This window comes from Myzus persicae, unplaced genomic scaffold (assembly GCF_001856785.1).
Source record: "Myzus persicae strain clone G006 unplaced genomic scaffold, MPER_G0061.0, whole genome shotgun sequence".
Classification (NCBI taxonomy): domain Eukaryota; kingdom Metazoa; phylum Arthropoda; class Insecta; order Hemiptera; family Aphididae; genus Myzus; species Myzus persicae.
In genome coordinates, this window is record NW_019102003.1 from 214,001 (window position 1) to 358,179 (window position 144,179).

General features: G+C 29.2%; 5 protein-coding genes and 2 long non-coding RNA genes across 7 annotated transcripts; 5 read left to right on the plus strand and 2 right to left on the minus strand.

Moving 5' to 3' along the window:
* Window positions 1-9,134: 9,134 nt before the first annotated feature.
* LOC111030984 lies at window positions 9,135-43,244 on the plus strand. Its single transcript, XM_022310739.1, has 3 exons — window positions 9,135-9,386; window positions 9,604-9,750; window positions 42,772-43,244. The coding sequence occupies exons 2-3, from the start codon at window positions 9,607-9,609 to the stop codon at window positions 42,934-42,936; spliced, it is 309 nt and encodes a 102-aa protein (XP_022166431.1). The 5' UTR covers window positions 9,135-9,386; window positions 9,604-9,606; the 3' UTR covers window positions 42,937-43,244.
* LOC111030985 lies at window positions 17,888-23,574 on the minus strand. Its single transcript, XR_002604153.1, has 4 exons — window positions 23,402-23,574; window positions 23,156-23,282; window positions 22,951-23,086; window positions 17,888-18,454 (listed from the first exon to the last, which is right to left on the minus strand). It is a non-coding gene; the product is annotated as an uncharacterized LOC111030985 (long non-coding RNA).
* A 6,903-nt stretch (window positions 43,245-50,147) lies between the features above and the next one.
* Window positions 50,148-60,436, plus strand: LOC111030987. Its single transcript, XM_022310740.1, has 2 exons — window positions 50,148-50,276; window positions 57,851-60,436. Exon 2 carries the CDS (start codon window positions 57,852-57,854, stop codon window positions 59,796-59,798), a length of 1,947 nt encoding a protein of 648 aa, XP_022166432.1. The 5' UTR covers window positions 50,148-50,276; window position 57,851; the 3' UTR covers window positions 59,799-60,436.
* Window positions 60,437-61,777: 1,341 nt separating this feature from the next.
* LOC111030979 (leucine-rich repeat extensin-like protein 1) lies at window positions 61,778-78,984 on the plus strand. Its single transcript, XM_022310731.1, has 3 exons — window positions 61,778-62,059; window positions 75,700-76,191; window positions 77,641-78,984. Exons 1-3 carry the CDS (start codon window positions 62,033-62,035, stop codon window positions 77,782-77,784), a joined length of 663 nt encoding a protein of 220 aa, XP_022166423.1. The 5' UTR covers window positions 61,778-62,032; the 3' UTR covers window positions 77,785-78,984.
* Window positions 78,985-84,725: 5,741 nt separating this feature from the next.
* LOC111030980 (thioredoxin-2-like) lies at window positions 84,726-89,381 on the minus strand. The gene is made up of 4 exons (XM_022310732.1): window positions 89,159-89,381; window positions 86,210-86,314; window positions 85,173-85,298; window positions 84,726-85,103 (listed from the first exon to the last, which is right to left on the minus strand). The coding sequence occupies exons 1-4, from the start codon at window positions 89,180-89,182 to the stop codon at window positions 85,041-85,043; spliced, it is 318 nt and encodes a 105-aa protein (XP_022166424.1). The 5' UTR covers window positions 89,183-89,381; the 3' UTR covers window positions 84,726-85,040.
* Window positions 89,382-96,192: 6,811 nt separating this feature from the next.
* Window positions 96,193-98,351, plus strand: LOC111030977. Its single transcript, XR_002604152.1, has 5 exons — window positions 96,193-96,522; window positions 96,605-96,747; window positions 96,950-97,076; window positions 97,134-97,280; window positions 97,557-98,351. It is a non-coding gene; the product is annotated as an uncharacterized LOC111030977 (long non-coding RNA).
* Window positions 98,352-106,331: 7,980 nt separating this feature from the next.
* Window positions 106,332-114,764, plus strand: LOC111030976 (ATP-dependent RNA helicase DHX36-like). Its single transcript, XM_022310730.1, has 18 exons — window positions 106,332-106,380; window positions 106,757-106,915; window positions 107,200-107,384; window positions 107,454-107,605; window positions 107,679-107,850; window positions 109,947-110,127; window positions 110,553-110,745; window positions 110,919-111,093; window positions 111,160-111,308; window positions 111,384-111,473; window positions 111,565-111,776; window positions 111,853-111,930; window positions 111,992-112,380; window positions 112,437-112,622; window positions 112,704-113,035; window positions 113,118-113,424; window positions 113,686-113,783; window positions 114,513-114,764. The coding sequence occupies exons 1-18, from the start codon at window positions 106,332-106,334 to the stop codon at window positions 114,577-114,579; spliced, it is 3,174 nt and encodes a 1,057-aa protein (XP_022166422.1). The 3' UTR covers window positions 114,580-114,764.
* Window positions 114,765-144,179: the final 29,415 nt, after the last annotated feature.

Sequence of the window (144,179 nt, forward strand, 5' to 3'; positions counted from 1 at the left end):
AGTTAATTATTTTTGTAATTAACTTACGAACTTAACTAGCTTAATATACAGTAACTGTAGAAATAACTTTTTCTGTTGATTTAAAAATAATACATTGAGTTAAGGTTAAAAATGTTTTATGCAATTTGTAGTTGTACACATTATAATAATAATTACCTGCTGAATACCTACAGGACTTGCTGCAGGAAGTGCTATATGTATGTGGAATGTGTGTTTGTGTATTTTATTTTTGTATGCCTACATGATTTTATGCAGACTAAATGAATTATTAAATTTATCAAAAAGTTGGTTAATAAAACTTGTTTTAACTTTATCATAAATAAAGTATTTTAAAGTGATAGCACAGATAGCATTGAGTATAGATAGTATATAATATATTATGTTATTATAATATCTATACTCAATGGAAATAGTTAAGGCTGAAATGTTTAACGTTTTTAATTATTATATGTCACCTAAACTATAAAGAATAAATGAAGCAATTGATGTTTTGTTCTATGTTTAAATTGTCAAGTTAATATTGGCTAATTTTACAAATTACAATTTTGTTGATATAAGAGTGAACATTTCAAATAATTTCGTGTTCTATAACATGTGATTCATGATTTCAATATCCGTTATTGCTGTAACCACCATAACTTCTACGAACGTACTCCGATTCGAATTAGGAACGATAAGATCTATATAAATATTGATGAAACTAGTAAATGGAATCGTAGGTTTGCCGATGATTTATATCGTATGGATACGGTCAAAATTCTAAAAGCCGATTGAGATTGAAAATATATATTTAAAAAAAAGTTAGAGTGAAATATCGTGCCATGATAAAAAATTGTAATTCTAAAATTATGCGAAGTTCAAAACTAGTAGATTTTTATAGCCTAGTTCGTTCTATATGATAATACAGTTTCCCTATTCTTTGGTGAAAATGCACAAAGTCTTCAATATTTTATTTCACAACATTGTACAAAGTAAAATACTGTTTATTACAATTGGGTATATAGATAGTACTGCCCAAACTCAATGATATTACCAATATACACAAGTAAAAAGATCATTTTAAAAAATGGAAAAATGGCTATGTAATTATAATATACATGTATAGAAGGTGATTTACCAAGCATGCTCGACCCTATTTTTTAATTCAATAATAAATTTATTAAAATTCTGATTTTTTTTCGAAAGTAGATAATTTAAAATGTTTGAAATTAGTTTAACTATTTTTTTGTGTTATAACATACAAACACAATTTTGTTTTTCAAATGAGAACCTCTTCCTCCCCCTTTTTTACTGTATATTATTTAGGGGACAGTTTTTTTTGAAAATGTTAACGTAAACAATTCAAAATTCAAATGAGTAGTTTCGCAATTATTAAAATATTTATAGTCATAATCGTTTTACAAAAAATAAAAATATAGAATGGATGTGATATTAAAATTAAGTTTTAAATTACCATGGGCCTTATATCTTCTGAGCCCATATCGTGGATCCATTATAGTAAGTAGGTGCACAGAGTAAAATAACTCAAAAACTAATTGTTCAAAATTTGGTTTTAATACATAATTAAATATTTAGTGGAAAAGGTGGTATGGTATCTCATTTGAAGTACCTTCCATTGATTTATGAAGAATGAAAAAAAATGTATTACCTACTTTTTCAATTAGAACGCCGTTTATGTAGGTTCATAAATATACAAAATCATAAAAATCAAATCAAATAAACACCTATAAATGTAAAAATCATCCAGCTAATAATATCACAATTTTACAATTGTTCATTTCAAAAAAAATATAAAAATTAAAAAATGTTAATATTACTATTTATTTCCAGCAATTACACGTCTTTTTAAATTTAAAATTTAATGAATTCACTTCCGCAATATTACCCCGGCAAGATAAACAGTGGCCTATAATTCTGAGTTTGGCCTGCTTTATTCTTTACGATTGCAATTTGTACTTTAACCCCCCCCCCTTCGCTTTTATGTACTTTAAGGTTAAGACATTAATGTCGCAATCTCACAAAACAAGTTGTACGACGTACACAATCGTATAGAAAAAAAATAAACAAACAAGCTTTTTAATGGGTTTGTACATATACTCTGTAAACTTACTACAAATGGACCAAAGGTGAATCGTTGATTTTGTTGTCATGCATAAAAACTAGTTAACTCCGGCATAATTTACATTATTATAGTAGCAACCAACTCGGCGCCCCACTTGAAATTGTTTTGTATGTGTACCGCACACAAAGCGACCATTTCCGTTTCTGAACTTTTCCGAGAGACATACGTGAAAAATCAACATCTGCCGCAATGTGTTGTTTTGCTTAAATTTTCGTACGTTTACGACGTATGTGTTAAGAAAATAAAACATTTCCTGTTAAAATAGTATTATTGTTGTTGTTGGGATAGAGAAATGAAAGAACTGAATCTGCGACGGACATGAAATAACATTTTGGTTATATTTTCGCCACGTACGGAACCAAACCGCGGGGACTAAAATAAATTAATATTTTTACTTCTAAAGACCGAATGACGGCGATCTAGTCAACTAATATGGCAGCCACGTTTGTGGAAATAAAATATTATCAGTGTAACTGTGTTTTTAAGGCGTCTATATTTTGTAGACGGAACTATAGCTAATAAAAGTTAATATACAGCCATACAGGCCCAGTGCACGCTGAATTTTGCTGTGAACGTTTTCAATAATATTATTCTTTCACATAACCCGGCAGTATTAATTCCATATAGTATTTGATTTTCTATAATATTATGATAAATAGACTTGTAGACAATGGATGATTGGTCGTACTGGGCATATTGTATTGAAGTTGATAATATTTAAACATGAAATAAGTAACTCATCGAATCAAGCATATCTATACTTCGTTCATGAAATATTAATTTTGCATTTTTAGTCAAATTCTTAATATTTTTTTGTATTTTGTACAATTGGATGATGCCTTAATTGTGTTTTATTGAAATTAAAATACCGTTGATTAAATATTACCAACAATCATAAATCATAAAAAATTCCTTAAAACATACAATTACTTTTCAACAATAACACACCCACTCATATGTTGCCTAAACAGTACCCGTATATTGTTTATAGTAATTAATTATTTATTAAACACAAACAAATTTAAATAATCTTTGTTATTTATTACCTTTGATAATTATTACTATAATCCAGATAAACGGTAATTTATTAATTGGAAAATTACACTGCTATTATATATTTTAGACACCTTTTTAGACCTTGTTAGACACCTACCCTTAATGATTATATTATATTTATGATACTTGAATATTATGATAAAGTATTTTTTCAGTAGTACTACGTCACATATAGTTTTTTTTACTTTCACTCGTATAATATTGTTTACCTTAATAAAATAATACCTATCTTATCAAATATCAAGTAACATACAAATGGGGGTTCTTTTTATCCTACTTACTCAATTTATTACATTTGCATATTTTGAACACTTGCTGATTCAAATTTATAATTTCCTGAATAAATCTTGAACTTTAGTAAGCTTTTATTATATTTAATTATTTCAGGAGCTGTAAGGTGATTTGTACATTTTATTACCATCATTTGTTTAGAAAACAATAATAACATTGTATATTATACACTGCGCAGTATAGATAATTATATTAGATGAAAAAATATTATATGAGTCATGCTATGTTTTTAGCAAAAATTAGTTTGACCTACCAAATTATTATTAGTACAAAAATAAATTACCAACAGCTATACGAAAAATAAATATATGATAAAATATCCTCAAGAGTATTATAAGCCGACAGACCGTTTTAGTATAAAATCATTTTTGGTATAGATTGGTATCATTGAATTTGAATTTAATATATATTTTAATTTGTAACACATCCATTACAGAGATTACTCAATTACGAGGTTCCTATAAGCTATAATAGTGACTTTCCCCTCTTACTTATATGTATTTGTTTTGTCTGTCATCGCCTTTGAGTGAGTTTTTTTCATAATAAATTGGACCTAATTGGAACTTAAAAATCGAGAAAAATATAAAAATTAGAAAGACGGTTAGATTTTTAGAAAAACTAGTTTTTGACTAAATCGATTCTGTATTGCTGTTGTAATTTAAAAATGTATAACTATAGACACTTAAATTTTTTTCCAAATATTAACATTAAAATGTTCAAGACATGGTATTTTAAAAATATTTTTGCTCTTTTTGTGTGGTTTATATGTATTTTAAATTGTTAAGGTTTTTTTTTATTCATTTATGATATTTTATAATATTGCTTGCAGGTTCCTAAAAGACCGGAAAAATCAATTTGACTTTTTATTTTGTAACATTTTATTATCAATTGTATCTAGTAATGTCACTTTCTTATTAAATAAATAAAACTATATTATCACTTCAAAATTGATTTTTCTTAAAAGTAAACAGTTTTGATTTAAAACCAATAAAAAAGAAAATGTTGAGCGCAAATTTTAAGTAAGATTTTGAGAATTTTTTACTGCAATAATGCAATCAATTTTCAAAGCTTTTCAGTGCAATTACTTCCCAGCACTAGTTAAAATAATATGGTATATTATAGTGAATTTCGTTGTTGTTTATATTGTTAGGTTAATTTACTGTTAATTTTTTAATGTCTGAGCGACAAAATATGTGGTCCGGATAGTGAGGCTAGATTAATTTTCTGTACAAATCTTGAGTAAAAAAAATTCCGCTATTGTGGCCACCATGTCCAAAGAAAAATATTTCATGTTCAATAATTTTCCTCTCCAATATAAAACTAGCATTACAAGCAGCATTAAGTTTATTCACGAAAGAGAGTTTTAATAATGTAATAATAATAAAATGTTGCGGTTGAATAATTTTTGTGACTAAACTTTACAACTTATAAATTGATATTACAAATATTTAGTACAACACTGCCATAACATTACAACAACAGTTATAATTGTATATTAATATAATACTGTATTTAAATAAATGTAAATCATACGTTCTATTTTTGCAGCCAATATCCTTAAGCAACGAAGCTTTTTTTTAAAAAAAAGTTATATTTGTGATAGAATAATAATTCCTATTGCACACAATTAAATATTTTTTGTACTCTTAATGGATTTATGAAATATTAAAATGTATATAACACTGCAAAGAAAAAAATATTAAATGTATGGCATGTCAACATTTTTACTTGAGGAACAAGTATTTTATAGTTAGACAGTTATTATTTTGTAAATCATGAAATGCATATATTATAAGTATGCGATGAAAAAACAACTTTTTCAATAAATAATACAAAGAATCATATCACTTATTATTTTAAAATATACATTCTGCGGGAATACGGTTGAATTATTTAAACTTCTAATACTGCTTGAGTCCTGAATGCATATTTTGAGAAAACCGTATGATTAAAAAAACAAAAGTGTGCTGTATTTTTAATACATGCGTACAATACGTATTTGACGATCACTGTTTAAATACTAATAAAAAATGTATACATTATTAGGTAGGTACAGCTATCGTAACCCGATTTAAAAATTAATACTGTAGCTTATATTAGTATAAATTATGACTTTTTGTTTGAAGCAAATTAAAACTTTTCTGGTTTTTCAATTTTAATTTTTTTTTCAGTAATTGGTATTAATTATAAATGTAACTTTTGTTTTTATTATTATTATTAATAAATTAATTGCATTCTTGAAGCATATTTTTATCAAAACTCTCAAAATTCTGGATTTGATTTTGTTTACACATGCAGTTTTAATTATATGTCTTTAAAATAACTTAATTGATTAGTCTATTATATAATATTAATCTGAGTTCAGAGTTTCTTAATTTCTTTAATGTTTAAGTATAGAATTACATTGTTATTATCATTTATGATTTCATTCTTTTGACATCAAAGTACTCCTTAATTTCCTACTGTTATTAAATATAATTTGTATTTTATAGCTTTTTAGTCGACACTGGATTCTTATTCCACTAATTCTTCATTTTTTTTTCTATAATTTTTTTTCCCATTCAAATAACAAACTATTGACATATCATATTAAATCGTTAATGACTATTGAAAAAAAAATTGTTATTTTGCTTAACCAAATTTCAAAAATCGCCGGAACACTGCCGGGAACGAGCCTGTATGCTTGTGATAGATTTACTTACACGATAGATACTTAATTTTATATTATTTTAAGTCAATCACACCAGTTACCACATCGTTTATTTTCTAACAGTGTAAATTAAATTAATTTTCATCGATTACATTTAGTTTAAAATTATTTATTAAAGACCGGTAATAGCATTTTTTTTTCATTCGACCGAAGTGTAATAATACCATCGTATGTTGGAGGTACATAAATATATATAAATAATATTATGCCAACGATAAATTGCAGATTTCACAAGATACGAAATGAAATTAATATCGTGGCACACGTCATCATATCTACATGACATATTCAATTTTACAAATAGTCGAGCGGTGCCTACACATATCATTCATAATTCGCACAGACGTCCATATATTATTATTCTGCATCCGTAGTGTTGCAAAATCACAATTTGATCGAACTGCAAAATGCATTATTAGATTTTTGTCATTAACGTTATATTTTTTTCAATTTCGTGTTGTCGTCACGAAGGTCAATCACGCGCAAATCTAAGGGCAATATTATTATTGGAGATGTAAAAAAAAAAATATATATATCCCTCGATATCCCCGATATTGGCATCCGGACACGCATTATTCGTCACCATGTTGTTGGTTTGTTGGCGGTTAGGATGCAATCTGACGATGTTTGAACGGTCATTTTTTTTTTTTTATCACGACGTTTTTAAACGACTTTTGTGAAACAGACACCTAACTTAACCTAACCTAAAGTATACATCGTTTTCATCGTTTTCATTCTGTACACATTAAATGGGCCAATCATTTAGGCGATGAAATACAAAATATGTACGAATCAATGTTGCGGTGCAAAAATATAGTTATTAAAAATTAATGAATTAATTTACTATTAATTGTCATCAACTATTGTAGCATAATATGGGTGCTGAAAACTACTCCCCAATATAATACTATTTAATACTATCGTCTATCGTTATATGTTCAGGAATCGGGAAAATGGGTAGTACCCATCTATGTATATATAATATATTAAGTCTAACATCAATGCATGCATAAGTAGCCGAGTAATCGACATTTAGAACTTGTAGCATAATTATTAGTTGTTAAGTTTTGTTCAATTGGATGTTTGTTCAAAGTGGTTTTATTGTTTTAAAATGAAGGGTATTCAATCAAACATGGTAAAATACTACCTATACATTCAATAAACTTATACCTAATATTACAATAAACTATAGATATGAAAAATAATAAGGAAATTATTCGATTGGTGCAAATAACTTCCTAAATTGGTTGCCATTATTGGTAATAAATTTGAATAAAAAAATCTGTATTATTGTGATTTCACGAGGACTTGAAAAGTACCTACATTAAGTTATTTACAACGATCATGGTCTGAATCATTATTTTAAATCAAAGAAATCTTAAGCATATTAAGCTCTAACTTAGTACATTGCGTTATTAATTATTATTATATCTATAAGACAACTTTGTAAGCCGTTGGTCATTTTTTGAAAAAAATATTCACTTTAAAGACTCAAATATAGTCATTTTGAGGAATTGAAATGCGCTTCAACATTAAAGCATCTATATAAAATCTGAATGACCAAATAGTATCTTAAGGATGGTATTTTTCATAACTTGCATAATATTTAACATATAACGTGCCAGTATTCAGCAGGTACAGCTTACTTTTTAAGCATTGATCACGCAGCTAAGACGCCTTATTTTTTGTAACTGCAACTTGAGAGGAATCTTAACGTGTAGGTAAATGTAGGTAGTTCTTTAAAAATAACTTTTCATCTAATTATGACTAATGTCCAACATTATTTTTTTATATCTGTCATAATTTCTTAGATTTATCTAAAAGACGACTATCTGTAATTATTATTCTGTCACCATATAAAATTATGCTTAGAATTTTACATCTTTATACCGTAACTATGTGTGTGGTATAATATATTAATATGGTTTATGCATAATTCACATGATATTCGTACTGATGTTTTTTATAGAACTACGCTATTACGTATTTATTCGTATAAAGATAAAAAATAAACAACTACGACGTGATGTAGACACAAAAACCAAAAATAAGTACATAATAACATAAGACATTATTTCGGAAGTAGTTATTATAAACTTCACAAACATTATTTATTTAAAATCGAAAAAACATATTTTTAACGTTTTATTTGAACACGCCACATAGATAACTCGATTTTCTTACCACAAACGATATTAATTTAAATACAATAAAATAATATTATATAGGGACATTCAGTATTTTCACCGTGTGAAATATAATCATCGTCATGTACCAATACGCGAAACAATGCCTAGTATTTGTTTGGCGAAATTGTTTAGACGATGTAAGCAACGTTAGCAGGGTTGGCTTCCATTAGTATACTACTTATATATGATTGCGAACTTTCGACATTTAAACCGAAAACGATGACGACACAGCGCAGTAGACCTGCAACACATAATAATAATAATAATAATAATAATAATAATAATAGCAATATTATCAATATCGGAGTATTATTTCGCGAGACGGACTCGTTTCGGACCATGAATGAACATTTTTTCGGGGCGGTGACGACCGTGAGGTGTATGCGAGAGGGTGTCGGGGAGGTTGTAGAGTGCACCGGAATAACAAGTCACAATATTATATTTTATCGACTACACGATAAAAACGAGAAAACAGTATATGAGTGGGCAAATTGGCGGCGTTAGTATACAACATTGAACATATACAAGACACAATAAGTCGACTGCAGTACAATACACGCCATATCATACACACACACACACACACACACACACACATGTATATACAAATAATATATATATATATATATACACATAACAGCGGCGGCGGCGGTGGTGGTGGCCGGCGCTATACGTACCCCCCCAGTGGGGGTGTGGCGCTCACGGGGTATGACTCACGGCCCGCATTGGCCGTTAAAGCACGTGACATCGGAGCACCGTTCATTCATCGCAGACCTTACAGTACACCCACTCGCAACCCCGTGGAGCACGGCGGCCGTCACTATAAAAATCTGCACCCGAAGCTCGCGACTCGAACTCTTCCGATCGCACGGTCAGTCGGCGCTCGTGGTTGTTACCAACGCAGAAGACAATAATAATATACAGCCTACGGCTATCAAAACAATACGCTAAAAAATATACACACGATACACAATATCCAAACGTTTCGGTTTTCTTCTTCGGTTGTTGCTGCACAAAGGTAGGTTCACACAAGCCGCGAAACAGTACGACGATAATATTATTAGAATTTATTGTCGTACGGCGTACGACCTGGCAAACCGCGCGAGTCCGTACAGATCCTAGAACCAACAAACGACGCTCCGGTCGTTTACGATCTATCATTTTTCCAAAGCCCCGTGTGATTATTGTTTTTGGTTTTTGTAAGTTTTGTCTCTTATTGTTTTCTTTTCTTCCAGACGATGGCAAGTAAACTGTCCGTGTTGTTTCTCGTCGGATTCGTGGCCGCTGTGGTCGTCGCACCGTATATGATGGCCGAGGCGAGATACCTACCCACCAGAGGAAACGACGACCGGTTGACCAGATTGAAAGAACTGCTGACGGATGTAAGTAGATATGTCTTAAATTTTGGAGTAAAAAAAATACCGCGATAAACACGCCTCGGCTTCCGATTCGAATCGGTTAGCCAAAAGAGAGTTATTTATACACAAAGTATATAATGGCTTTTCGTAACTGATATATTAAAGTTGTGTATAGTGTATTTTAATAAAGGAGTATACAAATGCTGGTTTCAAAAATATTAACCTTATTTACCGAAAAGAAAGAAAATCGTTATGTTCTGTGACGTCTTTAAAAGACATACTCTTATATATAAATACATTTAATAACAATATACTTTATTTAATATAATTTTTCATCTTTTCAGTAACTTTCTTAATAGGTAGGTACGTACGTACATATATGTAGGTAAAATGTATAATGTACCTATATACAATTATATGACTTTATTTTCTGAAATTTTTCCAGTCAGTGTATACGAGTATACACGATACATTTGTAGAGAATTTTGTATAATTTGTTTTATTCTGCATAGTAGAAAGTACGATAAAATATGTAGTGTGAAAATACAAATTCTGTGTAACTATAGTACTCACGTGTAATAAGTTGCATTATAAATGTTTCATTTAGAAAAAATTATACTACGGGCTAGTGCGAAGTAACCAATATTTATAAAAGAATATAAAGACTTTTATATTGAATAATTATAATAATATGATTATTTGATTATTTACAAAAACAATATATCGTATGAAATAAACTAGTAATAAGTTTTAGATTCAGGGGTATGAAAGTATTAATTTATTATTTTTAATTTTTAACTTATGATAATTTTCGTAAAACATTTTTAAAGCCTAATTAAAAATAATATTTTAAAGAAAATTCTTAAACTACATTTCATTAAAAAATATCCTATGTAAAAATGATTTTACATTATTTATAACAAATAACAATATAGATTATAACAATATTAATTTAATTTAACAAAAAAAATAAATGTAGTTTGAAAAAAAAATTATTTTCTGATAGAAAACAAAATTGATATTATACAGTGAATAAATGTTTCAATAAAAAAAAAAAAAATTAAAAAGTTTTTTAATTCAATTCGACCGTTTTGTCATTTCATAAAAACCATCGAATCAACGCGTTTTATGATAAATTATGTTTCTCCTATTTTATAAAATTATTCAAGCCAAATAACGATTTTGACATACGAGTATTTGGTATCAGACAAATATTGTCAACTATGTTATGGGCAATTCATTGCAATATTTTTTTAAAAATAATGTACATTTTGCATTAATTACAGTTTTTAATTTTTATTATTTTTTTATGGGTAGGTTTTAATAATAAGACATTATATTATTATGTAGTATTAACATTGATATTTACAAATATTTACGATAGTATATTATATAACTTTTAGTGAAAAGTATGCAAACTAGGAAGCTTATTTAGTACTAAAAAAATAATGTTTAAGTAATTTTTCGCTATTTTCAAAAATTTAAATAATGAAAAAAAAATTAATATTAGTGAATTTTTATCGGTGTAAATCCTGTTTTTGGTTTAATTTTTTTATTTATAATCCCTATACAATTGAACAATATAACTAATTGTTACCATCACAATATTTTAAATTTGCGAGTGTTAAAACGTATATAATGTTTTATACAGTGTATATTGTTTATATTATAACTTAAGATATAATGAACTGTTGATTTATCTGCATATTTTTACCACCATGAATAATGTTTATATTTAATGTAACCACCCATGCAATGTGGACTTGCATTGTGTTTTAACAATGCTTATATAAAAATACTAAAAAAATAATAGTTTATGACTTAATTACTGTTGGGTGAGTTTCTTTTTTTTCTTTTAGAATCTTTTTGAATTTCTGTACTTTTTTTACTAATTGGTTTCCATGCAAATTAGTACAACAGGTAGATATAATACTAATTAAACCTATTCGCCAAAAGGTTCACGCACACACATAAAGATGTAATATATTTAATATGTTGATCCTTTATTAAAATATTACAAGAAGTTAGTATATAATATTGTATGGTCAAAAATTATTGTCCGAGACCAAAAAACAAAATTTAATGACAAAACCAAACTACTATAGAATTTTATATTTTTAAAAAAATATCACCTATTTTGTAAGCAAGATTACACATGTGTAGAATAAGCTGCAGAAAAACATCGTGTAAGTAAATTGCAATAATAATATTATATGGTTGGTAAATTATAATATTATTTTCATACGAAAACTTACTATTGTTTTTAATATGAGCTTATTTCGTTGATAGTACTTTGTACATAATTAAGGATACATTCGTTTTTAATACTAATTAACGATTAATATAAGTAATTAATATGTTATTTGATAACCTAGGTGCTATGCTATTTATGTTGTATTCGTAATTGTATAAGGGGTTTTTATAAATATAAAATGTATCCATTTTCTCATCTGATGGATAGTAGTTAACAACGACGTGTAGTTATGCTAATTGAGAAGTCAAGTGCACTAATATAATTCAATAACTTACTTTTTTTTTTTAATTCAGATTTTTTCAGAATTAGGAATTAAAAATATTTTTGAAAAAAGTTCCATTTATAAACTATAATATATTATAATATAATCAAGCTTCACTCAGACAATCGTTTCCTGAATGTAATTATATATTTTTTTCACCATAATGAACGAATAGGAACGTTAGTCTGACCGCCAATCTCTGTTCAGTGTACACTGTAGTTTTTTAACACGACAATTCGAACATAATCCGTCGAATCGAATGAGATATTTTTTACGTTAATTCATTTCAACAATTTGAATGCATTTATAAAATATCCTTTGAGGGATAAAAATCATTATTAGTTATGATAATAGTAAGTTTACAATGTAATACGTCCAGTGGACATTTTTTTAATTATGTACCACATACGTTACGAATCGAGAATAACTAGGCAAATAACTAAACAGTACCAATTTATAAAAATTACTAATTATTATCAGTTAAAAAAAAACTATCAGTTGTAAGTAACCTAAACTGCCCAATTTCAAAAAAAAATAATCGCTTAAATTTGGCACACATTAATATTAACACATATTATTATTATTAACACCTCACACTTTCCATGGGTCATGTAGGTATACATTATTGAATAATACCATTGCCGTACTATTTTATTGTTTTTGAATAAAAATAATCATTCTAAAAATTTGTAAAGTATACAAGTAAATGTTATGAAAATTAGATATAAATACAAATTTTCATTTATTTGAGAAGTTTGATTTTGTTACATAAATAAGGTTGTTCTTTAATCATGTACATCTTATATCAGTTATATCTTCAATACTTAAATATCGAAATAATAAACGATTTTTTTTTTAAAAATTACTTTACCTAAATATATCCATAATCCATATGTTTATATATTTTTTTTTTTTTTGAGAACATTATATTGTAAGAAATAAAAACTCGGGACGCATACAAAAGTTTAAAATAATGATTTAATGTAATTATACACTTTAAGTCCCGCATTTCAAAAGAGTTATACGTTTGTTCTTGTAAATAAAACTTCTTTTTATAACAGCAGTTATTTAATTCATTTAAAATGTCTGTACCTTTAATTGCGGTACCTAAGCAATTATGGCGGGTACGTAAAGGTTCGACGAGCTCAACATAATATTGTCTTGCACGCTTCTTTTTAGTTTAGATTATAAATTTAAATTTCTATTGGTTTTTTACTGATAATGAGAATTATATTATTATAATAAATCAAAATTTATTTTTTAATTTATAATTGCCAATTACATTTTAAATATGACGTATGCTTTACAGTTTGAAATAATTTACATAATAAACAAGTGAAAAAAAGATATTTTAATTAAAAATTTCTGTTTGGAATGTCACCTAGAGTATTATAATATATGATATTTAACTAAAATAATCTATTGAACTGGACTAGAAATTATATTGAAGTTAATAATCATTTAGGTTTAAGATAGTTTTATGGTACAGTATTGAGTTTAGACATATATGTAGTAATATTTTCAAATAAAGCTATTATAAAATGCATTTATTTTATTTCATACTATACAGTATATTATTATACTTTATATTATATAGGAAATTTATGACTATGACCCATAACTCTAAGATGAGTAATGTACTAAATAGTTTCATTTTGAATCCTGCATCGTACAAAAATAAATTTAAGTGCTTATAACTATTTTTATAGTAAATAATTAATAGTGTGCTCATGCTTGAAAATGCTGAACAAGTTCTTTGAATATTAATAACAAAACATAATACAATAGTAGATTTATATATTTTTACTTCCTTACAACAGCAACTTATTATATTGGTTGAAAGATTTTAAACGTTTTTCTTTTAATAGATAAGCTATTCAGGTACCTATATAATATTCCAATATTGCTGAGTTCCGTGACTTCAGTGCAGTGGTAAAAGTCTAGAGTCACTATTTATAAGTTTAAAATAACCATGAATTAGTGTAAGTCCAGTTAGTATCCATAAAATAGTACAGCATGAACTATAAAAGTGACGTCCGTCTATAATATATATTGTAATAATCAACGATTTCGATAGGATAAATTTGACTCGTTCGGTTATTAAATTAATTCATCAAATGAGATCACATGACGTGATCGACATTTAGCTATCATACCTACTGGGTATTTCGTTTATGAAATAATCGAACAAAATAATTAGGTACCTACGTTCTTGACTATAAAAATGTACTTTGTCTCTAGACTGTCGATATACTCAGTTCCCCCATCATATAGGCAAGTTCTCCAAAAATATAAATTCATATTGTGCTTGAAGAAAACTTAATATTTGTTGACGAAAAAAATAGTTGTACTTGGTAGTTGTTCAAAATGTTTTTGGTTGGTAACTATACTAAAAAATGTGTAATTCATTTAAAAAATGTACTTCATCATTCTTAAGGTGAAAGTTGTATTCATTATATTTTCAACCGGTTAATTAGATACCTAAATTAAATTAGGTACTTATTCCACTTTGAGTAAGCACCCATATAATTGGTTTTTGGACTAACACAAACGATATCCGGATGAAAACGACATTGTAAAGTTACACGTGGGAAACCCATTCATAATAAGTCAACAAAATGTACTCAATTAAAAAATATTTAATTATTTTTATTAGCGGAAATAGGTATATAAAAACGCTCTTCGGCCAGAACAGACGGTTTACGTAACTTCAAGTTTCAAGACAGCAATAATTATACTAAATTAATAAGAACTAACCGTACTTTAATAGACTGTTATATTATTGAAATAATTCATGAACCCACGTATTGATATTCAGATTATTGAACCTTGGTAATTAATAACAAAGTATAGAAATATAGAACTTGGACATTTTTAAATTAATATGACAAATTATGGTCAATATCATTAAATTTTAAGTTTCTACATTTATTAATTGACATCATAAAATGCTAATAATATTATGTACAAATTAAATTACAATAATAGTACATTTGTACATGGTAATATAGACCATTAAATCTATTACAGAATTTTCAAATATGATTTAAAACTGAAAACAACAACTGGGCTCAAATGTCAGTACTTATAACTAATACATTTTTTTAAATTTCATGTCAATTTTTGAAAACTTTTTAAAAAAATGTCATGTTTATGGTCTAGCGGGTGGGTTGTCTTCTCTATAAGAAAATCGACTGTTAGCATTTTCGTCACCAAACTCAAAATGTTGTAAAATAATGAAAAACTGTCAAACGCAGTCTTGCAGGTCCTCATACCTCGGGCTACATTCATATTCTACAAGAACTCAATTGTTTTTACTGATGAAAAGAAAATACATTTGTTTGTGTCGTTGAGTTTTTATATTCATGCAAAATAAAGTCTTTTAAATATTATTCCAATTTAAAAAATTTAATAAGTCGAATAACTCTTTAATATTTAATTATATTGTTAAACAATCTTAAGTATCAAGTTTCCTTTGACTACTCTAAAAAATGAATGAATATAAACATTCAATAATAACACATACCTATAAAATATTACCGTGCATCGTAGCCTTGTAAATATATATCTCATCGCCTCCGCCAAGCCCAATATTATACTTATGCAAATTTCGTTTTGCAACAATATTTTTATCTTCCAAACAAACATTTGAACATGAGTTTGATTTGCACATTAATGCAAATAATTGTATAGTTTTATATTATTCGGAATCAACAAATAATGATGAATGATTGATTGTGTTTTAATTTAAATCTTCTAATGATACGCAAGTGTTTATTTGAATATAATCATGATGAATAAATAGGACTTTGGCTGCAGTCAATACTACGGTAAATAATCAGTTATAAAAAAGTAATATTTCAATAAGAACACACCTGCAACATGGCAATAGTTGGTAATACAACTGAATGGTAATAGTAGGTAAGAAATTATATCTGTGCCAACTAATAGCGGGTACAATAAATAATAATAATTTTGAACACTACGCAAACCGATATAACATCCGTAACTACAATATCGGTAAATTAAATTATAATCTAAGTATGCTATTCTCTGTGTGAGGCAATTAAAGTACTTACACTGTTTGGGTTTGCTCAAATCGACTCCGAAAACACCGGGAGGAAATTGGAGTAAAAAATATTATGTACAGAAGCGAACGATTTCACTACGTTATGATGAGTTATGTTATAGGTATTATACATATAGATATGATATACGTATTATAGAACATGAAATAATGATGTTTTTCGTAAGTTTTTAATAGATAAGACGTATTTTATACACTAATATTTAATTAATTCCACTACAAATAAACAGTCTTATTGATGGTAACAAGTTCGATAGTATATCTTATGAATCTTGTTTCCGTGGAGGTTATCAAAAGTTTAAATTGTAATCAATAATTGTATTGTGTCACCGTAAAAACATATATTTATAAATATAGCTAATGTAAAATTGTATTATATTTTAATATTTTAATTTCCGTGTATTTATTTTAAGTTTAAATTGAACATCCTGAGCAACAGACTAGATCAAAGTCAAATATATATATATATATATAATATTGGTCGATTATGCTAATATTGTGACTTTAAGTATAAAACCATCTGTTTTCTGATTAAAACACATTGTCTGTTATGAAACACAACCACTTTCCGTGTACTAAAGAAAAAGAAACTTAAATGAATCACTTCCTAGAAGTATAAAGTCACATGAGTCTAATCGTTCGAATCATAACAATTTGTTTAATTATTTTATGTAATCCAAAATGTTCACTTTCTTACATAGGTACTTAGACGCACGCAACAATCTACACACATTACGCGTGAATCTTAATTTCCCACATTTCTTTCTTCTTTTTGTTAAAACGTTTATTAATTATTTCATTTTTGTAGTATGTATTAGTTATATTTTTAATTAAAATAAGAAAATGTTCAGAACTCTCGATTTAACAAAAAAAACAACACACATCTACTTAAAAAAAAACGAAATTATTTGTAATCAAAATAGGTATTCAGTATGAAAAAAAAATAAAAAAAAATGGAATAAGCGCTTCTAGTTAAGGTTTCTATTTTGTTAAAAATCTTCTTTAATAAAATACAATCATAATATGATGTTTAAATCAAAATTTTTTTTCTCATAAAATGAACTTCGTCTTGTAGAAAATGTATATTTATATAATATAATTCTTCGTTATTACACTATAATTACGTATATTACAAGCTTAAGTATTTATATCAGCTAATACAGTTTTAGGTTAACAACCACAACAATTTGTTATTCAATTAACAGGTTAGAATATTATAATATTATCTTACACCAATATATTGAATAATGTGGTAATTATCAATTTTGTTAGTTAAATTAATTTGATAATACATTAAGAAATAAATTATTAATGGCACACCGTGGTATAACTATTAAGTATGTATAAAAATGAAAAAAAAAAGGATAATTATTTTTAAATACCATTCTTTCATTGGGTTCCTTCCTATTTGAACTAAATCATTACAAAACGATAACATATTATATAAGCCCTAGCAACCTACTCGAATTTAATAAGATATAATTATTTGTCACGTTAATGTGTAAAGGTGATAAAGGGTATAGGATGACTGGTATAAAAGTTTATATATAATATAAGTATGGACATTGTATAACTATTGAACTACTTTTCATGAGCTGTGAAGTAGAGTGAGAAAAATAATTCCATACTTAAAAACAATAGTTACAATCCTTTCAATATAATTAACATGTTCACTTTTAAATATTTAAGTGGATTATTCAAACCACAATTAGATAGATGAAACAAAAGAAAACTACCATAACGCACCAGCAAGACAATTGTAATAAATTATGCAATAATTATAGTTGTCGAGGATCGTTTAAATTACAGCGTACAAAATTATAATTGTAATTTACACTAAATGTGTGGCACAACATTATATCGATTTATAAATTGTATACAATTAAACTTGTAAGTACAAGAAGAACAGATTTAAAGCTGCTTGATGATGAAATTAGAATGTAGTTTATTTATTTATATTCAACGGTACTCACAGAGTAAATCGTAGTAGTGTTAACAGTATGGAAAATTCCATGAGCACCGTCACTCCCGGAAAGAGTGATTCTCGTTTGAAAAAAGAAGTTGATTATAAAAAAATCTAAGCATTTTAAAATATAGTCCTTGAGTATACTTATTCTTGATAATTCTGAAAATCATAATTTTTAATATTTTATTATTAAAGAAAATGGGAGTGAGCATGCTTGGTGAATCATCTTGAGTACTTATACATTATATTATGATTAAAGTTTTGAAAAAACAATTGCTTTAATTTCACCCACAACATTTTAAAATAAAATTCTGGACGTTTTCTCGTTGCAGTACCCTTTCGGCGAGGTATTGACATTAACATAATATTATTATAGTTTAGAAAACGACACTAAAATTTTATAGCAACATCGACAATGTTTAATAATTTATGAAACCAAAAAAGATAAACAGAAAACTATTAGTCAAATACCGCGAATATAATAACGTCGAAATAATATAGCCTGGTTTATGCAAATTAAAACACAAAACGAACACATGTAAATAATTCATATTTATTAACTTATTTTTGCTGCACAAATAAAATAACAGCATGTTTTGAAAAAGTAAAGCAGATATAGTAACAGTCTATGAAAATATATAAAATATTATTTTGAACCAGTGACCACATTACAATGGCGACGAAACGGGTTTAAACTAGTTTAAAGTTGTGAAAATTAGAATACTACCAGCTTGACGTGTAATTAGATTGGGGTATCTACTAGTTGGTAGTCAGTATATTTAACCATTTTCAGTCCAAATTAGCAAAAAAAATTGATAGTATAATAATATGTAACACAAAATATATTTGCATTCAATTTCGTTAAGATTTTATCGGAAAAATTGTGATTCAACCGTTCAATCGATTTTCATAATGATTTTTATTACAATAAGAGCTCTTAGGTACCATCATATTATGTAGGTGCGTTTAAGAGGAGTGAAAGTGAGTAACTCGATCGTGATGTATACACAGAGAGTGATTCACCGTGCAATAATAAACATGCATATACGATGTACCCCATTTTCCTCTTTAATAATGTATTTATTCAAATTCTGACTTTTAGAATATAACTGACTATGGGAGACCATATTTTTAATAACTTAAATGTGTGTCGAAACCGTTTGATGAGTGTCCTGTGGTAACTAGAGATCCTACCCATTTTACTGTAAATTCTTAATAAGCAGATTTTTTTTTTTAATGGTTTAACAAATCTAAGTAAGAAGAAATGTGGTCTATAAATTGTAAGACGTATATTCTCAAAAAATTCAAAAGTCGCAATCCTAAAAAATCACAATTTAATGAACATGTTTGGTGAATCACCCTGCGTACATAATATGGGGCTTAATTTAGGCGTGGACGAAACGGGAATAAAATTCGATTATAAATATGGAATAGCATATCCGGTCCTCTCGTATCCTCACTATCCCTGTACCAGATTCACTTAGGTAGGTACAATATTATACCCGAAACTATTAAGTATAGGGGGGGGGGAGATATAAAAATGTTAATATACATATTATTCAGTGTACACATATTATATTCATATTATTATATATGTTGTATTGTGTACAAAATTTGGTCTCCGTAGAGGGGTTATGACTCCCCCACCGCGGGAAATACGCCACTGAGCACTTTTACAATGTAATATGGTGTTATCTCCGTCTCTCAGTGTTGAAAATGGTAATACAATTATTAATTATAACATAATACATATTAAATTATATTTTATTTCGATCAACAATCATAATAAAATGTTTATGAAACTCGCTGGCGGGTAATCGTTCGGTTCTGTAATACTATTATGGGTAGATACTCGAACAATATATACGGAAATTATATATTAGATATCATTGGTTATAGTTGGATAAAGGTACTGTATATAAAATCAATGATAATTATTCATAACACTATTATTATGGATGCAATTATTGTCGTGAACAGCCGATTCAAAAGGTTTTAAACATTCTAGACAACGGCTATTATAGAGTAAATTGTGATTTTCCAATAGTCTATATTATAAACATGGAATTTAATTAATTTTTCACTATAATATGTAACTTCCAAACATCATTATATCTATGTGGAAATTAAGAAATCTCCATCAACTAATAATCATTCATCACACTATACAGTCATACTCTTTCAAATTTACCCGATTCAATGCAATAAACTTTTTTATTTCAATATCATCAATATTAAATTAAGATTTACAAAGCTATATAATATATATATATATATATATTATATAATACTTCCTCATTTATTAAGATCTAACTCATAGATATTTAATATGTATATTATAATGAATTTTCTATGATTATACATACATATACCATATGTTAGGCATTTATTATGCACATATGTCAAATATTTGTAAATGTTCTTACACGCAATTAATGTCAGTTTTCTTAATTTTATCAAGATTCAAATTCGGTTTTTAATTTTTACTAATTTTATCCCTGTAATGATAAAATACAGCAGTAATGCAGTGTACGGAATTATAAATACAACCAAAATATCATTGCATTCTTATGTAGTACCATTTACATTATTATTAGAGTTATATATTAAAATAGTTAAATCATCTAAAGTCTTACATAAACTATAAGACTATAAAACCTATTGTAGATAATTATTTCATTACATAACTATGCGATTATTGCCTAATTTATGTTTAAATAGATATTTAAAATTGTCATTTTGTACTTTTTTTTTCTTCTATATATCAAAGAAAAGACAACTTAAAGCGTCTTGTAAATTGCTTTTATGGAAATAAAGATCGAAAGAATTCAAAATGTATTAAAGCAAATGTGTTTGATGTCCACTAATGTATAGCAATACAAATGTATTTCAGCAGTGTTTGCTTTTGGCATATTTACACTTAATTAAACGACCCACCGATACACTATATATGTGTAGCACGTTTTTACTTTCACCAAAACGCTTTACAAATCCAAATTGACATTTTGCGTCCGTGACCAAGGTTCGTACATGTGAAAATTGTTCACTTTAAATTAAAGAAAACCGTTTTGACTAAGTTATTACTCATTAGTATTCCTATCAAGCATTGAGCTCAACAGGTTTCAATAAAAACAAATCAAAGAATTTCGTTTTCGAAAACTCACATTTTCATTTAACTCTACGTATTTAATAAGAATCCAACATCTTTATTTATGTACTATTTAAAAATGTACTTTCTATAATTGTTAAATGTTTATTATTGATTGCTTTATAGCCACGATTTAAAACAATAATTGTATCTTATATATATTACACTTAATGTATTTAACACATACTTAAATAAAAAAATAATGCATTACTATTTAATATTACACAATAATATATTTTGCTCATATTACTTTTACAATTTCTATTTAACCAGACGAAATCCTTTTTTTATACTACTAAAATATATGCAAAATTATTTATTAGCAATACCGAACATCATGTATTTAGTTTTTAAAAATTATTCTAATAACCAATAAATAAAGATGAATTATAAACATATATATATTTCGTTTAAAATTTAATTTATATCTAAGAACTGATTTATCACAAAACTTTTTTACCTTTTTTTAAACTAATTAAGAAAGTTCGGCTACTTTAAAAAAAATATATGAGCAAATAAAACTACCACTAAAAAGTGTTTAAAAGTATAATTGTTTTTTACTGTTTCTTATGAAGAAAAATGGTTGAACTTTAAACATTTACTTATGATGACACATAAGCTTCCGTAACTACGTTTACTTGACTTAAACTATTAAAAATGAATGAAGAATTCTAAGACGTTATTAAATTCTCTAAAGACGTTATTAATTTACAAATCAAGTAAAATTGTATGGAGCTTGATAAAAAAATTATTTACAGGTATATATTTTTCATAATAGTACATTCGTATTGTGTATTTGTGTCAACTTTCAAAGATTAGTTATTTTTATCTACTGCGCATGCCGTGAATGAAAATACAATTTGTACTCCTAAATTATTTGTTTCAAAGTGTTATTATTATTAATATTCTTAGATCTTTGTAATGCAAATATCTGAAAACAGTGAAAACCCTTATAGTTTATGGAATAGTTTATTTTCAATTATGGAAATATTCATATTTATATACATAGACTATAGTCTAGACTTTAACGTTTCAGAGGTTATTGTGATCAAACATACAATTCAGGATACTTTTATAGTTTCTATTCCTATACAAAAATTTATGTATAATAATAAATAATATTATCAATAAAATATTGATTTACATTATTTATCACTACATTTTGGTAATCTTAGTTTAACAGAAATGAATTTAACAATTCAGACAACTCGCACGAATAAATTAGTCCATTTTCAAACCCTATCAATCTGATTTCTTATTTAAAAAAATTGAAATATGCATATATTGTGAAAATGTAGTACTTATGTAAGCTAAAAACCTTTGTAGTTGATGATAAATAACAAATTAAAAACAAATCTGAGTTAAAGTTATTTAATTTGAAAATTAACTAGGTTAAGCATTATTGAAATCGGTCACGTGACTGTATACGAAACGCTCTCGTACTTGCAAAATTAATATAATAAATCGACCAATTGATATGCTACGATAATTATAGTATTATACGCACCGGCACCACTGATAATTATTAAACAAAGTCTATAGTAAAACGCAGTACATTAAAGTATTAAACGTATATTATACAACGCATTGTCTTAATGACCAGGTAGACCAGCTCTTTATCTTTAACAGCACTCGATGTTATTCTGAAAATTAAGCAAATTACATTCAAAATGATAAGTTATCAATCGTTATTTTATGAATTAATGTTTTACCAAATAATCAACGATATTAATCTCGCACTGATCATAACTGTGACGTATTTTTCAGTCTTTATTCAGCGTCGAAGTAAGCAGATACCATTAATTAGTTATAACATCCGATGAAATATAATATTAGCCACTGACAAAATACAACCAATTTATTATTAAAAATCAATATTTTTCATTTCATTTTTAAGAGTATAGGTAATATTAATTTTTAGGCACCTACCTGTTTATTATTAAAATTGTTGTACTCACATGGTGTAGCTATATTTTATGAATTATTAACATAAAGGTATCATTAGATAAAATTTGTGAACCGCTTCAACTAGTATATAAAAAAATTATAAGTTAATAGTTAAGTTAGTAAGTCACACGTACATTTACTATGATTACATTGGTCAACTAACAGTTGGGATCGCCAACAACGAATGGGCATACTTAAAAATCCATACAAGTTTAATTAATTAATTAAATTACAATCGTAAATAAATTTATAAACATATAATTTGTACCTAATTAAATTGTTTTTTTCATTATATTAAGGCTTCGAATACATTGTTTATTAGCCTAAGATAGTCCAAAGTCGTATACAAATATATTACGCTTGTAATTTGCAATGTTTTGAGGTGCTATTAAAACACAATGATATATTGTGATAGCTAGTAAATAGAACTCTGCTGTGTTATGTTGTTTCATAATAATGATGTGCGATCAAAAACATCAACGTCTCGATCGTCTATAATTTTTGATTCTTGTCCAGGACCGAATGCTTCTTTGGATGAGATAGTGTTAACTTTGGATTTTGTACGAGCGTATTGGTATAGGGGTTCCGCGGGTGGCTTTAGATCCCCTGCGCATAAGATTTAATGTGTAAGTCTCTTGTGTGTCCAATGTGTACTTTGGTGACCAATTTCAAATTGCATTTTTAATATTACTATAATATACTGATAAAGATTTTTAATGAAACTCGAATATATTTACAGATGGTCATCTATCAGCGGAATACGAGAATGTATTCTGTACACTGCACGTATTGCACCTATGCGCAGGTTGACATTGAAAAATGATTACTATTCGTAAAGCCTATAGGTAACCCTAAGACTTATGCTATTTTTAAAAGCGTTTAAAATGATGAACAACTTTCTGAAATAATTTCTCGAGTACACCTATAGGTACGTCGCAGAGCTAAATGTGCCGCCATTCAATATCCTCGAGTGATTAGATGGTTTTCATTAAACTTGTTTCCATGGCTTATTAATTTACTATTAGGCATAACTTATTACTGCATTACAAATAAATTCCTTTACAGCCAAATACATCATATTGTATCGTGAACGTCACACGTACACAGCAAACAATGTCAAGGAAAGTGTACGGAAAGCGAGCGTAAAATATATGATAATATGTCCGTTTGATGATTTAACTATATGCCAATGACATTCAAAATTTCCGAACAAAATATATACATTTTTCATTGTTATGAATTGATTTGCTCATAATTTTTTTCCTAAGCAATGTGCATGCGTTATTTACTCAATAATAACTGAACGTTAACGATAAAGAAGTGTTTTGATTAATAGTATAAATAATATGAATCATATCAATACTTCATGTTTATATTCTCATATACATTTATTTAAACACTGAAAACATGATGTATGCTGACATCGAAAATGCATTTAATTAACTATTTGCTTATTTATATTAATTTACCCATTTAAATACGTACACGAAAAATCAAAAATGCAAGTTGGTATTTCATTTTATGTTTTTTTTTATTTCGCTTAAATATATTTAATAATAATTGAGTTGATACAATACTATATATAATATTTTACTGAATATAATTAAGAAGAAATAGTTAAATATTATAGTTGTAATAACTATACAGTATACATTATTTAACTTGATTAATTTAACTACAATATATTATTATGTTTTTTTTTTATTCTTAATTTTTAAATAGTAATAGCTGGGTCCACGTCATAATTACGTATTATAGTATATACAAATAAAACAGCCACTATAGGTGGTGATTAGGGTGGATTGAAATTTGAACAAATATTTTTTCGATCCTTTTTCCGATTGGTAACCAAATGCATATTATTACAAATTTCTACTCGCATTATTTCTTTTACCAGTTACCACTATATACAGTTAAAGGTCTTTTTTCACTGCTTGAATAATAATAAAACATTAAATATGCAACAGGTTCACCACGTTTTTCGTTCCACAATAATATTATAATTATCATAAGACGCATATCGCATACCTATGTGTATATAATATATTTTATGCATTTTATTTTATATGTTCTGGTTTCTAAAGTTATGTAAACTCAACGTGAGCGTCCAAACCGGAGTCCAAAAATAATATTATTTGACTTTTTGCGTTGTGTTACTACCTATACTGAATATGAAATAAGTAACAACTTATAATATTAGTAATATTAATGATAATTTTATCATATAATATGCGTACCTTCGTTGAACGATTTCGATTAATTGTTTCTCTGGATTAACCCACAGCGACGAGAGCCACAAAATAATATTATCTGAACACGAAAAACGATACGATTTGGAAATGCACCGTATAGTAACGACACGCGTAACAATGAACTAAGCTATAATATTATTATTGGCATAAAAATTATTTGAAACATTAAAGGTTAGGTTAGTGGTACGCGGATAGTGTCTACGTGATAAGTAATATAAAACCGTGTGTCGTTAATTGTTATAAATGTCTAGTGATATGTTATGCAACTGATCACCGTTATAATTGTTATTCTAAATCCAAATTAATACTTAATAATTAATATGTAATAAGAAGCCGGCCGTTTTACATTAAAAACACATTGTTATTTGTTATACACGCGCGTGGTTAGTGGGAAGCAAGGGCTGTCACAGACTCGCAGCTCTTAGAAATGATTTAGAAGTGATTACTTATATATTATGTAGTTATTCATACGCACGATACAAGAGAATACGGAAAGAGTTTAGTTTTCCATACATAAACATAAAATGTTTTCTACAATTATTGCTGAACTTTTCATCGCCTAAGGAACAGGCCATAATATATCGGTCCTCGCTTACGGCCTGCGCATCCGACCAAAAATCGTAAACACTGAGCGTAATGATGTATATCATAATATGATTACATGAATATGACTCTCGAACGACAATAATAATACGACATTTTAAATTTGAACGCAAGACGGTCATATAGCTGGTAACGGGGTAAAAATAAGATCTAGTCTTGGCCATGGGGCTTTTACAGTCTATATACACTTATACGTCAAGCTGTGCTCGGTCAACCCACTAAACTCTCGAGTCTCGGCCATGTGTATAATAAATAAACTTTTACAGTTTTCAGCCCGCTTTTACTCCTCTACATACATATATTTGCATCAGTATGACTTGTCGTTGCGGTTGTCCTTCTAGCCAAAAAATCAATTCGATCGAAAAATTTTAAACAGGCAGAAAACAAAGTTACCGAAATTGGACAATATTATTTTCACTAATCTCCATAACCTTATAAAGTAAATAAAATTATAAAAACAGAAATGGTTGTGAATAAAATATTATTGTTGTTGTTCATAGACATCGTGATCGATAATCACATTTACCGCGGTGCAAATACTCCTCGACAACCAATATTATGAATTTCGATGAGCGATTGTTTATGCGGTTTTCTTGTAAAACTGTTTTCGGGTTCCATGGGTTATTGAGAGGTCTTATATTAAAATCCATCTTACAAATGTACAACGTAGCAAAAAATTTTTGCTCAGGTTAGAACCACTCTCGCTGTAGTGATAGTTAAGACTCCAGTAAGTTGAAAACATTATCATTTATCTGTGAATTATTTTTTTGTATCCATTATCGAAAATAAAAACGATATTGCACAGGTAGAGTTCTCCTTTTTATGTGGTGAAAAATTCGTTTTTTAGTTAAGTCTGTAACCTTTTCAGTTCTTTTAAGAGCAAAACAGTTTTTGCTATGTTGTACATTCGTAAGACGGAGACAACACATACAGGTGTTTTAACTTTTAAGCGAAGACCTCCTAAAATTCGTGTCCAAGGGGTCTATTTTTGAACTTGATCTAATTTGATTGGATTTGACGGCATAAACCGCAATTAAAAATCCGGCGTTTTAGGAATGTGTACCCCATAATGTCGTTCTATATGTATTCAATTATTATTTACGATGAAGCATCGGAAAAGCTTACGAAGCACATGGGTGAACGACGTCAGTCAAAATCACCTGTGAAACAGTCTTTTACGCTATTGTTTATCAGTATAATATATTACCTACCTTCAGAAAGATACATGCCACCGCAACACATCAATACGTGGAGGAAAAGCCAAAACAAAACTCCAGCTATAATAATGTGTTTTCCCCTCGTTACATTGATGTGCTATTAATTAGGCTCTAAATAATTGTAAGCGCTGTGGTGACAACGTCAAAATCCATTTTTCCCCGTCTCAGAAACCACTCGAATTATAAAACGGCAGTTTATCATTGAACCTCAATTTTTGAATGCTCGTAAAAATATTATAACACTTATATATTATAAGTTGCGATAGTAATATGCTATGTCGATACTCGATTGATACTTTAATTCCAAGTGTTTGAATATACCTAATTCGACTAAATCTCTACGAAATCCTGAGCTAAACTACTACCGACTTAACCGACAACCTTAAAAGAGTATAACTTAATAAATAATGATTTCACGCTATAATATTTTGTCGAGTAATAACAATTAAAACTGCAATTGCTGGTGCATGCTGTTTAACTTACAAAAATCAAAATGATACCATCTCTACGAATAACGTTACACTATAGAAGATAATAGATATGTGTGCTGTATATATACACTGACCAACTTACTTGTGGAAATGAGCAAACAGTCCATAAATTACAAAAACGATTCTTGTCGAAACACTGCTTTGTCGATAACGCAACAGAAATTATGTTTGACACAGAGTTTTCACTTGCAACTCACATTGTATTGATACCTAGACACCTGCTAGTGAGTAATAATATAATAATAATATTTACATATATAATATATTTATATAAATATATATATATATATATATATATATATATTACTAGCATTATGATATAACTGAATAACAGTAATTCATATGTGAGTTCGCATCTAATGATTGGATACAAACATAATAACATACAGTATAGGCACCAACGTCCTACAACATTCAATACGCACTTCAATACTATAATAGTGCAAAACTAGTTATAGTGTGTAATGCAATTTTCTTCACTATAGCTGTCATATTTGCCTTATTGATACGGTATCACCAATTTTACACAACAAAATTTCTCTTATAAAATTCATTTGGTGCTCACAACAATGCAATTTTAATCACCTTTGATCGTTATGTCTTAGTAGACTTAACGACGTCAACAATTTAAAATACTCAAATCTACATGCACAACGTCTTTCTAAATGGTCAGTAATAAAAAAAATCCTTTGTTTAAAGAACAACACTCGAGGGGTCTAACCACCGACAATTATTTACCACCCAGATAATAACAATTTAATTGTGTGATACTTTGGTAAACATTTCTTTCCCGGTCAACTAAAGGTGAAAGGTCCTAATACTAACCAATTAATGTTGTACATATAAATTAAGCTTGGAAAAAAAATATTAAATAAATATTTTCAAAATGTGCATAGAACATTATACTGCAAAAATTAAATTTATTCCATCAAACGTAAGGGTATTATTATTTATTAGTATATACATTCGATGTAGGTAGGTATCCTAATACTCGTTAGTCGTCGTAAACTGTATATTATAACATAAAATACTTTTAACAAGACAACATTAATTTATATCAATAATGATATTATTATGATTTGCATATTACTGTAGAGTGTAGACACTGTTTCAAAATGTTGGCAAAAAAAAATGTGAATAACTAAGTATGAAATTCAACTGACCAGTAATAATATGAACATGTTGAAAATCATATTTCAATCAGCTAGGTACTGGTATTCTAATTCACGTGTCATTATTTGCATTTTCACATGCACATTTCACCTGAAACAATAATATAAGTATCATAAATATATAGAAATCGATATCAAAACTGAGGTGGATCTGGTTAAGTCATATACGACTATAGAAAATGCAATTGTCATCGTGATAACAATAATTTGCAATTATAAAATATACCACTGAAACCGATCGTAAACAATAAACAACTTTTCGTTTTACACGCGAAGCCATTATTTTCATGTATTGTCCGATTTTTGTCTGATCATAACTCGAAGACTCATAAAACGACAAGTCATACCATAACTATGCTCAAATAATATTTTGTATGTAAAACAAAATATTTTGTCTCCGTACTCGACGAAATTATATTAATAGGTAAAGATCATTCACAAGTAATTACAAGTTCCCATCTATTTTTCATTTGAATATAACATACGACGTACCATTTTAAAGTGGAAATAAATTAATAAATAATGACCGATGAATAACGACCACAAAAATAAAGAGACATGCAGGACACAGACACCGGATGTTGGGCACTCTCCTTCGGTCGCCTTGCCGCAGAGTAGTGGTTTATTGCTTAATTATTAATTAATTAGTATACGTTTTGAAAGCGATAATAAATCAATTCATTTGAAAAATTAATGTGAGTAGAACTTTTTTTTAAAACCAAACTTGCTGATATAACTTCAATATTTTCTGGCAATTAGCAGACGACAGTTCTCATCGTGCTTTAGAAAAATTCTCAGAATCACAAAAATGGCTTCTTCAAAGTACAAGTAGATATTGTCTCAAATAGAACACATAAGTTTACAAACTATAAAATATTATCACAAAAAATATATATATATATATTGTAAGCCAATTCACTTTGCTCAGTATCAAAAATTCAAAAATAAATAAATAAAAAAACATTGATGTATAAACTATTTAAAACAGTTGTTATCGAACACTATTTATGAAAGTCGATTTCGATAAAACTAATCTATATAGTCATAGAGTCAAACTTTTTCAAGTTGTAAAAGTTATTTTAAAATGGTTGCTCAATATTATTATTCATTTTGTCATTTTGAATATATTTTTAGATCACAACAATACTACACGTTTACGCAAAATAATGTCGGTGACTAATTTTCCTAATTATTAAGTTTGTAAATGTATTAAAATGTATGTTAAATGTCATAAATGATTGTGTAAAAGAGAAAGTAAAAATAATATTGCATTTTAAGTTGAAAATAATTTTGTTGATCCATTTTTTAAACACAATAATAAAAGAATGTATGAAATCATGTAATAAGGACATCATGGTATATTTATGTATTTATGTATTTATGAGGTGCAGAGCGCTGAATTAAAAAAATCTGCCACTTAAAATTATTTCTTTCGTTATAAAAGAATATTTGGTAAATTAATTTTTACAAATATAATATAATACATGAATGACAAAAACTAAGAATGTTTTCATGATACTTTTATTAAAATGTCAACATTTAATGTGACTTAAAGCGAACCTTAACAGTTGAGTACACTCATTTTTAATCTACTATATTTTAGATAATGAAATGATATGATATGATATGATATGATATATTAGTAATATATTATAATATTTATTTTAGATATCAAACTTTATAAAAAATCAAAAAACACTTTTAAACTAACATTTATATGTGTATTGTAAATATTTTAAACCCATAACAGATAAATGTATGCATTACCTATTATATCATATTAGGTAGCCATGTAAACACATATGTAACCACATTAGTTATGCGTGGCGGATATTGTGTATCAAATTGTTCAAAATTCTCACTAAAAGTTTTAAAACTAAATAACGATTTAATATTTTTTCAGATTTATCTTTATTTTATTTATGATATGTTTGTGTATTTAACATTCAAATTTTCAAGTCAAGCTTCTATAAAAGTTTACAACAATTCATTAAAACTTGATAAACTACATAAAATCTTTAAATTTATTCAGTACTATTTCAGTTTTTAAACAATCATCCAGTTCTGTTTATGTTAGCTGACTGTTAAATGTTGAACATGTCTAAAGCCGAAAACAATTAGGAAAGAGGAAATGAACCCATAAATCTTTTCTCAAGACACAAGGCCACAATTGTTCTTCACTTAGAAATATTTTTCTGTGTTGTCATTAGAGAATAATTTAAAAATTATTTATGTTTTATAGCTACAATTTTAAAACGAGAATCTATACAATATATTTCATTTTGAAAATGTACGTTACTCTTATATGACTGTAGCCGCAATGATCATGAAAAAAATACTTATTTAGACGTTTGAAATATATTTTATGCATTTAAATAATATATAGCTCGCCTATTGACCCTTTTGTCGAAAAAAAATTTTAAAAAAGCAGACATTTAGAATTAACGTAAGAATTAGATATTTTAGAACTCGGGAATAGAACGTTGTACAATAATTCAAAACAAATGATTTTTGAAGTGCTAAATATTGACATGAGAAATGTGGCACCGGACGAAACGTATAAAACGATCATTGTATTATAATACATCAGCTATTTAACAATCTTATTTCGTCGAGAAACCATTTGCAGAATATATATACATTATGATTTCGGATTTAAGAAACCACAAAAATCAGTTAGTTTTTCGATATTGTGATAGAATTTAACGTGTTTATAAACGTTCCGTCGAAATCATTATTGTTGCTCGGAATCTTCGCGGTGTTACAATACCCTGCCTGTACCGCAGTAGCTATAACGCTTGTATAGCGATTGCCAAACCATTTGCTAATAGATTGACATTTCCGGAGAACTCGGTTAATGGCATTATCGGCTTACGTAAAAAAAAAAAAAAAAACCGGTACACAAGTGATTCTCGTTTGACTTGCAATACGATATTATAAATACACACACACGCACAAGTGTGCCTACATATACGTGTACAAACGTATGTCTTATACGCTGCGCAAGGGGGTAGAGCAAATAAAACCACGTTGAATAGAAGAAAATCCATGTAACGTCGTGCAATTTCCTTTCCGTCCAGCGTGTGCGTGTGTATTGAACAATGGGAGACACATGGTTTTTGAAGATCTAAGTGAAAGGAAAAATAGACGTGAAACACGTTACGTTTGACAGGGTATTGTCTCAGACACAGTGCGGGACACGATATGTATATACTCTCGTGGGAGAAGAAAAAAATACACGTCGAAAAATCGACAAGAAAATAATATTTAGGACGGACGTTATTAATAGAATATAATGTAACGACGTGTTTGTTTACAATGTGTTTCGCTTCAAATCGTGTTGTCCGAGCGGCGGTCGCATTCTTCTCTGCGCACGCGTGCACGGTGCCCACAAATTTCGACTTAATGGTAGGTAATACCTATTGTTATGAAGTTACAAAATATTATTATAATTATAAAATTAAACCTGCGTCGAATATCGCAAACGACGTTGCATTGCGATATGGGCACCTACACATTGTACAGCGATATACATTTATATAGAGTTCAAAATGGAACTGTAAAATCATATATTTTTTGTCAGAAATCACTAAACAATCCAATTCGGCAATGAACAATACATTTTTCGTGTTGGAAAAAAATGTGCGAATGTCTTTTCATAACGCAACAGCCATACTTTTCCACGCTTATTAATATTTGTTTAAACATTGATAATAAATCACATATTATAATATAATGTTGTGCGTGGTTATAAAAATGTTTTCATTATTAATCTTTCGAAATTATTAAAGTTATCATATTTTTATTAAAAATATTTATTACGACATTTAACGGTACGATACGACAATATAATATTATGCGGCGAAGAGAACACAAAACAGTATAATATAATAATATTTGTATTATTGGATACAATTATTCAAGTCATTACCGTTATAAAAATAATTTCTATATGGCTTGGTGAGGCGCGCTCAATCTACGGAAACGCTCTGAGTGTACGTACCGGCCGACGTTGGTAGTTCCCCGATGGGTGACCACCCGGGTTTTTAGCGACACATCCTTGCCACACATACACAAACACTTGTCGCAATCCCACCAACATACAAATATACTAAACCTATATATTAAAACTCACTACCGTACCACCCACCCCTCACCTAGTGGCCTTTGTTAAGGTTGGCTTAAGTTAGGTTAAGTTCTCTCTGATAAAAAAAAAAATACCAACAATAACAATTGCTTGCATACAAAATACAATACACCTATATTATTCAATGTGTCTATATGAATTGTGAATATAACTAAACAGCTTAGAACCACAATTTCGCTCAATATAAGGAAATCGAAAATTATTAATTCAAATATTTATATTTCTTAAACTTACGTTTAACAATCACTGGAAAATCAAATCAAACACAATCCTTCAAATAATCGTTGTATATTTATATATTATATTTATTCGGAAATAATATAGTCGTTACTTAATTGTGTACAAGCTATTGTAGTAATCATGGTTGTACAGTATTATATTAAAAGGTATAATTGTTTACGTTTATAATCAATAAGCAATATATGTATCTTCCAACCATTTTTTAGTACCAACATATTATAATATTATTGTTTTGGTTAATTTATTGTAGTGTAGGTTTTCATTATCCGGTCGATTAAGCGCTAGAGTATTTTGAATTAAAAACTCATTAAAACACCATAAAATACGGTATTCATACAGGAAGCATTTAATTGAACCTGTAAGTAGTACCGAGCATTATTATATTGTAATGAGAATGCATTCATCGATTTTCAGAGATAATGTGTTTATTTGTGAGTACATTTTTGATGGTGTAAAATGTTCTATTCCAGATATCACTATCTCGTAGTTATTAAAGTATGCAGTTTTGATATAGGTACAATATTATAAACGATTAATTATATTTGAAGTTGAAATAATATAATAATATACCTATGACCTATATTGTATACCTATAACAAATAGCATATTGTGTCATTATGACGTATAGAACAATATATTAATATGATCAAAACACGAACGGCGTTCATAAGATCATCGGTTTCATTTCGCGGTCCTATTAAATATTCACCACAATTGGCCAAACAAACAATTTACTCAACCATACCAAATCGCTTCAATATATTAAACTATAATCGATACTTCTACCAATTTAATGTGTGTTCGATAAATACGTCTGAGTGAACCCACACAACTACCTATATAGTGGTTTTAGGGTGTATAATATAATGTGTTTATTTTATCGGCGACAGCGTTTTTACTTCGATACGAGGTATACGACCGAAATTAAAAATTTTAACTAAAACACCGCTGATGGCACTTAACGAATCGTCCCAAAACGATATTTCGTAGAAACCTTTTAGAAAACTGATCGAATATAACTAAAATATTATTTAAAACACTAATCGTATTTTCCCCGGATGTCGGACACAAGGCAATTACAAATTAATGTTTTTTGTCAATTATTGCGCTCAATTCGATTCTGAAATAATAAAATTCTATCTGCTGCTAATATAATAATTAAATAATAAAAACTGCAACTTCGGTTTATGCGTGTTCATGCGTTTTTCAGTTTTCATAACTCTAAAACTAAATCGAATTAATTCTTCGAAACCCAATATAATTCAGCTACCGCCTACTCGTATATATATATTTAAACATTTTACTTGCATAACACAATTTTAAAAACATTCTGTACCTATAGCTATAACTTTTATTCACAAATCATAATATTTTAATTTATAATAGTCAGAAACAAAATGTTAATCGCATAACACTTAAAATGTTTACACCGTCAGAAGTGTATATTCAAGTATCGTAGTTATAGCGTGGATAACTACGATATTTTACAATTTAACTAACTATTTAAGTAGATCCCACAGACATGAAAAACAATCCAATTCTAATTTAATATAGCTAGTTCGCAACAAAACACAAAGTCATAACTTACCGAAACGTACAGTGAATTAAGATGCAATAATATTTGCACGTTTTTTTGTTTATAATTACCAGAAACTGCACTTTTGTGACAGTCTGTCAAACTTAAAACTTATTATTTTTATGCAATTTTAAGCTACCAAATCGCTCGTTAGATTTATTTTTTATAAATGATAGTATAACATATGAACAAACAATAAACATAATGAAGGAAATTAATTATTTTTGTCCGATTGTACCTTACAATTGTATGGATAACACGGTTGAAACATGTATAATGTAATGTATTACAAATATTTTCACAACCTTATCTAAAAACAAAAATAATAATAAATTATTAATGGTCATACATATGTCTGTAGTTGTTTAAATTACTTTTGGCTCCGATTTTATTAAACGCGCGTGGTATAGAATCTCTAAGGACAGCATTACGTAATTATTACACAGATTGCTTTGTCGTAAAATATTATGCCCGTTGCGTTATACACACGTCATGCGGATACAACATTTGCATTTTTCAAACCCTACATACAACTTTTCAAATATTATTACTCGAAACCATATTTTTTCCACTGCGTAAAAATAAAATAATAGCAAACACCGATGTGTTTTTTTTTTTTAGCGTTATCGTTGCACGTTGTATGCATTATTGGTTAGGTTATAGCTTAAATATAATATTATAATCATTCTAGATACATTCCACCCGACTTTAATTTCCAGATGAATTCGGATACACGTAAATTACACTCCTTCAGTGGTCAATTTGAAAAAAAAACATACCTAACCTTATGTATACCATACAAATTTCGTGTAATCGATGTGAGTACTTACGTTAAGCGATCGTGCTCAAAATTCAGTCATGTTTCTAATCACTTGAGTTAATACAGCAATGGAAATTGCAGTGTAATAATATTATAAGTGTAAAATAACAACAGGAAAATTAATATACCCATTACAAAATCGCCTACAAATACAAATCAACTCTGATATTTTCTACTTTATAACAATTCAATAAAAATCTATGAAAAAATAAGGAACTCACTTTTGCAGTACATATATTATGTTGTAAGTGAATCTCATATGGAAGACGTATTAAATACCTTGAATTTAATGATAAAATTATTTACAGCCTAAAAAACTAACAAGAGTAACTAAAAGAAAAAATTAAGAAGAGGTGTCTGCAGCATCTATTTTTGAGGACAGTATATGTTATGTTATATTTATATTAGTATTAATAATTTCTCTAGCATAAGTATTCTTAGTATAATTCGATAGACGGAATTAATTTTTGCCAAAAAATTAAAAAAAATATATAAGCCAATACCAGAGAACATTATAATGGTACGAATATGGTATGAATAACTTAAAATTAGTCTAAATATTTTAAAAATGTCACTATTTATAAAATAAAAAATATAAAACGTAATGATGGAAGTTTCAAGCTAGTAGGATTCATATTTGTTTTAAATTACAAAACACCAAACACCGATTCATGAAAAAGGGTTATTTTTCGTTCAAATATCCAATTTCATCCAAATGTTAACATCAAAAGCTATCATAAATTGAAAAATAACATTTTTCATTATTTTTTGAATTCTATGAGTTATGATGTACTTAGTACCATATTTCAAGCTTTTTGACCAAGAAACAGAAATTCTGTAATTCTTGTATAAATAAAAATATATATAATATATTAAATTATTGCAAAACCAATACATTTCCCGCTCCGTTTATCAGATCCTAAAATGAATCAAGAATATTTTTTTAAATCTATAAAATAATAAATTTGCTATTATATATTATAATAATTAATATGAATTGAAATCGCGTGGCTAATCACTAAATAAACTGAAGAGAATAGTGTTTGTCAGCAATCCTATACGTGAATTAATCGCCGAATACACACTAATATTGTACTTAAACTCCAAAATAGTGTACGACTATTGTTTAAAATCTAATTTTGAAGAAATAAACGTTTGTGCGGAGATAATTTTTACCGGTCACTGTCACTACCAGCCGTCAAATATCTCTGTTGCTCATCTATAATGTAATATCATTATTAATTATTGTATAGTGTTATATCGTTGACATAATATATCTTATAATATTATAATACAACGTAACATACACATAATTATAATATAGAGGTCACCGGTCAGAATATCCTCAGGTCCCCGCGGACCCGGATGCACGCCTATCGGTCATAACGACGTCTGGCTTACAAAAACTACAAATTCGGAAAAAAGTCTTACCAACTCGAATATTTTAATACATCGCGCATAACACCCACGTAAGTGCGTATTATACATATTATTGTATTCTGTTATACTCGATGAAATTCGGCGAGCCGTATATTACGTAAAAAAAGCGAATGCGTGCGTGCGTGCGTGTGTACGAGAGTGTGAATTACTCGCATAATAACTCGCGTGTAGGCACACTTGCTGCAGTGTGTGTTGGATAATAATAATAATAATAATAATAATAACAGTCATAAAATATAACACAACGACGACGTATAAGTCCTACACACACACGCGCGCGCGCGCTATCGCATAATATGTGCGTACATATATTTCTATAAAATATTATGTGTACTCTACAACAATAAGACCCGGCGACGCTACATAATAATAATAATATTATTATTATTCTAACATATTATATGTAACGATTTAATGTTGTTACGTTTTATGTAACCATCGACGGTGACTGATGAATTTCGAGATATCGTACTCGTATATTATATTGTTATAAGCCGTGTTATAATAACGACATAATAGGTACACGTTATTATTACAATATTACCGTACGATGGAAAACCATAATGGTATGGAATTATAGACGTATAATTATGTTATACGTTTCTTCGGAAGTTATTTTGCCAATTATTTCGTTTTCTATAAATTATGCATTTTTCTTATTCGTAAACGGTTCGAGGTATTCGCACTCTGCGACGACCCGTGTGGCTGAACTAATAACGAGAGCCACAACCAACTGCGACGATCCGATGACGATGACGATCACAGTATTAAAATATTATTATTATTATTACACCAATCACTCGTAAGTCTTTATACTTACTAGAAAAAAAAACCAGCTTATTATAATTTCGTGTTGCATTGGGAGGTATACTATTTTTGAGGAGTCACGTCCTCGTGAACTGTTCTAAGCGATAAACGTTGAAACGTACAACATGGAACGATTTTTTATAGAACCAATTGTCGACGTAGTCAGCTTCAATACCATACACCAGCTGCCACTTATATTTACATTTTTAATTTTTATCACACTGAAAGGTAGATTTTGAACAATATTTCAATTCGTCTGCTATATATATTAACAAATTTTACAAAATGTATCATTCTACGCCTTTTAAACTATAACCTACTCATAACTTGGAAAAAGATTGAAACTTTGTGAAAAAGCCAACGTACAAACACGCGGTCAGCGTTCTAGACTTTTAAGTTTGATTAAAGTTCAATAGGTACCTCTACTAAATTCAGTCCAACATTAGAACTAACGAACAAGATTGGTTGTTGTGAATGCAAATTTGGTAGGGTCGGAGAGGGAGAGAAAACAAATAATTCGCCGACGTCCTCTCAAAGGGCGGACGGGCGTCGAAATCAGTCGGAAAATAACGCTGTGATTGCGGAAGTACGTTGGCCGGAAACTGCATAATTAATATAATATTATAATATATGTAGCAGCTCGCATCAACAATTTAATACAATAATATCGTCACCTAACGCGTGGCTCCGTTTTACTGAACAACTATGCGGAGGTTTCAATGGCGAGATGATACAGCTCTCGGGCCGCCAAGATTTTTGTCGGATAACAACCGAACGGTTCTTGCGCTGGCACTGCATTTTACGTAATAATCCGCGCGAGTTTTCTCTTTTTCGTTTACATTTTATAATATTATTATTATTATTATTATTATTATATTACACGTGTAATACGCGCATCGTGGAGATATCAGCATACCTATATATACAATTTATTTTGCACAGTATAAACGCTTAATCGTAATTTCATTATAGTGTGATTTATTTACTCGTTTAACGGCCGTCGTAGTCGTGTACGGGCGCGTATGTACAGCCGGTGTACCTTACCCGTATTATATTATTCACAGTCTGAAAGTCGGCGCAAAAATGACAAGATGATAAGATGATATAATGATGTATATATATATGCGCGGTGGACGGACATTTTCTAATTAAAACACCGCCACCTGCCGTATTCTTACGATCCGCGGTTTTCTCTCTCCGATCTTAGCTGTTGTACATCTACCGTTGTTCCGTTCAAACGGGACGAAAGACGAAACACGGACAGTAAACATATACCTATCGTTGAACGAGTGTATTTTTGTTGCTATTTTTTTACCATTAAATAATAACTACAAATTAAACACTAGCCAAGAAAAACAACTACTTAGGCACTACTTATTGCCTAACGGTTATACGGTTATATTGAAACTATTACTACTATTATTTTCCATTAAACCCATTACACAACATAGATTTTTCTTTTTAATCGGTTAGTATCAAAACGAAGATTAGCCGAAGAACATAAATAATTTTAGCCAAACCGGTGTGTCGCAAAACCTTAAAATATACTCTGCGTGTATAAATAAATCATATACCAATGAAACATTTCATAACTTAATTATCTTAAGTGCTCGAATCAGGAAATAATTGACGAAAAAAATAGCTTCTCATCTTGTGGGTATAATAAAATTTGTAAAATTACTTTTGGGGTTGCGGTTTATACTGAACACACCCGTAAAAATAATTAGACTTCTGCATCGTATCCAATAACTTCAAATTGCTGGTTTCCGTTTTACGTCTTAACTAAACGAGTTGTTCTATTCCATTTTTATCAGCTATACGATAATGCTGTGTTTATGACTCATAGCTGTATGGCATTTAATAATATATATGATACCTATAACTTATATAACCGTAAGATATTTTTTATTTACTTTAGCTAAGTATTATGTTACTTAACTTAGTATGACATCAACAAAACTATTTTGAAAACCATTGTTTTTATTTTTTTTTCTGGATTTTTACTTTTCTGAATATAACGGTCCACGTTGTACAGTAAGTAAATTATATGCTCCGACATTTCACCTTTACGTTTTCAGGACGGAATTTACAATTATCCGAAGTGATACAGATGTACAGTGGACGGTGACACGGGGACGTGTACTGTTTGGTCTGGTGCAGTGTGTGACTGTCGTCTATCCCTCTCTGACTTATATTGTTTTACGGTATACCCACTTATAAATAACCTACTTTTGAGTTACAAATATATAATTTAAAGTTCTAATCAAATCATCAGAAACGACATACAATTACAGCCTACAAATTACTGCATTTTCATCTGCAATAAGAATGAAACTATACATGTCAAAATACATTGTGGTAATTACCATCAAATACCAGAATATCCGGACCGTGATTTTAAATTCTGCCATTGTGCGTTCCGTTTAGTTATTTTTCACATTGTTTCACAATTGGACATTCTAATAGCTCCCTGTCTAATAATATAATATAACATATCTACTATAATAGTAATATAACAGCGAAAATCGTATGAGTGTTTTTGGAGGCAATTCAAGTATTAATTATTATTAATTTTAAATTGATTATTATTTCAAATAAAGAGTACCAGTACCTACCAATTAAAAGATCAAAATCTTGCTTAATTAATAGGTACAACATAATATGATTACAGATTAGGACAAATACACACTGTGTACTGAACTTTTAGCGCACTTTCCGGGCCCCGAAAATGTTGTCCAAATAAAAACCTCACATAATTTATTAAGCCAACAATAGCTCTACCGGTCCCCACAGAATTAGAAATATGTGTAACCACGAACAGATAACAGTTATAAATTAAAAAGTAAAAAAAAACTATATGCTATTATTTATTAAATTTATGTATTCTCACTATCGATAAGGTTACTATCAAAAAAAAATTAAAATAACATTTAATTCAAAATTAATATAATTTTGAATAATAAATCATGCCTTTTTAGTAATATGGCAATTCAAATAAATCATTATACCAATAATTAAAAACTTTTCAAATTTAATTTAACCAATTTATGTATTTATTTGCAGTTTTTATGATTACAACTAATATATACATATTATACATAATACATACATATAGGTACTATATTATAAATATATCATAAGCAGAAAACCGTTCATTTGTGTTTTAAGTTTATAGATGATCAATCCATTACTTTAAACCTTAAGTTATTTTATATTCATCCAATAAAATCTTTAAATATATTCTTAGTAATAAATTATCAAATATTTAGCGGAATTTAATGTTTTGTTAAGTATTTACTACTATTGGAATTGTTTATTAAAATAATATTACACCCATCGATGATTAAAAATAGGTAACATAGCATATTATTCTTGTTATAGAATATCATAACACGCTATTAACCTGGAGACACTTAAGTATATCTAACATATATGCGTCTTGGTATTATTATTTTCATTGTTTTTAAAGTAAAAGTTAATATGATTCATCGGTAACGATAAATTGACACACTTGTCGTCGACGTTTTTAATTCAAGTTTATTGTAACAGAAATTAACAAAAAAGTTGTATCCTCGAAGAAATTTCAACAATCAGAGTTATAAATTGCTGAACTATATGATGTATTATCGTTTTGTGTTCCGGCTGTGACAAATGTGCATATAGTTACGTAAACGACGTGCGCTGTGCACTGCTACGGTGGACAATGCAAAATAAAGTGGCTTATCCGTTGTCGTTATGATGTAGGAAGTAGTGCGTAAAAAATCGTATCATCCGCAAATAGTTAACCTTATTACATTTTACGTCCGAATCTCAGTAAGGATTCGATTCGAATACTAACGATAGAATATTTAAGTACCTCTATCGGTTTACAAAGAGAAATCGTAACATCGAAATTTACATATATGTATAAAATCATTATTATGATAAGTGTACTATATTTCATCCGACGATAAAAATAGAAAACGTTGGTGTATATAATACCTATTTACTCAGTTGAGGTATTTGACATCAATCTGTATTTAAATACTCGATGATACAAGACTTCTTGTCTGTGAAGACTTGGATTATTTGTTATATTTATTTTACGTTGATTCTAAAAACACCCTTAAACGTTTAAAGTTAAATAAAAAATATACGTATCAAATAATTCACATAGAAGAAATGTACCTTAAGAAAACGAATAAGTAAATGGAGTAATGGACATTAATTTATGGGTAAATGCGTACTCATGTATTTATATATATACAAGTAAACTGTTAAATATACTACCTAAAATTAAAGGCCCGTCTTTTCAATTTTCGTGTTACATGGTATTACAATATACAGCTTTTATTTAAAATGTAATTATTTTAATACCATATCAACATTATTTCATATAATACAATACATTTGTTTTGTAGACAAACAACATGTTATCAGAAAAATGTGTATAATATAAAAAAGTCAATTGAATTCAAAGCTATAAGTATTTCATTTTGAACTAAAAATTAATTAAAAGCTCATCTTTAAGTTACTTGATTATTAAAAAAACGGCGATGTGTAATATTTATTAAGTACCTACCTACCCATATTGTTTGTTATTTTTATTAAAACGAAAAATGTGTGTATTTTTTCAGTTATTGGACTCAGGCGCCCAACCCAACTTGGAGATGGAAAGACCATACGTGGACGTGAATGGTGATTTTAGCAGACTAAGACCCAGAGAATACAACATACCTGAAAAGTCAATAATGGAACTATTCAACCCGACAGCGCCACACCATCAGAGGCCTAGGTCTTAAAGATGCGAAACTAATTTTTAATTTAAAAATATACATATATACAATATACATATACAAACTGTCTTAAGTCCGTTTGTTTTTTTCCATTTAAGTTATTTTATCGCTTTTCAAAGCCAAATAAATATTATTATACTTATACCTTTAATATTTTTCGTCACAAAATAAAATGTAGTCTGTAGGTATTACTGCGTGAACAATCTATTTTCCTCTTAAAAATGTATTAACTAAAACTGTAAGTTTGAATGATATATCTTATGTTTGAAATTTGAATTGTTCCACATGTTAATGGAAAATAAATAAACGTTCGCTAAAATAATGAAGTTTCATAATTTATAAGAGTCAACGTGAAATGGAAAATATCATAGTAATATTAATTTGTTTTTAAGAACACATAGCGATGTTAATAATTAATTATTGAAAAATAAGACGAAAAAAAGTTCGAGTACTATTTACAAAGAACTTTCTGAAAGCTCTACATAAAACATTACAGTGTAAAGTTTCAAGGAGTTTTATAGTTTACTTCCACAAATGGTTTTCCAATAAGGTATTTCCATAAAAATTTCACTGAATAAAATTAATAGAAAGTGAGAAATAAATAGATAAAAATGTTAAAAAAATATAATTTTAGTATCCGTTCTACAGAATGGCAGTCACAATTTTATCTATATAGTCTGACTTTCACGAGAATAATGTAATAATAATTTTAAACAATAGGATTATTACGATTTGCATTTGGATTATTATATTATATACTAGCTGATCCCGCGCACTTCGTTGTCCGTCGAAAATGACAAATCTATACACGAGACTCGCTTGTTATAATGCGGTAGTATATTAAATTATATTATATTATACTATTTCTATCGTACCCCACGCTAGGTAAATACACTATATGAATAATATTTTTTAATTTAATTTAATTTTTTATTTTGACTGTGGATGTGCTGTTGAGCGGCTATATGTACAACTCAACTAACTATCTTAGCAAACAATTTGTGAAAATTCGATTAGTTATTTTTTACCAATGACTAATGTAACACCATTGATTATAAATACTAATAATAGATATTCAGATAAAATTCATTGTCTTTTTTTTTTTTGCTAAACTAAATAATTATAATAATTGTTTATCATTCCACGTCAATACCGACCTGACTAGAAGGATCTGTGGTTGTCGAGTTTGATTGTTATTTATTTTCAGCCAGCAACTATTTCTTACTAAAAAAGGTATAGGTATACAATTTACACGTTTATTTTATCCGAAAAATGTATGCCTAAAACCTTCTCTGTGTTGTACTCTTTAATTTAAAAAAAACTGCATAACGATTAAATAAGAAGTTTGGGAGTTTATCCCGAACAATAGAAAGTGACTTCATTTTATATAGTAGTATAGATATAGATATATCCTTCTGAAACATTCAACAATAATTGTATGTGAATAATATTTTATTTTGGAGGAGAATTGTGGAGCTATAATATTGTGTTTAAATTATTGAACAATAATTACAATATTATACTTTAATATTATTTAGATTAGATAGGTATTTTAAATATTTTAAGAAAAAATAATTCCACGAACTCAACAGTCAACCTGTTAAGATATTTTATTAGTTCCTATATTTCACACAAATAGTGATCAAAAATGATTAATAATTTATGACTATAAATGTTTTTAAAGACTATATCAACTGATTATGTTTTTAACCTATATTTTCAAGTCACTTTTAAATACTATAAATGTATCATTATTCAAGAACATTTTTAAATTAATGAAAAACGTTCAATGACCAAAAGTTCAACAACAAATTATTTATTATTGACTTATTAAATAATTTACACCAGCGGGAGGTAAGTGTACAATACTTAGATAATATGAAACTGAAACATATATACATAATAATATGGATTGTGCAGTAAGTAAGAATATACAAAATATAACTTAATTAACTAATGTTATATTATAACTTATAAGTTTAGGATACCATATTTCATTTAGAATTTTTGTCTTTAAAAAAATGAAAAATGTTAAACCATAACTTATAATTAAGTTATTTTGTTTTTATACTTAGAAAAAAGTTGTCTGCCTGTGACTTGGTATAGAGCAACGACAATTTTGGATTTTAACTAGAGGAACATTAAATCGTATAATTTGTAATAAATTCAAACTGTCAACTTTACTATTTTTGAATGGTAAAAAATGAACCAGTTTATATATAAAAAACACATCTTAACAATTTCGTCTACATTTCAATTATTTCATAATGCATTGCATTTCACCTGAACAATTGGAGGGCTGGACAAATGAATTATAAAATCTGTCGTATAAATGCAACGTCGTTCAACTTTTAAATTTTATCTGTTAGATCAATATTATTTTTTTAAGGGTCAAACTTCCAAACAACTAACCTGAATCTGATAATGACCAAAGTATCAAAGTAGTTAGGTACCTATTGCAAATTATTAAATCATTCTTAATTAATTTAAACAAATACAAGATTTTTTATATTCATTTGCACACGTGCTATTTATAGTGATTATTATTTCAAATATCATAACGACAACACCAATGTACAACATAATATAAATTATTAAAAAGGTCAATCATTTATTATGAAGATAAAAAAAACATCACTATTCTACTTCATGGGGTTTTCTCCAAATAAAAGCTATTTACAACGTATACATATTACATACTTTGCAGATATTTTTAATTAAATTTTATCATGTCATATATACGATATTGATTTCATTAATTTTGTCCCCATAGCTTGTGTGATCCGTTATTTAATAATAAACTCAAACACTTGTCTAAAAAATCCATATGTCCAAGTTCATTAAAAACACCGAGTTGTTGTAAATCCTGTGATAAATAATTCATTGTTAACGTTTTTAAATTAGTACAATACGTGATTAAATAACGAGTACGTACATATAAGTCAAGTCACTATCATGGCTCTCATTAGAGACAAAACTGGGGGCTGATTGACATTTTTTGATAGAAAATAATGTGAAGGATGTAATATGTATGAAGTGTAACTAGTGAGTAAGCTTAACGCACGTTTGATTTCCATTTGTTGGGCCATTGCTTTATAATTAAAAATAACATATTATAAATCTCAAAAGTGTGAGCAACATGCGATGGACGAGTTAAACCGATACATATTCTAGGTGTTATGACTTGATGAGTTTCTTGATGTGGGATAAATATTCAGGTCACAGTAAAGAACTAATAAGAAGAGGCTAGCTAGAATAAGCCGAAGGTCGTTATAATATTATCCATAGTGGAAGAGGCTGTAGGGTTGGTGTTCGCTACCCGATACGTCTGTATAGTTATAATTATTTATAATAATAAAATTGTTATCGTTATTTTAAATTTATGTTATTGTAGCTCACGGTCTTTAGTTTCAAAAATATGAATTACTCTACTTGAAACAAAGGGTTATAAAAAATATATATGTACATATTATAAACAAACTAGTAAAATGTAAAAATAAAACTTCCAGTAACTGTTGCAAAAGAATTGTTTTTTTAAGTAAGTATTATACAGAATACCCTAATGTTTTCCTTTAATAAAGAATTTATTCAAATTCTGTTGTTTAAAATTTTTAAATATACTCATACATCGTGTTTTAGAGTTCTTGGACTATTTTTTACTACTTAGGACTGTTCTTTATCGATGAAAACTTCTGTTTTTCAAATGAGAACCTCTCGTTTTAACTATACAGATTTTAGTACTTACTTGATTCCGATTCAAATCTGTTTTTGTGAAGTTCCTCAGTTAATAAAAAATATATATGTACATATTATAAACAAACTAGTAAAATGTAAAAATAAAACTTCCAGTAACTGTTGCAAAAGAATTGTTTTTTTAAGTAAGTATTATACAGAATACCCTAATGTTTTCCTTTAATAAAGAATTTATTCAAATTCTGTTGTTTAAAATTTTTAAATATACTCATACATCGTGTTTTAGAGTTCTTGGACTATTTTTTACTACTTAGGACTGTTCTTTATCGATGAAAACTTCTGTTTTTCAAATGAGAACCTCTCGTTTTAACTATACAGATTTTAGTACTTACTTGATTCCGATTCAAATCTGTTTTTGTGAAGTTCCTCAGTTACTAAAATATTTGTACTAAAGATAATAGTCAATAAAAATGGTTTTTTAAAACTATAAAATTAATACATATATTGGATCTAATATTTTTTTTACTTATTTTTACAAATTATTAATATTAATAGTTAATACTTATATTTTAATATCCATCACTAAGATGTTCAAATCACCATAACTCCCATATCTTACAAACCCTGCAATATCATGGAGTTATTATCCTTAGTACACTAAATAAAATGAATAAATAAATATAATAAATATATAAATACAAATCAATCAATATTTTTAGAAAACTATTCATTACATAAATTATTGTAAAAAAGGGGTTTCTCGTTTGAAAAACAGAAGTCTGTACCTCTACAAGACACTCATTAAATAAAACAAAAAAATCTCAAGAATTTTAAAATATTGTCTTTAAGTAGTATACCGTATCTAAAAATTAGAAAAGTCAGATTTTGAATAACTGTATTATTGTAAAAAAAAGGAGTGAGCATGCTTGGTGAATTATACTCTATTTATCACATACAATGAATGTATTTTAAAAATATGTTTGGATTATTATCATTTATTGTGTTCTTTAATAATAAAAAAACATAATTAATTATTGCAATATTCCATGGAATATTATGTTCCACCGTGTTTGTCTCTCCCAAAATGGAATAGATTAAAAATTATTTTTCAAGATGGTGATAACATATTTTATTGAAAAAATTTAGCTTCGTTTGAAATTTTGTAAAGAATATTCTTTAGTAATATTTAATCAATATTAATTTAATATTATTCTTTAGTATTCAAAAATATGATTTTAGTATTTTTTCGTAAATTTTAAAAACCAACTTACCTACCTAAAATGTACATATTATTCGACCGACAACATAAAGGATTGGACGATTAAAAAACATAACATTGTTTAAAATAAATAACGTAACAATTAAATTTAATTGGAATTGAGTTTAAATTATATATTTTGTTAGAAAATAAAATATATGAAATCTGGTCCTTGTGATCAAAATTACAAATATTCGAAAATCGAAATATTATACAACCTGTTGCGTTATATACTAATTTAAATTAATTGCATGACTTTATGGTCTATGTCCAATTTAAATTGAAGATTATTTTCAGAAATATTTGCAACGTATGTTAGAAGTATGTGTAATATATGTAATAACATGCGCGTATGATTATAACTGAAAATATGTAATTAAGTTCCAAACATTAAATTTCCATGAAGTGTAAAAATAACTTGGTAAGATATATTGTAAAATAGGACCTACATGGGTGCATGGCTACGTCAAATTTATTGATCTCATATCAATAATAATAATTTTTCCACACATAAATATAATATACAGATCGTATACAAAAAATAACAGTATATTGGTTTGGTATAAATAGGTATGTATATCTACTTATATTTCAAGATATGCTATTGTGCTAATGTTAAAATGGTTTCAGAAGCCATTATAGCTACAACATTGTAATAAAATATATGAACTAGCAATTTTAATTTTAAATTTGTTTTAAATATTTTTGAAATATTTTAATGTATTAATTACGTTATTGTTTAATTTTGAAGTGGCATTATATAGGTATAACCGAATAATATTTACATGACAGAATTTAAGTACAAATAGTGCAATTGAGCAACATGTGTGACATTTCACAATAACATGTCGAGAGTTAATTTAATTGTTTGATAAAAACACCTTTAAACGTAATAAAGAAAAATTCGGGTCATGGCTGTCCAACTAAAAACTGTCCGAGTTTTAAATGAAGACAGCGATTTGACATGATAAAAAACCATTCTATTAGTATTTATTATAAAAAAAACACACGCAATAATAGAGCAAAATTATTATTTTTTTTACATTTATTGTCTACCACAATTATTGTTATAATATTAATTACCTACTTAAATTATATTATTAATACATGGATTTATATTTTACACTAGGACTTATAGAGCCAATAAATACCAATAACTATGTAAATTATTTAAAAAATATAAAATTCAGAAAATAATTAAACATATTATTGTCAATAAAGTTTATATCTGTAGTCGTCACATTATAAATCAATTAATACGATTTTATTGTATTGTTAATTGTGCTCGTTTTATCAATATGATTGTGTTATATGGTAATCATATGTCAACATGTCATATTTTTTCTAATAATACTGTGAAATGTATAAATTATTTTCACTTAAACTGTAAGTTACGAGCATGTTAATTATTACAATTTAAAATTGCTTATAAATTGTATAAAAATTAAAATGTTGTCAAAAATCAGGAAACAGGTAAATTTTTTAGCTTAAGATTTGATGATAGGTAAATTCACTTAAATATTAAAAGTGACAACAATAGGGCTGGTTCTACAAATTATAAATTTGCTATGTTGAGCGTGGGTTACAGAGACAAAACAAACGGCCCCCAAAAATCCTCTTAAAGAAATCCAAAAAACAATAATTAAATGGAAATAAATCATAATTATTTTATTTACCTAAATCTCCACCAAAATATTGAGTGTTTTTTTCAAACGTAAGACATCCTCAAATGTTTGTAAAAACATACAGAGTTGGCTATAGGCAATAAGGTTAACATTTCACACAGGAAAACGAGAAAACCACACAGTCAAGCTTGTATATTATATTGATATAGATTAAATTATACAAATCAAAAGGAAATATTTAATATAATTCAAGCTTAAAAATAATTTCATTGATTTCGAAACACAGGAAAAGGTAGGTATTATACTCGAATAATAATAGGTACATTTACTTGTTATTTGGGCAAATCTGCATTTATTACAGTTTGAGTTGTAAATCGATATCGGACTATCGGAGCTATTCATTTGAATTCTATCTAATTAATTTCACATTATTATTTATTGTAAAATGTTAATATACCTAGCAGGTACCTACTAACTACATACCTGCATACCATTATATGGGTACGTCCTACCTTCAAAACGACGGTTGATAATCGAGCGTAGACATTTGTGCGATTCGGCCCAGGAATGTCGATTCACCACTAAAATATCGTCCGGCAAATTAAATGTGAATTTAATTGTATGTATGCTATTTACATTAAGCCATATACAAATGTATAAATATTCCTGATATCAAACTAATATTTCAATAACAGTGCATAAGTCGAACAGTTTCAGACCACAGCTCATTGGAATACCACTTGTCCAGGCATATTGATTTTACTCTTCAAGTAAGTAAATTATTGTTGGTTCTATAATTTATAGTATAGTAAATTTACAGTTATTGATATTTATTATACTATTATAGTACTATGTAATGTCACTTGCCACACACATTTATTCGATTAAACTTTTATTCAAATGTCGTAAATAATGCCATTCAATATATTATTATCGACTAACATTTATTAAATTTGTATTGATATTTTTAGTTATAGCTTATGATGTGCATTTCGGATTTAAAATTTTTCCTCGATATAATAAATAACATAAAATATTTAAGCACATTTTACGATCGATTTGTATATGTAATACCAAGCTATTTGCTCGATCAGTCTTTCCAAGACGTTTGAAATCATTCATATATATAATTTAAATATAATCTGTACTACCTAACTCAATAATAAATGGTATAAAATATAAAAAAAAAACTAAATAAGATTAATATATTTTTTTTTAAATCAATTTTGACTTTTTTTTGAAAAACAAATAAAATGACAATAATTTTAAATGCATAGATGCGGAATTAAGATAATCTAATCATACAGTACAATACATTTAACGTACGATTATTATTTATTATTAACCAAATGTAGTTCTACTTTTAACTACTTTTCCGAAATTCTCGTTGTACAGAATGAATTTGAATAGATATTTGTTTATTATTTATTATTAAATAGAGATAAACTTTTTTTCATCAATTGAAGTACATTATTTATCTGTCAAAAATATAAAATATGACAAACTTCTGAGAAATGCACAAGTTATTAAACAAAAGAAAATAATATCATGTGACGTTAATATAGTATGTATATGTTATATCAATATACCTTTTGTTCCTTATTAGTTATTACTAATGACTTAAATGAAAAACAAATATAAAACTATATTTAGTCTTAAACATTTATTTTTAAATAACATAGCTGTTATTAATATTATTAATGCTGAATCTAACTGTTTTCGGACCAAAGATTTAATCTAGTATCCATAAATTTAATTGTTCTATTGTTCACAAAGATATTGTGAAATTGTAACATATTATAGGAGTGTTTAATTTATATATTCTACCATCTATTAATATTACTTAAATTATATTATAGTTTTTTATCTTAATTTCAATTTTGATGATTTGAATTTCAATTCGTAAAATAAATTTTTGAAAAATTAAAATTATATTTTAATATCTTAAAGATGAAACAATTAAAAATATTATTCAAGTATATAAGTAGGTAATAGATAATTTACTATTGCAAAATACGAATACACTTCAACGTTAAAATATATAATTTGAATACATTTTGAAAAAATCTAAAATATGATCTAATAGTTCATACCTATACCAATAAAAGTAAAAATCTTAAGTACCAATTCGTTATCCAGTGAATATTTTGTGGTAAATAAAATATTTGAATCATTTAATTCATGCATTTATTCTACGAGTAAGAATGAATGCGTATTCTGTGTGTACAATTGCTAAGATAAACTGTGAAGCTATGTTTATTTATGTTATACATATAGTTCTCAAATACCCAATCAATATAATTTAAGTACGTTGAATAGTGTTTAAAAATATACGAAAATAATGTCTGTTAGTGTCTTTAAAAGTTATTCACATTTAAAAAAAAAATCAAAAGCACCAATGCAGTAGGGTATTGTTATAAAATTGAAATCAATAATAAAATCATCGCATTTGAAAAGCAATTCAATCTGGCTTCTGGGAGACTGCTGTTCATTATAGTGTTTACTGTTTATACGATGTTACGATGTTTTAGATTTTAAGTGCTGATAAAAATAATATACCTTTTATGAGTAATGCTATCAACATAAATTGAGTATCATAATGTGCATACAAAAATAAATAAGTACATTTTAAAGCTAAAAATACTAACTTAACCCAAAGAAATTAAACATATAAAATTTAATAGAAATTTTAACTAACATAATTCAAAGAATTAAATTAGTATTCAAATGCCATGGCTTTCAATTAAAAATTACATATTAGATATAGGAAATATACTATTAATGATATAGTTAAAATTTGTAGTTTCAATACATTTATTCATGTTTAAGTTTTTTTGATGGAACATAAAATGATCATGAAACTAATGAAAAATTATAACTATTGGATAATAAAAGGCAGGATCTCTTTTTCCATATTAAATCTCACTTTTCCTTTTACGCAACCAAAATTCTTATTTTTGTATTTTCCTCCAAAATGCATTAACGAAAAATGAACTATGGTGAATAATAAACTTAGTACATTTAACTACGATTTCATTATTATCAAGCATGATACCGCACATACATATTAGTTTTGAAATAGATATGTTAAAATTGAGATATTTTTTAACAATTATTTGTATAAAATTAATTTAAGAATAAGTTTATACTTCCTTATTTTCCACATAGATATAAGATATTAATTTAACAATATATTTTTTTTTTCATTTATTAAAAATTAAAATGTATCAACATATTACATGTTACAACAAGTTAGTTATTAAATAACGATAACAATGACAATTTAATTTAAGCATTTTTAACAATATAAAACACACTAATCTTACTATATTTGAATGCATTTGAACTTATTTGTATTTAATGCTACTCTATTTTGGTATTGTTACACGATTTATTCTTTAAAATATTTTTAAAAAACAAATATAATTTACACCAATATGTTAATATTTTAAACAGGTTAATTTTAAGTGTTCAAAATTAATAAACGAAAATAATAAAAAATATTGTGTTAAAATTTAATAACATGCAAATAATTTTTGTAAGTTATAACCAAGACGTCTTATATTAATCTTCAATAAATCTTTTTCTGTAAAATTAGAAATTGAAATAAATGTATCTTAATCATTTTATTATAATATGTATATTACTAAAATTACCTACTAAAAAGAGTCTACAACTAATAAAAAGTAAAATAAAAATAATGTTAAATAACTTAAAAATTAATTTTGCTGATTAAGATTGTACGTATGTTTGGCATTTTGCACAGAAAAAGTTCTAAATAGATTTTCTGGAATGAATTAGTATCTGGTAATCATATTCGTAACAGTTTGAAGAAAACATACGTATTATATAAGATACATTAACTATATTGGATAATATGGACTGAAATAATCTATTATTTTTGGTGAAATGGAAACATAATTTGGTTTGACGAAAATTTTAAAAAGGACTGCAAACATCGAATGTTATTTATTTCAAATTAGTTACCAATATCGATTTTGTCAATGCAATCTAGCTCGTCCTTGCATTTCTCCAATTTTAATCAAAATTCTTAGAAGTAATAAATGCTGATGAATGCATCGACTGTCCCCATTGAAGAGAGAAGTAACTCAATTTTACTCTTACTCAATTATACGTCGATTTGGATTTCCAGAGCTGATTGTAGCATAAATCAACCAAAGATATTTTTATGCAATAAGATTCAGTTACTGTCGTCTTTGTTGAAAGTCCAGAAAAAAAGTACTAAATTGAAAAAAAAGAAAAAATCTTAAAATTGAGTTACTTACCTTTTCGTTGGGAGAGTCGAACTATAAGGCTATAACCGTTATGTTTTATTAGAAAGCCTTAGTTTATTACTATAATCTATAGGCTCTCTAGGTTTTATCATAGTTTAATTATTAAAGTCTACTGCAGACTATAAATGCAGTCCATAAAGTAAAAGTTAAATAATATGAACAACTTAATCTTAGCAGTACTCAGTTTACCAAAAAATGTCCCAATTTATATCAAAATGATGTAAGGCTTAATTCCTTCATTGATTTTCTAAATATTCGTGGTTAACGCTGGGCAATTTAAAAACTCACTTTTTAACTTATTAATTTATAAACCTATGGGTACTTGACATTTTAGTAGCTTTTTTCTCAAGAACAGAAACGGGACACGGAATAAAAAATCTAAAGTATGATTGAACTAAAAAAAAATGAAACTATCGTAAAACTTATAAGTATATTTCTTAATTAGTTAGTCAAAGATTTAATGCATTTATATTATATTATGTAACATTTTACTAAATTTTATATTTTCATTTATTTTAATATTAATTAGCGTTTAAGTATAGTGTTACGTATGTAATAAACGCCCATGTATTTATTTATTTTGCAACAAAAATTATTTAATTAAGTTAATTATTATTTACAACTGAAATTTTTAATTAAAAGGGTTTTCGTTAAATTCAAAACTAACAACTATTACATAATAAAAGTGTACAATTAAGTAATTCAGAATTATAGAACAAAAATAAGTCTGGTTTAACAACTTAAATTAATTGTTTCAAATACACATAAATCATAATATAATAAGTTTAAATTTTATTTTATACCTACGATTTTAATTAAATTTGTATTTTTTCATTAATGTAAAAATATAATTTTTGGAATTTTTAAACCAAATTTTCAAATTCTTGATATACTTTGTATTCTTCTTTCTATCTCTATTCTTCTTGTAGAGATAGAAACTTCTATTTTTTCAAATGAGAACCTTTTCTGTGAATTAATCAATGGATAATTTTTGTGAAAAAATTGTACGTATCAGAATTAAAATTCGTATGAGTAATTTTGAGTTATTTAAATTTGCGTTCTAAGGATACAAATTTCATGCCCCATTTTTCTGGGTTTAAAAGATAAGGGAAATATGGTGACCTAAAGATTTTAGTCATTAATATTAATCCCTCAACATAAATTATTTGTAAAAATGGCCCAAGTATAATAAAATATACTAGTTCAAATATTAAGTCTATTTTATATTTTTGTAAGACCATATTAATGACTATTATAGAATTATCTTCAGTACAATCGTTTTAATTACTAAAAAACTACTCATTTGAATTTTGAATTAGGTACTTCAACATTTTTAAAAAATTATTCACTAACTAATTTACAGTAAAAAGGGGGGCTCTTATTTAAAAAGCAGAAGTTTGTTTCGCCACAGGACATTCCTTAAGGTCTAAGTAATGCAAACAATTTAAGAGTTTGAAAAAATCGTCTTTGACTATGTATAAAAATTTCAAAAAGCACTATTTTAATAAATACATTATTAAAGGAAAAATTAGCGGTGAGCATGATTAGTGAATTAGCCTTTATAACATATAGATAGCCTACAATTTCCCAAAATATAACAATACAAAATTTAAAAAATCGTGGAAGTCGTTTGCCGTATTGTTAAAGTGTAAAAAGTGTAAATACATTTTTACTAAGTAGGTCACTGTAATAAATGTGTTAAATTAGAATTAAAGGATACACTATTATAATTATATTACCACTGTATCAAAAAATCACTGAGTGGTGACGGCCTGTCAGTTTATATTTCTAAAGTAGTTTTACATTTATTTTTCTATTAGTAATAGGTAGGTTGTATTAATATTCAAGTATACTATCAACTTATTAAGTTATACAAATATAAGTAATGTCAAAAAGTCTGAAGCCAAAATATTTTTCAAATTACAACAGTATAACTAAAATTGATGCTTTGTAAATACCTATTCCTGTTTTTCTATAATTCAGCGAAGCCCCTTATTCTCAAAATAAATCCAACTTTAACCAGTCATTTCTTCAAAGTTTAAGATTGAAGCATTTTACTGCTCTAAGAGATTACCTATGATGGACAAAAAATAAAAATAAAACATACATATTTTATGAGTAAACAATGCATTCGTTGCTTCTAGCTACACTTGCTAGTCTAAAATAATTAAAAATACATTCAATATTTTAAGTGACTTTAGTCTTATAATTTATAAATATGGTATAATATCGTCTGTTACATTTGCTAAGCATGTTACTCTAAATATTTTTTAAAACCTATTTCAGCATTTACCATAATCCTTACATCCACATTAGATTTAAAAAAAATAAAATACTGACGTGTTTATATCATGAGTCAATTTGAAAATAGTTGAATTATATGAATTTTATAAGATTACTTCCGAATATTGCCAATAATGACATAACTACCATGTTATGGCCACCAACATTAGTTCATATACCTAGTATTATTGTAATCATAAAATTATTTTATTTCCGACATATAACCAAATTTGGTCGTGTTAAATTGTGTTCATTACATTTTTACGTTGTACTCAATCATCTAAATTTTAGATTTGAAATTTAAAGTAAAATAAATGGAAAAATTGGCATAAATCTATATTTAATGACAACTCTTTAGGTTTGATTTAGTTAACAATAATTGATTATTTTGGCTTTTCCTGGTATTTTATTTTTTATGCGAATACCTCGTATATAATTTGTTTACGATTGATGTATTTTTTTCAAAAATAATAAATATCTTCTTACATTCACACAAGTATTATATATATTACACACACTTTACAAAAAAAACGTTCACCACTAAGAGAATAAATTTAGATGCCAGACTCAATATCAAAACTAAATATTCACTTCTTAATAGTTTCTAAAAAGTAAAAAATATGATATAACTTCCTACTTATTAAGTAAAAATAAATATATTTTTAAATAATATGTTCTCACAATCCCATACGAATTTCGCCATATTACAAACTATAGCTTCATAATTATTATTATTTAGTTAAAATTCATGATGTCAATTTTATTTTTTATAAATACAGAGTGTAAAAAGAAGACCTGACAAGAAAAAAAATTGATACTAGTTAAACATATGACGAAAATTATGAAAGTTACATGGAAAATAAATATTTTAAGAAATATACTTGAGTCAAGAAATTCCCAAAAAGAATATTTTTATAGTTTCATATTAAAATTTCATATTAAATGTAATATTTTAAACAGATGCTAAAATTAAACTAATTGACTTAAATAGACGTTTTCACCATAAAAAGTTTTCTAAAATATTAGGCTTAGAAATACTGTTCAAAAATATTCACATTTTTAATTTTAATTTTCAGGAAGTACAAAAAAAAATGTTTGACTGTACTTGTAGCACAAGAGTTTTTAAATTTTTTTCCAAAAGAGATGTTTAAATATTGATTAAAACAAAAATTATTTCATTTGTCAGTCTTTCTGTTACACTCTGAATACTGGGCCTATACGAATTTGGAATAATACGGCGTAAAAACGTTTGTCTACAAATATACAAGATTATTCAATAACAAGTATAGGTAATAAATCATGTATAATAGGCTTCATATTTAATGGCTTCTGCATAATAAACTGAGTTAGACTATATACCTACAATAAATATGGAAAATTAAAATTTCAAAAATAATATTTTTTAAGGATAATTCATCTAACTCTGAGGGAATCACTTAATAATAGAAACAGAATAAATATCAATAAAAATAAAAATTTATAAAATCTAAATGTTTTTAAAAAAATAATCAAAAACAAATAAATATATATTGATGTGGTTAATTTAATAAATATTTTAAAATTCAACGTATTAATCTTTCATATAAATATCGTGCAATTATTCCATAAATAGTACTATGTGCCTACTATCAATTTAATGATAAATATATATAATATTATATTATATTCGATTTAATATCTTCTATTATAAATTATAATTTAACAATTTAATTTTTTTTTTTAATATTGGTTTTATTGATATTTTAAATTAGTTTGTTCTATTTCAGGATGAACTCACTGCGATTTCTAATACTTCTGACGTTCATTTTATATGAAACACAGTGTGCTCCAAGTATAAAACCATTAAAGTTTTTAAAGTCTTTAATATCAAAACATTTGCTACCAACTACTGAACAGCCACTTTTGGAAGAAGAAATATACCCCGCATATAAATGTGAATCTGTTGAAGACGATGCCATTAATGATGCGGTCATTGAGTGGAATCGCCAAGTGTTTTATGTTAATGAAAAACCTATTTTGATAGAAGTTGGAAACGTTGGACAAATTCAAAATGAAAATCATAATGAAGACCTCATTGTAAATCCAGAAATTAATCCCGAAGTGAACTGCGAAGAAAATGCCGAAGTAAATGTTAAAGGAAATTTTGAAGAAAATCTTAAATTAAGTTCAGAAGAAGAACATAAAAGTGTATATGAAAAAGATTTAAACACACAATTTTTGTTGGGCGAGAATACAAGTGAAAAACAACCAGACACTTATGTAAATGTTGGTACACCTTCAATCAAAGATCAAATTATTAATAAAATCAACATCATCAAATCGAAGTTAAAATTTAAAAATCGTCTAACCATACCAATCGAAGAGTTGATTGAAGAAAACAAGAACAATGTTGGGTTTACTTCGGAAAATTCAATCACCACTTTGGAATCCATAACTACAGGAAAACCCACTACTGTACAGCACATCACCTCTGTACAACCAGTTACCACTGTAAAACCTGTTACTACTGTACAGCCAGTTACCACTGTAAAACCTATTACCACTGTAAAACCTATTACCACCGTACAACCTGTTACCACTGTACAACCTGTTACCATGACACACCAATACACCACAACTGTGCAGCCATTCACTTCAGCACAATACAGCACTACTGTAAAACCCTTAAGTTATGCTCCCAACGTACAAGTAAATTATGATATAGAATCTCAAGAACCAATCATTACAATTCCCACTCAAAATCAAATACCTTTGCAACCACAACAAATCTTCTACTCAGACTTATATTATTCACCATGGCTTAATAACTGTCCACCACCTCTATCTCACAGAATTTGCTATAGCCAAAACGATTATTACGCGCCAAGCCAAAAATTCATGAATACATTGAATGCAAATCAATTTACCCTCGATAACATACCCTATAACACACCCAACTACCAAAACCAAAATAGTGACAATGGTTTGACCAAAGTGATAAACTATATCAAGATCGATGCAGCCCAACCTGTGAATCCGATCAAACCAAATCAAGATGAATCGTGGATCCGTTATACGGATGACGATTCAAACCCCCTTTATCAAAATCCTATATCTTACTATATCTCTCCCCCAGCCAACTTGGAATCACAGCCAGAAATTGTATTTCCTAGCTCCGATAGTGTATACTCAACGTCAACCATGGAACCGATCGCTGTGTATCCCACTGATGACATTACAGTACCGATTAGTAAAGTAGACCAAATACAACCAGAATACAATTTGGACCAGATCGTGGGACCCGCAACAGTAAACTCCAACGTTGAAGGTTCCCGTTCTCCGTTGAGGGGAGATATTCCATTCGGTGAAGATGTCAACCCTTATTCCAATAACGATCGACTAGAAGGAGACAGTTCTGAATACATGTTGAAGGAACGCAGAAGCTTAGGTCACTACAATAATGATGAAAAGCTGGTTTCCCAGAAAAATATTGTGAATGTACCATTTCCGGTATCAGAAATCTCTTTGGATAAACCAGTATTTGAACCGGCTGAAACTTTAACTCCGGTTAATAAAATAGAAATTCCTGTAATCACCGAAACCAAAACACCGATCACTAAAATCGAAACACCAATCGTCAACATTGAAAAACCTGTGCCCAAAATTGAAACACCTGCTGTCACTTCAACCGAAATACCACATCTTCAATCCAACAACGTCAACATAGGTGTTTAATAATGTAACTCATAGATGCCAAAATTAAAGTGATTTAATCATTAAATTCACTATATTTAAATTAACTTATTTATTCTGACACAATACTCATTTGAAAAAATTTAAGTACCTACCGTAAATGTTAATATGTATTAAACTATTTTTAATCTAAACGTTTTCAAGATCAAAGTAGGTTAACGTTAAATATTGTTACTTTAGCAAGTTAGGCAAATTTACAATTACGATGTATTTAATGTATGATTATATTATATAGTAAACGCAATCCTAAGTTTAAAATAGGCGCCAGATTGAAATGCCTCTGGGCCACACAATAGAAACGCATAATACGCCAATTTTTATGAACAATAGTTATCGTACGTGAAATACCTCTAAAAATTCGTTACAGTCTGGCTGATTGTAAATTGGCCACTTTAATTATTAAATGATATATGTATGTTCTTGTTACATTGTAAAATAAAAAATTATAATTTGTTCGATCAATATAATATAATATCTGAAATAATTACGTTTGTCCTTTCCAAAAATGTATGTTTAGATGTATGAAAAAGTTGTTCACCATTAATTTATGACATTGAATTATAACCACTATAATATATTGCATATAAATTAAAGTATTTATATTTATCTATTTTTGCATCACTGATATAATATTATATTCGAATAAACACAAATATTATTGTAATGAACATTAAAAAATATATGCTTTTATTCTTATCATATTGCATTGGTTGTTATCAATTCAAATCAGAATAAGTAATTATATTTTTAATAAACTATTTAAAATATATCTTAAAATTTTTTGAAATATAATGTATGTGTATTGTAAATCTCAGTGGTGGAACACCAATCACAACCAAGTAAATAAATTTGAAATAAATAATTCAAAATATTTTATCATTTGATAAATTTAATATGTTACATCTTAGAATATTAAAAATTAAATGTATAGTTTATTAATTAATTAATAGTAATATTTTCTTTCTTTCTTCATACATTTTAACATTATTAATAATAAGTTTACAGTCAGTAAAATATATGATGACATATAATGTAATAACCATAGCTAATTACTATATGGCTTGATAACATGTAGGCAAAGAGATTATTCATTGATAATACTTAATCAAATGGTAATAAAAAAAAATCATTACATTCTATTATTTTATATTCAAATAACGCGACCACAAAAATGATACTATACAATTAAAGTATTCAGTCACAAAATTATGGCAACATTTACAAATACTACATTTATTTTCATCTTTGACATAATATATTATGTATATTTAATTTGATTTCAGTGCTAGGTAAGTATTAAAAATGTTTGGAGTACATTTAAAAAATAAAAATGTTAAATTATGATGTTGTTTAAAATATTATTAAAAAAGTGTATAAAATGTGTATCATAAATTTAAAATTTAAATTAATCAGTATAATCGGCACTTGCTCACAATTATGACCAATTCGTGGTAAATATATATAATTAAATGATAATAACTAATAAGAAACTGTCAAAATTGTAGAATTTTTCAGTTTTGCTAAATAGTATAATAACAATAATAATAATATGCATTCGCACACCTACAACATCAGTTTAATAATTTTAAAAAAACAATTCGGTGATCGGAAATAGAGATTTGGTTTTAAATCGAAAATGAGTATAAGCAAATAATTGGCAGTGGGATGAAAACGAGAGTGAAAATTGACCTCTTGCCCGGTATATAACGTATTGGCACCTAAATACACGGTGGGGAGTAGTTTCGAAGACCGTAACCGTATACATAATAATATTATAACGTATGCATGTGTAATGCAGTGAAGAAAACAATGTAAAAAACGACATAATAATACGTCGCATATCGGCCAGGTTCATCTTTCCAGGTCATAATTTATTATTGTCGACAAAAAAAAGTAACGAAAAGTAACCACCACTGTTGTACGAGAAAACGTGGTGGTGGAAATAATGGAAGGAGCAATTATATAAAAAGTGCTGTGAAAGCGGATCGTGGACCAAGTGATATTCAATCGCCCACCGAGCGATGTGTCGTGTTACAGTTTTTGAATAAAACGCGAATCGTAACTTTTATAATTGATACAAGTCGTTCGATATATCGTTTCGAAAAGTCGTCGCCGTAAAAGAGCTTAACAAAAAATACTGTACATTTTTAATTTTTTTTTTTATCGTAAAAACTCGTTTAGACGCTAAGTGTACAACCAGTCAAAGGATTCACGAAATGGCTACGTGGTGCTCCGCAGTAATGGTTAGTAAATTAAAAAATACAACAGTCCGTGGTAACCCTATACACACTTAAACTCTAAAGTGATTTTACCTTCTTTTTTTCACACCACATATTACATTATTATAATTGTGATTATTTCAAAGGTACTTGTTTCAAAATGTAAAAATGAAATTATATTATATTACTCCATCGTAATGACTACAGCGTGGTTTATAGTTGGATATCGGTTACAAGCGCGAGACAGAGTGATGATTCGTACTTCTTCTCCAAATTATATCGTAAAAGTCGTACGACTCCGTAATTTGTTCAAACTATAATATCAGATTTCCACTCACCGTGTGCTGTGGTTCTACCATATGTTATTTGTTCTGTCGTTAACTTGGGGCTTTCAACTTTTCAAAAGCCTCAAGTAATATTAAAAAGGAATAAAATAATAATAAACGAAACAAGACGAAAGTATTAGATTACCTTTGTGTAGGGGGAAAAACTGTTATTTAAACAGTGAAAACGGTGCGTTCAAATCGAAACACACGTTATCCGGTATCGAACCGCGTTTGTAATATGTGTGTGTGTGTGTGTGTGTGTGTGTGTGTCCCATTATTAGCTTTATTGCTGATGTCAGTTATTGTCGTGACATACAACACAACAATAATAATTATTATTATTACAGTGATATATGTAGTATATATATATATTATATATCACTCAGAAAAGTCTGTCCGAATAATGGTCGCACTTTTGTTGGAGTTCTAGCTCCAGTTTCAGTATTGAATAACGATTATTTTATGTTCTGTCTATTGTTCTCTGAACATTTATTTACTTTTTTTATGAGTACGACGGCAATGTCATGGTCAGTTGAACATTCGCGAGCTCGCGAGTTAAATTTTAATCATTTAAAACACACAATCTAAGTCCTGTACAATAATATTATTGTTTTTAACAAAATGACTACATTATATTCATTATATAGGTATACTAGGTATATAGCCATAGGTACATCCACTTAGAGTAAAATTATTATATCATTATTGTTATATTTAAACATATTATATTTTTAACTCTATATTTCAAAAAGAAAATCCTTAGCACTTTAATTGGATGATTTCAATTTAAAATTTAAACAATTTTGTATTCGAACGTCATCGTTAATTATGTAATTTGATAAATACGATTAATTTATTAAATACATTTTCAAGTACATTTTTCTCGAATTAAAATTATATAGGAAGTAAAGTGTCATCGACAGTTAAATAAACATAATTATTGTAACTCGAATTTAAAAATATTGAAATGTCAAACGAATAAATAATTTCTGAATTAATTGTCTCGTAGTATACTAATGAATGTTAATGTTTACAAAATATTACAAAATTATATATAGGTATATGTAAACTTTATAGTACTTAGCAAATAAATACATATTTAATTAATTCTTATTTTTAAAGCTTATAACAGTTTATGAATGTACAATAATTTTGTATAAATAATTTAAAGTTTATAAAATGTAATGGTGGGGAGATGAATATTTATTTTTCGTTTTAAATAAAATGATACAAATTACACGCATGAACCAAAAGAACTGTGCTAAAAAAATATTCTCTTATTTACATAAAGCGGATATTCACTAGGTTTCAACAATAATAAAAACGTTATAAATAAAATTTACTTACTTCAAGGAATTATAAATTGTGTATAGTATACAGTATACTATTTATCTCGTATACTAGCCTTTCAATGTAAACAAATTTCTATCGACAAGACAAGAATCTATGAATTTTACTAATAACTTATAATATCTCTAAAAAAAAACTAAATTGTATCCAGAAATATCAAAGTTTAAAGTTTAAAATATTTAATCTTTAACATTTAAATGTTCAATTTTTCTTTCCATACGAAAATCCACATGTACAATAACTTGTATAGAATAAACAGTAATTCATTTTGTTGATAGAAAACGATGTAGACTAATCTTGGACCTGTCAAAATTGAAAATACTGTTAACAACTAGGTATTGAGGAGCGACATATTTAAATTACATAATAATATGATATATTGATTTTATGACACATGCAGCTAAGATGTTTTCGTATATTTTACCAGTCTCTCAATATACGATGAAATTTCAAAAAACATCGCTGTAAATCTAATATTATTGCGTTTCTCAGTTTACACAGAATTCCAAAAAAAAAAACCGTGTGTAACATAATCGTGAGTATGACGTTATGTCGTTACAATATACAATTTGTGTTTTGTATTAATCTATTCTTTCGAATTGCGTAATAATATACACAATACACACATCAAACCCAGTTGAATGGAAACCAGTATTCAATATTTTACCAATCATCAATACAGAAGAAAGCATTATGTTGAAAATGGTTGAAAAAATCACCGGAGTACCAGATTTGCCTATACAATACGCCGGGCCGCCTAACTTCATAAAACTAAACAAAAAGCTATACATTTAAATTATTATGCAATGTCTGATGTAAAAGTTCAACTCTGGAGGTCTGAAAAATAAAATATAAAATAATTTATCTATGTAATTTAACAAATGTATTTTGAATATGAAGTCATTCACACGCTCACAAAATTCTACACTCTGCAATAGTCAATAATTATTAAATCATGAAAACGGATAAGTATGTTATAGGTAACTATAAGAAAAGTATAAAGTTCTATGTAATCAAAAATTCTATATTTTTTTTGCACGCTATTTTTAAGTATAATATTCTGTTGCATTTTAAAATACAATATCATAACCCCCAAAACGTTTTATGGAAACAACTGTGATTAAATCAAAGCGTTCACGTCTTCGCGTCAGTTAAGCATTTACTTAAAATCAAAAATCATGGTACGAATCATTATTCACAATGTGCTTATTGTAGTTGAAATGTCGAGATGTTCATCAAAAAAAAAAACAACAACACAGCACAGCTCTATATAATAATCATCTGACACAAATTGTTCCTATAGCTATAATGTCTTGAAATGTTAAAACATAAATATTTATGTGGCTATATTTGTGTATGCCGACGATTTGCAAATATTAATGCATCGTTGACCGAATATCCAAGGGAAAGATAATCCATACTCCATGGACAACTATACTGCGCCAAAAGAGCCTTGGTCTTCTGAAAATTGAAAAATCAAAATACATCATCATTTTTGCTTTCACGTAATAGCCGAAAATAATAAATATACCAATAATGAAAAGTGCTCAAATCAACAGTTTTTGTTTACTGTATTCGTGATTTTTTGTTTTTCATAGCCAAAGTTAATTTTCTTCACCACGACCATTAGGCTACTTGTATAACGTCAAATAGTAAATGTTTCGAATTTTCAAATAAAAACAAAAATGGCTGAAACGTAATATTTGACGTGGAATAAGCAAGCGATGGCGTAGATGTTTACCAGCCTTCCTGCAAAAATGACATTACCAGTGAAAACTGTGAGAACTATACGTAGTATGGTGGTATTGAGGAGCCGGTCTGAATGTGTTTTCGTTCACCAGACTTTTGAAAGGTTTTAAATTAGATTATAATGACGAGGGAACGTTTCTTTTAAAAGGCCAATTAAATTCTCTACTACGAGGACCACTAAAGATTATAGTAAAGAACATTTTATATTTGCAAATAAAACGCACGTTTTATAATTCACAAGACAAGACTTTCGAGTGGGCGTACCTACCTCTCCACAGCATTTCTATCCAAAGAATTTAATATGACATATATATAGTCGCCTTAAGTTCTCCACTCGTGATTCGCTAAGTACAGAATCGACCTCAGACTGAAGCAGCTCACCGGTTTGCCCTATATAATATTATAAGACATTCAAAAGAGCCAAAGCATGTTCAAATTTTCTGTTCGGTCCCACGTCGTTATGGATTTATTATTTATAAGGGCAAATCGAGACATTGCCCTTAGACATTGCGCCAGTGGGTGCATATAAAAAAATTTAAAAAAATAAAGAACAAACTCCACAAAAATTTCCGGACGGAAAACAATAATGATTAAATGTGCGTGTTTAAATTATTGCCATAATATTACACAGTTTTAACACTCAACGTCAATCAGTTTAATTTCTAACATTAATTAGCCCATGTAGCCATTAATATCGACTCGAAAGCGACAAAAAAAGTTTGATTAAATGGTTCGTGTTATAATTATATACATATAATATTCGTCATGGTCGAGCCGAGAAATTAATAGACCTTCAGAGCAAAATTATCGATGTTATTATGTGATGTGGCTATGCAGAGCGGATGACAACCGAAAGCGTTTTTATAAACTCCTGAAAGTAGGTATTATACAACATGATGATAATTACGACAAAAGTACATATTATTATACTTTAAGACGTACTCTTTTAAGTATAAAGACCGATCTACGCTACGATAATATTATTATTATATCACAATATTTCTCGAGAGACTGATTTGAAACCACTCGTATACAGCTAAACTATAAAACTGTCCTTAGTTGTGGACCACAAAAAATTATAGATAAGTGAACGATAAAATATACCAACAGATTATTGTAAATCGATTAAGTTTCGGTACGATGGAGGATCACTGCCTGCCTATCATCTATGATGTACGTACGCAGTCCTGCTATTGAGTTAATACAATACAATTATTATTAAAATAATATGTAACGACAGTGTGTTTTCAACACAAACAATACGATAACGATACAACAACGATACAGTTTGTCGTACAACGGACTTGAAACGATTAAACTAGCATTGGGACGTGTGAGGTGCTTGGTGCAGAAGACTGATGGTACATGAACGGTTGAAGTAAATCGGGATGAATATATATATATATACCCATGATTCGTCGCGCCAGCCATCCTATACCGTGGATCGTATATTATTTATTTTTGGATATTTTTTTCACCACCGCCGCCGTGTGTCCATTCTCCTATCTCCTAATTTGTGTGCAGACCAAAGTGGCGGGTCAATTACACACGCCAGAAAACCCGGATTGTTCGTGATCACGAAACCAATGGATTGGTCACGGAACGGTTATTCTCGCGTACAATCGACTACCTTCTTTATACTACCACTGATACAAATACTACTACCACAGGTGCACCGTGGTGTGTATACTGTGGAAAATGGAAAACAAAAAACATGTTTAATGGGCCGCAATTTTTGTCTCACAGTCTGGGTTTTTTTTTCGTTTGTTTATTCTTATTTTTTTACGTAATCGATCCCATTTCCGTTTACATGTCGGGTTCTTTTTCTAATTTCCGATATCGGGAAACGAAATACATTACCTTCATGTATAATAACAAATAATAATAATATATGAGGCATAAAATATTATGGTTCCCTCGTCGACGTCACATACTCGTCGGCGAAAAAACCGAAAGTTCCGAAAACAAATATTATACTGCTATACTAGCCATATATATATAACATGTATAATATAATATATACATTATATACGCGCGTCTATTATGCGAACAATTGTACATACTGCATACAAATTCAAATGTACAATGTATTTGTAGCATTGTAAATTCCAGCGGGGCCACACATAATAAGCTAATTAAATAATATATACTTTCCAAAATTCATATTATTATATCCTGCTCACATATATAGGTAGGCACTAGCGTTATGCTAAATACGTTATGTCTGTACGTGTGCCTGCATTTAAAAAGCTATAAATGTACCGCTTACCTACATTACACGACATTTCGACAATGCGTATAACGACTAACAATAAACAAAATATGTACGATGATAAATCAACATTTTTAAAAACACTTATGTTTCAGAAACCCATCTCCGATCTTCAAAATCAGGGATAATTATCATTAAAACCTTTTTATAATAATATTATTTTTATGACATAAATAGTTTCGTAATTATGCATTGGCCGATGGTACATCATTTTAAAGTGGTAAAATTCGTTCACATAGTCTGCAAATATGCAAATAGGAACAATAAAAAATAATATCAGTCATCATAAAAAGTGACAAAAATCATGTAGCTCTACTGAATAAAAATACTTTTATGTAATATTTATGATGCACACAGGTTCCCAATAAGCTCAGAGAACACATTTAAATAGTTCAGGTTGGAAAAGATAAGTTTAAATTGATTCTAATAAAATACCTATGCAACTATAACAATCACTATAGTCGCTGTAAGTAAAATTTAAAAATTTAAATTGAACCAAACATTTAAAAATTAGTGATCAGCTTAATATAAAAGTAATCGAATCAAATATTAAATTTTGTTCCATTGTTATTTTGGTAATACGTTTATAACTTAGATGTATTAAACTGATGTGTGTCGTGTTACATCCGTGTTTAGATAAAAAAAAAACGGGAAAAATCATTAATAATTTCCATAACAAATAAAAATGATTTATTTTTTATTTTTTGGCGAAACTTCATAATTGCGATCCTGCACAATTTAATACAACAATAAATATTAACCCCAAACTTGTAATTATGGGTAAATACACTCAAACATAAATTCCCCTACATTTTACCAAACGAAAAAACAACAAATTACTGAAATGGTTAAAAGTGAGTGTAAATAATATTTCGATCGGGTCAGAAATTAGAATAACTTTGCCCAAATACTACCTATAGTTATAAATTATAATACTTGTAAACGGTTTAGTGTTTTGTTTTCCTCAACAAAAAAAATGTACCTTTACCCAGACTGATTCTTCAATATTTCTGAGTAAGCAGACTGCTCAATACGATCTTAATCAAACTTGTATTTGAGCGAATAAGACTCGTTACGTTTAAACTCAACAATAAATATACGTGAACGTGGATCTGCAATAATTATCAAATCCATGTCCCAGAAGTCGGTAGAACTACACGATTTGTGTACTTGTGTGTCGACAAAAAATAGGGATCACACATTTATAAATTTCAATTTGTCAATATAAATAATAAATATAAAAAATATGTTATCAAACATAAATATTAGGCAACAATTTGATTCGTAAGCTACTCATCAAATCAAAAAATGTGTCCTATTTTATATGCATATAATTTTTCACTGAGAAATAATTATTTTTTCTGAGCCATCTTTTGTATTGCTCCTGTTGTATTTCTAATTTTAAATTTTTATGTAAATATCACATTGCAAATGTTTAATTGAAATATTTTAGAATGGCCTACACTCAATATTGAATTATAATTAGAGTGAAACGCTTTACAGCTGTTATAAGAGTATGAATTATTGCAGAACTGGAAGATTATATGCCCATACATAAGTAGGAAATATGATTTAGTTCAAAACATTATAGTTCTCCATAAGTTAGGTACAAATTTTAGAATTTCGAAATTATTTAGAACATCATAAGACAAGATCAAACACAAATGCATTTTCGACTTTCTCTGGTTTGAGAAATGGTAAACCAATAATATACCTTCAAAATGTGTTCATTTTGAAAAATGATGAAAATTTATTTTCGGAGGAACTTTGAAGTTTCACAGTTTATCGTTAACTTTTCGTTGGTAACAATACGACGAATGTTCTTGGCAAAGTGCGACCCATAAATGTATATAGACATTAATATAAACCTAGCTAATAATATTATCTTCGTTTGATCTCCGTATGTTATTCCCGCAGTCGTATCGTATGAAAACTTCGTCATCATATAAGCGTGTGGAGCTCCCCAAAACTACTGTGTTATTTGTTTGATCATTTAATCGTAATTATCAAGTGTCTCCTCTCTCCCATCTTTAACTTCCCGGCTTTATATCTATGTATATGCATATCGCAACGAGTGTTTTAGGCATCGTTGCGAATAGGGGTGGGTGTCAGGTGACTCGGCCCACAGCCCCAGAATTCATCCCTTTCACGTCAGAATTAAAGATTCAACATTATTAATTGTTCCTCACTTTAAACGATATCACCTCTTATTACCAGCGCGTGCATGGTTATCATCGTAAAAAGCCGATTGTGGACTTTTTCTTTATACTTTGGTCGAATAATACGGGCGACTGGGCGACTGACCCTGGCGCCCAAGTGCGTGCGTTTCGCCCCCTCTGCAACTATACCGGATGCTGCGCGAACAATCCTTGTCTGCGGTATTCGAACTGCTTCGTATGATGCGGACGGAAAACGTCGTGGGTCCCTGGGGATGAGGGGCAGGAAATCGGGGAGAAAACGTCCTAAATTGCTGGGTCCGATGACGTCTGCAGACGCCCCCACGAAACTATATATAAACGTAATTCGGCGCCGTCGGTTATCCTATATTATACTAGATTCCCTCGCACTGCAGTGTATCGATCGATAGTAATATTATGCTGCCATTCGTTTTCTACTTCCGATAGCGCGTCTGTAATAGTTATCTAATAATCGAACAAGCTGCACCGGTACTAATGACAATCTGTCTGTACCTTTAACATTATAACAAACAACCACGGTAATGTAATAGATCCAAGTCACGCTTGTTATTGCGGTCGAACAGTACAAGCGATATCGATTTAGGACAACCACAACAATAATAATAATAATCAAATCTAAGTTTCTAAGCAAATACGAAAATAGGTTATAATAATATAATACCTTGTAACATTCGCTTCGCAACTACAGTTGTACTCATCGTGTCCGCCATCAAATTGTATTGATTTTCTTGCAAAATCTTCACTTGAAAAAGACCAAAACATAAGCCTTTAAAAGCAAAGTGATGCTTTAGTGTTTAATACTCGGTAATATCGATGGCCTGAGTTATAAACATTTTTCACTGATAAAATCGTGTATATAGTGATCATTTTCGCTGACTACCATTGCTTGGACTGTCGTCAATTTCCACTTATAGGCACACATTTAACTCGAAGACAATCTGTAAGCTTATGTGGGTAATCACAATAAGTATGCAATTCAATATCTTAGATAAGACTAATACAAATTTTGATGATCAATACGGATCGACGGGTGAATAAAATCTTTTTTTATTTATAAAACTGCTGTTCAATACGCGTTACGATATTATTGTGAAATAACTCGGCATCGCAGTAAGCAGCGGAAGTGTGTTGTTCTTCGTGTGGCGAAAACGATTTATATTTATTTTGTTGATAATGCGTGAAACGTCTCCGACAACCGCTTTCAAAAGTTCCATCTCGTTCACATCAATATAAACTGTCCACACAAATAAACATCATCTTATTATAATACGTGAATAAAAACGATGTGTCATAAATATATTGTTTTATTCTTGACGCGAGAGGCTATAGCGGATATAAATTCAATCACTTCACCGCTCCGGATACTATTTTTGTTGTTGAATGATAGCCTAATGATATATTTTTATGTACAGCATAAGTCCGTATATCAGATTACAGCTCGCACGTCACAACCAACAGGTAAAACTACCCTTAGAAAATGCAGTGGAAAGGCCGCCTGGAGAATCCCATTAAATGTATCATAATATGTTTCATGGGTAGCTGATGTTTAATGTAAATATCTAATATTATTTTATTGCATTATAACGTGTGCAGATTGTCGCGTTATTCCATGTGTTACCTATAAATTACTACTATTATCATCAATGTTTGGAACTTGCACCACAAGTGTTCAAAGTATTCATGCGAATATGCAATTCAAATTACCAAAAAAAATTCTCCAAAAAGTATGCAACTTCATGTTTATTTTATTTAATGATAATTACAAGCAAAAATGTATGATAAAATAAAATTGAAAGATGAATTAAATGGTTAAAGGTTTATTTATTTATAGTAATTATTAATTAAGATTCAGGAGTTACTCTAAAATATGCAGCTAAATTCAAACAAAAAAGGAAGGAAATTATGTATGAAAATGTATACTATGTATAAATTATAGTCTATAGGTACATCTAATATTGAATACAAATAATTATTTAATTTGTCGAATATGCCTTTTTTGCACAAAGTAATAAAATACGCGAAAATATGCAGTCGAACTTGTCAATTTTTATCCAACAATCTTACACGCCAAATGTATACCTGGAATAGTCTTCAACTACCATAAAAAATATGCTAATACAAGAAATCTCTAACTCTAATTTATTATTATTGTTATTTGTACTGATTATTTGCATTTGGCTATATTTATGTACATCAATGTTTCGCCTAGTTTAGAGGGCGTTTAAAATGTTCAGGAGCAGCCTGAGATTTAAGTTAATTAAAAAATATTTCAAGATTAAATAATAGTAGCTATCCTAGTTTGAAATATTTTATAAAATAATTACGTATTAACGTCACAAAATATTGTTTAATAATGAGTTAAATTAAAATTATAATATACTAAAAACAGTAAAAAAGAGGGTGAAGACCCTCACTGTTCGTCTCAAGTGTTCAACTTTCATCTTCAAAGAGAAATTATTGGGACGGGGAGACTTCTAAATAATTACTTTTAATAATTAATTTTCTTTTAGATATTATTATTTTTATCTTTGCAATGAGTGGCCAGTCTGTAGTAATTTACATTTTTGGATAATTGCTTGTCGATTTACGATTCTGACTACTGTTAATGACCGCGTCCGCCAGTGTGTAATAACATAATGTTGACAATTGCATTGCAGTTTACAGTTTACAATCATAACAATAATATTATGGTCTAGTCAAAAATATCTGTTTGATATACTCCCGTTGTTTTTTTAGAACGTCACGATTATACCCGTGTCATAGACATAAGCTGTTGATACTTGAATCGTTGTTATGTTGTTTTGACGATTTTTCTTTGAAAATAATTAACATCATAACTTGTAAAGTATATTTTATATATTATCCTAACATTCATAATAGTACTTTACCAGACGGTACTTCGGAAGTTCGAAATAAAGTATTATTTATTGTGAATATAACTACAGTCTGCAGCCTGTATGATGATATAATGTCTGTGTGAAAAGTTCGAAGATCCTGAGTGAACGATAAATTTGACGGTGCCTCATCGATATATGTATATATATATATATATTATAATTTATAGGTATATGATGGTTCACCGCGATTTCCTGCAGAATAAATTACATAGATAAATATATTGCTAACACGGAAAAACTATCATCGTACAGTACTACAGTATAATAATATACGATATATTATATAGTAATGAAGATCTACACCAATGCTGTGTCTGTACCTAATTTTCAGATAAGAACGGGGGTGGAGTGAGGGACGGAACGAGAAGAGAGTATTCGTATATTTTAATTTATTATTTATAATAGTATAAATAATTCCAATAAATCCGTTCAGTGTTCTATTCCTTTGACGTTTTTTCCTAACAAGTTGAGATGAGAAAACAAATAAATAAGCGACTACTATAACGGAGACCCATGTACCTGTGTAAATATATAAGTATATAATTGTGTTATATTATACCTGCACCTATATGGTATACCTATGTAGCACGTTCCGCTAAAGTAGTTAAAAAAACTAAAATCAAAATTAACGAACTCCGATACTAAATAATATAGCACTCACGTCACGGTTTTGTAGGGTACGAGTAACGGGATTGAGATAAATTGGGAAAAAAGGAAGTGGATCAAAGAAATGCGAGAGGGATGATATATCAAATCGATAGTTTTCACGTTGAGTCGTATATTTATATAAATTACCAACTGAGATATAACCACCAATACATGCACACACATTTAATACAGCCTTACCGCTCTTATACCAGAACTAACCATATTATGGTGTGCCTATGTATACATAGTGATATGTAATTCGCCTAGCATCCCCATCAACGTGAGTTCACAAAGCTGTGACAATAATTTATCAGTCATTTAATTATGATGAAAATGAAGGTATTCGTAATCGAAAATATAGTTTCAAACTTGAAGTTCAGTGCTATAATATAAAATTGTAATTAATACTAAGTAGTAACATAGGTTTAAAAAAATGTCATCCCAACGCTCAAAATATATTTCACACATTAATTGGTGATAAAAAAATTAATGGCAATAATTCATAATAATATAGGTATTATATAGGTAATCCAAAACACATCATATAGTAATATTTTTCTCAGTTTATCTTTTTCATTTTAAAACAATTTAAGAAGGGTTTTTAAACAGTTTAATAGGTACCTAATAATTAATTATATTTAAATAGTTTATAATTTCAAACAAGGCTGCATACTATTTAACAAACCGTAAATATATTATGATAGTTTGAAAATAAAATAAAAAGATCGAAGTCGTTGGGGAAACCACACTACATGTTCCGTACTAAAATGTGTGAGGCCCAAAAAATGACGAAAAAAAGTAGACCCTGATCTAATGAATACCATTAAAGTCAAATTATAAAATATGCCGACGTGGAAACACGCGATTTCAAAAGTTAATCCAGTGATATTCTAAGAGTGGATGCTGCAGATATTATTTTCTTTCAGCCACTGCTTTTGATAAAAAATAATAATTTTGCCATATCATATAGGTAATCATCGTTCATTGATTAACGAGTAAATATAATATTATTAAAACATACATGATATCCTTAGGTACAATTTATTATTATACAAATGAAAATATTTTATTGTTATAAATTATAATATTATTATGTACTAACCTCTATATATTATACAAAAACGGACATCGAATTTATCATTCAATACAGTGTTGTCCGACACCCCGACGTGAATCGCTCGTATAAAATTGTATAACATGGTATATACTATATTACATAATATATCTTATTATCCCCAGAGTAATGATATAAGAACGCAAATGCGTTTCAACGGAAATCGATCGACATGTTTTATTCGTCGTATTTCCGACCTCAGCGTCGTCTTAAACGTATTTTCGGGCCCGAATTTCGAACGCAATAACAATATATTATTATTATTATGTTTTATTATATTAAACACAAACGCACAGCGTCTTTATAACATTCGCTGCCGACAAATGATTTAAACGAACAAAGCACGATAATAATATAATACATAATTTATTGTATTATCATGTTTTCGACAAGCGCTTTCGATTTGTTTTGAAAATTATTATATAAAATTATAGTCTTCACGCAATTCATATATTATTATTCGTACACCGGCCGAACGGATCAAAATACGTCGTATTAATGTGAATATCATTATGTAATAATAACGATATAATAATCGCTTCCATTTTCCGGTCGTCAACCGTTGGACGAAACCAGCTCACGTATAATAAAATATACGACCGTTGTGAATAAAAACTGTTACAACATAATCTATTTTTGATCGATGGAAATATTTACAAGTCGATCTAACTGAAGAATCGAGCGTTAGATGTACTAATGTTGCATAGTTGGTTTATGTTTAATTTAATCCATCTCAAAAAGTTTCATATAACAACTTTGCTACAGCCTACAGGCCGAAAATCGAGTCTTGATTGTATTTTGAATAGGTAACTTTTCTATTTTCTAAATATTTATTATAAAAGAACGTCTTCTACTTATTTCTCAACAGTTAGTTTGTAAATGATAAAACAGTTTTGATAAAAACTATACTATAATAATGCACTTATATTTTTTAAGTATAACTGTTTAAGAGGGGGCGGATGCTTTTGGAATAAATAAATGAAGAGATAGAAAATAAAAATTTAAAGAGAGGAAGGATACCTACCCTATTTTGACCACTACTCAATTACTTGACGTCTTGAAGCAGGTATATAGCTCGAACAGATAATACATTGTTCATGTGTTTCGCAGGTGTTGCTGGCAGTGGGCCGAGGCTTGGGCCGACCAGAAGCGCCGTTGACCGGTTTCGGCGGAAGCGGTGGCGGATTCCCCGGCCTCACGTTGGACAGCTACGCAGCTCCTATCAGTGGGGGCAGTAGCAGTGGACCTTACCCGAGTGGCGGGCCACCACCACAATACGGGCCACCTCAACAAGCGCCCGTCATACACAAACACGTGTACGTGCACGTTCCACCTCCAGAGCCCACATACTATGCTCCGAAGAAGCCTGTGCAGCCTCCACCACCACCACAGAAGCACTACAAGATTGTGTTCATCAAGGCACCCACACCCCCACCACCCACCGTGCCGGACATACCAGCAATTGCACCACCAGCCGAACAGAAGACGCTCATCTACGTGCTGGTCAAGAAACCGGACGAGGCACCCGAGATCCACATCCCAACGCCCGCACCCACGCAGCCATCCAAACCGGAAGTGTACTTCATCAGATACAAGACACAGGTGATTATCGATTCAAGTGGTCATAGTCGTCGTTGTTTTAATATTGATCTTTAGGGGTGATGAAACAATTCTTAGTACGACTTCCCCCCTCCCCCCCACACAGCATGTAACTTGAATTTGGTGCATCACTCGTATCTCGTTCGCTTATAATATTATTAGGTTGGAGTGACACAAGGAAAAAACCAATTCAACCAAACAATAAGCACCATGCAATTAATTGTTAAAGATATTAAAAATAAATATATTATTTACGGTTCTGCTCCAATTTTCGGCTAAATCTGTATTATTCTTATTATTCACCGCGACAAGTCAAATCAGTGGTAAGCATCTCACGTAATCGTGGCAATAGCAGGCTGTATACATTATATTACACGCCGGTCGATCGTTGAGGCGGTGATCGCTAAACCACTACAGTTGTATAGATTTACGGGTACATAAGATACGAGCATTTTAACCGTTCTGTCATCACGGAAAAAAATGTAAAAAAAATAGTTTTCTAAATCCACTCTGCCGATAATTACGTATAACTATAAAAAAAAAAAATGTTGGTGAGTAAAAATCCGAAAATATTCTGTTCGAACAACATTTCAGCCAAAAAATATGAGGTGGATTAGTCTATATATGGGGCTTCAAATTAATATATTATATTGTTATTTCGGCTACAGCCTATTTGCGCCCCAGAGTAGTACATTTGCGCCCCGAAGGATATGGACAGATGCGCCCGAAAGATAAGGTACTACCTGCCGATTTATAGCACATATGCGCCCATTTCGTATGCAACGTTGCCGTTGTGGTTCATATTATTATAGATTATATTTATCTTGATAAATAACTTAAATTATTTAGATTACCTAGTAGATTATATTATAATCTACTAATTGTGCAATTATTATTTATTTTATTATTATTTACTGTAGCAATAATTCATCTCACATAAAATTATATAAATAAAATAAATATTTCAAATTAAAAAAAAAAAAAATTTCGGAAAATATGATATAAGGTTGAGTACATGCAATTATTATAAAAATTAATACTGTTGATTTTTCTCACACGTCATATATAATAATAAAAAATATTTTATCATAAGTTAAACCTTAAGGTAATATAATAATAAGTTCATATTTATATTTCAAAAATGATAAAAAAAAATTAAATAAAAATTAATAATGTTGATTTTTTCACATGTCATATAACTATATAAGGTATATGTCTCATATATGTCTCATATATGGTAATAAGTAGTATTGCTTGGTATTCCAGAATACAGTTTGGCAACGTTGCACGGGTTTAACACATTTTCATTAAAAATATTTCGGGCGCAAATGGGTTATGATTTCGGGCGCAAGTGGGTTATAAAAATGGTGTGATGGGCGCAAATGGTTTGCACCGGTTATTTCGATACACCCAACAACTTGACGACTACAATATTACTTTTTTAATTTTCAGAAACAAGAAGGATACCCCAACTCAGTTGCGTCAGAGTATGGACCCCCGGCCAGTCCGTCGCCGTCAATACCGTCGGACACGTACGGCTCCCCATCACCGTCCACCGGATATGGTGCGCCCAGCGGTCCAGGATCACTGTACTAACGGGGGAAAATACTGCCCCCGAGACAAGACCAAGACACGACACTACGATACGATACTTATGTCGTCTAATATATATATATCAACTACATGGTCCAAAAATTAAAACGATTAAAATATATTAAACAAGCAATATCAAATAAAACAAGTTTATATATTATCTATAGGTTATGCACGCCGACACACTGCGCAGTTGTACATTATATTATTATTATTTTATTATTATATATTAATTAAATCCGAACGTTGGACTAGGATAACGTACATATTATTATATTATTTAGTGTTGCCATAAGAAAAAATTTAGGATATGCGAAACGTCCGTTTCAATAATAATATATAATATTTAACAACCTATTATTGCTGTTAAAAAAAAAACTGATTATCTAAAAAAGACGCCCTGTTGAAAATTTACATATTATAATAGTAGATATACTGCAGCCAATCTAGCGACCAACGTAAATAAAATTTAATATATAACGAAAAAATACGATTTATTATTAATATATTATTATATTAGCCCACCACCGCCACCACCCTCGTACGTTTGCACTAAATAACGCACTTGCCATTTCCGCCACACTTTAAAGGACGACTTTATATGATAGTATCATTATTATCACTAAACCTACGTCTAATCCCCGCGGCCTTAAGTCGCAATCCTATCTAAAACACGTCGTTACACAACACACACACACATAAATACATAATATACTATTAGGTATAAAACGTACCTACTAAATCGTTATTATTGTTATTGTTTACTTCGTCCAGGTATTAATTATTCCATTATTATAAAAGGTATATTATCGTAGTATCATACCGTGCACATTATCATGTGTGAATGTGTTTGCGCGGGTGCGTGACTATCACGATGTTTTCACTTTCTCTCGCTCTCAGCGTAGGTACCTACCTACCTATTCGGAATTCTAAATTTTCGTAAAATTATTATGTAACAGTATTTTTTCACTCTGGCGGATTCCGTGATACATGTTTGGATGTATACAATTATAATATACATGCACAACACTGTTGAATACCCATATTATACAATCATATTCACATGATATCATAATGTGCTTTGAAAACTGCAACCACATTGTTAGATAACCAAATATTAAATGTTTTTTTTTTTTCATTATAAACAATTGTGTATATTTGGGCAATCAATGCGAAAACGTCGGTCTGTTATAGGTGTTATAGCACATATAACCTCTAACTACGGTTCCACGATACCAAATAAAAAATAAAACATTCGTACCTATCCATAATATACCTATGTAAAATAATCACGTCACTTTTACATTATAGATATATACCTATGTATTACTTAGATGTATAATATCCAACTATTATACTATTATTTTTTTATTTTTTTGTACATATTTATATTGTTATTATATTTTATATTATGTTGGCATGTATATATTTTATTGTGTGCATTTGTTTAATACTTTAATATAAACTTCATTACCTACTCTTTATATTATATATTATTGGTTATTACCTGTGTGGCTATGTATCACTACTAAATTACTATACGAGCGTCGACTTAAATGTTTCGTAGTGACACTTGTAACACATATAACGATATATAAAATAATTAAATATAGCTAATAGGTATACACAGAGAGCCTTAATTTATTATTAAGGCTCTCTAGGTAAACATACCTGAAGGCTGAAATATACACACACTAGACAGTACTTGAATAGGTAATTGTATAAGCTATGCTAGCTACATCCGGCATCGCCAGTGAACAATCTTTGGTGATTCCATACTTCCACAGATATATTATGTACAGTATATTCACTATTTCTCTGTACATGATTCCGTGTGGTTTATAACATGGATGTAACTTTAGGACTTAATAGTTACGCCGGCTAGACTGTTAGAGTCGTGGAAAACCGAAGTTCAAAATAACCCCCTGTCATCATGACAAGCATAACCGGACTACCGGAGTTTCTCATGTGTCAGATTACTCAAACTATTGGTTTGGGTTTGAATTTGAACTTTTTAAACAAAGTTTCAATTCATTAACAAAAACTGATAGGTACCTACCTAACAGCGATATTCGAGTTTGGAAGTGTGCATACATTTTTAATTGTAACTTGCTTGTAAATAGTCTTGTAATGAATTCATAAATACTAGAAAAGAAGATACAGCAGCCACTAAATATTGTGCTAGTTTATTACAACTAAGTGACTAAGTCAACTTGGAGCAAAATGGCGCAATTTGTTTCAAGCAGTTTTGCAGTCATAATCCTTTATTATGAGTTATGGCTAAAAAGCAAAATTACTTAGGTATCATAATGACTGAAATGTGTTCAGTCAATATTGCTTTACCGGTGTGTGGTCAACCCATAGAGTAATAAGAATATAGAGGTGGCAATGTTTAATTAACTTGAGGGCTTGAGGCACAAACAGACAAGATGCAATGTGACCATTAACAGAAAAAATAATTATGGAAACATTCTATATTATTATATTAATTAGTATGGGTGACCGGTGAAGCGTACTTTCAATAATGAACATATTTATAGAATACATAACTTGTATTATAATAAACACGATCACGGTCTTATATAGTTACATACTTACATCTCGCTTTTTTTTTAATATTAAGATAAACCATAATAATATTATAAAAATATAGTAAGTACTATAGTTTTTTCTAGTCTATTTTAAATAACGAAATTAACATTGACTTATAAAAAAAGTGTTGAATATACGTCTATGATAGTTTATTTATATATATACAATTAATACATTAATACAAATTTGTACACATTTATTAATTATTGTTATTACTATACGTACTTACTTGAATTATTATTAGTTAGACAAAGAATATTTTTAAAAAGTTAAAACTCTTCAAAATAATGAATACTTAAATGGATCACCTGGTACGTATATATTTATACTCAGTTTCTAAATTTAAATGTATACAACTAAATAAATAGTTAACTATTCATCAATGACAATACATTTTTTTTTATCAGTTATTGAAGTATATAATATAATTTGTTGAATATTTTAATATTTACTCGAGCGCTTTTCCACTGCTTGAATTTGAACTAAAACTTATTTCTTCAGGATGCGACATTAAATGGGCAATCAACCTCTTCAATCTATGTCTTACTTACTAAAAAATATAAAAATAAAAGGTAATTAATTCAATATTAATTTGTCCGTGGTTAATACCAATACATATTCAGCTATGTTGAACCACATTTAATTATTAACTAGTGAATATAAATAAAATATGGAAATTATCCATAAGATAATAATATTAATATCAAATCACAATTATTGTTTTTTTATTTTTAAATAGTTAGGCACTATTCAGGATTTAAAGTTTATTTAGGGAATATTACAAATATAATGTAGTGCAATATAATGCTGACTAATAATCACGCAGTTGATGATACCTTAAAACGATTAATGAAAAAAAATATATAAAAGACGTAAATAATCTAAAAATCACAATTATTGGTATATTTTTCAACCGACTATCGGTTTAATTTTCTACCGGCCATTACAAATTTAATTTAAATTTTATATTGAATCAGAAATTAGTTTATCATATTGTTTAGTTGGTTATATTAAGTCTCATCTATAATATACATTCATTATACAAAAATATAATATGCAACTGAATTATCAATTATAATATAATATTTAAAAAAACGCGAATAAAAATTATTGAAAAAATAGTCAGTTAATTATTGGGACTAACATAGTAACATAATCATGTAATCGATCACTCAACAATTAATTAAAATATTTAAAAAATAGATATAAAATTATAATAAACTAATTTATCCAATACAATTCAATAATGTCACACAATCATTAAATCTACAAAATCATTAATAATTCAAAATTTTAAAATCACCTTTATAAAACTTATTGTTCTAGCACAACAGGTGAAATTTATTTGAGGGTTAAGACTAAATGTAACATAATCAGTTTTTTCACCAGTCGTCTTAAGATATTTTGCAAACAGCACCACTGGGAATGGATAAATCATAGTGGTATCGTGCAAAAATATTGAAGTAGTCTTCAGTTTTGTGTGGTATAATAATAAAGGACTCTCATAGTAACTATCAATTGAATTCACAGACTTGGTATGAATTTCAACTTTTCCATCTTCAGCAGTAATGAATTTTGAAAATTTACGGCCATTTGTTTAAATTTTGGGGCTTTCAAAAGCTTAATATTGTTTGAATTCTGATTGTATTCAGTCGGTATAACTAGGAGTTTTAATGAATCCCAGATCACATAAATACTTAGCGTATAGAGATTTTAATTCATGCAACATATTCATTGTATTATACATAAGGAAATTTTCTCTACAAAATTCCCATGCTCTATTCTCTTGTTTCGCTAGTAAAAATTTACTCATTGCTCTTGTGACCATAAGACATAAGGTGATCACTTTGATGTCCTTGGTCCATATCTTTTTTTTATTTCAAGACATTGGTATTCCTTATTTGCCTGTATATTTAAAAATATTTTTGATATGTAGCGCATGTAAGTATAGGTAATACTTAGTCTTGTGAAGTATTCGAATGTAAGTATTTGAATACTATTTTAAATACATTAAAAAATATATATTTGAATACGTATCCTGAATATCTTTTTTTATTAATTTTATTTTATATTTAAATACTAAATTTAAAAAAAAAATGTTTTCGTTTATTAATTATAATCCTGTGTATAGTGGTCATTAAAAACATAAAATATAGTATTAGCCATAGCCCATAGACCTTTTACTAGTTGAGTAGTGATGGAACCATTAGCTGTGTGCTTAGATATTTTGCAACGAGGATTAATGTTCGTGTATTATGGTTATTGAATCCCATCCATTTCTTAACTTATTTATAGCATGAGAATATGAAAATAAATAAAAATTTCAAGTTTTGTAGATCATTAGTTGATATAATTTGTTTCAATGTTAAAAAAGATTTGAAACTCAACTAACTGGCTCATTTTTTATAATTGCTGCCATATCTCAGCCATTTTTTTAAAAACCGATTGGATAAAAAATGATGTTAAAAGAAAAATATCTATTAATCAGTCTAAAAGGCAGTTAATGAATTTTCCCAGTCTTCTAATGTGGAAGATGACAGTGCACCAAAAATTAATAGTAATAACAATCAATCTGTTGATGTATTAAATAATTGTTTTTCTAAATGGTCTAACAAAACAAATATCAATAATTCTGCAGAAAATTAAATATTGAATTATTTTTCTAAGAGCCCAACAAAGAATTGAACTTTATTGGATAATACTCCTATTATTAAAAAGTGTTTTTAAAGTACAATACGCCTATATCAAATTCATATTGTACATCATGTATTAATGTTATACCATTGATTATATATACAAATAGTATTATTAATTAATATTTAATACACAGTCTACATACCCCGATACCCGTTAGGTACACACTAAAGTCATTATGTTCCCAAAAATGTAACAATTATTATTATAATTTTAAGTAGGTATACATTTTATTCAAAACTAAAATTTTCCAGCTAAACATTTGATATAAATTTCAAGTACCTACAGTTATTCGTTTTTGAATTACAACAAAATAGGACAATCGTTCCATGATAAATCGAGTGAATATCCAATGTTTTAATAATTTGATCTTCAAACGCTCATGCTCATACAAATTATTTAATTTGACTTTCTTGAAGACATTTCTTTTTGATAAAGTTAGATAAACTTATGAGGCATCTTGTATTTAATTTTGAAATCTTAGATTTAAAAAGAAAAATTGTAATGAATTTCTAACTTAAAATAATTCGCACATTTTCGTGATTTTTAAGTACTTTGTCGTAAAATAAAAGTTAGGAAACATTGTCTGATTTGTAATGTTGTAGGTTTAAACTACTCTTTAAAAATAACTGAGACTGAATTCTTGATATATTTAGTTAATTGCAGCAAGAACCAACTACTTATGAGAAACCTTGTATTTATTTCCATGCATTTTATTCACTGACATAATTTTAGTAGCCATCAATTGAACAAAAAATAATTTAATTTTTTAATTTTGATATATCTATGAATAGCATAAAATCTCATCTAGAAAATGTTAACATAAATATTTGGTGAAAAATGTAGTCTCTACAATAATTAATTTTTAAATTTCAACAATAAAACAAAATCGATTTTTTCAAAAACTGGTTTTAGCATAAAAGTTTTAGTTTTGATATACCTAACTGGTTTTTGTTTTTTGTGATTATTTTACTTGAGTTCCCCCCTTCTTCCAAAGTATTACCTATAACTACAGATCCAATTCGCCATCAAGAATCTCCCTCCGAGGGAGAATTGCTCCGAAATTGAACCATTTTCAATGCTCCAAAAGGTGCCAACACAAAAAAAAAAACATTTAAGAACCAATACATCACTAGTCTGCTCAAAATCTAAAATTACACACAACATGTCATGTGTTATTACGCTTGCATCTAATCAAAGAACATAACTATTTCAAGACATGACCACAGTCAATGGTCTTATCAATGAACCTTGATGCTTACGTCATAAGAGTTGAGCAGAGAATGTGATGACCAGTCAAATTAAATAACTCACGAGTTAAGTCTATAAGAGCGAAAATCTCATATGGAAACATAATATATAGAATGAAAGAAATGTATATTCATCAGATAATGAATAGATAGGTAATATATGACCAGTCAACCTGAATGACGCGCAAGTCATGTCTTTATAAGAGCGGGAATCTTATATGGAAACAAAGAATAAAAGAAATGTATATTTATCAGAAAATGAATGAATGATATTAAAGGATATTATATTAATTAAAAATATTTGCACCTCAAATTCTTGAAATAGTTATAGACATGGCTCTTTCAATGTTCTGACATGCCAACTACATAAAACTCAACATAAATCGAAATAAAAAAACAAAACTTGAATTTAGTTGGTAGCAATTTCAATGTGCATTTTAATTTATTTCTAAGTAAGTACGTAACGTGTAAGTATACATTTCGATTTCAATTGCATAGCTTGGTTATTAATAAATTATAACATTATGAATATTGTATAGTATTTTTTTTAAATATATATTTAATATTTTTTATATATTTATACTTGTTTGTAGGTAATCATTTTAACCAAATACAATAATTAATGACAGTATAAAATCTATTTTTGTTTAATTATAAAAAAAAACTTCATTGAATATATGCAGGTCCATTAAGACACTATGGTTGAAGCCAATTTTGATATTATTATTTATGTTTCAATAAATTATCCTTTAATTTTTCTTTATTGGCACCAGAAAACCGAACAACCTAAAAAATCAAACATTAATAATAAAATAGTACAAATTTGAATAATTACATTATATTAATTAATTTTACTTCTGTTTTTGATTTTAGGAAGACGAATGTGGGCATTGATTGGATGTTATATTCAATAGCGGCATCTTCACATTCATCAACATCGACTTTTAACATGACAACATCAGGGTACTCATTGGCCAATTCCTAAAAATAAAAATATTATGACAAAATTAAACTAAAGCAAAATTATTAATATTTAAAAATTGGAAATTGTTTACAAACAAGTACATCTTAAAATACTCATAAAACTCACTTTAAAATTAAAATATAATAAAAAGCCTACAAGATGCCCTAGATAATAATCTTACCTTTAAATTTTATAAGAGGTCAATTATCTCTAATTTTAAGAATTATTATGATCTTAATTTTAAAAAATGTACTGCATCCTCTTAAAGAAAATAGTTTTAACTTAATTTTAAATTATTAAAAAAACATTTTTAAAAAAATGAGGTATATAAGTAACTTTAAATTTTTTATTATTGTTGTTTTGGAAGTTTTAATTATAATAATGACAAAATAAATTTTAAATTCTTTTATCTAAAGATCAAAATGTTTTGAAGTACTTCAAACTTTGGACGAGTACTTAAAGAAATAACTGGGGGGCCAAGAGCTCCTAATAAAATGTTGATTTATTAATACAACTACACTCATCTTATACATTTAACTAATTAACTACTGGTTAACATTTTAATTTTTATACATCGAAATACTATTAGTAAATGTTAAATTGCAGGAATGTTTTAATTTTATATTTAGCAGTACCAAAAGTATGAAATAAAATGTTTTTGTTATTAGATCACTATTAGAAAGAGTGCTATAAAGAATTTGTGTAATTTGTGAAATTCAATAGATAACACCTAAGACTTTTTTAATAGCCATAAACTACACACGATTAAATATTCAACTTTAAATTTTAATTAGGTACTAACTATTAATAGGTATTTAGTAAATGCTAAATATTATTGACATTTATTTATGGATATTGTAATTTGTAATTCAAATAGCATTATATAAATATTTTTATTATTATAATTATAAAGAAAATCAATAATTACTTCAATGAATGGAGCCATTAACTTGCAAGGACCACACCATTTGGCAAAAAAGTCGATGATGACTAATTTTTCTTTGGCATCGGTCAATTTAGTTGCCAGATCGGCCTGTAAAATACAAAATACACATAAATATTAAAAATGGCATATAATTTGTTAAAACAAAAAAAAAGTACCCATGTACCTATTTATAAAATATTATAGGCTGTTGACATTTATAAATTATTTAAGAGCTTGTTAATGAATTAAATAATATAATTATAACTACTTCGTACATTTTAGTGATAAATTACATAGGCATTGATAAATCAATTATTATTATTATTAATCTATATAAAACAAGATACCTAGCTGAAGAGAAATACTAATTTTGAATGTCAACTGTATTAGATAGGAAGTTATTCAAGTAGATATTATAGAGTATACTATATTTTAAATACAATAGAACCTATTATTAATTAAGATTTTCTTAACAAATTTAAATGTGGCATATATGTCAAACAAGGTTAAGAGAATAATTATGAACAATGAACACACACTTAAACAATACATAGACAATTATATTGACACTAGTAGATGCTAATACTTTTTCAAGAACTTTTTTTCGTCCAACAATCAAATGACTTAATCTTATCAATAAACTTAAGTTTAATGCAGAAATATTAAATTATGTAGCTACGAATTGAATTACTTAAATAACATTTTGAAATATAAATAATTGTGACCAAACAATAAATTGTCAGTTAGAATTAGATAGGTACTTGAAATATTCAGTGTTAAATACATGCAATAATAAATTTTTCCCCAAACACCTACATAGGCATATCTTTCAATTCTGAATACAATAATGTCTGTTAATACCTTATCATTTTTTGATATAAAATTAATAAATTATAGCAGTTTGTTATTTGTGAATATACTAATGCAAAGCATTTCAAGCATAGATACAATTTTAACTTTATTGAAGTAGATAATAACCTATAATTAAATTCAAGTGTCCAGTGGGTGATGGTAATTACTAGGCATTTATTATAAGATATTAAAGTATGTATTAAGACATTATCGTTATCATAATTTATATCCTTAGAAAAATTATTCAAACATTATTGGAAACATAAAGTGTAAAAATATCCAAGCCATGGTATGACCTTGATAACATATAATATATGTTACCTAATATAATTTATTGATATAAATAGGTATTACCATTATCAAATATTAAACTTTAAAATTAGTTTGATGTTTATAAATTGAATTATCTAGCAGTGGGGGGAATATAAATTATATTTTAAAATGTAATGATATAAAGACAATTAACTCTTAATAAAGTCATATTTTAAATATTAAAAACTTAACAAAAACACAAATAAATTGGTTTTATAAAACGTGATCATGTTTTATCATCTAAAATAAATGCATTAAAATAATTAAAAAATATGTCAGTTTTAGACTATTGAGGCCAATTAGGTGCATAGTAGGGACCTATCAAGACATTATGTCATAATTGATTAGGTAACTGAACTATTTTATTGAATAAGTTGAATTTTGCGGTAGGTATACTAGTAGCTAGTGGCTTTTATAATTAAATAAAAAATCTTTTTTTATTAATTAAGTGCAAGTGTACAACATAAATGTATCCACCTTTTGGTATAATTTAGAGAAACTGAAACCAAATATGTTTTATAATGGTCATTAGGTACCTATGTCGTGTGTAATTAAAGTTACTTAGGTTAATGTCTTCATAACTTATATTGTTATTTTCAATTTAATAACAATGTAACTAAAATCATGATTATGAATGTGATGCGGGCCACATTTATGTTAAAAAATTGTATTGATGCTCTAGGATTTATAAAAATGAATTAAGAATTGACTAGGCCCATCACAGTACACTTTAGACTAACCCTAATCAAATTTAGCAAATATATCATCATTAAGGGTTGAAACTTGAGGCGGGTAGTTAAATAGAACAAAACAGTAGGTACTTGTACCCGATAAACTCAACATAATATTATTATTTTAGTGTGCTATACTAGCTGTGTTGGTAGATTTCAGTGTTTTACGTCATCATAACGACCTTTCAACTCTCGAGGAACATAAGTACAGGTCGCATACTGATTAAGTAATTCGAAAAAAATTACAATTTTTGATTTTACGCGCGGTACGGACTCCCATGAATACTTCTCGTTGTCTCACATTACAATGTTTACTGCGTGAAACGGAATTCACTTTGAATTATTGCGCAGACACAATATTATTATTACAATTCTCGCGATCCGACGGCAACCGACGGGTTTATCAATTTATTATCCGACGGTCACAGCAGTCCCCCCCCCTCCACACACACACACACACCGGGAAACCATAGATAAGAACATGTCTGTTCAATCGACAAGCACACGCACACACACACACACACACACACATTCACAAAAAACCGACCATGGCCACACAAAATGGAGATACGACCGTTTATATTATATTATTTGATTATATTATGTATGTACGCACTCACATACAAGAGAGCACACACACACACACACACACACACACACACACACACACCCACAGATCTCCAAATTAAAAACTTCAATCATCGCTGTTGGCGGTCGAGGACAAATTAAATAAAGCCCTTCACCTCGCCCAGCGAGGTCCTCGCAGCGGCGGGCTCGGGTTCGGGCGGTCGCCTCGCACAGTTCTCACGTTGTAATAATATAAAAGCAATAATAATAAAAATAAAAACGACGGCGACGACCTTGTCGGACGAAAAAACTCGTTCCGTACATCGCGCGAGCGCCGAGCAATAATTTACGGAAAACGCAAACGACGATCGTGTACAGACGAACTCGATACGACAGCAGCCGTACGATATTGCTACCTGTTAGGCGGCTCCGAATATCGAGCGAAAATTCGATTTCGGAACGAAAATGGGTCAAATGATGTTATACTCACGGCGTCGGTGACGAGTTGAACCATTTTGGCTGGACGTTTACGGCGAAATAATTCGGCTCAGGCGATTACACCGGGACGGCGTGAGTACTGCGTGCGGACAGAGCGGCAACGGACGACACGTCTGACGAAGCGTTCACCGTTCAAGTAATCAGAACAAGCGTTTGGCGTCGGTCGATTCCAACCGTTCGACGTCGCGAGTCGTGACGGGTAGCGTTGTCGTCGTCGGCGTCGGCGGCGGCGGCGGCGGCGGCGGCGGCGGGCGGAACAATGGCGACCGCCGACCCGCAGTGCAGCCACGTCCGCGACGTGCGTTTCTTTTCGTTTCGTTTCGACTTTTCTGGTATCGTAGGTGCGTTTCGACTTTTCAACTATTATAATTACCTTGGTCCCCGTGTACCTATAGGTACTAATGTACTATTGTAAGATATTACATTGCAAATTGCAATAATCATAAATTATAATACCTACTCGGAGTACTGAATAACTGATTACAATAATTTATAGACTAAAATATTTGATTACCACACGGTCGACTGTAATAATAATATGATAATTAATAATTATTACTAAAATGACGAAATAATACCGAATACCGATTTATTGTTTTCATGAAACTTATTAGGTACTTAGCCAACCAGTCAGGTGTACTATTTTGAAAAGCAGTAAAAATATTATATTTCAATTTTCAAGTAGATAGCTATTATGAATTTGTGATTCGTCGACAGCTTGAGAACAACAATCTGTTGTTTTTCTTTTTATGTGTACCTACTACCTAGGTTTGTGTTTGTACACTCGATGTTATGCAATTTGACCGACTGGAATACCACATGAAATTTTATGGAAATATTAATGATTTGAAATATATTATGTAATTTATTTTTTCATATCTGAAAACTGAATGAAAAGCCAACAAGCGCCAAGAATATCATAGTCCATCTCAATTATTATTGGAAGCAATTACAAATTTTCAAACGAAATACTGCAAATCTTTCAACCGCTATACAGGCAATTTCAATTTGGAGGGGCTGAACAAATGTATGCAAATCGAGTGGGAAGGATGTGAGGAACCCCATGCCCCACGCTTTAGCTTACTTTTTTTTTTTGAGTACCCATCTTAGGGGTGCACAATTTTCGTGGGATTTCATCCTATATCGGGCATACATTTTATCGGTGTTATACGATTCCAAACGTTTTTTCGAGCGACGTTGTCGTTTATTTTAATTTTGCTTTTGCATATTATCTCCGTATACAAGCGATAATGATAAATATATGTATTACGATATCGCTGTTTATTTTTTCTGAACATAGAAAAGAACTAAAATAAAATATTATTAAATAATTATATTTATAACCATATATACCTAATTGTTGAGCTATCATAGTTTACACTAGCAACTAATAAAAAAAATTGTACATAGGTATTAATTTGTAAAACAACGCAGAGACGGATTAACGAAATAGAAATTTTCAAATAAACATTGCCTGTTTATACTAACGAAAATTGATTTTTTCAGAATTTGAAAAACCCAAGATTATAATATCATCTTGTAAAATTTAATATTATACCTACTATTTTGTAATCGGTATCAAATCCATGCTGTTAAGTCATGAAAGTCAGAAGGTAAAAACGTTGGCAATAAACTATTATTGCCGATATCGTTCGCAACCGTGTTTTATCATCACTCTATGCTGTTTTGTGTCCTTTAATTTACTTTAATCAATTTTTTTACATCTCACTAGATTTTTACGGCGCATTTTATCCATATATTGCTGTTATTATAACTTGATTTGTCAAGTTAGATAATGTAGGAGTGGTCAGCACACACACAAATCTACAAAAAAATGAATTACAACACAAAAATCTAAGAAAATAGTGGTGACTAAAATCAAATAAAAAATCATCCATAATAGAGGATACCTGAATTATGAATTATGATTATATTATAATAAGACTAAAAGAGCCAAGATGATGTCAGTGTATACAGTATTTTTATTTCTCTCTCCGACCTACGAAGAAGGTGTAATGTTTGTTCTTTGCAGGTGTAACATGGCATAAGTTTGTGTTCATGAACAGCTGGACCAATCTTGTGTTGTTAGCTTTACTTTAATATCGAGGGTCAAGTGAATTGACCTATTTCAAAGTTAAAGTCTCCAGTGTCTGTTTAAATTTTTTTGCAATATTAATTTTTTTCCGTGGTATAATGCGATAGTTGTTAAATTGCAATATTTAACATTCTCATAAGCATAATCTGTAAAGTAAAAAATTCAACGTACAAACAGATGATATACAATCAAATAATAAATAAAATATATTTTTTTCCTCCGCATGGCCACATTAGTGTATAGTATAAAGTATTAAACATAATATGTATATATGATAATACACAATTATATATTATAATACATTTTGATTTCTATATTTGTATATAACTAGTTATATTACTAGTTTTTTCAATCTTGCAGTATAGTATTTATGTATTGAAGAATTTCAATGAAAAAATTCACTATTATTAATTCGTCTATACGAATATTTATATATTACTAACTATAGCCCGTAGCCGTACAAGGTACAACCAAAATTCACGGCTCGGCCGCAATTAAAAAACATAAAAGACGATGCTATATCAGTGATCATGACATCATGTCACGCGTATCTCGGTTTTAGTGTATGTGTATACCTCAGTTTACGAGAAAATAGGTATAGATCTAATCTATGGATCTAACTAGCTTTGTAATTTAATTTGACCGATATAGGCGATCCACCTGTGGAGGATTGTACATTGCACTTGGTATATTTTTGAACGTGATTTTCGAACTACACAACAAACTTTTCTGGTATGTCTAAAAACAATTTCCGAAACGTTTGTCACAATTGGATGAATAGTTATTGAGTCTATAAGACATAAGCTACAAATCTACGGGCATTGGCTTTTATTGTATATCGGAATAATGATCAATGAATTTAAATATTAAATAATATTTTGTTTAAAAAAAGAATCCCATAGCAATAACACACGCATGCGGGCAGCTAGTCTGAGTCAATTAAAAAAAAAATTGCATTTCTGTAAAAAATGGTAACTCTAATCCCTAATATGCCCTTACATAAACAAAACAATTATTCGATTGTGAAAAATATTTCTGTTCATAGTTTTACAAAAAAGTAATTGTAATTGGATTCATATTAATTTTGAATTTAAGATGTTTTTTTAAAAATTTATTTGTAACCATTTTTTATGCTATGTTTTTTCAAAGTTTAATAGTAATAATATAATCAAAAACCAAATGGTAACATTTAAATAAATAAAAAATATTCGATTTTCGTGAACTAAAATGAACTAAGCAATACTGTTAACACTGTTAACCATCCTATTACTATTTATAATAGGGACTGAAAAAATAAGCTATAGAGTATAACACCCTTCAATTCTCAAAAAATCTATTGGTGTAGCTTTTATTGAAAACGGTCCAGTAGTTTTTGAATCTATCGAAGACAAACAAAGAAACATTCATTTATACATAAATAGATATTATTTTACAAACACGAATAATATTATATTATGTTACCAATTATTTGGTTTCGAAATAATAATATACTCGATCCACGACCTTGAAATGGGCGAGACCTTGCGTGTATCGTGGACTTGACTCATGCGAAACACGCATAATAAATATCATGTACAATAATATAATCGCGGATCGATTGGAGACCACAGTATCACACATTTACGCATTAACGCGTAACCTATATTAAATTATCATTAATCATTATACATGCCGACTTTTTGGACGGCAGAATTAGAAACTAATAAATAATTTGTTATATTTAATAGACATTTGTGGACTCGCGCAACTACAGCAGTACAGCTGCAACTGTTGCATCCGAAAATCAGTGTGGAAAATTTAAGACATGGGGACAACAACGAGACATCTCCATATTTTAGTCAAAATTAGTTTTTGATTGCACATTATGAAGACAAAAATTCACGTCTATTGGTGCAACAATACCAGACAAATACATATAAATATAAATACATAATACAGAGATGTCTCAATATCTGGTTTTTATTTTAATGTAACAACTAGACCAGGGATTCTCAAACAATTATAAACCCTGTATCCTTTTTTATCAATACATTTTGTTGAGTACCCCCTTCTTAGTTACTTTTAGTTAAACTAATATATACATAAAAAAATGTAAAGACTTTTAAAGAATTTTTTCCTTGTTGGTTTGTTGGCCAGACTCGTACCCCTTAAAACATTTCGAGTATCCCAAGGGGTACGCGTACCACAGTTTTAGAATCCCTAAACTAGACAGTAGACATCTACAAGTTTTAATTTTTTATTTTTGAGATGGTATAAATTTGATTTTGAAAATTTGTCACTGACAATAACTAAGGTATACGAATTGAAGTTGGACCTAAGTTTATATTTTTTGTTAATTGTTGAAACCTTTTTTTAGTGCCTCCTGAAAAATCGTATTAATTAGAGATGCCTAATATTGTTGCACGTCATCTTTAGTTATTAATTATTATATATTCGTCATCAGGATAAAGTTACTATACGTTAACTACACTATAATATTATATAATTTATATTAAGTGTATTACTCAATGTTCTGCACTTCTAAAATAGTGAATAGTAAATTCTTTGTTACTAGCCACTGAAATGCGATAGAGACATATTATAATATTATATTATATTCAATTATAATCTCATTACCTATATAGTCAGTAGTCGCAGTATAATTATATTTTAATAATATTTTATGTACTGATAAGTGATAACTTATACATAATATATCGCATTTGCTTGTATCAAAATAGCGGTGAGATAGGGGACACCCCCCTCCCTCCCCCCAAAAAACCATTGTTTATTCCACCACATTGGAACATTAAAAACACATAAATAAGACAATATCTATCTCTATACATCAATATGTTTAGCCCCCTCCTCCCAAATCTCAAACGCTTTACTTGCGCCTATGATTTCATACCTACAAATTACAATATCACAGAATAGATTTAATATAAACGTGGTTTTTGGTTTATTTAAATAACAATTAATATCTGTAAAATCCATACATTAAACTTAAATGTGACGATTAATATTATTATTTTGAAATACTTTCATATAAAACTGTAAAAGTAAAACAATTTTGAACGGAGTTTGTTAAGTAATAATTATTCATACACCTTACATAATTACATGAATAATAAATATTAATAATTCCATATTTAAATCACAACAAATATTTATCAACTGGAAGATATACTCTACACTTTTACATCATAATGTTACCTACACGTTCTTATATTGTATATTCTTATAATTTGTATACATTCAACACATTTTATAGTTAATAAAAAAATTAACAAAATTATATTTTGTAACATTTAATTAAATATGTGTGTAAACACTATAAATTCAAAAAAAAATGCATAAGTCACTGACTCATTCGATTTAATTTTTATTTCAGCCTGGATTTCAGCACAAATGTAACACTATTATTTCAAAACTTTTTCTATTGATACACAGTTTGTTTATTTGTTGTGCAGATTGGGAATTCTCCTTGTTTTGTTCCTACATATTTTTCTTTTAAATTATCAAAATAAATGTAATAGCAATGAATGTTTTAAATAATTTGGTTTTCTTGTATTACAAAAATAAAATAAAATAAATTTGCATTCCTAACATTTCAAATAATAATTTTTTTTTTAGTTGTCTAAGGTTAAATTGTGTTGTGTGACAATCTCGTTTTTAAAATGTATTAACTGAATTAATCTGTCCAGTATTTATTATTTATTTGTATATTTTTAAAAGTAGACCAATTTTCAAATTAATTGAACTTTAATTAATACAATTTGGCATTTGCTGTAATTAGTTTGTATAACTTGAAAAAGAAGAGAAATAGTTAACCCTATAATTTCACTAGCTTTATTGGTCTTCAGAATTTACTCCAGGTTGGCAGGTTATGAAAAACTATTTTAACACACTGACACGTTTAGGGACCGTCAACATACCATACGTACATACTACATAGGTACTAATATACTTACTATTGTTTATTCATCAAATAAAAACACTATTAATTGAAGGAATATAAAGTTCTACATAGGGGATTTCCAGCACATAATAAAATGGGTATTCTTTTCTCTTTGAATAAGATAATAATGTACTCACGGTATAGCCCATATAAAGGGACAATATTGTATACTATGTGAGCAAACATAAATTTGCTGCCTCTTTTTCAGTATTATTGATATAGTTATGAAATTTGGTAAGCATAACTATGATGGGTAGGTATATATAATATAATTCTGATATACATTATACACCATTGTATAAGTATACATCATATTTATTGAACTTAATATATAACTATTTATTATATTAAAACATTATTGACTTTTTTTGTTGCCCTTCAATGTTTTTCCTGCAGCCAAATGCATGCTTCTTTTGGACCCATCTGCTTCTTCTAAGTATAGAGCTAAAGATTGTTTTAAATTTGAAACCAAAGATGAATTAGTAATTGTTAAAAATATACGTTTTTTTTTTTTATTTTTACAAGAAATTTACAATCTGTTCTTAACTAGAACAATAAACAAATGTGCATAATGGTATTTACATATGAATTTTTTGAGGGAAGAAGCTACCCATTGGTGACACTACAATAATATAAGTTAAGTCTTAAGGTAGCACAATTATTTTTGGAGTTGCAACTAAATAGTAAATAACTAAAATCAATTTCTTACAAATTCAATATAACTGTTTTTTTTTTTGGCAGTTTATGACAACATTTGGAAAAAACTAATGAGAACTTCGGAAACTGGGAAACCTATCTCTAAAAAACCCAGCCAACCTCAAATAAGTTCAAGTTTTTCAATACCGAATTCAGTAATCATAAATGCACCACCTTAAAATACAAAATAAATTTTGAATTTATTAATTCCAGGTTTTTTTTGCATTTTATTGCTGTGTTTTGTAACGGTTTTTGGGAGACGTTTTTCCCATTTTCCCACCCCACCATTCACCAAGACGACATTGCGATTCATGAAGTACGAGCAACGGCCAGCGGCTAGCAACTAGCTGAGCACTCGCTTCACCGCTTTCGAACATGACGGTACTGCGTGCTTTTTGAAAAATTCGATCTTGTTTGCCGTTGAAATTGTTCGTTTGTCTAAAATGTACGCCGCTTATTGATCATGTTATCGCCGGTCGATACAGAATCCGATTAAAAAATATGGACACCATCATGGCTGTATTGAGGTCCACATGTACTCTAAATAACATTGCAATCGTGTTTAAAGAATCAACAACAAATTTGGATACAGAAGAAAACTTAGATTTTAAATTATTGATTTATAGTAAGATACACAATTGAGTTTTCCAATATAACATCATTATTTTTCCAATTATTTTCATAATGTATACAAAACCTTGTTTCAGATGCTAACCACAGAATAGATTAAATGTGCTAACAACATAAATGGGTTTGACGAGCAATAATATGAAGATGATGTAAACGGGGTTACTCAAAGAGCTCAGATGATCAACAATTATTTTGGGCGATTATAAATTAGAATTTATTGGTTAAGTCTTATCTGTGACATTAAACAAATAAATCCAAGAATTGTATTACATATTATATTTAAAATACTTACTTAATATTTTAACTTTTTTTAAATTAAATTTCAATTTCTATTGATTGTTTAGGTTTCCCAAAGATTAATCCAAACGATCTTTATGGCTTATAGCTAGTATTTTTTCTAAAGAAGATTTTTTGCCTTTTAGGAAACTTTGTGCACTCCATTTTGACAAAGATTATTTCAAAGCTGAAACTTAACTGAACATTTTAAAACCAAATTTAGTTCCCACAAAGTTTGAAAAATGATGAAAAGAATCTTTTGAATCAACATATGTTAGTGTATATAATGATATTTAAGTGAATATTTTAAAGTATAACTAAAAATTGCAGGTCCTTGAGTAAAATGCCCGAGTTACTGACATACCAAATTTGCGAGCAGCCTGCTTCAACATAAAACAGTGAAATGGACACTTTTCAAATGAATGGTTGTTAAAAAAACCTATAATGGAATGGATTAACCTATTATAAAACTTAAAGGTATCTATCAAAGAGTAGTTTATGGCATAGCATAGGCTTTTATTGATATTTAATTTTTAAGAGAGTTTTAAATATGTAATATATTATAAGTATAAATTATCGTATCTTGCTTTAAAGCTAAATATCAAATAAATCCCAATAAGATATTGTAGAATCTAGATAGTATTCTAACCTAAGTTTTATAGTAGGTTCACTATAAAGTTAAATTTTGTAACAAAATTGGTTTATTTTTTATAATTATCTTTTATACAAACCTTTAAAATTGTTTGATTTTAGATACTCCTAACCGAAAGCCGCGGAAATATTTTTTAGGCGATAGAACTATTCCAGATTTTGCCTCTGAGAAAAGCTCAGTATCAAAGTATTCAATGATGAAGAAAATTAAATATTTAAATTTAAAAGTAAGCAGACTCCGCAAAAAGACTTTCATCTATGGCAGATTAAATTAACCAAATGAAGAAAAAAAATCTCCTAACTGAACAATTTAAATAATACCATTTTGGTAGATTTCAATGGAAATATGAATGGTAGCGACTAGCGAGTTGGAAGTGTAAGTTACTAAATAATGTTTAAGGGGCCAGTATTAATTTGTTAAATCCTCTGTGATTGTTTATAAATGTTATGATAAATAACTATTTGTTGATCAGTGTATCAATATATTTTAAAACATAATATAATTTTTTATTTTTAAAATCTTGTTGTGATGTGTTTAATTATGTATAATTGTGTTATAATGTGTGTTAGCTTTGATAATTTAGTCTACAAATATGTCTTACTAATATAATACTAAATTAATTTGTAATTAATATAAATACATTAATACCTATTTATATAAGTACCTATTTTATAAAGTACAGGATTAAGTATACTAAAAATGGTTAAAATTAATATTTTAACAGACTATAGACAGCAACACTATATTTGGAATATAAAGTGCTAACTTCTGCTCTAATAGAATTAAATGTATGTTTTTGATGTCAAAAAATAAAAATAATAATTCAGCAACTAACGCTATTGTTTTCCCACATTTGTATACAACATTTATGTACAAGCTTAGATTAGATTTTTTTTTAATTATATTATATTATGTACATTGGATGAATATTATTTCTAAATTTGCTTGTTTGGTCCTACTTTAATGACATTTTTAATTTTAAAAAAACTTTATTTTTATTGTGCTTGAGACTTGCTTTTTCTTTAAACTGCATTCTTTATTTCTCATCTGTGAAAGAATTTTAATATTTTCTATGTGATATTGATATCAAATTATCATTAATATATTATTTGATTAGATACTATACCTACCTAGACTATAATTGAATTTATTCATAATGAGTATTTTGAACTGTTTTACTATTATAGTACACTGCAGAACCTATATAATATTATGGAAGTATAAATTATAAAGATTTTCAAATTTAATTACATTATCTCTTAACGTTTTTAATTAGGAGTCTAGTTAAATGGAATGTCACATATTTTAGTTCTCAGTTGGTTAAATATACTATATTAAATAATATCTATAGGCTATAATATAGTACAAAGGTACCTACCTAACATATTTTTATTAATAATTGTAGTGTCCTACATAAATACATAATATGGCTCATTTTACTGACAATATGAAGAATAAAAATATTACATAGAAAGATCATGAATATAATACATTATTATTTATTTGAGAAAACAGAGAGTTTAAGACTTAATCGCTGAACAACTAGATACTTCTCTAGTTCTCTTATTTATTTAGTATGTTTGAATCACAGACACACCTATAATACGTTAGCGGTTTGAATGTTTCTATTGAAGCGGACAAAAACAACATTAAAGTAGACTTCTTGCAGTAGATACAATAGTCAACTATATATCCGGTAGATGGCGTGGAAACACATGGTCTTTAGAGAAATGAACATTTTTATTAAAAATGCAATGATTTTTTCTTCATAAGTAATAGACATCTTACATTCGAATATGCAATATGTGTTAATAATACAACGAAGTGATATATGCTTTAATCACTTTTTTACTTATACCAAATATAATGTATTTTGGTTATGCATATTCTGAGAGTTCTCATAATGTTATGCTGCATGTAAAGTATACTTATGCTTCTCAAAACTAATTGTCAACCAACTCCGGTTCCCTTTCAATACGAAAAAATCTTTCGCCTTTTACTAAAGATTTCCGTGGAGGGGAGCACTCAAAGGAGTCTAGAAATATTAATTTTTTAAGATGCCTGACTTCGGTCGGGCCCATAATGAACAACGAACATGGTTTGAAGACCCTTTTCAATAAAGTAATCTTACGTAGTCGTATTTGATTTACATGTACTGTGCTCTTGCTTATTTCATTACGGAATTGGATATTAATCCTCTCTACTTATTTACTTCAATTTGTTGAATGACTATAAAATGGCTATAAAAAAAAGCTGTTTCTCTTTAGAACACAGAATTTTGTATGTTTTGTCACCCAGTATGTTTTTCTTATTATATCCATTGGTTGATAGAGCTAAAGTCAACTAATCTCATATCATATTTATATGACAGACAAAATAATGTAAATTAAATGCTTGAGACCTGGAACTTTTAAATTGCTTTAAACTTTAAATTGTGATGTATATTAAATATGTTTTCTATCTATTAATTATCCATATTCATAATAGGTAGTTCATTCTATTTTTTTTTTGGTTTTTACAATTAACACCTTGGTATGTCCACTCACCCATTCCAGTTTTCAGTTGAGTTTAATCAAGTATGAAACAATCTCAGGGTAAATGGTTAACATACTTAATTTGTTTTAATTAATTTAAATTATTAATTTTATTAGGTTAGAGTCACTTAGAGATGGCATATCTAGATCTGAATGAGTTATTGCAACTCATCTAATTGCACAAAATGTCCAGCATCTTAATGAACAATAGGACTTCTTGATGTTTTTGAGAACTAACGGTCTCCGTAATGATGGATATGTTCAAAGGTAAATTGTGGACCACATGCGCAGCCATGAAGAAAGCCATTACACTATAATTTAATCAATATTAATGTATTATATTTAAGTTATAATTATTCATAATTTATTTAAATTGTTTGTACTGAGTCATATTTGTAATTGTTAAATAAATGATGCAGATATCATATTTTCTTTATAATATTACCTCAGTGGTATTATGTATTATGTAGTAAGTATTTATTTTTATTGTTTTATATTAAATTGTAATTTGTTTAAAAAATTTAAAAACTGTTCTATTCAACTAATTTCTTAATTGTATCAAGTGACATGTATTATATTTTCCTTGTACCACCTAGGGTGGTAGTAGATATTAAGTACCCATTTTGTTTTTTTATTGTTTTGTATTAAATCCTGTTTTGTTTTAAATATTTTTAAATTGTTGCATTTAACTAATTATTAACATGTGACATAAGTATATTACTCAGTACTCACCTTCTACTGTTACCTGGGTGGTAACTAAAAACATTTAAAAATCTATTAAGTAATAAATTTGTATTGTTTTCCAATATAGCTAATTAGTTTATCATTACTTATTGGTCTTCAAGTACCGACTGGGTTTGAAATATTCAAATATTAGATAAAACTGTTCAATTACCGGTATATTACAACTTTTTGAAATAAATTAATTTTGCTAAAATTGGTTTGATCAAGTATTCTATTAAATTTAAATATGTGTTTATTATAAAGTGAACAGATCCAAGTAATTAATTTATCCATATATTTTGGAGAATAAATTAATAATACTGAATTTATGGATGAAATATGAAGTTCCACTAGTTCTTAACTGGACTGGTTACCTTATGTTTTGTCAGGTATTATCTATATATAGTACTTAATTATCTTAAAATCAATATTGTGATTAAATATCCTATTACAAAATTGTAACAACAGGAATTAAGGGTGATCTAAACTTATGTTTAGTAATCCAAAACTAGGTAGGTACCTAATATATTATATAAACAATGTTATAGTTATATAATAAAATAATCTATTTACAGAGTATTTTTTCAGGCATGCTTACTCTATTTGTATGCTTAAATTATGCATGTATTCAAATTTCTGATTTTTAGAATTTTTAAAAACACTTAAAGACCATATTTTGAAAACTTGAAATTACTACCACTCAAAAATGATCCTGTAATAATACAAATTTCTGTTTTTCAAATAGGAACCACCTTATTCACTATTTATTATTTGGTAGACATTTTTGTTGTGAATTTTGATCAAAATTCAAGTGAGTAGTTTTTGAATGACATAACTTTGACTTTTGAGTATTATATCAATGGTCATGGGTTATGTAACTAGGGGGATTAGATGATTTTAATTGGTCAATGTTTAATAAACACTACATTTCTACATCTATTAAGTAATGTTACATTACTTTATATATTTTTGTAAAGCCATATTTAAGGATTATTATCCGTAGTAGTTAGTATAATGATTTTAATAACTCAAAAACTATTGATAAGAATTTTGAACTAGATATGTATAAACTTTCAAACAAATCGTCCAATAAATAATTTTCAGTAAAAAAAATAGGTTTTCATTTGTAAAATAGAAGTTTGTACCTCACAGGACATTACTTAAAAAGTAGGTACCAAAAATAACAGAAATTTGAAAGTATGGTCTTTAGGTATACATAAAAATCCTAAAAATTAGAATTTCAATAAATGTTTTATTTAGGAAGAAAATGAAGGTGTGCATCGATAGGTTTCAAGCAATACTTTGAAACATTAATGTTTTAACGGCTAGTATTATACTCACGTCAAGTAGGTTAGTAGGTAGGTCGTAGGTACTTAATGGTCGTTTGGCAACCATATACTATAGAGGTAATGAGGTATGGTGAAAAAACCTTTTATTCGATTCAACATCAGCTTGTACGTTGTAATAACCCCATCAGAAACATATTGTTTGGTGTTACTTTCGAAAAATTATTATTTTTAAAACCATACAAAATAAAATAAACCAATAACCCTCTGTAATTTGTATTGTTATGACACGAATACATTAGAATTAAACATTAATAAAATAGGTAATAAAATTACCATGGTTCAATACCTATAAAAAGTATAGTATATATAGTATAGTATAGTACGTAAGTTACATAGGGTATATGTACATAGTATGTACATAAGTAATGATTATTAATTCTGTTATAGAATATTATAATTTATGATAGTAATTACTATTCATTCTTTTTTTGTGGTTAGGCATATTTAGGACCCAAGTACCTACGCAACTACTAGCACATAACAATGCTAGTAGGTAGGTATGCAAACAATGTTTTTATTTTGACACTCAATTGACTCATTTTATATATTTTATTACTTGATAAATTGTAAAAAGATTAATGTAACGTACAGTAAAAATAAAAATGCACCGTTATTGGTATTATATTGGTACTTAATACATGATATCTCGAACACTGACACTGAGAATACAAAATAAAACATAAACAAGATACAAGACACTCCTTTAAGAACTCACAAAATGGCAATAATGGTGCAGATCACTGATCACAACAGTATAATAACTAGGATTAGTAATTAGTATTAAAGTGTAATTTATAATTTGAACTATATAGTAAGGTACAACACAACCCACAGCCCACAAGGTATAGTATTTAATACACACTACAGTTATACTTATATTATTGGATTCAAGATTAACATAGGTATCTAATACCTATTTATTGTTGTTATTATGCAATTCAGGATAGGTAAGTTAGGTTATACTTATAATTATGCGAATATGATAATGTAATGCCCATTAACTTTCAGCAAGTATCATTCAATCATTGTGTGTGCCTCAATCATTATCCAGTTGGTTATATACATTTGGTACATTTCATAAATGCTTTTGATTAGAGATTTAATATTTTCAGTCAATTTTACATAAATTGTAATAATCAAAATATCGACTTCTTCAATAATGATCTTATCGTCTTGAAATTGAGTTAAAACAAATTTACGAACTAGAAGTTGATCAAGGGGTCCTTCGGCTTCGATCCTTGAAGATTTCGTAAGGATAGAATTTATATTGAAGAATTTGAGTTTTCTTTTTGATTCTTCGAATTCGTAATATATTTAAAACCTAAACACTTCAATATTGCTCGTATCGTCTTGAAATCGTCGAGAATTGACGTAGTCACTTCTCTAGATTACATTTCTGTTCTGAAAAAATTCCGGTATCGATCCAAAAGTTAGGAAAATTGACAATACAAAATTTCCCGCCTTTTTTTTGAAAAATTCACATTTTATAACACACCATTTACACCTGAATAATTGAGTCAAAAATGTTTTCCTAAAACTATTCCAAATGTTAGAAGGCTATTCGGTAAACTATTTAGCAAGAGTACAACATTTTCGTATATTCAATGCGCCAATGCCTCGAACAGACGAACCAAGCCTTAATGGTTTACGAAAGAATCGTAGAAATATTGAATTGCAGTAAAATTGCCTATACAAAACACCTTTAATACTGCATGTTATTAATATTAATATACATTAATAATCTAATAAAATACCTAATCTATTCACTATTTTAAGTCTACTATATTATAAAAATAGTGTTTTTTTCATTAACTTTTCAATAGAAGTATCAAACAATTTTTATACATTTAACATTTTAAATACAAAAAAATTAATAAACTATAAAGTGGGTAGTTAAAAAAATGAATTAAAAAAATTTAAAGTGCAAATCGAAAACATCATAGGTAAATGAGTTAAACATATTAAAATTATATGATGCATTATACAACACAAGCCGATGGCGTCTTCTAGGATTAAGTTTTCAACTTCATAAATTATTTAATAATGTACAATATACATGCATGTCATCAGTTTGTTCTTGCTGTCAAATAGTAAAAAAAATTGTTCCAACAGACAATTGAACATTAGAGCTAATTCGAGATGACACAAAACGGTTCTAAACAGTTTCTGAACTGATTCGCTGACCTGCTGGAACAATCCCAATTGTAAGTGTTTAATATATTCATTTGTATATTTCATTTGAACAATACGCAGAATAGTCTCTAAAATAAATTGTTCTCACCGATTGCCAGTTTGTATAGAAAAAGTAAATTCGTTCTAAACTACAGCTTGTAATAATTGTTACATATTTAGATCCTTTCTGCAGGTTAGTTATTAGTCTTCAGTATTATGGCTCGACCAGTCTTTGAATATGCAACAGAATAGGCCACAGGCAACAAGAGCCCACCCATCTATCTTTGTGAGCACGCCTAATTTGTATGTTGATATTTATTTTGTGTTGTAACAGCTTGTATACGAGCTTTCTCCTAGATGGGCCCAAAGCCCAAAACCCAAAACCTCAGAGATATTCAATCTAAAAGTGTTATCGTCCTAGTTGATAGAACCTATACTTCCAGAATATTACAATTTTGAAAAGTTGGAATTAAAATAAGTTGAAATTGTATACAATATTCTATAATTCTAATATGCTATTGTTACTAATATTAGTTTCTATATAATTAAACTATTTTGTCGATCGCATGCGTACCTATTGGCTATTCGTCTTCTACGAATTAAATCGGAGGTGTAAATTGTTTTCAATAGTTAAAACTTTGAAGGTACAGTATTACTAAATCATTTAGGGTACTTTGAAACTGTTTTAACTGAAAAATACAATATTTTATTTCGAATCCAGATTTATCGAAGAAACTGTCTTAGAAAATGAAGTCTAGTAAACGCTGTTGTTTACATCTAAAACGTCATGATAATACGTATTATAATATAATATATTACTAAGATTACAGTGTTAAATATAATATTATGATTAATATACTAAGGCATTTTTTTTTTATTTGTTAATTAAATGATGTAAAATGTAATATTATGAATTTTCATATAATTAATACATATTTTTATTTGTAAATTAATAAAATAAATATTTCTAAATGTCTATATTCTAAATGTTTCAAATCCACATTTGGAATAAGTGTTTTGTAGAACAAATATTCATGGAACAAAGTTTATTGGCACAAATGTTTTCTGGAACAAAGATTCATCGGGATGTGGAGCAAAAGTCCAATCGTCCAACGGAACAAATATTATGTGGAACAAAAGTTAAAATTTGGATCTCAAATTTTTTTGGAACAAATATATTGTGGTACAAAAATATTTTGGAACAAAAGGTAGTGATCCAAAAAAAATTACTTTTGTTCCAATAAAATGATGATCCATGTTTTTTAAGATGCACAAAATAATTGTTCCGAGAGATTTTTTTCCACAAAATATTTGTTCCGAAAGATCTTAGTTCCGCAAAAAATTTGTTTCAATGGACTTTTGTTCCACAAAGTACTTGTTCCACGTTTGGAACATGTATTTTGTGGAACAAAAGTCCATTGGAACACGTGTTTTGCGGAACAATATATTATGTCCCCGTCAGTAGTGCGTTTTGAAACACGTTTGCGCAGGGTGAAGTTGATAGTTGATATTAGAATATTATGTCAAATCCTCTTCTAGTCTTTTGTTCTCATTCTGGTTATTCTCGTTATTTTGATATTCCTGACTTGTGGCAAATTCTCTTTGTGCATTAATTGTGTACAGGCAATAATTGATTAATAATAAATTGTAAAATATAATTTAATTTTTATTTGCGCACGGTGTAGTGGTCATCCCGATTGCAATTTATCGTCGATAATATAAATTGTCGACACCGTATGATATCGGCCGAATTATGATAGTAATAATTATTGATAACGTTGTTCGTACATATTTTATAAAAGACCATTTTTTAATCTCTTTACCATGACTAAATGCTCTTTACCGTGTGTCTACAGTTTAGTTTATAATAATTTTTTATTATAGGTACTCAATACTCATGCTATGAATATATACACATTATAATTTATATTAAACTAATACAGTTTGTTTGACTTTAAATTATTGGTGGAACGTTTTTAAAAATTCTTAGAGTTTAAAGTGTATTTTAATAGTTCTCTGATTTAACCAGAAAATGTGATAGTATTATTAAAATAACTTATATTATAAAATAAAAATCTACTTAAACGTCTTCATCACCATGCCGCCAATGAAACCTTTTAGAATTAACAAGCAGACTGGGCCCAAAGGTAATATTTCAATTTGTGTTAATGTTAATCCTAGTATTGATTCCAATTTTTTTTAATTTTGAATTATTATTTTTCGAAATATATCCATTGCATTCAGTATATAGTATGAAAATTATATATAGATTTTTCCATTTTGAACATTAACTTATTCTATATTTATCTAGATTGTTTTTATACAAAATATTCCTGTGCATGATAGGTAATAGTCTTATCACAGAAATAATGAATTATTATTTTTAAACTTTTAATAATCCATACAAATTATTTTTAGTTATGGCAATGAAAAATAATATAAGTAATAAAGATAATATAAAATATAGCTGCTTTTAAAATATATATATTTATAAGTGTTATAATTTATAATTTAATATTTTAGACAAAAATAAAGGACCTAGGCAGCAGTCTAAATCATCTTCATCTAAGAGTAATCGCGACGATGATGACTTTTTTTTGGATAATGGGGGACCATCAAATATGAATGATAAACAAAAATCAAGATCATCTCATCCACCTCATTTAAAAGGACGAGATATTGGTATTATATAGTTTAACTGGACTACCTATAATTATTATGTTACAATTATGTATTGCTGCGGTTCTTAACCTTATGTGGAACACGAACCCCCGATGAAAGATTTTTAGAAATCACGGATCCCCCAACAATTTTCTCATTATGTCCCATGTTGACTTATGTTAGGTGTTAAGGTTGCCTTGGAACTACGACATGAGTATTGCAGACACACAGGGGGCTACAGACCTCAGGTTAAGAACCGCTGATGTATTGCATTAATTTGATATGATGTTTATTAATTATTAAAGGCTTGTGGCATGCTCGTAAACAAGCAAGTATGCGAGAGGATGAAGAAATGCTTGATATGACTAGACCTAAAGTTAAGCCACCTTCTCATTTAAGAGGTCGTGAATTAGACATGTGGCATAAGGAACAAAATCGATTATGGCAGAAATCCAAAAAGAAAGAACAACAAAAAGAACTCGGAAAATGTGTAAGTTTTATTAAAAATCATCAAAATTTTAAAGCTTAAGTTTTGCTATATAAAATTATTATTTTTTAGTTTATTAAGCTAAGAATTGAAGGAATTGGTCGTATGGAAATGCAGTTTCAACAACTTGAAGAAGAATTGCCGATTCCCGATGAAAACATTAAACCAATCCCATGTGTTATACCAAATTCCAAATTGAATACAAAAGATTATAGAAATCATAAGTAAGCTTACTTAGTGCTTTACATATTTTGTGTTAATAATATTTTAATTTTTGTTACTTATGAATTAATGAAGTTATAGAGCTTTAAATCTTTTGACTTTAAAAGATGAAGATGTAGATGAAAACGCCGAGTACATAATAGATAGATATAAAAAACTGGAAGATTCAAGTTTCAAAAGAAAATTTTTAGATAAAATTACTGGATCTATGGAAGAAAATCTTGTTGCATCTATTCAAAGTAATATGGTATGTTCAAAGTTTTTAAGTTTTAATTAACCTATTAGTTGCCAGAATCCATTTGATTACACAAAATATATCCTATTCCTGATTGCTGCAAAATGTGCTTCTTTCTACATTATAATTTGTCAAACATCTACAGACTTAGTATATTCTATATAATTTTTTTACTCTTTACCATAACAATGAAATTCATTTTAATTTAATGGTATAGAGCTAGGGGTCGGTTACCTAATTATTAGAGCCAAAAACATACAAAAATATCGTATTTTGATATCAAACCAATTTTACTGATATCGATGTGACTAATTTATTGAAAGTACATAGATATTCAATATCATTTCATAACAGTTTCAATTTTATATTTAATAAGTTTTGACAGTAAATCAATAGCACAGAATGTTGAGCAATACTTTTTTGAGTTATTTAATAACTTATAGTTTGTTCATAAAGTATGAAAACTTTTTTTTAATGTCTACAATTCCAAAAACATTTGTCAATAAATGATCTAAGTAGTATCATCGTAGGTAAATCGTTATCGATAATTGTAAACATATCTTTGTGCATCATAAGTAAGCATAATTTTTAATTTTGTAGGAAAAACATGATCAACAAATTGCAGTTTACAGTTAAACATTATACCAAAAAATGTAGAGTATTGTGCATAAAGGTAATGAATACTAATGATTTATGAATTACTGGTTTTACATCATCATAGATTACAAGTCCAATAATATTCTCCTTATGGATTATTTTTATTTTTATATAAATTATAAAAGTATTATGTGGTCCACAAAAGGTGCAGGTGGTCGACCCCTGATTCTCAATACAGTACATAATAAAAACATTTACATCATTACTCAACTTATTAATGTTTTTTAAAATCTAAACCTATTAAAGAAGATAAAATAATTATTTGTTCCAACTATAATGCATAGCTTCATAATATGATCTAGTAATGGTATATAGTATTAGAAGTAGTAGTTACTTACATGGTTACTTTAGAGGAAATTACATCCGCATGCATTATTTCTGTTTTACTAGTAGTTAAGGTAGCAAATTGTGCCCTCTGAATAATCCATTTAACTCTTAGAGTGTAACAATAGTAGTGAATAAAAAGAAAATAAAACTTATCAAATTAACGATTAAGAATATAGTCTATACTCCATTTCATTAAAAGGGAACCTCAGCATTGACCGAATTTCATAAAACAGTGGTCAGGCAACACCTGTTTGTCACCCCTACCGTTTCAACCACCTGTGTTGTTAAGCCATGCCCCTGCATTTAAATCGGCCCCTGAGGTTCCTTAGCGTGAATGGAGTATAGTAACTTGAAGGTTTTTTTTATATTTTAATTTTAAGATGCTCATAACTTTTTTTAAAACTGAAAAAGAAAAACCACCTATGAGAGTCACAAGATAATATTTTTACTTTTAAATTTTATAATAGGTTATACAATCTAATATTAATTAAACATAACAAGTTAAATCAACTTTTCAGATTTCAGAACTTACAATTTGCTATGTTTTAAGATTGTAAAATGGATATATTGCATTTGGGTGTAGAGTCCTCTTAAGAACTTTAATAGTACCAGTTATTAAAACTTGTTGAGTTATTTATGAAAAACATTAAATTTACTTAACTTATGAATATTATACTTTTTAATATTAAAAACAATGCTCATATATTATAATATGTTAATATAACATAGTATTATAAATATATATATTTACTTCTTCTTCTTAGCCTTATAGCGGTCCATTTAAGACCATCGTTGCTTCCAACATGCTGTCTACCTTTCTCTATCCAACGTCGCTCACGTATCCAGCAACAGATTGATTTTCTTCAAATATCTTTCAGTTTTCAACAGTATTGAGCTATCTCTGCTGAGGCCTGCCTCTTGGTTTTTTTCTCCTGGGATTTTGTTAATTAGTGAGTCCTTTGCTTGCCAGATGTGTTCCACCCACTCCAAACTTTTCCTAAATAGAAATGTCATAAACTCGGCATGTTGTATGGCTGCTGTAGGTCGACATTTATTCTTTGGTTATACTTATTGTTGATAAAAAAAAAAAATAATAATAATAATCTATAATTATATCTTTTTAGAAACTTCAAAATGATGAATCCAAAAATGCATTTTTAAGAAATGAACTTGAAAATAAACGTAAAAGTACTAAATATAGATCTATGTGTGAAATCAGAAAAAAACTGCCTTCGTATAGTAAAAAAAATGAAATTTTAGAACTCATCCGTATGAATCAAGTTATATTGATAAGTGGTGAAACAGGTTATTATTATTATAATTAATAACTATCAATACTTCTATTAAATATAATTATATACAGTGTTGGCCTGGCCAAGGCAAATAGGCCGCAAACGTGGTTGGGACCCCTCCATTTTTATTTGATTGACATGTTCCTGCTCTATAATAGGGTTTAAGGACCTCGTAAAGTATTTATGAAAATATTAAACCGTACATAATGTTTAGGTGCAATTTTTCTTTATTCAGCCCAGGGCAGTCTTGAGAATTTTTGGAGTCCAGGGTAAAGAAAAATTGTTTTAACAAAATGTTATGTAATTTTTTTTGAGCTTTTGTATTTTATTATTGGGCTCCTTAAAAAACTGATCCATGGGCTTTTGTTGAGCCAAGCTGACACTGATTATGTATTTATACATAAATAGTTTTATATTTTATAAATAAATTATTTGTAGGTTGTGGTAAAACTACCCAAATGGCACAATTTATTCTTGATGATGCTATTATGTCAGGCCGTGGTTCAACATGTAGAATTGTTTGTACTCAACCAAGAAGAATCAGTGCTATATCAGTGGCTGAACGTGTCGCTGATGAAAGAGCTGAGCGTATCGGAGAAGCAAGTGTTGGTTATCAAATTAGGCTCGAAAGGTATGATACATTTTATAAGGTCTATTTTAATGTATTTGTATAAGCTTGGGTATACTAAATAATACAGATGTATTAATTTATTAAAAATGATTTATTCTTCAAGGTAGTTAGGTAGTTATAATATTAGTAAATAGAAAATAACTTAATTTCTTAAATAATATATTATATTTTAGGAAACTGGGTCGTGAATTTGGATCTATATTGTTTTGTACTACTGGTATTTTACTTCAACATATCCAAAGAGATTCAGCTTTAAATTATTACTCGCATATTATTATTGATGAAATACATGAACGTGACACCATTAGTGATTTTACATTAACTATTCTCAAGAGCATCATACCTGTTGTAATTACACACATATGCACAGTTTTTGTTTAAATTGTATTAATTCTTTTTCTATTGTTAATTTAGAGACCTGATATTAAAGTTATATTAATGAGTGCAACATTAAATGCTGCAGCATTTTCGAAGTATTACAATGACTGCCCATCTTTGAATATACCTGGGTTCACATATCCAGTTGAAGAACTTTACCTTGAAGACATTTATACATTAAATAGGTTTGTTCAAATTTTGTGTGATTGCTAATATTTAATAATTATATTTATTTCTTAAACAATTTCTGCTGACTACAGGTTTAGATATTTTCCTAAAAAACCAACCCAAAGATCTCGCAAAATAAAACCTGGTGATCCATTTACTGAATTTGTAATTCCTTATGTGAAGTAAGTATACATGTAGAATATACATAAATAAGTGTATTATATTGTTGAGAAATAATCAATGTTAATATTCAAAAAATAAAATGTTTTACAGTGAAATGAGAAGATTCAAAAAATATCCTTTAGCAATATTGAATTGGTTGGAAAATCCTATGTCTGAAGATACAGATTATGAATTGATTTTAGAAATCATATATTACATTTGTAATAATAAAGATGATGGAGCTATACTTGTTTTTCTATCTGGATGGGATCAAATATCAAAACTGACAAAAATTTTAAAAGATAAAGGCTTTGGAAATACATGTAAAGTATATTATATAAATGTAGAATTTCATATATTTTTTTATATTTGTTTATACATATTCTTCTTTTTTTGTAGCTCGATATATACTAATTCCTTTGCACTCCATGTTACCAACTGTATCTCAAAAATCTGTTTTTGAATCACCACCTCGAGGTAAGCATTAAATATTAAAATTGTTTAAATACATTTTTGTTTAATGTTTGCATTATAATAGGTGTTCGTAAGATCATATTATCCACAAACATAGCAGAAACCTCAGTTACCATAGATGATGTAGTTTATGTAATTAATAATGGCCGGATGAAGTTAAAAGGATTTGATGCTGAAAATAACATTGGTACCCTCAATGAAGAATGGGTGAGCTTAGCTAACTCTAGACAACGTCGGGGTAGAGCGGGTCGTGTAAGGCCTGGTATTTGTTATCATTTGTATACAAGAGGACGCGAAAGATCATTTAATGATTATGTACTACCTGAGATGATGCGGACAAGCTTGGAAGAAGTAATACTTCAAGCTAAAATATTACAAGTTGGTATGGTAACCCCGTTTTTGGAGAAAGTTATGAATCCACCTGAAACCAAAGCTCTTGAAGTAGCTTTAAAAGTATGTAATGGTTTATTTTACATTAGTTAACATACTTTAAAATATTTATTTTTTAGCTATTGATAGACTTGAATGCTTTGGATGAAAAAGAAAATCTTACTCCATTAGGGTTTCATCTAGCAAAATTGCCAATTGGGCCACTTGAAGGTAAAATGATAATTCTAGGCGCAATGTTTAGTTGCCTGAGTCCAATAATGACAATTGCTGCTAGTTTAAATTTTAAAGATCCTTTTGTTATGCCAGTAAGTAATTTATTAATTATATTATTTGGTATTACCTATACTTACATGCGCTACATATCAAAAATATTTTTAATTATACAGGCAAATAAGGAATACCAATGTCGTGAAATAAAAAAAGATATGGATGAAGGACATCAAAGTGATCACCTTATGGTCACAAGAGCAATGAGTAAATTTTTACTAGCGAAACAAGAGAATAGAGCATGGGAATTTTGTAGAGAAAATTTCCTTATGTATAATACAATGAATATGTTGCATGAATTAAAATCTCAATACGCTAAGTATTTATGTGATCTGGGATTCATTAAAACTTCCAGTTATACCGACTCTGAATACAATCAGAATTCAAACAATGTTAAGCTTTTGAAGTGTGTTCTAGCTGCTGGTTTGTGTCCCAATATTGCTGTTTCTAAGTAAGTAAAAAAAATCAATTAGATAATTTTTTAAAACAGTATGTTATATAAATTTTTTAAGCTAATAATTATTATTTTAAAGCCCCAAAATTAAAACAAATGGCCGTAAATTTTCAAAATTCATTACTGCTGAAGATGGAAAAGTTGAAATTCATCCCAAGTCTGTGAATTCAATTGATAGTTACTATGAGAGTCCTTTATTATTATACCACACAAAACTGAAGACTACTTCAATATTTTTGCACGATACCACTATGATTTATCCATTCCCAGTGGTGCTGTTTGCAAAAAATCTTAAGACGACTGGTGAAAAAACTGATTATGTTACATTTAGTCTTAACCCTCAAATAAATTTCACCTGTTGTGCTAGAACAGCAAATTTTATAAAGGTGATTTTAAAATTTTGAATTATTAATGATTTTGTAGATTTAATGACTATGTGACATTATTGAATTGTATTGGATAAATTAGTTTATTATAATTTTAAATCTATTTTTTAAATATTTTAATTAATTGTTGAGTGATCGATTACATGATTATGTTAGTCCCAATAATTAACTGACTATTTTATCAATAATTTTTATTTGGGTTTTTTAACCACGGACAAATTAATACAATAATTAATTACCTTTTATTTTTATATTTTTTAGCAAGTAAGACATAGATTGAAGTGGTTGATTGACCATTTAATGTCGCATCCTGAAGAAATAAGTTTTAATTCAAATTCAGGCAGTGGAAAAGCGCTCAAGTAAATATTAAAATATTCAACAAATTATATTATATACTTCAATAATTGATAAAAAAAAATGTATTGTCGTTGATGAATAATTAACTATTTATTTAGTTACATACATTTAAATTTAGAAACTGAGTATAAATATATACATACCAAGTGATCCATTTAAGTGTTTACACTCGTTATTTTGAAGAGTTTTAACTTTTTGAAAACATTCTTTGTCTATAATTTTGCTGTCATTTCAGAACAACATATCTGAAATAAAATAATATTTTTATTATTATAGTGTTACAAGTATTTTACTTTTTTAAATACATACACATGAGGTGTATAAACTTCTAAATTAGGACTACAAATCTTTTCAAATGAAATGACAATCGATAGGATATTTTTTGACTCGTATGCATACTTTAGTGATACTGAATTCGAAGATAAATTATTTAATTAAGGAATAAATTATTTTTGTTGTTGGCTAAAAATTATGTTATTTACTTTTTAGCTATAATTTATTAAAAATATATTATTGTTGAAATTTAAAGATAACTCGTTAAAATATTTTTACTATCTTAATTTTTTAATTGTTTTTCATACTTAATTATGGACCCCGATAAAATATTTTAAGCTTTAATTTTTTTATATAGATTTTGATAAATTATGTTTTATTCATTTTTAAATATTTTTTGTATAGTAATTATATATAATAATCACTGATCACTTATCATCATAAATTATTTTTTTCAGACTTGTTGTTGATCTCGTATCTGCAGAAGAACATCCTGGTATATTAGAATTTCCTTTTATGTTTTAAAACTTACTTATCGAACATTTTTTATTTATTGATATTGTACAATTTTTAAAAATAACTTATAATAAATAATTTTTTTTAATTACATAGTTATGTATGTTTTTTAATTAATTACTTATTAAGGGCTCGGTGCCAATGTAATTATTGTCCAAAACCATATTTTATTAAAACCATGTTTGTAGAATCAATAGTATTCTTTTTTTTTATTGGTGTTAAATATTATATATTTAAACATGGATTATGTGATTTTGTCTATAATAATTAAATTAAGATTGGTAAATAAATTGTATGTATACATCTCAATTTGAGAGTATGGCAATTTATACCCTTGTACCATAAATATGTTGTTTGCATGGTGTTAAAACTACAGTGCAACTTGTTTGTCAGGTAGCAATGGTAAGTTATTAAATTATTCCTATTAAAAATCAATAATCATCAGTAGTTAACATAAATAAAAACAACAATACCAATAGATTCATCGATGATGGAATGTTGTAGATATTAATTTCATTGTACAACTAAATTTAATAGCAGTGACTTGAGATACCTGTTAATGTAATTATAATTAATAATTTTACACTACACAATAGGTTCATTTGTTTTTTTTAGTGTTAAATGTGAGTGTTCAGATGATTGTTGTATTATTTTAAATACCTACTCTGAAGTTTGAATATTTTTATTCAAATGTATTATACATTTTTTTCATATATTTATATTGAAATTTTTAAATATAAATTTTTTTCTGTTCAAGTTATGTCTTATATTTTACATTTGTTACTATTTTTTATGTTTATTGCAAATTAACTACCATTTGCTGAAGTTTATAAGTAATCATGCATTACTCTTATCAAACTAAATATTTAGTATTTAGTAGATGAATTTACAACTGTAGTATTTTTTACCACAGTAAATATAACAAAATTCGACTAGGTACCTATCTCATAGATGCAGTATTAACTGAGCTCACAGTGGTGCGCCGTCCAAGATTCCAGCAATTCCAGTTTATCTTTCCATGAACAGCTTCGGCTAGGTTTTCTAACCCTCATATTATCTCTGTTTTGTCTTAAGATGGACTTTTGAAATTTGAAACAAAAGTTTAAGTAGTTTAGGAGGTTGTGAAAATTTGAACCCTTAGCTTAAACCCCTTCAAAAGGAGAACTTCAAAACTTGAAATTTTGTTACTGACTGACCATCACTATAATAAGATAGGTATTTCCCGCGTAGGGAAAAACGTGAAAATAGGCCTCAGACCTCAGTGTAACATGCAGCTTACCTTATTCTCAGTAGCTATGAAAAAAGTTTAATTTGAATTATGGATATTTTGTTTCAATAGGTACATTGAAAGTAAATTAATAAGACAATTTGATGATATAATAACAATGGAAATTAAGTGGGTATAAATAGTTATTACTTAAATTAGTAGGTATAATAAGTTATTAAGTGGGTATATCGTATGTGGTACCTACCTATACTTACGCCTATACCTACACATTGTTTTAAATAATTTACCTTCATGACTGTATTTCCACTTAGGTGTAGGGATTTTATGTATGTCACGTCAAAATCTATCAGTCTATCTATTGAATATCTATATAAGGTAGGTAATAATGGGGAACTTTTATACTTTACCGGACACCCCTGTTTTTTGGACTCAGTCATTTTTTTTAACGAAAATAACGTTGGTGAAATCAGAATTTGAGGCTCGGACTTGACTCGACAATGAGGATTTTGACGATGACAGTGGCCAAGAACAAGACGGATAACTAATGTCTTATGTTAAATTAAAAAAAAAAATGTAAATAAAAACACTTGTGATATGTAGAGTAGAGTGTAGTTGTCCGAAATTAATTATTGTACCTAGTGAAAACGTTTGAAGCAATTAAAAAAAAAATATGACTTGTGATCGTGAATAATTCTAAATGATCAAATGATTATTTTTATAAATGAAATTAATATAAAACTAATAATAATTCAAGTAAGTACGTATAGTAATAACAATAATTAATAAATGTGCACAAATTTGTAATTTAATATTTTAAATTTCAATTTTTCAAATTATTATTATTATTTTAAATTTTCAAATATTTCAAATTGTATATTAATTGTATATATTTTATGCATAAATAAACAATCACAGACGTATATTCCACACTTTTTTTTATAGGGCAATATTTACTTCGTCATCTATTTAAAATAGACTAGTAACTATTATAGTACTATACTATTAATACTTTACTATTTATTAATAATAATATTATGGTTTATCTTAATAATAAAATAAAGCGAGATGTAATTTTATAAGACCGTGATCGTGATTATGAACTACCTATTATTATTTATTATTTATTAATATTATAGCTCTATGTTGCGAAACGTTCCGTAACGTTACTAATCAATATAATACAAGCTATGAATTCTATAAATATTAATATTGGTATAGTAAAGTTAAAAGGTTAATAAGGTACATTATAATATACCTTTTATTTTTATAATAATGTAATAATTAATACCCGGACGTAGTAAACAATAACAATAATACCTAACGATTTAGTAGGTATGTTTTATACCTAATAGTATATTACCTACCTATATATTTATGTGTGAGTGTTGTGTAACGACGTGTTTTGGATAGGATTGCGACTTAAGGCCGCGAGGACGAGACGTATAGTGATAATAATGAATAATGATACTATCATATAAAGTCGTCCATTAAAGTGTGGCGGAAATGGCAAGTGCGTTATTTAGTGCAAACGTACGAGGCCGTGGTGGCGGCGGTGGGCTAATATAATAATACATCGTAATATAATAAATCGTATTTTTTCGTTACATATTAAATTTTATTTACGTCGGTCGCTAGATTAGCTGCAGTATATCTACTATTATTATATGTAAATTTTCAACATTTAGATCATGAGTTTTTTTTTTTAACAGCAATAATAGGTTGTTAAATATTATATATTATTATTGAAACGGACGTTTCGCATAATATCCTAACGTTTTTCTGATATGGCAACACTAAATAATATAATAATATGTACGTTATCCTCGTTCAACGTTCGGATGTAATGAATATAATACTAAGGATTGTAATTTTATACGGAAGTACGGAAAAATTTCAAGGGGTCCAGACTCCATGGACCGAGCCTCCTGGATACGTGCCTGAGCCTGACTGATGCTTATAATAATAAGTTATTAAGTTATGATATAAATAAACTGTGGTCTATCGGCGTTAACAGTTTAACATAGGATTTGGCACCACTGAATTGATCTTAAATCCACTCTAGTAGATAGTAAGTATATTATTCAGATCGTGTCCAATTTACTGATATTAAAATGAACAATAATTAAACAGTGAAAATCGAAAATTAAAAAAAAATAAAAAATAAAATAAAATTATACCACGATATTTTCTGATTGATATTAATTTCAATTCCTATTAGAGAATTCCAATTTATTATTTCTAAAGTATAAGGAATGTGTATTAGTTACAAGAAACGAAAATCAAAGATGAATTAGGTTATGCGTGCCGAACTGATTTACATTAGAGTGTAGAGAGCGCCACATAATGCAAATCTTCTCTAAATTTTATAAAATATCAAAAAACCACTTTCATATCATATTTTACCGTAAAAGGTATAACATTTTATATATATATAATAATATGTGACGCGTTGATCTATTAATGCACATACATATATATAACTTATATTTTAATTAATTTATAAACAAAGTAAGAATAGTTTTGGAAAAAAATTAACTGCAGCGTACAACTGAAATTATATACTTATCACTTACTTATATACCGTTTTTTATGGCCGATCGATAAGAAATTCTGTACCAGAGAACTATCAATTGACTCAATACAATCAAAAATCGATTGAAGGTTATTTTTGTCGGATGTGTCGATATGGCCACACAGAGAGTGCATTTAATATTATAAAAATCTTTTGAACTGCACAAAATACAATATATTTACAACTTATTCAGGCACAGGGAAAAGTTCAAAAATTTATATTTTTTCTGTATACATGTGCCTGACACCTTCAAAGTATTTTTGTAATATTACTATATAGGTATATAATATTAAAGGTGAAGACTGAAGATAAATTAATAAATCACATAATTCAGTTTAGACAATAGCACGCATAACATGGTCATATGATTCTGTTTGAACTATTAATAAATACTCAATAGGCAACAAACAATTATAGTTATCTACATTTATTAAAAAAAATTTTCAATATATTTTAAAGTTCCAAAAAACAATTACATATTTTATATCGACTGTTAATTATTTAGATATAACTTTATACCCCTGCATATTATGATTTATTGTTTAATGTTACAATACGTATCATATAATAATATTGGTATTTATAAATTATAAATAATAATACATTGATGAAATCGATTGCACTAGGTATGTCTGAATTTCAATAGCGATCAATAAAAACGTATAATTTTTAATGTAAACAAATTCGCATGGAAAATTTCAATCCCACTCAATTACATTGATTCGAAGTCTCCCCAACAATATAATCACTACCTGAAAACGCCAGAGCCAGTTCGACGTTTAACGGTGCCGTAATATCTTAAACTTACTGTTGATTATGGTAAATGTTGAGAAAGATACAATAATAATAACACAATTTACAATAATTTTATTTTCGACGAAATATTAATATTAAAGTGATTTCAATGATTGGCTTTCTCACAATGCAGCAGAGTGGAATGAAGTATTACTATATTTGGCAGCGGCACTTCGGTTATAATCATAGATATTTTTCGTTCACATATTGTTGATTAATAACAATATGCCATATCATACAACTCACGTATCCATCCAATGCGGTACTTATATTCCTTATCGGTGTATAAAAAGACGGCAGTTAAAAAAATTAGTAAAACTTCTAATCGATCATTTTGGGGGCGAATTCGTCATCGGGATCTCTCGACATCAAATATTAATAAATCGCTTAATATTAAAATCATTTAATAGTTAATATTAACAATCCATAAAATTTACATACGCTGTAGCGAGTTGTACTTAAATAGCCTATCCGTGACGCCGTGTTATATTATTATCGAGGATGGACATTTTGTGCTCCTGTAGCGATTTAGTGAGCGTAGCTGTCGTCGAATCTTCGATTGAAAGTTATATAACTCGTGAAATCTAGACCTTTAACGACGGAAAACCCTGAAAAGAGTATCACGTCAATAATATTATATTTTTCCATATTTTTGAGTGGGCAACCACCGGCTGCTGCAGAGAAAAACCGAACAACGCAGTGGGACTATCGCGGTGATGGCAAACCGACTCGGTCTCGGTGGGGGATTATTACAATAATTATTACACAACGATGATAATAATTATAAATATTATTCTCACACCACCCCAGACCGAGACAATATTGTGTTGTTCTACCATGTACGCGCCACGCCCGTTAGATTATACTAATTATTATTATATTATTATTAGTCGCGAGGGCTTTATTCTTTTTTCGGTCTGTCGCACCGAATGCTCACGCGTCTCGTATACGCCGTGTGCGGTCATCAATCACCGCAGCAGACGTCGGGGCCCAAGTCGCACACACACACACACACACACACACACACACACACACACACACACACAAGCCACAAAAGCTACACGATAATCCTTTACGTTGCACAAACGCACAAACGACACCTGCTGCACACACACACACACACACTGTAATATACGTACACACATGATACAGGGCGATTGTTTTATCGTGAACCAGGACGTGACATCTGCAGTTGAGGAAATACAAATAATATTTTTCAATTAATTTGTATTTCTTCGATTTAACGCCAGTGAATTATTATAAGTGTCCTACGGGTTCCTGTATATTATATTATTATATCAAGATAGCGACTGTCAGTGTTCGTGTTTTTTAAGTATTGAGAATTTCTAGCGACGATTTCTGAGACACGCAATCTGTTTTATGACGAAAAACAATCACCCTGTATACAGACGGAATAATAATAATGGGTATGTTTAATGTTCACGCGGGTTCGTTAATCACGCGAGATCCGTTTTCCGGTCGACGAGCTGCTGCGCAGACGATGACTTATTATTATTATTATTATTATTATTATTCGTATTATCATTATACAAAGTATTTCACATAGCCATAATGCATATATTATTATTATAAATTATAATATATCGTTTTTCTGCCGGTAGACATGCGGTTCTGTCGTAGACGCGATAACGTTGCAGAGCGAGAGTCCCCGAGATTAAAAATCAAATATTTACAATGAGCGGCGGAAATCGTGTCTCCGTAAGACAATAGTATCATTGCATTATGTATATAATGTATAGTGGGTAAGGGTTTTTCAGCATTATTGTCTTGAAACTTCACTTATTGTAGATTGTGGTGGAATATAATATACTCTGCTATCGCGACAAAAATATTGTTATATGGGGAAGCCCGAGGAGAATTAGCTCTTTGACTCTTGGTGTCAATACAAGCCCAGGAGGGCTCATCCTCCCATACTCCTTTAATACTGCATTTATACCTTTACACATCAATAATCAGTAAAAAATACAACAAGATATTAAAACACAACTAATTCTGGCTAGTTCAAAATTACACCAAACATTTATCGATCACATTATCCCAAAATAAATACTGTTATAAAATAATACGCCCACCACTCGAGCTTAATCCCGATATACAAAGTAGATTGTATATTATCACATAATATCGCAATCATTTAGTTTATCATGATTTCAACTTAAGTAAAATTAAATTCTCAATTGCACGGTGTTTCCGTCCTATTATGATTGTACTAAATTGCTCACACCGAAGCTCGGCAGTTCCTCAAAATGTCATTATTATTTTGGCTATAATAATGAAACAAATAAATTAACAGAGACACAATATTATATTTATTTCACATTTTATCATTAATGAAGTGAAAGGTCCAAATTATTAAAAACAATTTTCTCAGGTGGTCCCCGCAGGATAGTATGAATCATTCGAAAGGCGTGCAGGCCACAACTAATAAAATAGTGGTTACAGGTGATAAAAATGTCAATTGTAATTCCAGGGCTCACATTAATTTTACTATCTACCATTTTACCCGAAAAATCGGTATCGAATCATACTGACCATTTCGACTGGCTAATGTACAGCCTTACAGTATACGATATAGTATATTAGAGGATTATACGGAAGTGTTATCGTCTGGGAATTCCAAAAACAGTATTTTTGTGCAACAAAAAAACAAAACCCTCTTGGTGGTATAATAATTAATTCAATTTGAAACGACATGACAGTTGTAGTATTATAGAGCATATAAGCATATCGTAGTATACGTGACTATTGTGACTTTTAGATTTCTATACACACAAAAATCGCGTCTGAAGGGGGTGAGTGAGTGAGTGAGTGACGTACAGTGTTAAGCTGCAACTGTATGAAAATAATAATAATATGTTCATGAAGACGAGGGAGGTTACGGACAAAATGAATTGTCTGGGGCTGCACTCACGCCCCTGTAGTGATTCGAAGGTACCGATATAGTGATATATAATATATACATAATATTGTGGCTGGTAAACCGCACATATGTTCACTCACGGGTCTACGGTGTTACAATGTTGGAAAAAACTGACTCGTTAGAAGTGACAAACGATCTAGAAAGTAAAAAACGACTGATGAGTGGAGCTCGTACACATAAAAAAATAAAACGGTTTAATTTTGAAAATAAACAATCAGTACAATCACTCACATTAGATTTTGTCGATTTCATTTCATACACCTATAATTCACTGTCACCGGGAAATTTGGAAAATTCCAATGTCCACGAAGTGTTTTATTTGTACCTGATTTATTGATGTCTAATCCATAGCTCAGGTTAAAAAAAATGTTTAATGTTGAGTTTACCGATTAAAATACATTCATCGAAAATATGAAAAATACCCATTAAAATTCAAAATTTGTAAACATTATAAAAATTATAAATTTGATTGCTTCTATGATAAATTATGATTGCGGGTTCGAAAAATAAGTTGTTAATTTTTCTTGTGTACATAGTATGCTTAGTGTTTACATAATAATACATATAATATAGTTGTACTATCATAAAAAAATTTGACACAAATTAATATTATGAGATGACCAAAATTTCGGTGCTTCTTGTAATCGACATGATAGTAATTTTTTCTCAATATTTTAAGATGTCGTAAACTGCTATACTAATAACTTTTAACGTATGTTGAGGCATAACTTATAACTATTATAAACCTATATCGAACAATTAATTATTGATCGAGGCTGAATCGAGTAATTCTGCACCGAACGAAAAATAATAAATATTAAATTATTTGGTTTGGTGCGTTTTTCATTTTCTACTTTTTACTATTTACAATAATTATAATAGCTGTCTATCGATTCGTTTATTAATATAACCGTCTACCGTGTATGCAGCACTACATTTTGTTCTTATAAGTTTTGGTCAGATAAATTTTTGGAAATGAATTTTTAAAACACATTTTGTATGCGTTTGACGTCAATTATATACAGTGAATATTTATATTTATATTTATGCATGAAAAATAATAATCTTCGATTCGAGTTTCGATTGGAATTCCGAATTCCCAATAATTCAAAGCAAACTCGTTAAAAATAATAATATGTCAAATAAAAAAAAAAAAAACAATGACGATTTTTGTTTTCACACCGTAACTATAAAGAAAAAAGTAACAATTAATGATTTTTTTTCAATCAAAGTGTAAAAAAAAGTTTTTGTTTTAATTAAAAAGATATTGTATTTTATTTAAATAAAAATATATATCAGTTGAAATTGTTTGACGTTTTATTTATTTTCTAAATATAATATTGTTTTACTGTACGACCTATATCTGACATATATGATTTACTATAATATAATGAATGTCAATCAATATGATTGACGAATTTACCTGCCTATTATTTTCCAACGATATTTGTACGCAGATTTTATTTTATTGACATATTTTAATATTTCATAAAATATACCGAAATGTCATAATATTGTATCATAAAATTTATCGCGAAACACAATAAACGTAAATACTTTTTTCTCCTGTTTCCTTGATTAATTAATTATTCATTTTACAAAATTTCAATAATGATAACTATTCCACTATTCTTGAAAAATCGCTTAATAAGGTACCAATTTATAAGTAATAAACCACCTGGCTATGACATTTCCGAGAGGGTAGAACGAAATACACCAACCAGAATACCACCCCTTCTTTCCCGTCACCAAAATTTATGGCTAAATATTCACCTATATTAAATTTGGAGTCGTTTTGTGTGTTGGTTTGATATTATTATAATTTAAAATATTAAATACACATTTGTCTGTGTAATGCCGATTTAAGGTAGGTGTTTCTCGCGTTACGGAGGATCGTGTACATTTCGTCATCCTCTATTTCGTCCTTAGGAGCTTCGAGTAATCTGATATCCAGAGAGCTGTTGCAGGCATGTGGTGCTGGAGGCACTCGGACCACTGCGAACGGCACACATGCCGACCACCTGCGATTCGGGAAAGAAGAAAAAACGTTTTAAAAAAAATGGAACCACTTAAGGCCTGTGACGGCGGCGGCGGGCAAGACTAACCAGAAGCAAAACATAACGATGTATAACGAAATAATAATAATTATATTGTATATAATGAATGACTATAATGTATAATATAGGAATGCTGCGCGTTATTACCATCCCTTGGTAAATAGTTCGTATATTATATTATAATATTATATAGTGTCTTCAAGAGCGTACAATAATAGTCTTTTATATCCGAGTATTGCACTCGACCAAAGACGGTACAACCTTATACCATGCCTAGTTATTATCCTCGCTGAGAGCCTATTTTATATTATTCTATATACTCTAAACTCTCATAGCCACGTCAGGTCCTCGAACAATCCCCGAAAAGGTTTATCACAGCACTCGTCGGGGCTGTTTATTTTTATACAATTTTCTCGTCTGCATAAAACAACGCCACCGTACATCACCGTCCGTCACAGACACAATCCCTGAACTGCAGCACGTGGTAACAACACTCGGTATGGTATATGGGTACGATGGGAGACTAAAAAAGGGTGAATCACTGAGGCATATGCTCGCACTCTAATATTATTGAATACTTTAAATCTTAATTTTGCATTTATTTAAATTCAAATGTTTGTCATTTTTAATTCATACTAATTTTTTAATCATACACATTTTCAAATGATCAGGTTTTTAAGTCATTTAATTAGTATTGTTTATGTCCTGTGGTGATACAATCATTTCTTTTTTTTCAAATGAAAACTTCCCTTTTTCCTGTGAACTGTGTTTTTTGGTGTTGAAAAAGTCGAATAATATTCTAAATTGAAATGCAAATGAATATAATAATAATAGTCTGATTTATTAAATTAAACATTATTTACTGAGGATAATTCAATTCATGTATGGTTATAGTCTATAGTAAATCTCAAGTATTTGAAAATATTATGAACTAAAAATTAATTTATATAGGTGGGTATGCTTGAATATTCAAAAATCAGAGTTTTAATAAATACGTAATTCAATAATATAATTGAGTTGATCAGGAGTTGAAGTTTGGCCAATCACTTTGTATAGGCATAATATGATGACAGTATAAATTAAGGCATAATGTATTAGCGGTTGTTTGCATGTCTATCCGACAAAATGTTTATTCGATCACATAAAAATGGTAAATACCCGAAGGACGAGAACGACATTTTCAATGCCAGACGTTATTTAATTTTTCTTGGACAAATTTTAGTTTTTTATATAATTTTTGAATTTTAAGCTCATGTCAAGGCATATAGAATTATATGTATAATTTGTACAAAAGTGAATAAATAAGTCCCGACAAATTTAAAGTTAGTCCTACGTTATAATAGTTACTTTTAAGCTCGTGTAGTATTTTCAAATCAAACTAATAGAAAATACATTGGATATAATATTAAGATATAATTCCAAAATATCTGTCCAGTTAAACGCATAAAATAAACCGATACCTTCGACTAATCGTCTTCAACTAACAATTTGCTTAATCAACCGAGTTAACCCGATAAGCGACTGTACCCTTTGACCTCTGTACGAAATTGATTCAATCGAATGTACGGCTTAAAACGACGACGGATTTTTGTCGGACATAAATTATTAAGGTTAAACGACTGGGCTTAATTGACACGCTAATTTGTTTTTAAATATTTAATGTGGGGAAAAAAATCAGTTGAGCACCGCAAATGGACTAATTTAAAATGATATAATTAATTGATTGATTGATTAATAACAAAACTCGGTGTACAAATGTACACCGGCGGTTACTATATGGTCTGTGACGTTATTCAATATTATAACGTTCGAAAGAATTTGTTTCGAATATTATTATAATACCTAGCTATTATATTACCTATTACGGAATAATTATTATTACGTTATCGATATTCGTACACAACGGCACCCAAATATTATGGTGATTATTTTCAACTTAACCTTGGTAATGACGATTTACCTTCGAGAACTTGGTTGTAGGTAACGATGAAAAAACATAACTCTTAACAATAATACAATAAAAGTATACCATTAAGATTTTGAGCTTGACATTACGAATGCATTGATTTTACAATGATGTGTGTTTTTTTTCCGGTGAACACTTTCCGTAGTAGAAATATTGCCGTCTTGAACTTTGAGTATGAGATTTTGGTAAAAAATCGAATCTAATGATGTAGACTATAGAGTGTTTCATAAATAACGCCACCAATTCAAAAATTGAACTCAATATTCGTGGTTTGAGTTGAGAGGGGTGTCAAAAAAACAAGTTTTCAATATTTTTCAAAATGAACAAGAGTTGGTGCTATAGAAATTTAAAAATACATTTGTACAAGATTTTTTTCGTTTAAAAAAGTTTGAAATTTAAATTTCTACACGATTGTCAAAATCACGAAAATTTGGAAATTATTTTGTAGTTAAAAAAGTATCACGTCATAGTCTTTATGTGATGGTCGCGACGTGCGCTGAAACCGTTTATTATTTTCTACGAAAACTTTAGTACGAATTGGCGTGAATTAGTTTCGATCAGTGCATCTCCGTCGCAGGTTTTTATAATAATATGATATATATATATATAAATCTCCTATCGTTTCGCTCGTTTAGTTTCAATAGAGAGCTGCGTACATAATAATAATCTAACACATTATAAGTCAATACACACTCGCAGACGCGCACAACGACTTTTGATTGTCGGATAAAACTCTTTTTCGATTGCAGCAAACATCACTGATTACAATCTATTGAAGACGAGCGAAGTTTCTGGAAACTATATCCATTGAAAGCCCGATAAGAGGGAAACAATTTTAAAGTTAGCCGACCAACTGGAGAGTGAGTAAGTTAATGCCGCCGCCATCGTATCGGTCCGAACGAGTGTAGTATAATATTCACGTCGCGTGTTTATTATAATATTGCTTAAAACATGGATGCCTACCTATACTATATTATGAAAGAGGATTTCCGCGACGTCTCAACCGCTCGCGACTGGTGCAGCGGGCTTGTATAATGCACTCGCACACGGCGACCGAATTTTAATTAATTTCGTCTCGGTAATTACAAAAATAAATTTAATTAAAACAAGTGTATAATGTTACAAACATGCGTATACACCTCAGACGTTCTCACCGATCCACGGTGTACCTATAGGTATATATAACTATAATACAAGCTCGTGGGTGCAGCGGACAACGGTGAAGCGACCGACACCGCTGGTTATATTATCAAGGCGTCGTACTACCGCGGATTAAAATAAAAAAAGAATTCGTCTAAGTTTTGGACTTCTCGCGTTTCAAAATGTTATCGCAAAACACTTCCGTCGACTTTCCACAAAACTCATGGAATTATTAAAAACCCGGTTCTTTAGATCTCCGTCTTAAAATTCTTAAGAACCCAGTATTCCATAAGGTCTATTTTTAGGTATAAATGAGCTCCATCCGCCCAGCACCCCGAAAGTCAATTCAATGGAGGAATTTCGAGTTAAAAATTAAAACTTTCAAGTTACAAATTATTACGAATTGGTTACTAATTTTCTAAAAAAAAAAAAAATATGAAATTTTGATTGCAGGATGCTAGCAGGCTCAACAGAGCTGTATAAATGTACATATTATAATTATTATTACCGGTTATTGTATACGTAAAGCATTCGCCTATATTTTTATTGATTTTAAACTTTGAACGGTAACAATATAATATAATATTTTTTTCTGAGAACGAAGTTATACCTATAAAATAAAATACAGTTAAAAACGCCTGAAGATTGTAGTGGTTTTTGGTGATTATACAAGTTTTAAATGCATACTTAACGAATATTATCCCCGTGGAAAAAAGGGGTACAAATATTTTAGTCTATAAACTATAATAAGCGTTATTGTTTGGTCTCAGAAATAAAATTGAATTCTCTCAATACATATAGCATGTCATACTTAGTTTACTTTCAAAATGTCCCCTCGTACGTATATTGAGGGGGTCGACGGCGCGTGTTCAAAAAGTATTTAATATATTATATTCCTTGTTTACTGTACGATGCGAGGAACATGTATATAATTACACAAAATGTATCACCGATCGAACGGGAAAAAAAGAAGGTATTTCGCATCAGACGAAGGCTGTAATATACGGCACCGCTAGGATTAAATTTTAATTAATTTCGAGAAAATTACGTTCACGAAACGTAGGTACATATTATAGAACCTACCTATATAGTTGGTAGTAAACAGGTCATCAAAAATTCGATTGTAGTCTATGAAGTTTAATTATTCATAAACCGCACAAAGTTCGACTGTTAATAAATTATCAGACGCCGCGAAGGAAAAATAAAATATCAATTTTCAAAAAAAAATATAGCTGCGATAACGCCTGTCTCTCTATAAATTGTTATTATATTAATACTCCACATAATTTTCTTACTCGTCCCTGTATAATATTTCATAAGCTACTATAATAGTGAGTGTAATATTATATTATGGCGAATCGATAAACGTTACCCATAATTATGTATTTAGTTATTACGTGTTATTTTTGGTATATTTAAAAAAAAGTTGTGTGTTATTTTACCTGTTCAGGCTGACATTAATTAACGGTTACAGTGAATAATATATAAATCACATAATTACTAATTAGTTTGTAACTATGATCAGGGCAAAATGATCATGGTTTTGAATAAGTGAATATAAGTAGGTAGGTAAATAATATAAAATATATGTTTAATAATAAGCTATGTCTGTAAAATAGTATATGTCTGAGTGAGTATCAAATATATATTCTAAAATTCAAACTAAATATAAATAATATGTAGGTAATGATTATATTATTGCAATTGTGTTTAATACACTGTTTGCAGTTTGCCTTTTCAAAATGAGGAAAACGTCTAAAATATACTATTTTCCGTGTATTTTTCTGTATTTTACTAATTACCCTAGACTATTATATAGAAATAGTACATTCTTATAGGTATAGGTACTTGAATTAATTTTAGATATTACGTAAACGATTTAAAATTAAGGGTCACTCTCTAGTAAAACGTGTAAATTTGTGTCATCAAATCGTCGATCAATTCGACTGTGCATTGTAGTGTATTTTCATAGGCACTATCGTAAATGTCGCGCATTGTATGTGAATACTATGGTCGACTGAATTTTGGTGCAATTTAAAATGATTTATTTCCAAACGGATGCGCCTCCGAATACGTACTTTTTTTTCCAGCGAACACAGTATAGTATATACATATTTATTATTATATAATAATATAAACACATACACTCAATACGTGAAGAGTTGAAAATGATTTTTTTCCAGGACACGTTGCGTTGTTGAAATTCCGACTAAACCCGGTAAAAAACTGCCCCAGTATCGGCTTATCCCAGTGACCTAGTCAGTAAACATAATAATAAATAATAATATAATATATCTATAATGTACACGACATTACATTATATTATTTAGGTATACTTCGGATGCATATAGTTCGTTATTTGATTGTCAGATATTGAACGCTTCTAGTACACAATCCCAAAATAATAGTTCATCTTAACCCTCAAATAGATACTTATTGAATATAACTTACTGCAACACCTTATGAACACTATACATAAATATTACAAAATCGGTCGTTGTCGTAGTCGTCCATTTCAGTATGATAAAATACGATTTAAAACAATATTATATGACTCACAGGACTGACCCTATATAGCGTTAGTTATTAACGACGCGGTGATTGCCAGTTTATTATTATTTGATACGTTTTTATTTCTCCAAGTCATATTTTTGTCTAACTGCTGACTGCCAAGAGCAGATATTATATTTTACTCATCCGCAGTAGCATTTAAAAATAGGTGTGTATTTTACTATTCCGAATAGTTTAATGCGTATACACCTATATTAATATACGGCGCTTAAAAGTCGCCTAGTCACACCCAATAGTCAAATATTAACAATTTTCAGCGAACGAAGATTTCATTTTTTTTCAGATCTATGAGGTCAACTCTTGCTGGTCGACGTCGTATTTACGCGTCGGCGCACCTAATAATAACTTACTGTACATAGAGTAAAGGAATTTTTCCAGCTCCGATATTGATAACGTCGTCCGTGTCTCTCATGATGTATAGAATATTATGCCTACATATGTGTCTATTTGACTTCTGTACTGACGGTATAACAGTTGATATTAATATATTATATCATATCATTATTATATAGGTGGGTATTCGTCAGTTTACCAGACGGATTTTCGGACCCGAAAAGCGAGTATTCCAGAGAACCTGCGCGAAGGCCTCACGTGGTCTTATGTATTATAATGACATACGATATTTATTGCTCGCAGGTATCCGGCGAGGTTTTCAATCACGACCAGCGTGTACCGGCTATAACGTAAATATACATCTTAAAGGTAGGAATTTTGCGCTCGTGAAGGTTCGATGATATAATAAAAAAATAACGCGCATATTTGTCCGCGAGTATTTTCGTCTTCGGCAATAAATATGTCATAAGCACTGCGTCTCGGGGAAAATAATAATAATAAAAGGACACGAGGGCTTTTCCTCCCCGGAGTTTTCACCGTACATCCATTGTGTTGCGTTTGTGCAGCCGTCTCGCATAACGCGCATATTATGTGTGTGTGCGTGGAAAAACATGGAAAAGGGCAACGGCAGAGTTTAAATTATACCGCAAACTGCTGCAGCACGCGGTCTACCGCACCTCTAGCGACTGCGGCGACAATGGATTTCCACCGACTTCCGACTTTGCGGGCCGACCCGCGAGAATGCAGTCTTCGCGCCTTATTAAAAAATAATATATATATATGATATATTTAGAGTAAAACGAGAAATTTTATACATTTTTTTTATTCCGCTCCTTTCCCGAAAACGCCATATACCACCCCTCGCCCTTTCTTTCACCTCTTCTTAATATATATATATATATATATATATATATATATATATATATACACCCGCATATGGACGAAGTGCATACCGAAGGGCTGATTATTATTGCTCTCGAGTACACACTCAAATGCCGCCCGAGACGTTTTTTCATATATTATGCGCTTGTCTGTCGCCCCTTCTATTCGTTTTTACCGATCTTCGCCGAGAACCCCGACAACAGCCCTTGGTGCACCCCCTCCCCGGTGGCCGCACTCGACTGAGGCTGCAGTCCTACACCACACACGTCGCATTCGGTTGTGCACGTGACCGTTTTTTAATTCCGATGCACATCGCAAGAACCGTTTTCACACCACCCCTTTTACAAGTCTGACGGTTTATTTATAATAAATAATAATATATTAATCGATTCCCTATAACGGACGGCCGTGTGCGACGAACGACTAGCACTTTACTGAAAGACCCGCGGGATTCGATCGCGTTCCTTTTCGAAACATGTCCATGACCGATGTGACAATATCGATTATGCAGCGATCTTAGTGACAGTGCGACCGATTATATTTTGTAGTGTTATTTTTTAGTAAATCCCAACAATGAACGAAAATGCTTTTGTTTTGGTCGTAATAAGCTCAATCTGCGGCAACGCTCTGAGCGTATGTATTGGATTGCCGTCGTTGCCAACACTCGGATGGGTGACCACCCGGGTTTTTAGCAACACATCCATGAAACACATACAAACATGTGTTTCAAATCAACCGTTTCCTCCTAAAAACAGATAATGGCCATAGTTTCCGGGCTTTAGATCAATAAAAAAAAATATATTAATCATTTCGCTGGAGAAATGAATTCATTTTTAAAATGCGATTTTAAATTATATTACATGATATTTAATTTAAAATATAATATATACTAGGTACATTTATTTGCTTATACTGTCATATAAAAGTATATACATATTTACTAACTTGAGTGGATGATGAAAAATATGAGTTATGAACTGTGTAAATTAAAGCCACAAGTTAATTTTTAATTTGCAGTTTTCTTAAATCGGTCTTACGAAAGCAAAGCTCTCGGCGTATAACGTATAATAAAATGGTGAATGTCTTCTCCTGCGACATGAAAGAAACTTTTCACTCTAATATTTTAAGTGTGCAAACTATATGTCTATATTCATAAGATTCTAATCAAATTAAAAGCTTATATATATTATTATTATGATGTATACCGCGATTTCAATAGGACTTTCTTGCGGAAATAACATAAGCACTGCTCGAAAAAGAGAGAGAGAGAGAGAGAGAGAGATAGTGAGAAAAAAAGCTTAACCTCTAGAAACTATTATAAAAAAATCAAACTGTCGACAGAACGACGGCGTTTATATTTGTATTGGAAACTCCGAGGACTGTTCAAATAATATTATATACCGTGCAGGGTTGTATAGCGAAAACTGAAAAGAACGACGTTTGTTTATTCATTTTTTTTTTCTTTTGGTAAATCAGTTTTTATAGTGCCATCGAAGTTAATACGACTTAAAACTCCGGTCAACCTTTAAATAATATATCGTACGAGAGCGTGTAGTAACAATTATGTGTCAATATTGAGAATCGCACGCAGCAATAATAATATAATGCTATACAAGTGCAAAACTCGCCGTTTTTCCTCAAAACGTCGATTCTCGAAAATCCACAGTCAAAATAACGTTATATTATATTAATGTACAATTTGAAAAAAATGTGATGTACCTACGAATAATTACAATATGTACATTCACTAACGCGGTCATTACATTATATAACATACAAATGCTACTCAGCTACTTTTAATTATGACAATACGTTATAGTCTGGCTAACTCGTTGTAAATTCACTTATTATAATCTGCATACGAACGCAAAAAATATCGCAGTACCGTATAATATACTTGCACTTATCACGGACCTCACTCCATTTTAATATGTGTAATTAGTATAATGAATACATGCATCTCTTTAATATAATATTATCGGTTTGAAAACTTTAATTCTCTGTATAATAAGGTGCACTATTACGTTATAATAATTTGACATGATAATAATATTATCCCGTATAGGTATGCATGCCACTCATAGTGCAATATAACTGATTTAACTATTACTGCTTATCGAGTTCAATAATTCATTCATATTTGAAATATTGTCAATAAAGTTTCCTTGCCGAGCTTAATATTATATATGTATAACATAATATTATAATATGATATTATAATGCATATAGATCCTGGAAATACAATAATTATATATTATTCGAGTTGGTCTGCGGACGTCTCAAAGTGGCTGCCAAAGCGGAAATCGGTGGGGGAGGGGTGAGTATACAGTTGTGCACCCGAGGGGGCAGCGGGGGGTGCCTTGCATGGAATTGTATGGACCCATTCGACGACGTTTCCGGAAATTTCCAGTACCGGTGCGTACGTGGGTGGAAGACTCGTATATAATAATAGTGGATCCGATGGAGCAGAAAGAAAGTGCGCAGCGGACCCTCGCCGGTTCTCCGGCGCGAGTTTCGCGGGGAACAGAATATAATATATGAAGAGGAAGCGGTTATGAATCAAAGACCATTATGCTCTCTCTGTCTCTCACACACACATGCGCCCACACACCCATACACCCATTTATATATAATATCGACTATGAGAATGTCTGAGGTCAAAGAGTCGTGATGGGGCGCGGGTGGAGAGTGATCGAGTGCAGAAAAACGAACGGATATAAATGACTGTTTTATACGCGCGTATTATATATATGCATTGCGTGTGTGTGTGTGTGTGTGTGTGATATTATATTATATCCGGGAAAAAGTCGTAATGCGAATAAACTTTTACCACCAATCAATTTAATGACTTTTGCACGGTAAAAGGTTATTTTTTTTTTTTAAATGTATATTATATAGTACTTTGCGATTTCAAATCTCGATATTACGTCCCGCGCGAACGCAGTCGACTCGATTATTATTATTATTATAGCATCGTTTGCGACGTCGAAGGATGCACAAGTGTACCTCGTGGAGTGACACGGTTCGCGTTAAACGGAACACTCGAACGCATTTTATTATACATCATGTCTGTCTGCGTGCGCCTCTGTCGAGTGTCTAAAAAACGCCGCGGGAGAGCTTGTTAGTATACGGCTACAACTGTATTATTATTATTATTATTATAATGCAGCTCCGATAGTTCCAAGTACTCCGCCACGTGAATAATCGGTTCAAACTAGAAAATTCAATAAATAAATTATTCTCATAAAGTTAAGGGTGAGGACTTGGTGCCAAAATGTATTGTGAATTATAACTACAGGGCTGGGATTCCGATGCCTTTTGCATTATTTTCCACTCAAATCTAGCTACTATGCGATGTTTATTTTATAACATAATATACGATTCATGTATTTTTTAATCAAAATAAAGATATATAATTTTGAATTTTACGATTTTTGATTTTAAGGTAGATCTGTTCATTTTTTAGAGGATTTTAGGTTTTTGTGAACACTTAAATCCAGTTTATTTGAATTTTAAGATTTTTACTTAAATAAGTAACTTTGAAGTTTGAACCGCTCTAACAAGGTTTTTACACAGTGATTATCATTGATCGTAGTTTATTGAACCGATCCGTACGGCGTAAACACGATTATTGAGAATGACAACGGTAAATTAAATCAAATGGCTTACTTTTTTTTCAGATCAAAAGTCCAAGCAGAAGAATTGAGGAGTCCAGCAAAGCTTTTTAAATTTAATATTATGTATAAAATATAATATAATATTGTTTTGTAATTTTAGAGCATTTTTTGGGGGCTTTTTCAGGCTTTACATTACCAACTCTAACTATAATACATAATATTACCTAACATTAGTATTGATGTACTGCTGTCATTAAGTATTTAAGTCACAATACTCGACTACTTGATTTACTTCCTTTGACGTTTAAGATGAATAATTGGGGTATCTATTACATGCCTACCAAACGAGGAAAAAAATTAATTAAAAAAGTCTGTCTAAAATTATTAATTATGATGTACACATTTTTATGTAAAGTAATTTAAAATCCCATAAGTATAATGAATTATTAAGCAAATTATAACTAAATGGCTGAAGCATGTACCACTTTTCAAAATATGCCAAGAATTTTTGATAAGAACAAATAATAAATTATAATTAAAACATTTTTGAGCGAATAAAATAATTGCATCGAACTCATTGATTAAACGAATTTTGATTTAGTGTATGAAAAATTGAATAATATAAAAATCTAAGAACATAATTTACCATAGTCACAAAAGTGTATTTATTGGAAATGGGAATTATGGCAGTAAAAATAGTTATTAAAACATTGATATACTACATTGCCATATTGGACAATTTTTTTTTTTTGAAGGTTTGGCAAAGCCACTTTGGTCTTAAAATAGCATGATAATTAAAATCGGTTTATTACATTGCTGTTTACTTTGAACTTTCTTAGCTCTATATGGATCTAATAATAATTGCATTATTAATACCAATGAAAAATAAAAGTTTTTAAAAATGGCGTGCGGAGATTTTCTTGTAATGTCTTACTCTACACCAGTCAACGATTTCTGTGGATGCATGTTTCCGATGGCACATCCCTATATATTATTTTACTGTTCGTGGTTTAAGTTTTAAGTATCTTAAGCATTCTGCGATTAATTATAAAGATCAGTACCTATTTCACCTACACGCCGTGTAAATCTATATAGAGAACAGCTGTTTATGTTTTTATTGATTCAAATTAGTATTAAGTACCTATGTTAAATTAAAAGCAAATTCGTAATCAATTTACTAAGCTGTAATTTATGCATTATTTTGTGGCACCTACATTCTTCTACTATAGCTGTACCTATATGACTAAATGTATCTTAATTCTATACTCTACAGGTTTATTGTTAACTGCGTAAGTCATTACCCTTTTGTGGCGTTAAAAAGAATAAATATACGTAGGCACTTATTGTAATTTTTGTCTGTACACGCAAATGGGTTTGAACAGAAAAAGTTCTACGGTCGAAAACTGTGAATGTTTAAAATAGTAATACCTGAAAGTAGTTATAGGTACATATAATTAAATATAATTAATAATTATACTTATATTTAATCGAAAAACTATTGTACATGACATCACAGTCCAATACGTATTATATTTAATATGTACATTACCAATATCGTCGGTCATCGGTTTTCGTGTCACATCTAAACGCCCATATTCCCATAGTGTACATATATTACATATATGTATATGTGATCTATATAATATAATGCACTTATTATAAATTATCATACTATAATATATTACAAACATTATATACGTATGGTTTTTTTCTTTTGTAACGATGTATGTTTTACCGAGGACATGTTTACGGTAAGTGGTAGCGGCTGCGGCGGCGATCTAGACGGAAAAAACTCCCCCGTCTTCATATTATATATTATTATTATTATATTGTATGCAGACAACTTTTACAAATATGTATGTAAAAAAAAAATAAGCCACCTCCCGTCTTTTGTGTATACAATATTATACTTATCAGTACGGTTCCAGGACATAATATTCTCCCCCGACCAAAAAAAATCTTATAAAATATTACGAACTTTAGTCATATAATATACTGGTCGTGTTGTGACTTACGAATTACGATAGACCAAAAGTGAGCTCTGTGCCACTATACCTACCGTAATGCAGCACCTATGTCACAGAAATGAAAAAAGATTATAATTTTATCAAACGAAGGAGAACAAAAAAAAGTAGGACCGTGAAATTTGTTTTTCGGACAACGTCTAATTTCCACGAGAAAAACAAAAATTGGGAAAGTAACTGGTAACCTCTCTGCTGTACAGTATCTATGAAGTGTTGTGCTCCGTCATTGAGTACCTATATAGGCACTGTAATGAATGACATGTTAAATTTTAATTCAATGATAAATAATTTTACACGATGAAAAGCGATTCCGAGTGAAGATGGTCTAACCTTTAAGTATCCGAAATGACTAAACAATTATTTAAATCACGATATAACAGTTTTAATAAATGATCGAATTTTATTTATTTTGTATCGATTATTTCCAAAATTAGTGAGAATTTTCAGTTTTAACCTCCTTAAAGTATCAATTAGATTCAATTTTTTCTACTGGAAAGAGTGTCTTAAAGCGATATAAAAAAAAATAATAATTAAACCACACACAGTAAAATCATTATGCGTTCATCGCTCCAATCGGAATCTAAAATTACGTAACTACAAGGACAGATATATTAACTGTAAAGTATTGCAATAGAGACTTTAAATAACGCTATGATCAGGTATTTTGATCGTTCGCAATTTACGTACTACACATAATATTATCACCGATAACGTCAATAGACTATAATGAATATTTTAATCACACCTATAACAGATATTCAAATAATTGTCCAGTCTCGCGCAAGACATCATAATATTACAATAGGTAGGCACAGATTTCGTCAAATTTTATTCGTAAAATAATGATGTAATATTAAATATTTTTATAAAATTATACGCATATTGACACTGTGTAACGGACTCGCAGTTGTATTATTATTTTAATAAATACTCGAAACCGCTTCCCCTCGAAATGATGCATAATATAATATTATTAAGCCACGGAATTATATCGTTAAACGAGTGGCGTAAAGCTAAAATATGCAAATATATACAATTAAAATAAAAAAGAAGAAGACGAAGAAGAAGAAGTAGTAGCAGAAGACGAGAAGAAGGAAAAAATCTAGTATTTTAACATCGCTGCACAACGAATATTCGTTGTATAATATTGTATAATATTATATCCAACACGGAAAGCATTTTAATCATTCGGTGCGATTATAATATACGCTCGTGGTTCGTATTATAATATGTTGTTGTGTTACGCTTACAAGACTCATAAAGTCTGTGCTACCGCAACAGCGGGCTCTGGTTATTACCAGACCCGTGGTGTTATTAACGACTATGAAAAAAAAAATTGTTCTAACGAATAATTTTTCGAACATTTGAGATTCTACTTGTTCCCGAGTGCGTATTACGACAAAGCGATAATCAAGGCTGGGCAAGTTAATGATAATTTTTAACTCAGTTAAGTTAAATTAAAATCTAAATCTAGTTAATAGTTAAAAGTTAACCCAAAATTATCTACCAATTGAACTAAGTTAAGAGTTAACCAACATTTAATATTAACTTTTTAACTCGAGTTAAGTTAGTTAAAAAAAAAAATGTTTCTCGTTTTCATATAGATCAAAATAAAAATAATCGGTACCTAAAATTGTTCATGCTATTAGACCAAAGAACTATTATTATTTTATGTGTTTCAAAAGGTAACAGTACACATTTTTTTAGCATACATATAACTAATAAAATGTGTTCCAGCAATTTGTATTCCTACAATAGTTCACGTAACTTAAAAAAAAAATGTATACATTTAATAAATAAATTAAATCTGCCAGACGGCTTCATCCCCGAAAAAATGTCACCAGAATTGCAAAAATATTTATTAAAAATGTCAGATATCTTCATAATAGACCTTGTATATTATATCGTTGTATACAAGAGTCGAATAAAAGATTTGAAATAAAAAACAGTATCTCAGGATTTCGGCACAAAATCTGTTTTTTTATTCGTCGGTGTTCTCTCATCGAGGTGATGACATTCCGACTGAAAAAAATATATTACGATAATATTAGTATCGCCACTGCCAGGTCCATTTCCTCACTTCTGCCGCATTATTGTAGTACGCGTACCTGCCTACCCAACTACCCTCTTTAAAAGCGATGACGACGACCGTTATTTCCAAACAATTACCGGGTAACGGGCGTATACGCACATCATATACACGCGATCGGTAATAATTGACGATTTACGAACTTCCGCTCGGGGACAAACCGCGGGCGCTATATATAATATTTTGTTTTCCGCAGCAGATAGCATCCTTATTTTTTTTTTCACTTACCGTTTCCACCGGAATGGTCGAATCGGGTAGGTGTAACGGTCGACGACGACGATTTTGGGCGGTATTCCAAAACGGGCCGCTTACGACGATTTACGACTCGATATTTATAGAGGTGTGTGTAATAATCATAATCATAGTAGTAATAATAATATTATATCACAGAGCTCGCGGTCTCGCCCGAATTACAATATGCACCGGACGGGGACCAAAGCACTGTAAAATGCGTAAAATATAATTGTGGAGGTGGTGGTGGTAATAATAATAATAGTAATGGGAGGTCGCTCGCGGATTTTCCGGGCCGAGGCGATTGCGTTGTTCCGAATTAACCAATTTGATGGAAATTGGCTCCGGACACGCACCGATCTGCGAGTGGGCTATAATAATTTCGGTCGACTTATGCGAAACGGAAACTTCGCGACTAGCTAGCGCCGAACAGAAAATAAAAAATAAACCGAAAATCACACGCCCACTCCGCGGACCGCCCGACAAAGGGTGTTGCTGAAAATAAAAGTTTAAGTACGAATAATTACATATATAATATATAGGTATGCGTACTATAGTAATATAGGCAGAGGTGCTACAGCTCTTTGTTTGAAACTCTAAAAGTCTGTCGTCGAAAATCTCCCTTTATAAATCGTATTATAATATGATATTATTGTACACTACTCGCGATTAGGTATATATATAATTTATTGTGCATAATATTATTATATTATAAATTATGATATATACGCTTTGTCGCAAACCAACACGTTGTCGAGCTGTAAAGTTTTTGTCGACAGCAGTTTTATCATGATTATATTATTATTATTATTATTATTATTATGGTAGTCTGGCGGCGAGTGATTGATTTCTCAAAGTGCGCCGAGCACTGTTATAGGTATGACGTCTTTCAACACCCTGCAATATAGTGGTGAGAAAAGTCAATTCTAATTTGAGTTGAATTGCGACGATCGGAATATAATGCCGTATTGTGTGCAAGTTAGTTTTGTATATTTTATTTTTAAGCACCTACCTACTTAGATAGGTACTCTATCGCTGCAGGTCGCTCGTTCGGAGCATACAAACCGTGAAAAGTAAAAGTTTAGCTTAATAGCGACCTACCTATTATATAATATAAATATTTTATATTCACACAACCGGAGCGTATAGCCTTTAATGGGCCTGAGCATATATTTTTTTATTTTTAGATATTTAATTTTACGTTTAACCTTTTACGGTGAAAAAAAATATTTTATGCCCAATGTCTCGTACGGAAAAATAGGTCACAGGGTGGTAGTGGTGGCTGCGCCTCGACGGTTTCATGGTAATTTCCTCAGCATATTAACGACGATACGCAGCTATAATATAATGCTGAACGGCCGTATTTAATATTTTGATAAATAAAATCTATCGTCGCGTTGGTTGAAGTAATAAAAATCCAAACTTGCCTTCAACTTTCAACGGCAGACGGGTATCACAAATTTGTTAAGGTATAATAGATTCAAAGTTTAGCAAGTAATGTATTTATAAATAACCATCATTTCGATTTTATATTTAATTTTGAAACGATTAATATAAAAAAGTATTTTTAGATTTTCGTATAGGTATTAAAGTATACCAAGGATAGTTATTTAAAAAAAAATCACATTTTCCTTATTTTTGGACTTGACTTTATTATACAATTATTCTGTAACAAATATACTTACATCATAAACGTGTGCAGTGTAATCAGCTTCATGAGATTTAGCCAATCTATTGAAAAATCAAAGAAAGTCGATATGTTTGTAAGTTGAAGTTTAAAATAATATGTAATTATTGGTCACGTCACGTCGTCGTAATGAGCACAATAATAATACTTAATATTCGTTTCGCTGCAATGTCAATATTATAACTCGGCGCTTGGTACGGATATCTGTATAACGACCTCAAGCAAATAATTAAGGCCCTTAAAACTTTGCGCATAATACAATGTAAATGTTTATACTAAGTATTCGATTATTTTATCGGAAGACGTTTTCGGTGAGTAAACAAGAGTAAAGGATTAAATATTATGAATTCATCTTATTTGTATACTATTTTCACGGGGGCCGAGAGCTATTTATCTTTTTTCGAAAATATTTATTTATACAAACCGATTGAATATGGCCGCGCTCGTATTTTTAATGAATTTATACGAACGTTATTGCGGAGATGGGACGAGATCGCTAAGCAAAGTATTATTTGACGTGTACTCAATCAGCTATAATCAGCTATACATGTATAATGTATATAATATTGTAAACACTATTCACATACACATAAATATGTATACACAATTAAAAAGCACCAGAAGGTGCACCGGCAGTACGAAGAAGGGGTTGAGAAATGGATACTGTACCTCACCCACCCCCTTAATGAAAACGGATAGCCGATCGATTTGACTTGGCGGGATGTTCTAAAAAAAAATTTAAAAAGAGGCAATTGAACCTTCCCGAAAAAAAACTCCGTCCACAGCAACGATCCCTAATCATTTAGACACGATATAGATACTCGCCAATTTGCAGTGTACGCGACTTCTCTTGAAAGGTAAACTATAATTGTATTTAAATTGTTTGATTGTTTTTATTACTATATATGCTTTGTCACACCATAGTAATTAAGTTCATGTGGTTTTCGGAGATATCGTTTGGATCTCAATAAATAATATTATAATTTTGCGTAGACAATATTCAACGGTACAAATTCGTACTTGAGTATTAGGTCCACCAGTGGTTTTGCATAGATTGACAACTCATGTCTATTCACTAGGGGATTTTGAACCTCCTACCCTCGAGGCGTGATGGCTGCAAAAAATGCAGCCTGCACGTTTGGCGGTTAAATAAAAAAAGAAGACATTAGCGCGTACCAAATATCACTGCATTGCTCGTATACGACTATCCGCACCCCCCTCAAAAAACTACGAAGGGATGTGACCTCCCGTTGTATGACGATAGTTTCTTGACTAAACTGCAATAAGTATACCTACCTCATAACACATGTCTTACAGGGTGTATCTGGAGATTTTTCAACTGATATCAGTTTGGTGTATCTTCCAAATTCACCCTGTTTACATTATATCATGTGGGTATATGGTGGAGTGAAATCGCAAAAGATTTTATTTATTCATTACAGAGAGTATAATAAGTTATAGTTTAATGATAATATTATAATATTGTAACAACGCAGAGAAATATTAACATTTTTTGGGCCGGCATTGAGTAGTGCCAATCGACCCGATTTTCGGGAAGTGATGTGAAGGATAATAATTGTTTAACTAGTAGATACATATGAAATTTAGAATAAAACTGCCACTGTGTGATTATGCAAAAATTATAATCATAATACTTTAAAGTAGTATTGTGGACGATCAAAAGGGAATATGTTCTGGAATATTAATAACAGCTCGTTCTACTTATATCTGAAGTCCTTTCTAATGATTTCTCCGCATCGCTCGCCGCCTAACACAATGGCTATAGTCAGAGCAATCACCAAATCATCTGCGGACAGACTCGTCACGGCAATTTTGGGGACTTTTTTGAGGTATCAAAATATTGTTTTGTACACGTAATTTACTACGATATTTGTATTAGTAATAAGAATGGGAATCTCGAACGCCCGCAGGACACCGTTTGAACCTAATCCGCCGAAAAGTCCACAACCAAAATGTAAAATATTATACAACAATAAAAGTACCTGCGGTAACCAAGTACCATAGCTTACCTTAGTTATTTAATAACACTGTACGCTGCTGTGGTAAAGTTTCTCCGTGACTCGCGACGTCTGTGTCTATATACATAATATCCGTCTAGAGTGTAGACTGCACTGTGTTAGCATAATTGAATTCAAAAGTTTTTTTGGAAATGTAAATTTATTTTATCAGGCGACTTTGGCATAAGTGAGGCATGGGGTTTCGTGAGACAAGTGGAGGAGGTCGCTGGTAGCAGGTGGTAACTGATCGAACTTTCAAATCAAAGTCAATTTATAAGTCTTAATTAAAATTCAATTAAAGATAAGAAACATATTATTCTTTGTGTATAAATTAATAAAATTATTTTTCAACAATGGACTCGATAAAAAAAAAAGAAACCAACAAACCACAGATTATTATCACTCTTGATATTCTGCGGTTAAACTCGAACGACCATTATTTGTGTTGATAACTTGTTTTTGTAGAGTGCGGGAGTGCAAGCAGAAAACTTCACACCACCGCCGCTGGTTAACTTTATTGTAACTACAAGTTACAACCAATATATATATAGGTGCGAACCAACTCTGTGGTAATCCAGTTTTAAGAGCGTGGGTTGCGAGTCGCACATAATATTATGTTTTTGTCCTATCACAGCAATATAATAATAGTAATATTATACTTATAAGTTATTATTATTTTATATTATATTATACGAGCGCTCTCGGCCATTCCACGAGGCGTAAACCGCACAAATTACAATATATTATTATTGCACGAGTACGACAGCTACGGCAGTAGTAGGCATAAGCGCCGTACGACGGGGTAAATAAAGGGGATTTTTTTTTTGTTGTTTTTAAACACGTATTCCGAAGTCGCGACACACACACACACACACACACACGCACACACACGTGTACAATATATAAGCCACTATGATCCGTACTCGAGCTCTCCATTCTGAATAGAAATCTCGGGGACCACTGTTGTGCGTATATGTATACGTGCTGTATATTATTATGTATCCCGCCGGGGGTGGCTTAACGAAAAGGCGAGGGCCGAAGCTCGAAACGCGTATTGGTTTTCCCCACGCGCGAGTTGCATGCCCGTCGTCAACAACGTTTTTTTTTTTTTTTATGTGAAAGTCCCGTTTCGACGAGGAAATGAAAAAAAAGTCGCCAAACCGAATTTATCATAATACCGAGAGTTCGGGTATGAAGGTAGTCCGAAATGCGACGGCGGTGGTAGTAGCCATGTGCCTCGTTTGCACAAAACCATCGTGTGTTTATCAATATTCAATTCGATTGTGTAATAGAGTGATTTTTGTAAAACGCATTGGACATGCGCCCTTTCTGCATTCAGCTATTCAGTTTTTCTGTGCAAAGTTACACTGTAGTTGCACAGTATACACGAGTGATTATTTTTACTACCAACACTCGTCATTATCAGGAAAAACATGCATTTTTTTATTTTTTTATAAT

Coding starts and splice junctions, on each gene's coding strand:
- LOC111030980 (XM_022310732.1), bottom strand. CDS start 89,182: ATGGTTCAACTCGTCACCGACGCC. Junction 85,299..86,209: donor TAATGGCTCCATTCATTGAA/GTAATTATTGAT, acceptor TTTTATTTTTAG/GAATTGGCCAATGAGTACCC. Junction 85,104..85,172: donor TCCTAAAATCAAAAACAGAA/GTAAAATTAATT, acceptor TTGATTTTTTAG/GTTGTTCGGTTTTCTGGTGC.
- LOC111030976 (XM_022310730.1), top strand. CDS start 106,332: ATGCCGCCAATGAAACCTTTTAGAATTAACAAGCAGACTGGGCCCAAA. Junction 106,381..106,756: donor CAAGCAGACTGGGCCCAAAG/GTAATATTTCAA, acceptor TTAATATTTTAG/ACAAAAATAAAGGACCTAGG. Junction 112,623..112,703: donor AAGATCCTTTTGTTATGCCA/GTAAGTAATTTA, acceptor TTAATTATACAG/GCAAATAAGGAATACCAATG.
- LOC111030987 (XM_022310740.1), top strand. CDS start 57,852: ATGAACTCACTGCGATTTCTAATACTTCTGACGTTCATTTTATATGAA.
- LOC111030984 (XM_022310739.1), top strand. CDS start 9,607: ATGGCAAGTAAACTGTCCGTGTTGTTTCTCGTCGGATTCGTGGCCGCT. Junction 9,751..42,771: donor TGAAAGAACTGCTGACGGAT/GTAAGTAGATAT, acceptor GTATTTTTTCAG/TTATTGGACTCAGGCGCCCA.
- LOC111030979 (XM_022310731.1), top strand. CDS start 62,033: ATGGCTACGTGGTGCTCCGCAGTAATG. Junction 62,060..75,699: donor CGTGGTGCTCCGCAGTAATG/GTTAGTAAATTA, acceptor TGTGTTTCGCAG/GTGTTGCTGGCAGTGGGCCG. Junction 76,192..77,640: donor TCATCAGATACAAGACACAG/GTGATTATCGAT, acceptor TTTAATTTTCAG/AAACAAGAAGGATACCCCAA.